This window comes from Drosophila mojavensis, unplaced genomic scaffold (assembly GCF_018153725.1).
Source record: "Drosophila mojavensis isolate 15081-1352.22 unplaced genomic scaffold, ASM1815372v1 contig_16, whole genome shotgun sequence".
In the NCBI taxonomy this organism is placed as follows: Eukaryota; Metazoa; Arthropoda; class Insecta; order Diptera; family Drosophilidae; genus Drosophila; species Drosophila mojavensis.
The window spans coordinates 1,314,810-1,458,988 of NW_025318693.1; the positions used below are offsets into that span (position 1 = coordinate 1,314,810).

The 144,179-nt window shown below is 43.8% G+C and overlaps 5 protein-coding genes across 11 annotated transcripts in view; 3 read left to right on the plus strand and 2 right to left on the minus strand.

The window, feature by feature from the left end:
* Positions 1 to 11,120: 11,120 nt before the first annotated feature.
* On the plus strand, positions 11,121 to 13,856 carry LOC6573764 (translation initiation factor IF-2, mitochondrial). 2 transcript variants are annotated; one of them, XM_001999787.4, is made up of 5 exons: positions 11,121 to 11,370; positions 11,592 to 11,724; positions 11,787 to 12,355; positions 12,419 to 12,838; positions 12,904 to 13,856. In XM_001999787.4, the coding sequence occupies exons 1-5, from the start codon at positions 11,266 to 11,268 to the stop codon at positions 13,735 to 13,737; spliced, it is 2,061 nt and encodes a 686-aa protein (XP_001999823.2). In that variant the 5' UTR covers positions 11,121 to 11,265; the 3' UTR covers positions 13,738 to 13,856. The 2 variants fall into 2 exon arrangements, with proteins under 2 accessions (XP_001999823.2, XP_043863339.1); XM_044007404.1 differs by having other exon boundaries at positions 11,611 to 11,724.
* A 2,163-nt stretch (positions 13,857 to 16,019) lies between these two features.
* LOC6573763 (papilin) lies at positions 16,020 to 37,486 on the plus strand. Of its 6 annotated transcripts, XM_001999786.4 has the most exons (18): positions 16,020 to 16,374; positions 26,106 to 26,166; positions 26,229 to 26,407; positions 26,475 to 27,503; positions 27,563 to 27,866; positions 27,922 to 31,768; positions 31,829 to 32,008; positions 32,276 to 32,446; positions 32,538 to 33,556; positions 33,615 to 33,798; positions 33,862 to 34,059; positions 34,138 to 34,308; positions 34,575 to 35,149; positions 35,213 to 35,363; positions 35,918 to 36,361; positions 36,471 to 36,629; positions 36,695 to 36,811; positions 36,875 to 37,486. In XM_001999786.4, exons 1-18 carry the CDS (start codon positions 16,352 to 16,354, stop codon positions 37,036 to 37,038), a joined length of 8,976 nt encoding a protein of 2,991 aa, XP_001999822.1. In that variant the 5' UTR covers positions 16,020 to 16,351; the 3' UTR covers positions 37,039 to 37,486. The 6 variants fall into 6 exon arrangements, with proteins under 6 accessions (XP_001999822.1, XP_015022598.1, XP_015022600.1 ...); XM_015167112.3 differs by lacking the exon at positions 35,918 to 36,361; XM_015167114.3 differs by lacking the exon at positions 32,276 to 32,446.
* Positions 37,487 to 37,650: 164 nt separating this feature from the next.
* LOC6573762 lies at positions 37,651 to 38,653 on the plus strand. Its single transcript, XM_001999785.4, has 3 exons — positions 37,651 to 37,851; positions 37,909 to 38,136; positions 38,199 to 38,653. Exons 1-3 carry the CDS (start codon positions 37,780 to 37,782, stop codon positions 38,529 to 38,531), a joined length of 633 nt encoding a protein of 210 aa, XP_001999821.1. The 5' UTR covers positions 37,651 to 37,779; the 3' UTR covers positions 38,532 to 38,653.
* On the minus strand, positions 38,582 to 72,662 carry LOC6573761 (dynein axonemal heavy chain 10). Its single transcript, XM_032733045.2, has 48 exons — positions 71,639 to 72,662; positions 70,921 to 70,970; positions 70,065 to 70,188; positions 69,726 to 69,832; positions 68,744 to 68,967; positions 67,776 to 67,900; positions 67,088 to 67,716; positions 66,834 to 67,024; positions 66,178 to 66,772; positions 65,805 to 66,111; positions 65,370 to 65,744; positions 64,099 to 64,981; positions 63,867 to 64,028; positions 63,616 to 63,807; positions 63,237 to 63,528; positions 62,988 to 63,146; positions 61,593 to 61,745; positions 60,936 to 61,154; positions 60,743 to 60,877; positions 58,963 to 59,384; positions 58,605 to 58,800; positions 57,260 to 57,493; positions 56,776 to 56,881; positions 56,165 to 56,285; positions 55,119 to 55,863; positions 54,535 to 55,062; positions 53,742 to 53,900; positions 52,973 to 53,083; positions 51,513 to 52,346; positions 51,368 to 51,460; positions 51,145 to 51,305; positions 50,763 to 51,087; positions 49,278 to 49,466; positions 48,570 to 49,223; positions 48,369 to 48,511; positions 47,946 to 48,310; positions 45,582 to 47,887; positions 44,889 to 44,960; positions 43,774 to 44,242; positions 43,574 to 43,716; positions 42,917 to 43,247; positions 42,708 to 42,839; positions 40,640 to 40,851; positions 40,082 to 40,222; positions 39,864 to 39,968; positions 39,693 to 39,794; positions 39,374 to 39,520; positions 38,582 to 38,876 (listed from the first exon to the last, which is right to left on the minus strand). Exons 1-48 carry the CDS (start codon positions 72,150 to 72,152, stop codon positions 38,727 to 38,729), a joined length of 15,132 nt encoding a protein of 5,043 aa, XP_032588936.1. The 5' UTR covers positions 72,153 to 72,662; the 3' UTR covers positions 38,582 to 38,726.
* A 15,456-nt stretch (positions 72,663 to 88,118) lies between these two features.
* The window catches only part of LOC6573760, a 63,838-nt gene continuing 7,777 nt past the window's right edge, over positions 88,119 to 144,179 (minus strand). Inside the window, exons 2-7 of the mRNA XM_001999783.4 lie at positions 121,733 to 121,778; positions 100,665 to 100,807; positions 99,345 to 99,436; positions 98,927 to 99,037; positions 89,270 to 89,539; positions 88,119 to 89,205 (exon numbers count right to left, since the gene is read on the minus strand). Coding sequence (XP_001999819.2) covers positions 88,828 to 89,205; positions 89,270 to 89,539; positions 98,927 to 99,037; positions 99,345 to 99,436; positions 100,665 to 100,794 — 981 coding nt within the window. The 5' untranslated portion in view covers positions 100,795 to 100,807; positions 121,733 to 121,778 and the 3' untranslated portion in view covers positions 88,119 to 88,827. The remainder of the gene's footprint in view (positions 89,206 to 89,269; positions 89,540 to 98,926; positions 99,038 to 99,344; positions 99,437 to 100,664; positions 100,808 to 121,732; positions 121,779 to 144,179) is intronic.

The following is a 144,179-nucleotide window of genomic DNA, read 5'->3' on the forward strand; positions in this document are numbered from 1 at the left end:
ACATAGTCATTTCTGGTAATTGTGACAGTTATTGCCGGTGTGTGTCTGTGATTTGTGCAGCTGATGCTGTTCCTCCGTCGTGGCCCGCTCGCGCCTTTGGCTATTTGCTGCTGCACTTGGCTCAGACTCCTTGGCCGCTTGACATCTTTGGCCTGCCTCAAATTGTGTTAGGGTTAGGCCTGCATTTCAGCTGCCGGCGCTTTAAGCTGACTCGGCTTTGGCTGCCGCTGCCGCTGGTGCTTCTGGTGTTGGTCCTGATGCTGGTCACGCTTATTATGCCCGCGGGCTGCGCTCTTTTGCCGGCGCTTCTCGCTGTTTGTCCAAATGCTTGACTGCTGGAACGTCTCGTCGCTCGCCGGTATCCTTCCTTCTGGCTGCTAAACAGCAGCACAATATCCGTCGTACGCTGTGCAAACAGAGCCGTGCCATGCCATGCCAAGCTGAGCTGAGCAGGAGCTGCCTCCTGTCACCGTTGCCTGCCATCTTTGTGCTGATGATGTTTGCTTAGCTGTCTTTGCATCTTTTTGCAGGACGCAGTCAGCTCTAAACGGAAATGATGGCGGCTGCATAGCGGCGGCCGCTGCAGAAAGCTGTGTTTGCCCGCACCTCTGCCGCGCCCCTCCAGACAATGCAGGACAATGAAATGAATTTTTAAGAATGCCCTGCCCTACATGCCTCGGCTGAGGCAACGGCAAAGGCAACGGCAACTGCAGCAGCAACTGCAACGGCTGCAGATACAGCAGCAGCAGCAGCAGCAGCAGCAAAGGCAGCCACTTCAAAGTCATTCGCCAGGCAGCATCATCTTGAGGCCGCCGCCGAATAGCAGCATTTGCTGTGATATGAAGTTTTCCACTCAGTTTTCCGGCGGCCAAAGTGCTGCAGTGAGACAGAAACAGTCAGAGAGACAAAGAGAGAGAGAGACCCAAAGAGAAAGAGAGATGCGAATGTGGATTGTCGCAGACTGCGTTTTTGTTTGCAGAAGCATGCAGGTGCACTTGCCTCGTTGCCGCGTTGCATCAATTTGCATTCGCCAATGTGTGTGCATGTGTAAGTGTGTGTGTGTACTTACATCGTGTAACCGTTAATGTGTCTGTGTGTGTGTGTGTGTGCTGGCAGTTGCTGTTACTGCTATTTACCAAGCGTTTCGTGTGTGCATGTCAAATTCAAGCGTTTGCATATTTTGAAAGATTGTCAGGCACAATTAACCAACATCAGCACCAGCAGCAGCAGCAGCAGCAGCAAAAGCAGCAGCACTGCCAACAGAAAAAAAAAATGTAATTTGCTGTAATAATGGATCGCCAGTTAGGGACATGAGCCGGGGTGTAAATGGGGGCGAACAGCTTAAGAATATGGGGCATATACGCAAGGAATGTAAATTTTATGAAATTTGTGCTGCGATAAAAGAGTTGTACTTCTATCGTATGCAATTTACACTGTACTACTTGCTTACACTGTACATACACAGCAAATCGAATCACAAATATTCTTGAATGCTGTTTGCTTTCAGATTAATTAATTTGTTGAACACTTTAACAGCTTGTGTGCTATCCACACTGAGTTTAATTTAAAGTCAATATGAACTTGCCTAAAAACTGTCAATAATTAAAAGTTTAAATATTGGTATATTATTAAAAAATTTGTTAGTTGCTAATGTTTAGGATTTTATTCATATGTATGATGACAAAATTCAGTAAAAATGTAAAATAAATAATGAATTTGTATTTCCTCTCTTACATTAAATTTCGACTCATATCTCAAGCGAGTGGATTAAAAAGTAGCTCAATAAATAGCTCCAGCTACAGTCTACCTCAATTAAAAGTTACAAATAATTTACACAGTTTACATATGCACGATACTCATTGACTAACATTAATCTAGAGATAAGGTTGGCTGCTCTCACGGATAGATGCCAGTGAGATGTATGCAGAGTCGTTATCAGTTAATTACTTATCTCGACTATCTCTGGCGATAATTGAGTTTACCTTTTCAGTGTGACTCATGCAGCTGGTGGCATTGACTAATTTGCAGCGACATAATCTCCACTCGGTGCCAAATTAAAACGAGGCCAAAGAACCTGCTCACCGAGCTGACTGACTGATAATTGAGTTTCATTTGGCAAATGATGCAATTGAATGCATGATTTTATTATTTTTCCCTTTTTTGCTCGCGACACTTGCACGCTAATTAATCCTTACGCCGTCGAAAACAAACATCAGCGCAAACAAGCGAGTGAGCGAGATGGAGATGACAAGGGAGACGGATGGGGAGCGAAAGGGAAAGCAAGAGCCACAGAGAAGCATTGGGATTGGCTGCAGAGTCAAGTGTGCACAAATATTGCATAAGAAACAAAAAGAATACTTGACTATGAAATACCCTGAGTAAATCAGCTAAGCTGAAAATAAACGCAGGCATAAGTATGGAATGTAAATAAAATATAGAATAATAAATATTAAATGACTTTTCTATTTATTACTATTTTACTTTAAATAATTCTTTATATTTACATTTTTCATTAACTTTTTGGCTATATTTAAGATTCGATTCAGAGATTGAAGCAGATGCTCCAGATAATGTAGCATTGCACTATGCATTTCGCAGTGCATTACGGAGTCATTGATTATTTGGTTTAGTGCATATAAAAGGCTGACGACTCGATGATTCGCATGTCTGCCACGGACGGACCTGACTACAGCCTCAACCTTTGGCTGTGCTCCTGCTGCTGGGAGGGCGCTCAGCGAGCGACTTGCTGTGTACATATTTGTGCAGTTATGTTCACATTTGTACTGATCATAATGTACACTCGCACACACACACACATACGCCCTCACACTATGTGAATGTAGTCGTATGTACTCGCATGTATGTATATAGATTTCAGTCAAACACTCGAGCAAGCACAGACAAATTCTATTTGCAAACATTTCACTTGATTTGCAAGCGAGTAGCAGAGGCTGCACAGTCAGCCCACTGAGAGTCGTATCCTGGCACAGTGCGGACTGTATGTGTATGCTCTCTCTCTCTCTCTCTCTCTTTCTCTCTCTCGCTCTCCCTCTGTTTGTATATTTTGTCTGCGTATGTGTGTGTGTGTGTGCATGTTTCATCCAACGGTTTTTTTAACATTGGCACAGCCAGCTGCGGCGTTGACATTCGTGTAGGAGACGACGACGCGACTGCTGTATTGGGTGTCAAGGACGAGGCAGGAGCCGGAGCCAAAAGCGGCAGCCATGATGAGTACGATGAGCGCCAAAGTTGCACTCGACAAATCGAAATTGTGTGCTCTGGAAAAATATTGGCACAAGAAATCATTCCTTCCTGTTGTTGGTGTTGGTGTTGGTGCTGGTGTCGTGCCTGTCTCTAACCCCATCACCCTCTCATCCATGTCTTGCTGCTGCTGCTGCTGTTGTTGTTGGCATCGTTGTCGGCACTTTGCTGTTGACATGATTGGGCGGGCTTTCATTTGCCAACTAGTCGCAAAATGTTTTAATATTTTCAAGTTGCATTTAATCCCCGGCCGAGCGCTCAGCCACGTGAATCGTGTAAACAGAGGCACGCGCTAGACGTTTTATGCCCCGTCTGCAGCTGATTATCCTGCGACCGTGTCGGTGTCCTTCAGCTCCTGGGCAGCCGCATATCTCCAGCTGGCTCCAGTGCTAGCTACAATTGTTAATCCAAAACCTAATGCGAAATTAAAAATTTCGCTGTGCTAAAACAACAATGAACCAGACACGCGCACGCTCCAAGTCTGGCGGGGATTGCCGCAGGAGTGGGTGGCTGAACAGGGCTGGTGCTGGAATTGGAATTGCGTGGGTCGGGGCTCGGGGGTCGTGGGTCGTGGATCGGGCAGACATGGCTGGCTGGCCTTCATTGGGAATGTCTTTTGTGCTGTTTGCTCGCTTATTTGTTTGTATGTTTGGACTTTCTCCTGTTTCGTTTGCGTTCGCAAATATTCCTGGCAACTGGAGCATCGACTTGGAGCTGGTACTTTGGCAGGAGTTGTTTACTGTTTTCCAGTTTCTGCTGCTGTGGTTGTTGCTGTTGCTGTTGCTGTTCAGCAATTTTTGCACAATTTACAGCGACTGAGGTCGAAACCTACTGTTGTTGCTGTTTGGGGCGTGTCTGGTTAGTGGAATCGAACAAATATGTTTACATTTAGCACATGTGCAATTATTTGATTAAAACTGTTAAAAGCACACAAAATCAGGCAAAAGTTTACCAACACCCTGCCAGCTAGTCAGCAAGCAAAACGAGAGTGAGAGACGGTGAGAAAGAGAGAGAGAGAGAGAGAGGGAGCGTGAGACCCTAGACGGAGATACCCAGACGCGCAACTGGAGCAGCTATCGAGCTCCTCGTCGCTGCTTGTGATGTAAACTGGGCGTGCAAACAGAGTGAGACACAAGCGACCCAGCAGAGCCGAGAGCCCAGAGCCCAGAGCCGACTGGGGCGATGCTTGGATCTGCTCGGCAGCTAACCTAATGCGAAATGAAAACAAATTAAAATCAAACTTTCGAATTACTTCGAGTCTCGCATTTCAATGTAAATTCGAGCGACAACAAAGGGGCAGCCAGCCAACAGCCAAAGAGGCATCCACAACAGGCGAGAGAGTTTGCTCCCAAGTGCTGTTGACGAAGCTGCTGTTGGCCAGCATAGGAGCTGCATAAATTACGGCATTGGCGTTGGCTTTGGCATGTGGCCACACTCAAATAATCCATAATAGAAAACAATTTCAAGATTAATTAACTGATGTATGCCCAACTTGCACCTTTCGAAATTCACTTCAATTTCCACTTTCTGTATATCATCAAAAGAATTATTTATATTTTCCTTCATATCCTTGTACAATTCCCAAAAATGTGTAATATATATGCATATATTTAAATAAATAATTTAAATAAAATATAGTCCGAGATGAAATCTCGACTGCGTAATATAAGGTGAATGAGATAAGATATCGAAAAAAAAGATAGGCTCAGATTGCCCATCATATAAATGTTAAAATATTTAATACTTTTTATGATGGATTCTTAGATATCCATATCCATATCCATAATTTTTATTATTAATTATTTTATTTATTTATTTGTAAAGCTAAAAATAATTCAGTTCCGTATTTCTGCCTTGAGTGCTGTATTTAAAAGCGAGCAAAAAATCTGCTATTAGCAATATAATGTGAATGGGATAAAATGTCGAAATTTATACTGTGTGTCGTATAAATATTTGCATGTGGAATGCTTTACACTACGAATGTTGAGAGATTTACCCATGGATGGGCATTGCGCTGCACATGCTATATGTTCTATTATCTACACACATTGAATTGTTTTATTAATATTAAACTATAATCCATGGAACGAATTTGGAATACAGTAGAAGATGCACAGCTTTGTTTAATATTATTATTACGTACAGAAGGAAACTGCTGATTGGGTAAGACCTTTGCGATAATTAGCACATCTTTCATTCCCATATCTAAGTATTATTATTAAATATAAAAGTAAAAATGAGAATGTATGTAGATTCTTTTAAATATCAAATGTTGAATTATTTATATAAGTAGTGACTTTTCACGTTAGTTTTTATTTAAAATTTATTCAAATGAGTTTTTTTTTTTTTTTTTTTTTTTTTTTTTAAACACAAACTTGAAAAATTTGTGTCCACGAACTGCATGTTTAATATATTCTTAAACTTTAATTTTTTTCCAGAAATGAGAATGCTTTACCTTGTAATGCAAAAAATCGTTGCTCTTACTACATTGAAAAATGTTAATGTCAAATCTAAGTAGGAACTCAAAGATTTTTATTTTATTGAGATTATATAGAACTCAGAGATTTTTATTTTATTGAGATTATATAGAATTGCACTATAAACTACCAGAATATATTACTTGTAGCAACTCGATTTTATATTTTGTAATCATTTTTTATGGAACATATTTCTATGAGAGGTTTGGTTTTTTAATGATACGAAACGTTGAATGTTTTATCGCTTGAAAATTTCATTCATTATGCTCGCCCATTCAAACCATTGCCAAAGTGCTGTTCAAGGAGTCTCTGCTTGATTAAGTGCTGCTGTTGTTGTTGGTTGTTGTTACAGTTGTTGTTGGTTGTTGTTGCCTTCTATGTCGGCATTGAGTTCAATGTTTATTAACCGCCCTCCTTAGTGCAACTCAAGTCGCGCACTTTGACATTTTCATGTCGCAAAGCAATTTGTTGTAGTGGCTGCTGTTATTGTTGTTGTTGCTCTTGTTGGGGGTTTTGTTGTAGTTGTTGCTATTGTTAGTGTTATTGTTATTTTTATGGTTGTTGCCCGCTTCGTGAACCACACGCGTCACCTCAATGAGCGCAAAGTGGCATGGCCAGAGAGCCAAGAGCCGAGAGCTGAGAGCCGAGAGCGAAGCAGCACCCCTGCCTCAGCCCCTGGCACTGGCACTGGCCGCCCCCTTCCGCCCACTGTTTAATTTTCGCATTTTCCGTTGCGCGTTTTCATCTTTGATTGACATACAAACAATTTAGCTGAATGGCACTTGAGGCAGCCAGAACCGCAACAATGAAATCACCCCCTGACCGCAGTAATATTTTTATTTTTTTGATATTTTGTATTTATGGCAGCCTCAGCCTCAACTGAAGACTCGGACGCGGACTGATGTAGTGCCCACTAGAGATGTGGGACTGCTGCTGGTGACAACTGCAAAAACTGTTTGCCCAAGTGCTAAATGGAAACTTCCTGCAGCAAATTAACGGCCAGCGCCTGGGAGATGGGGGAAGATGAAGTCCGACCACCAGCGTTGATTTTTTCCTTCTTTTTTTGTTTTTTTGCATCTCGCGAACGCTGCATCTCCGAATCAATCAACTCAAGTGTCAGTGGTGCTGTGTTTGGATATAGATGTGGTGGACGTGCCTCTATGTGTGTGTGTGTGGTCCACTATCAAAGAGCGGGACCGCCGCCCAAATGCATTTGTTGTAAGTGGCTGGGTCTATGCAGAGACCGCCGCCGCCGTCGTCGTCGTCGCCGTCGCCGTCCTCGACTCTCCGCGTACACAGGTGAAATTTACCACTTCGATGGCTAAAAACAACATTTGAATGCGACATTCGAAGACGGCCAACGGATGTTTACGTGTGTGTGTGTGTGTGTGTAAACAGCAAAACGAGGGATCGGCTCGGACTGCGTCCAAGCGAACCAGTCGGATCGGCATGAATCGAATGGGCCAGTGATTTACCTTTACCTGCCGATGCTGATCGATGAATCGGCAACGTCATATCGCATATGAATATGTATAATGTCTGTCTATGGGCCAAGTTCGGTCGGTGCCTTTGGCCTTAGACTTGCCGCTCTGTCAATATTTTGCTTATGTTCGAGGCCCGGCCGAAACGATGACTCCCATTACCTGTGCAATGCCAAAAAATAAACCTTTATTGCGGCCCTTGGGCGCTGTGGTAGGTGCGCTCAAGTGCCAAGTCTGGGAGACAATTTTCCCCTCAAGTGCCCGCCGGACAGCAGCTTTGAAGTGCAGCGACATTCAAAACTTTCCGCCTCGAGTGCTCGAGTGCGGGTACTCGTGCACACAGGTGACGGGGTCAGCATTGAGGTCGTAATTTAGCTGCCAATTAACTGTAAATGTTTTCCAATTAGAAAGTGCTACATACATTACTTGACTGCTCGTTCGATACTTCATTTCCCACTCTAACCAAACTTTTTGCCTTCGCTGTGCCTCAAAGACGTAATGAGGGAAACTCCCAAGTCCCCTCATGAAAGACGGAATACCCTTGAGTTAAAAATAGAGAGCATACTTGCCACTGATAACTTCAGACTCCAGTTGTTCCTTCGACACTCACAGATCAATAGTCCAATTAACTTTCTGGATTCTGAATGACGGAAGTTTATTGCATTCCCGTTATGTTTACCTGTATTTTCATTATGGTTGTATACAAATAAAATAAAGTATATGAAAAGAGCATGTAATATCAATTTCTATTTGGATTGGAAGTGCTCTCCTTTGACTGCACATGTCAGTTGAATAATTCAAAAGGAGAAAAAGCCTTTTGAATGTGAAAAAATAAATCGAAATATGCAGTGAATGAAATATGTTGAATATTAAATTTGGCCAGGACTCCAATTTAATATCAATGTGCCATGTCAGCAGCAAAAGTCATGAGCGTATTGCTAATCGCAAATCGCATGCTTGGCCAGAGAAATAACCAGGTAGATAAATTGGCCAAATTGATTACGTAGCCATCTCACCTGATTAGCACCTTGCGAATGGGCTCCACATTTCAAGTTTGACTGCAGATGTTCAAAAATTAGCAAAGCAGCCAACTGAGAAAGTGCCAGAGTTTTCAGCACTGTGTGTGTGTGTGCGTGTGTGTGTGTGTGTGTGTACGCATTTGCATTTGTATCAGATTATGAGCCACAAACATTTTCGGCCATGTTTGTTTACTTAGCTCCGCCTCGTCGGCTACACAATGTGCGTTCGTCTATCTCTCTGCGAGCGTGTGTGTGTGTGTAGCTGTCTGCCTGTGTATGTGTGTCTGTATGCCTCTGCTTCTGCCTGTGGCTGTGGCTGTGTGCGAGAGCGTGAGCGAGCGTCTGTGTTGTCTGTGCCCGCATCTATCTCTGTTTAAGTGTGCGCGCCGTATGTATGGGTGCGTGTGTGTGTGTGTGTGTGTGCCTACCTACATAAGTGTGTATCTCAGGCGCATCAAAAGTCGCTCTTGCGCATGTCTTTTGCGCTGGCTGTTCGAGCAGTTTGCATGCGTCTCCAGCAAGCGCGTCTGCTAACTTGTCGAGCGGCCCTCGCTAACGCCATTTTAACAGACGCTCATTGAACGAAAATCAATTTGTTGCAGCTAACCAAATGCCAAACGCTTCAATAATAAATACTAAGTATTTAAATAAAATATATGTCAATAGATAGAAAGAAACGAATTTTTGAATTCATGAAGAGGTCTAAGATATGGATAGATATTTAAATAATTAAGTCAAGCTCTTATAGAGAACAATATGAGCGTAAAATGAATTTTAAGTATTCTATAAGAGCTCTAAGATAAAAGATATTTCACAATCAATGGATATTAAAAAAAAGTTAAACTGAACGATAAAATATATTACATATTATATTATTAGGGTATATTAAAAGGTATGTTAATTTACTGTGCAGGGAATATCATATTAGCATATATGGCAAATTTCTGTTTACTTGGCAGATATAAAAAATTTGCAAATTATAAAGTTACACTCTGAACCGATCGGCATGAAATTTCCTGGCTAATTTTAAGTAAATATATTATTTTATTAGTTTTATACATACATATAGATACATATATGTTATAATAATATATGAGACTTCGTTAAACTTAACAATATATTTAGTTACAATAAAAAAGCTATGTATATGCATATATAGTTAAGTAAGGCGCGACTATAGTCTGGTAATTTGATTGTGCCTCTCAATCGACTAACTTAAAGCAAACCAGCTGCAACTTTAAGCAAAGAAAGGCCCCCATCTCTTTGGCTCTGGCTCGGGCTCTGGCTCTGTCTCTTGTCAAGGGAAAGGGTGGGGATGGCGGCGGGTTGGGAGTGCCTGCACCAGGATCCTAATTACATTTTACTAGATAAATTGTAAACTTTTTCTGTGCGCGTTGCTGCCGTTGCAGCAGCAGCAACAGCAGCAGCTTCTTCCAACTGTTATATTTTGTTTGAGTTCCCTGCGCTGGCGTCGCCGTCGCCGTCTCTGTCGCTGCTGGCGTCGCTTTCGTCTTCTGACGCTGCTGAGCAAACAAACGCACAGCCGAGCAGATGGGCAGGGGAGTGGCTCATCCTGCCAGAGCACCCTGTATGGCCTGTATACCCTGTCAAGCCGAACGTGCTGCGTTTGTAAGCATATTTCCGGCAACGGATGTCTGCAGCAACAGCAGGAATCGTGGCAGTGGCAGCAGAGGCAGCAGAGGCGGCAACTGTTGGCTCCGGCCAAACGAGCTGCAGTCAAACCTGGCCCTGGTCCTGCGTCTGCTCCTGGCCCGGATCGTCCTCAGCCAGATACGAGCAGAAAGTCAGTCAGTGCCGGTTACACATTTTCAAAAGTGCTTGGCTCTGGCTACATCCACATCCACATCCACGTCCACATTCACAGCTGCAGCTCACTACCATTAGTCGGCCCTCAAGTGAGGGGAAGGCATTGGCAGGACGGGATTGGGGCTCCTGCGCCTGGTCGGCAACTCTGTTGCAATTCAAGTTGGCATGCGTGCGCTAGTATGTGTGTATATGTGTGTGTGAGTGTGAGTGTGTGTAGTTTTGCGCAAATATTTGCATCTGGAATATTTGCGCGCTCCATCATAATTCAAACACAGATGCGCTGTTTGTAGAAGAGCAATCATTTTGACATGCAACTCGCTTCAAAACCGAATTAAGTGGCATTCAGTGTCAGCCAGCAGGACTCGCAGCTCGACCAAGTGCCGCAGTGCCCCGAGTCTAAGCGAAACCCAGTCGCACGGCCTCAATTGCCGCTGATTGACGCGCACGCAGTTGCCAAAAGGTGGCAATTAAAAAAATTAACAAAATGAAAGTGTATGGAAAGGCTATACCATGATATTTTATACATGCTTCAAAAATGTTGTCTTAGCATGATTGAAGCCATAATTTTATCAAGCTTATAAATATCCAAAGATTGTTTTTTTTTTTTTTTATATATAAATAAAAATTGTCATAATTATGAGATGAATTTTGTATAAGACTAGTACATTTGGGCGCTTCACCAGTCGGTTTGAATCTTGGCTAAGAAGCCTTAAGCTTGCGATGTAAACCAAAGAACAACACCAAGTTTATTGGTTAGTGAACTGACTACAAATTCCCCGAGTTGTGGTCTCAGCTATAAATCATAATCGTTTAGGGTAGGTGCCCCGGCTAAGGTTATAGCACTCGCTTATGACGATAACATATCGAAGACCGTAATGAGAAAATTAGTTTACTTTCTTTAATTAGCTATATTGAAATTAATTATTTTCAAAATCAGTATAGGCATTATACAAATTTAAGGATATTATTTTATATTCGACTAATTAAAACATTATGCCGCTGACCAGCTCAGCTGATAAAAATAGCCAGGGCTAAAAGTGGTAAAAGTTGGCTTTTGGATTTAATGTTTACGGTCACACTGATAGAGAGCATCTGCTTTGGAAATACAGTGCCTTTAATTACACAATAACTATAATATTTTAAAAGAAACCAATGAGTATAAGATATAAAGTGCAAGTATAAGTCAATAAATATCGTAAAATGTTTAGAGCTAGCTGTATTTTTCGAATGGGCAGCACGCTACGGCAGCGTCAACTTCATACCGGCGTTACACGACTCAAGCGCCGCAAGACAGCTGAGGAGAAGGTAGGACAGTTATGGTGAATGAAAGGTGACGCAGAGAGCAATGAGCATAACACGTCATGACGTCACAAGTTGTCAAAGAAGACAGTAATGCTCAGTGAGAAAACATATTTCTGACCTCAAGTTTTCCGTAAAGCTGATGCTACTGCCAGCGTCATCTTTTCATGTTATATGCTCGCCATGCTTGAAACTCTCTGATGAGAACATGCTGACTAATTTTGTAGAAATCCCCTCGAATTATAGAGTACTCCCCCAAGAAGTTGCAGTCGGCCAATGCAGCAGCCGCACACGGCGCCACCGACATTTGGCGCTACATGAGCGTAGCAGAGCTGGCAAAGAAACTGGAACGGCCTTTGGGTAAGTCGGAATTCGATGAAAATCTAATCTAATAGTTCTAATAAGATTGCATCTAAATGCAGACGATGTGCAGGAGGCAATGTTATATGTGCCTGGCGCGGACAACATCGAGGCAAACGCCAAGCTGGAGGATCTGAAGATTATTCAGAATATCGCAAAGAAGCTGGGCGCCAAAACACGTGTTGTAGCCGCGCCAGAAGCAGACACTGAAGACGAGCACAAGGATCGGGATGTTTTCCCCCGACCACCAGCTCCGCCAGAGCTGCTAAAGCATCGCCCACCAGTGGTCACGGTGATGGGTCATGTGGATCATGGCAAAACGACGCTTTTGGACTCGCTGCGTGGTGCAGATGTCGCTGCTGGCGAGGCTGGTGGCATTACACAGCATATTGGCGCCTTCACTGTGACGTTGGAGAACGGCGAAAAGGTCACGTTCCTGGATACCCCTGGACACGCGGCATTCAGTGCTATGCGAGCTCGTGGCGCCGTAGCCACTGACATAATTGTGCTCGTGGTGGCCGCCGAGGATGGCGTGATGGCGCAAACACGAGAGGTCATTCAACTGGCCAAAGAGGCCCAGGTGCCCATCATCGTGGCGCTGAACAAGATTGACAAGCCCGAGGCGAATATTGTAGGCTTTCCGAATGATCTAAAGTGAATACGAATATATCACATGATTCACTTTATGTTTCAGGAGAAGAGCAAAACTGAACTGGCCCAAATGGGCTTGGCGCTGGAAGAGCACGGAGGAGATGTTCAGGTTATACCCATATCGGCACTCAAGGGCACCAACTTGGAACTTCTGGCGGAAGCAGTTAGCACGCAGGCTACGCTAATGGGCCTCAAGGCAGATCCCACGGGTCTTGTCGAGGGCATTGTAGTCGAGTCCAAAACTGATCCACGCCGTGGCAAGCTATCCACGGCCATTGTCACGCGCGGCACATTGCGCAAGGGATCAGTGCTGCTGAGCGGGCTAGCGCATGCCAAAGTACGCGGCCTCTTCGATCACAATGGTGCGCCGCTAACAGAGGCCGCGCCCGGCACGCCTGTGGAAATACTGGGCTGGCGCGAGTTGCCGCTGGCTGGTGACCTGATACTCGAGGTGGAAACGGAGGTGAGTTATACTCATTTGATACAAAAACCGATGATCCCTTGTTCATTGTCAACTCAATTCTACAGAAAAAAGCGCATGCGGTTCTTAAATATCGGGAGCACCAGGCGCAACTGGCCAAAGTGGAATCAAGCAGCGATGAAATTCGTAAAAAGGAAGAAGAGCATCAAGCGAAGTATCGTGCCGAACGTGAGGCTCGCCGCCTGGCCGGTCGCTTTAGGATGCGAGGGGGCCAACGGGTGAAGCAGATTGATAAAAACGACGGCATTCCACGCGTGAGCGTCATTGTCAAGGGCGATGTGCATGGATCTGTGGAAGCCATATTGGATGTGCTAGATACCTACAACAGCAACGATCGCTGTCGCCTCGACATCGTGCATTACGGCGTGGGCAATGTGACCGAAGGGGACCTTGAGCTGGCCAAAGCCTTTAATGCCATAATTTATGCCTTTTCCGTGGAAACACCGCAGACCAAGGAGGCCAAAGATGTGAAGATCAAGAGCTACAATGTCATATATCGTCTGATTGATGATCTCAAGGAGCAGCTGAGCAGTCAACTGCCACCTGTGGAGGCGGAGGAGCAGCTCGGCGAGGCCAATGTGCTGCAGAACTTTTTCATCAATGAGGGACGCAAAGAGGTTCCAGTGGCTGGTTGTCGCTGCACCAAGGGCGTTCTTAAGAAGGCACAAAGGTTTCGCTTGCTACGAGACGGCGAGGTTATTTACGATGGGGCTTTGGAGTCGATGCGCCACTTGAAAAACGAGGTGGATTCCATTAAAAAGGACGTCGAGTGTGGCTTGCGCTTCAAGGATGCCAAGGTACTGCCCCAGCCGGGGGACGTCATACAATGCTACACCACGCATATGGAGGCGCAGAAAACGGATTGGGATCCTGGCTTTTAGTTAATTGCTGTTGAATAACTAATTTACATTGTTGCCGCTGCTTTTGTTATCGCCATTTCATGCATATTATATCTATAGTTTTGTATTATATATTGTGTATATAAAACAAATCCACTATACGACTTCCTGTTGATCTTACTGCTGCTCGGGCGCTGCCACAGCCACCCTTCACCCACATGCCGTGCGCTTAGGATAACGCCGCTGCCGCAGCGGAACTGCCGCCGATAAGCGTCTGACAGCGGCAACTGTGACGACGATGACGACGACGACGACGGCGACAGCGACTGGCGCTGCGACAGAAGCTACTGCAGCTGCGTGCGCCCCTGGCTGTCCATGTGCACGCCATGACGGATGCTGTCTAAATGGGTCAAAGCAATGCTAATTGGAGTTAACCCACACCAAGGCAGAATGAAACAGCATAGAAACCGCCTCAGACCTCAGCGTATTCTCCTCATTCTGCTCTGATAAACGATTTCCGTTGGGGGTGGCCAATTAGCGCTTAGCTCCACATTTATTTATGAATGAGCTCTTTTTATTTAAACCACATCGCATTTTAAATATTATACACATGCTTAATTTTATTTAATCGCGCCTCAATTCTTCCCTTGAAACTCGCGGAATGCTTTTTATTTTTGCGCTGCGACAAAGCTACTTATTAGCTAATGGAAAGAAACTTTCCCTCAGTGGCAAGCTGATAAAAAGGGAATATCTTTAGGCACTGCACTGTGTGCCGGGAATACACAGAAAACGAAATCCCCAACTCCGATATATATATTTACAAGAAATCTAGGCCGTAGCATATATGCAATAATCCACTAGAATATGCAAATTCCTCATTTTATTATCACTTCAATAATTACCTATGTATAGTTTTTGAATATCTTTCATTGTCATTGAAGTTGGTTATATATGATAAGGGGAAAGTCCTTCAAATTGGATATGCTCCGTTTGAATGAACTTACATTGCCAATAATAGAACATTAATTTAAACTTAAAATATGTGAATTTTTAAAATTCATTATTAATTATAAATTCAACTCCATGAAATTATATTTCATAGTTAATTCGACTATTTAGTCAGTGTGCAGCAAAAGTTTTCAAGCCGCAGCTGAAAATCGACCTACGATAAGCGAATCGTAGCATACGGCTCCAAAATAAAACGCCGGAAACCGGGACTTGGATTAAGCTATTTTTGGTGACTGAGATTGTATACGGAAGTCGCCAAAGAGTGGAATGCGGAAATAATCAGCAGACAAAACGACCAAAATTGTTCCAGAATGAATAATTTATGAATGAGCTTGTGCAATTAAAACAGCCTAGTAATAGATCCACTATGGACACTCGATATGTCGATGCAATGTCGTTGATGAATACGCTGAATGAATTTGTCAGACTGCAACGATCGCCCAGCAGATCATTTACCCTCCAAATCTATATATATATTGTCTGAATAGTTAAAAAAATAATGGAAGAGGTCAAATCAGAGCGTAAACATGCACATGTGTTTTAGCTGCAATTAACACGAAATTACTACTGTATATTGTATGTAGTGTGTATATATATGTATTATGACAAGGATCGGCACCCTGCAAAGGACCCTCGCTGCCTAAAGGCCGACGACATGTGTTCGTCAGGCACGCTCATTAGGGGCGTCAAATGATCTTGGCTCTTGACTCCGACATCAATTTCAATTTCAACATGTGAGACAATAACGAAGCAGTAAATCACGGCTTTGTTGGCTACATACAACATTAATACACATACACACGCATACACACACACACGCATCCACACGTGCAACGCATGAAGATCAAAGTTGCAAAGTTGTTAAGAGAAAGAGAGAACCAGTTGGAAATGGAGAGCGAACGGCCTCTCCGACTGCGGACTAAAAAGTGAGCCCAGTCGCTTGTGGGGGCTGTGAGCAGCCGGTTCAAAAGCAAAAGGATCACACGCAATACAGCTGCATCAATCGAACGCTCAATAGCTTGCAAGCATCATTACAAAGAGTATATATAGTTTGTATGTTTAAAAAAAAAGCAAAACAATAAGAAACGCTGCTCAGTAACTAACCTAAGAAGCCCTTTATCCAGTTTCGGGCTGATTAGAAAGAACACCAAAAGCAACGGAAGCACAAACCCGCTGATCGTGGCGCTATCGCTATAGTTGCTTGGACGCCGACGTCCACAACGACGCTGACGCTGACGCAGACACAGACGCAGACGCAGACGTCGACAGCGCAGACGACGCCTTGTGGTGGTGCTTGTGGTGCTGCAACAGAATTAGAGCGATCTCGTCTCGTTCAGTTTGTGGCGTACGCTCTAGCCCTGCGGGTGTGCTGGTGATCGTGATCGTGTTGGAAGGACGTGCTGGCAAGGACGACGGCGCCTGTTTGAAAGCATCGCACGATTCCTTTTGGCAATGCGCAAGCGCAAAGTGCAAACAAATGTTCGAGTGACAAGTGTGCAACAGAAATAAATATACAAATTAAAACTCAAGTGATAAACATTTCAAGTGCTTGGCCAACGAAAGCAAACTTCTAAATATCTGTGCAAGCAATACATGAGGAGCAGCGCCAAACGCTGTCGATTACTATATAGATAGCACCAGCGGCGAAATGGATTTATCGAGGCGGTTGCGGTAAGCATCTGACAAATATGTATCTCATAGATACAATTGCCAGCCGCAGCATCGGCAGCAGCGGCAACAGCGGCAGCAGCAGCGGCAGCAGTTGGATTGTGTTTGGCACGAAATTGATTCCTTTTGTGCTCGCCCACAAATTACAGTGTCAATGCGAATTTTAATTTCATTTGAACTACATGTGCAAACACTTGACTTGGCTCCTGACTGGCTGCCAGGCATCCTGCCTGACTGGCTGCCACTGATTGTCCTGCACATGTGTGCGTTCAGTCTGTATCTGTGTGTGCATATGTGTGTGTGTGTGTGCGGGGGCGAGCGTTTGTCCTGGGAACGTGCTTCCTGTGCAACAGGCGTTGCGTTATTGACAGTACGCGACTGCCATTATCCTGGCCAACATTTTGTTTGCATGCCAAATTACATTGCCCGTTTAATTGAAGTTTGTTAATGAAAATTGCAACATTTTGCCAGCAATTTGAAAAGCATCCTTGGCCCCGTTCGTTGTCACACCGAGCTCTGCGTAATTAGTGTTTCACTATTATCTTAATAGCTGCTCTCAAATGAGTAAATATTCCGCTTAAGAGCGGGATTCAATCTGCCATTTGACAAATTATTTGCGTGAATTTCTTTAATGCTTTTTTCGCGGAAAACTGCCATCCAAATATTTATGTAGAAATGGAAATGAGAAATGTAGAAATAGAGCAGATCGTACTATGAGAAATCATGCAATGCAAAGGATTTTAGTATGCAGAGAAAATAGTACAAATTCTGTATGGAATGATCAAAGTTCTTCTGCTATCGATATTTCCGGTTAAGGTAGATTTCTGAAAAGCTTTTTTGGCCCACATGCTTTGTCCATTACCCGTTTGGTTTTTACCTTTGGATTTGTTAGTTTTTCAAATTTGTGTGCGAACACAGAAATCAAATCAAAATTTCATATGGAAATGTAAATATTTATGTGTGTGCCGCCTAGTGTGTGTAGGTGAAGTGCGTGCGCTTTGAAGTGCTCCCAAGAACAGCCTCGCCAAAGAAACAAAAAATTGAGATGAAGAAGAAGAAGAAGAAGAAGTTCGAATTGAAGTGAAACAGGCAACCAGAAATCATGTGCAAAGTCAGTTCAAAGTTGACTGCGACTCCGATGCTGCTGCTGCTGTTGCTGCTGCTGCTGCTGCCACTGATGGATCTTGATGGAGCTGAAGCAGTTGCTCTCACGCACACGACGCTGGACATCTATCTGTTGCGTGTGATCTGCAGCACTGTCTGCGTTTTATTTTTGGCTAAAGTCATAAAGTTGCCGACGTGGTGGCCAGCAGACATAAATGCCGAGAACTTGTTCCCCCATGCCAGACTCTAGCGCGACGTCGCCTCTGGCCAGCTGGTAGTTAGCGCATCCATTCGTCAAGTATTTTAAAGTTTTTCGCGAAAATCACTGGGCTTGCCACTTGAAAAAAAAAAAGGAAAACGTTGCACGTTGTCAACGGCGATGCCGCTTTTTTGTTGTTGTTGTTGCTGTTTTTTTTTTGTTCTCTCTCAATTCAATTTTGGTTTTTGTGGCTCTTTTGTTTTTTTTTTGGCCCGCTTTGTTCCGCGAAATTGCGTCAGAATGTGGCCAACACATGACCTCTTTAGCGTCGACTTTGGCGGATGCGATAACGACACGTGTTCATCTATAGATTGAATCAAACTCTGCAGGAGCTGTCATAAACAATATTCTTTGAATAATTGAATTCATATTTACTTGGCGAAATTTTATAAAAGAACTATCAGCTCGCTTCAATACAATGCAAAATGAAGGCAAAGTCATATGCATAATCAGATTTATTCAATACATTGTCAAGTGCTAGAAAGTTGTCTGTTTATTTTCCATAAATATGTGGTAAACAATTCACATGTTGATAATAAATTCATTTTCCATTGGATAATATTTGATTCATTCAGATTTCTTACTCAAGTATTTTAGCATTTCTCGCCTTGAATGATTGGGGCGTAAGGCATTCGGTTATTCAGCTGGCCTATGCGTATGACTTGCGACCAACATCAAGCTGGGTCGGGTCAATAGACACTCTGTAGTTTAATGGCACAGCCTAAACACTTTAAGAGTCTCGTCTATGTGTGGGGCTATTAACTGGTCATATAAGTAACTCAGTTTCATTACACAAAGCGAAATTTTGTGACTCGTGACGTCTTTGAACTTGACTTAGTTGTTATTAATGTTGTTTAGTGTTGGAAAACGACAAGCGGTAAAAGAAAGACTGTTATAAAGGTGTGTACTGCAATCATCGTACGCATTGCAATTAACTGAAATGTAGATCTACTGAGTGAATATAGCCAAAAATAAATTCATGCCGATTATGTAAATATATTCATTCGTCCAGCTACATACGTGTTCCTGGCTGCTGCTGGCATTGTTTGTTATGCTTTAACTACATTTTTTCCATCGAAACTCATTAAATTTCCAGCAGAAAGCAGCAACAGCAACAACAACAACAACTTGGCCAAATTGTTTATTAAGTGTTTGTGTGCTTTTAACTAAGTATAAACAATAAATTCCAGAAATGGATGCTTTGAAAATGAAAATGATACGCGCACACACGTTTCACTCTATCGAAGATTTCGAGCAGAATCATGCTCATAATATGGACACCGTAGCACGAGGCAAATAAACATATTTCGATTGCATAATTGAATCTTAGTTACTATTAATAAATTGTTTAAGCAAATGCCCGATGGGGGGCACCCTCCCCCCCCTGACTAGGCGGCTGGTGTGAAAAATACGCCGGAAATTCAATGTGCCTGAAATTCGATGTTGCGCATGCAGTTTTGTGGAAAATGAAATGAAATTAACGAGAATATCGAATGATGCGGCAAATGAGCAACAAATTAAACACAAGTCGTTCGCAGGCTTAAACAAACGACCCGTCTTGTTGCAACTGCGGTCCTTCTCTATGGCTCAATTGCAGTCCAAGTTCAGGGCGGCCATGTTGCACGCTGCATTTGCAACATGTGTGCCTTGGGTCCCCACCGACTGCAGACTGCCCCCCAGTGGCAGTTAATGATCATGAGCTGGCGCAGATCTTCAGATCTGCAGATCTTGTTCCCATGACTTTATGCATTATGCTTAATTAACAAAGGCTGCCGACGTCGCGACGTGGCGACGTTGGGCTTAATTATTCCATAGGCTAGCGTTAAATCAAATGCCAGCTACCAGTCCGAAATATGTTAATTTTTAGCCCAAAAGCCACACAGGCACACATATACCGACATATATGGCTGTGTATGGTTATGTATGTACATACATAATTAAATCGATCGCCTCGGCTACGGGCCGAGTATTTTCATGGGGTCGACGCACGCTGCAACGCGGAAGATAAAAAGGATGCCCCAAAACAAGACACACAAAATATGCCGTCGCAAAATTGCAGAGGCCGCAACAAGCCGCAAAAGTCAAAAACAAAAAACACAACTTCGCATGAGGCAAAAGCAAAAAATATCCAAAATTTCTGCATGCGAACCGGGTGACAGTGGGCATTAGCAGGCAGCATGGAGGCCTCAATGGGATGCGTCACATGCAGCGGCAGTAGGCAGTAAATGTGCCTAAAAAGCGCCGCTGCCGGCAGAGACAGTCGCAGCAGCAGCAGCAGCAACAGCACCAACAGCAACAAGTGAGGCAGAGCGCAGACAGAGCAAAAAGCCATAAAAATATTTTGACTGCCGGCTAAAGACGCGAGCTGTTTACTTGTTGTTGTTTCAGTTCTTGTTGCTGTGGGTTGTTGCAGACGTGATTCAAATTCCGATGACAGCAAAGGAACAGAATAAACCCAAAGTGGAAACAGCATAGCTACATTGAGAGCAGAGCACAGGATCAGTTTTCCTGATTGACTTCTGTCATTGCAGCTTGTTGCATCATTTAGCATTCACATAATGCAAAGTACACCTTGCACACGTAGCAATGCTAGCAAAGCATCCATCAGTTAATAAGAAATCTCATGAAATATTGCTCTTCAGTGCTGAGCATAACAATTCCCGTTTATAATTGCGTAATAAATCAATGTCGCTGCTCTACATTTTGGCTGTCAGAGAGTTAGCTTGATTGAGATGTAGCTTGATTGTTTGCTGTGCGTCACGAAAGTCGAAGAATGGAAACTTAATTTACAATAGATATCTCAGATATCTAAAGAAGTAGTCGTACTTGGATGAATAAAAATAACAAGAATCCTCAAAATTCTTCTGAATGTAATTGTTACAAAATAATTTTGATTATGCTCGTAGTCTATTTAACACTTTTCCCACTCTGTAGATTGTTCATATATTTATCATAGCTATTCAAGGATTTTCAATTCATAAATATATTTGAGTTTTTATTCCCATTTATCTATCATTGTTGATTTATTACTGATTGGCATTGGAGAATCGGCTTGAAAATATATTCTCTTAATATATTGAAAGAATTTCAAAATAAACACTATTTTCAAGCATATACCAACCAAATAATATACTTTGGTATTCGCATATATACATAGGTATTCTTAGAAAAATGTTGCGAAATAAATTATCAATGTTATCTTTATTATTAATGTTTATTGTCTGATTTAATAGCACCATAGTGTTTATAGATATTTACGTAACTGCTCATTTGGTTACGTAAATATCTATAAACACTATGCAGGTAATTATGTGCTGAGGTATGCTCGTATTTCTCGCATCCTGGAGAATCTATTTTGAGAAATTGCCAGCTAGCAAGCTGTTTATATTAAGATTTCATAAATCGGCCCAGTTCGACGCATCGGATGGATGGGTACAAAGTACGAAACTTTGAAAGCAAAGAGTTTATGATTTTGCGCTTTGTTTTCGCAATGCTATTAGCAATGAGTACTTTGAGTAGTACTCGGACTTGTCTACGTACAACTTCGGGGCACTCGAGGCAGCGTGTTGCAATCTCGTCCCAAATGAGTTGGGCAAATAGAAAATTGCGAATGTTTACGCGTGGTGGAGGGGCATTTCGTATTATGATGCCTCTAATTAGCTGCCTGGCATCTTTGTTGTTGTTGTTGTTGGTGTTGTTGTTGTTGCTTATTGTTGTTGCAGCGCCTCGCATATTGCACTTCAAGTGGCCGATGCAACATTTGCCATACAAATTTGTTTACAAGTGTTTGTTGCTATTGGCCAGCCAAACATTTCGCTCGCCTGCCGCCGTCAACCAGTGAAATTTATGGGTCAGTAAATTGTCGCTGTTTGCGCTAAAGTGAAATGCAGCAAATGTTGTCCTCACTCTCTCTCTCAGTCTCTCTCCCTCTCTCTCTCTCTCTTGTTCTCTCTTTTGCTTTATTTGTCCCTGTCTAACTGAGCTTCAATGCGAATTCAGTTTGCTCATTTACTTTGCTCGTTTGCTCAAACGCGTGACAAATATTTCATTAGGCATTTATGCAAACTTTGTTGCTGCTGCTGCTGCTGCCGCTGCTGATACTGATGTTGCTGCTGAAGTGCCTTTTAGCTTCAAAGAGCTGCAACTTTGTTGGTGCACACATACACACACACACACCCAAAGCTCAACTGTTGCATTACCCTGCCCGCTAGGTGCCTCACTTGGTAAACAATTGCAACGCAGTGCGTGTGTGCGTTTTAATGTTTATTATTTTCACTACTCAATTGAGCTTTATTAATTTTGAAATTGATAATTGCATGCCCAAGCGTTGCAGGGCTCTTTGGCTAAAAGCAGGAGCCCTAGCCCTAGCCCAAGCCGAGCCGAGCCGGACCGAGCTGAGCTGAGCTGAGCTGTCAAAGTCGTGTGTGCAGTGCTTTATGCAAATGCAATTAAAATTTCAACAATGCAAACATTTACTTCCGTTGCCACAAATGTCGACGCGTTGCGCCAGCATCTTCGTGGAGTCATCCCCGCAGCCATCAGCTGCAGCACGTGCAGCCACAGCGCTCACCTGGTGGGGCATATGCAACATTTACCTGGCCGCCGCTCAGCCACAATTTGGCGTTTTGCATTAGCCAGTGTTTGTCTTGCGATAATTGTATGACTATGTAATTGTATTTGCACACCCCCTACACTGTGGGCGTGACATTTGAAATGGCAATGCTCGTGTATCCTTTCAACTAATGAGGCCAAGCCTGCGAGGCTGCACTTAATTGCCGGCTGTTGAGACAAGGCCAAACAAACCACACGCTCCCACACGCAGCCTCACAAGAGTTGGCAAAATGTTTACTTCATGGAATTAGTGCTGGATTAGGAGCGGTGGTGCTTGCTTATATTATGATAACCTTGGATGGTCGGGGAATCGTGTGGGCATTTAGTCTCTGGATACATTGTGTTTTATTCAGATGTTTACCTATATTTGATTGAGCGTACGCAATGCTATGCTAAATGTTTTCTATATCCAATGATTGGCATCATTTTGACTCCGAGTTCAGCGTTAACTTGTTTTTATCTGCGTTTCAATTTACAGCAATCAAATCAGTTACAATTCCATCAAGGCACATATAAAAACAAAAACAAACGGAATAAAAAAATGCCAACATTTTTTACAATCAGCATTTAAAACGTGGGGCAGCTAAAGTCAAATGATTGCAGCTGGTTTGAGGGGGAGACCCGGGGCAGACGCATTCCATCTTCATCAAAGGCCCGGAGGCTTCTGTGGCATCTGCATAGTACGCACAAATGTTGCATGCTACACTCTTTCATTTACATTCCTTCAGTACATTCTTGGACTTTTAAATAGAACGCACTGCTGCCCCAGCTGCTCCAACTGCCTCAGCTGCCCCAGCTGCTGCTGCAAGTGCCGCAAGTGCCGCAAGTGCCGCAAGTGCCCGACCCAACTACCAGTCGCTGTGGGTTAATCAAGTGGCATGGGAAACTGCGCAAAGACTCTTACTCCGTCCGCCTGCCTAAGTGGGGGCGTTTGCCTGCCACGGCCCCATCGATGAGTCATGTTAGCATAAACAAATCAAACGCTGCTTTCAGTCTTCAGGTGTGGCTGCTGCTGCTGCTTTCAATTTATTTTCGTGTGCTGCTGACGCTTTGTTTAGATTAGTTCCGACTTGCCACATATTTTAGCTAGTCTCTGGCCGTTGTTTAGCATCGAATTAAAGTATTGTACAATTTGTTTGCGTTCTTGAGTTTAGCGGCTAAGTGCACGCACTTGTACACTAAGTGCTGCTGTTAATGTTGTTGCGGCTAATAAGCAGCGCCGTTATTTATGACGGCCATTGCAACATTTTGGGCTGCAAATGCACTTGTTGCTTGCCACAGATTTCCCAATAGAAACAAAAACACACATGTTGGATTGGATGAGAACTGAATGGGAACAAACATTGCCAGCTAAGGGGTGTGAAACAAATAATCAACTCAATTTTCTTCGACATATTATTTTAACACCACAGCTTGAGGAAGGATGTTTGTTTTATTTAGAAACAAGGAAAAAATTAAAATAAATTCAACAAAAATGTAGCACTAATGGAGTTTTAGCTAGTTTCCAGTATTATAAATAGTTGAGTGGGGATTATGTTTGTTTGCTATCAAATATTATAATGGCTCTTGAATTTATTTCTGTTAAGCAATTAGTTCCGGTACAAGAGAGAAAACACTTTATATATATTAAAAGCTAGCAGGCAATCGACCATTTCTTGTAAGTACTTGGTAATAACTACTTCTACTTGTCTTACAGCCACCTATTGTGTTCCATTGTTGTTTAGTGATTTCTCTGCTCTGAGCAGCAAACAATACAGTCCATTGTTTGATTGTTTAAGTGGAATCCTTTCATTTTAGCTTAAACTGGGACTGTAAATTAGCCCAGCCCACAATGTGGAAAGCTTTGGCAGAACGCTGCCTTGATCTTGGCCATTAGCAGGCATTGAGCCATTAGAGACTAACAGCCACAGTCCAATTGGGGTCAGAGCGAAGCCAGTACAATTCATAGCAAATGTATATATATATATATACATTTACCTGGACATGGGTCCGATGTTATCTTGTTGTGCTGCAGAGCTTCCGTGGGATTTTTGGCATTTCCTCTTTGTGTTTGACATTTCTGTGGGGGCGGTGTGCGTTTGAATGCCAGTGGTTTCATTTGATGTGTACGAGCGATGCCTGGACATGGACATATGTATCTCACGATTGTGGCAGCTGTTTATGTTTCTGTCACGTGGTAGCCACCATATGTGGCAGCCAGGAATGTGATAAAGCATACGTCGCATGTCTATATGTATGCACGATATACAAAGTTGTTCTTGGTAACAATTTAGTTATATTTTACGTGTGGAAATTTGTGCGCCATCAGCAAGCAGCTACGCATAAAAATGGAATCAGAGACTGGCCATGACTTTTGCGGTGTCAGCAGATTGCGCTGAACTATCCAATTAATAGCGCGTCGCTGTTCTAGCCGGGTCCGAGTTTGTCACAGTGTGCTGGTAGTGTCTTCTGTTTGTATGACGCAATAGATTTGGAGGCGTCTAAGCGACGCCGCCTTCAGGCCAGAGTCAGCCTGGCTCAATGGACTGTGAAATGTGTGCCGTGGCGTTGCCGTTGCCGTTGTCGTTGTCGTTGTCGTTGTCGTAGTCATAGTCGATGTCATTGTCGGTGCTCTGCCAAAGCAATAGGTGTCCTGGCATTGGTTTCAAAAGGGAAATGCGCTCAAATTGCATTAAAATACCAACACAGAGGCATTAAAATTATGGCCACACACTTGGCGGGCAACACTGCTACCAAGTCCTGGCCCTGTCATAAGCAGCACGCCTGCTGTGCCCCACGGTCGTACTCCCAGTCGCAGTCGCAATCGCAGTCGCAGCTGCCGTTGCAATCGCAGCCAGTCGGAGGCGTCCAAGTGTAACAAAACGCAGGCTTCTTGCACGCAGCGTCAAAAATTAAATTGGCAAGCCACCAACAACGAGCGGGGCCTGGGGCCACTAAGCCCCGTTGCCTGCAACATTGAACGCTTTTGACATATTCACGCAAGTTGTCCTCGTTCCCCGTCCCCGTCCCCGTCGTTGTGCTCGTCCTTGCTCTCGGCCTCGGTCCTGCTCCTTCGACTGCGAATGTTAGTACGACTGAGGCTGCTGCTGCGGCTGCGGCTGCGGCGTCGCCTTGTCTGTGGCATAATCATATATTCTCTGCTGGCGGGTACTTATTATTTGCTTGTTCTTTTCTTTTTGGCAAATCGGCAGGAAGCGCTGCTAAATTATGTCTTGTTTATGTGGCATTGCATATTTATGGCCAGCGTTTCGGCGCACTATAAAAAAATTGTTACCAAAAGAATGATATTGCAAAATTTGACTTGACCAAGTTCGACTAAGTCGCCCACTCCACCACAGATGCCCCACCACCAGCATAGCTGTACAATGCAAAAACAAGTTCAATGTTTGTTTGCTCTGCCCAGTGGACAAAAACAAGTTCGTGTTGTTGTTGTTGTTTCTGCTCGTCTGAAGCCCTAGAAAAGTTTATTTGTACACCTTTGCTGGACGTGGCGTGCCTTCTTTTCTTTTTTTTTTTTTTTTTTTGAGAAAGTCTTTGACAAGTAACTGACTCCCGTCTGCCTTTACTCTTTCTCACGCACGCTCTCTTTTTCGCATTTCCCCTCCCTTTTACGTCTCTCACATCCGCCTTTGTAACCAAGCAAAGTCGTCAAATATTTGCAACAAGTCAACAGGTGACGACGTGTTCCATGGCTTTCATTCATGTTTGTGTGCAGACAACATTTTAATTAAATTGTTTTGATTTCCGTCTCTGCTTACAGAATAACTGCCTTGATAGCATTCATATTAATAATATGTGTACCAGACTCACAGAGTAGATTCGTAAGTATAACCACTTCACGTTATTGCCAATCCACCCATTGAACCGCTGTCTTCCTGCTTAGCCTGGACTACGCGCAAAAAGACAATATGGCGCCAATCTTTATTTACCCGCTAGCTACGTGATCCCGGGCGGAGAGGGCGACGATCCTAGCGAGTGGACTGACTGGAGCTCACCCTCGGAGTGCTCGCGCACCTGTGGAGGCGGTGTTTCCTATCAGACGCGTGAATGTCGCCGTAGAGAGTGAGCTGACTTTATAAGAAATCCTGAATCTTATGCTGACCATTAATTCTACTCAAATTTTACTCAGTGCGAATGGCGACGATATGTGCAGCGGCGGCAGTCGCCGTTACTATTCATGCAACACGCAGGACTGCCCTGAGGAGGAGCCAGATTTCAGAGCTATGCAGTGCTCGCGCTTCGATTACACCAAATTCGATGGCGTGCTCTACACTTGGGTGCCGTACACCAATGCGGCGAATCCATGTGAGCTGAACTGCATGCCGAAGGGTGAGCGCTTCTACTACCGCCAGAAAGAGATGGTGGTGGATGGTACACGGTGCAATGATAAGGATCTGGACGTCTGCGTCAATGGCCAGTGCCTGCCCGTTGGCTGCGACATGATGCTGGGCAGTGATGCCAAGGAGGACAAGTGCCGCAAGTGCGGCGGCGATGGCAGCACTTGCAAAACAATTAAGAACATCTATGCATCCAGTGATCTGTCTGCTGGCTACAACGATTTGCTGCTTGTGCCCCAGGGCGCAACCAATATTCGCATTCAGGAGACAGCGCCCTCGAATAACTATCTTGCCTGTCGCAACCAGTCTGGACACTATTACCTAAATGGTAACTGGCGTATTGATTTTCCTCGTCCCATGTTTTATGCGGGCGCCTGGTGGAACTATGAGCGCAAGCCATTGGGATTTGCGGCACCCGATCAACTGACATGCAGCGGTCCCATAACCGAAAGCATCTACATCATAATGTTGGTGCAGGATAAGAATGTGAGCGTGGAGTACGAGTACAGTATACCCGAGTCCTTGAGCCATAGCCAGCCAGATGCACATACATGGACGCATCGTGAATTTGGCCCCTGCAGTGCATCGTGCGGAGGCGGAACGCAGTCTCGTCAAGTTACTTGCAATAATCGTATTAACCTACAAGAAGTCGATGAGGCCTTATGCGAGGCTCATACCAAGCCGGCTGAAACTCAGGCCTGTGGTACAGAGCCATGCGCACCACATTGGGTTGAAGGCGTATGGGGTAAGTGCTCCAAGGGCTGCGGATCCGATGGTTTCCAAAATCGCACGGTAACTTGCGAGCGCATTTCGTCTGACGGGTAAGTTGTATATAAAGCTCGAAAAAAGCAGAAAATTTTAATGATATCAATTTTCATAGTGTTCATACTGCGGAAGATGATGCAGTTTGCCTTAAGGAAGTTGGAAATAAGCCAGCAACAGCTCAGGAGTGCAATCGAGATGTCAAGAACTGTCCGAAATATCACCTCGGTCCCTGGAAACCGTGCGACAAGCTTTGCGGCGAGGGCAAACAAACTCGTAAAGTCACCTGCTTCATTGAGGAAAATGGTCACAAGCGCGTTCTGCCTGAGGAAGACTGCGTGGAGGACAAGCCTGAAGTGGAAAGGGCCTGTCTATTGGCACCATGTGAGGGTGTAGACTGGATTATATCCCAGTGGAGTGGTGTAAGTAAAATGAATTTAAATTTAAGCTAAGAGGGTAATACGATTTTTCTTTCAGTGTGATGCCTGCGGACAGACTACAGAAACTCGTACTGCCGTATGCGGCTCAAAGGATGGTAAGGTGTACCCAGACAAGTTTTGTGGAGACAAGGCCCCTGAACTGACCAGATCGTGCACTTCGTCAAAGTGTGAATCCCAATGGTTTTCATCAGAGTGGAGCAAGTGCTCAGCGGCATGTGGAAAGGGCGCTCAATCGCGTATTGTCCTATGTGGAATTTTTGATGGCAAACAGATAAAAACCACAGATGACTCCAAGTGTGATGCGGCAACAAAACCAAAGACTGATCAAGAGTGTGAAGGTGAAGAAAAAGAATGCCCTGGTCAATGGTTTACTGGACCTTTTGGTCAATGCAGCAAGCCTTGCGGTGGAGGAGAGCGTGTTCGTGAGGTTTTGTGTTTGTCCAATGGCACCAAGTCCCTCAACTGCGATGAGTCGAAGGTTGAATCAATTTCTGAAAAGTGTAATACTCAGCCCTGCACCAAGGATCAAGTCCTGCCTCTTACGAGCACTGATAAGCCGATCGAGGATGATGAAGAAGAATGCGAAGATGATGATGAGTTTGTTTTGGTTGACTCAGACGTAACTGATGTCACTGATGATGACTCAGAAGCAATGTCAACAACCGACGATTTGATGTTGAGCGATAGTCCTTACACAACTTCAGAAGACGCCTCGGCCTCTACCGACAGCACTGTCGAAGGATCTGGCTCAGATAGCACTTCTGATAGTGGATTTGAGGGCAGTGGAAGTGAATCCACAAGTGAAGTATCTACTTCATCTGACGAATCTTCCACTGGAGCAACTGATTGGTCTACTGAATCTAGTGGCTCGTCTGCCATCAGTGAATCGACGTCAGAAGCCTCATCATCATCGGTGTCTGGAGTTACCTCAGATTCCTCCACAAGTGAAGCTTCAAGTGGTTCAACCGATGTTTCAGGTTCAACGGAAGAGTCAAGCTTAGGCACTACGGACGCAAGTTCGAGCGATGCATCGAGCTCAACAGAAGTTTCAGGCTCGACAGAAATCTCAAGCGCGACGGAAGTCTCTGGTACAACAGATATCTCAAGTTCAACAGATGCTTCCAGCTCAACAGACGTCTCAGGCTCGACGGAAGTCTCAAGCTCAACAGACGCCTCAGGCTCAACAGATATCTCTAGCTCGACTGAGGCCTCAAGTTCGACAGACGCCTCGGGCTCGACGGATGCGTCAAGCTCTACGGATGCCTCAAGCTCCACTGACATTTCAAGTGCAACAGATTCTTCAGGTTCTACTGATGGTTCTTCCAGTGGATTTACAGACTTGCCTCTCGAAGCTTCATCTTCGGGAAGCTCTGAATCTAGTAGCTCAACAGAGGGTGTTTCGTCTACATCAGAATCAAGCAGCGATGCAACTAAAGATACAACAGAAGTATCCTCTTCTACTGATACTTCGTCGTCGACAGAGTCATCTGTATCTACGGATACGACTGTCTCGTCATCAACGGAATCTACATCAGAGCTTTCGACGGAATCAACCGAGTCGACTAGTTCGCCAGGCTCAACTGAAAGTACAACAGAGGGCAGCTCATCAGCATCTGCTGATTCATCCTCTTCTGGTATCACTGAATCCACCAGTTCAGGATCAACGGATAGCACCAAGCAAGATTCTACAGATGAATCTACAACAAATGCAAGTAGCAGTTCTGCAGATGGTTCAACGGATAGTACTACAGAGGGTGTCAGTACTGGTTCGACTGATGGCTTGACAGAGACTTCAACAGATGGTTCAACTGATAATTTAAGTAGTGGCTCTACTGATGGCTCATCTGGAGGCTCGACAGATGGCTCGACGGATGTTACGACCGATAGCTCTACAGACAGCTCATCTAATGGCTCCACTGACACAACTAACGCTTCCGAGTCTACTGAATCACAGAGCACTGGCGTCACAGAAAGTACTTCAGAGGGCTCTAGCTCTGGATCCACTATTGAAGGTAGCTCTAGTTCCACTGACAGCTCAAGCTCTACCGATAGTTCAGCTTCCACGGACATTTCTGGCTCCACTGATAGCTCAACAATTGGCTCTACAGAATCTTCCGCTACTACCGACAGCTCTACCGATGTTTCTTCCACTGATATAAGTTCTTCCGAGTCTTCTGACTCAACAGCGACAACGGAGAGTGGAGCTACTACCGAAAGTGGAGGCACTACCGAAAGTGGAGGCACTACAGATACTACATCTGAGAGCTCTACTGATTCTACTGGCTCTACCGACTCAACGGGTAGTTCACTATCTACAGAAACAAGCTCTACCAGCGATATTTGGAGCACATCTGACTCCGATGATGAAACGAGTACACCTCACACCTGGGAGACAACTCTTACGCCAAAGAAAGACAAGTTACGGAAATGTAAGTCGAAGAAGAAGAGTTGTGCTAAGACTGAATTCGGTTGTTGTCCTGATGGCAAGTCGACAGCTAAAGGACCATTTGATGAGGGTTGTCCCATTGCGAAAACATGTGCTGACACAGAGTTTGGCTGCTGTTCAGATGGAGTCTCTCCAGCTAAGGGCAAAAGAAATAAGGGCTGTCCGAAATCAAATTGCGCCGAGACACTCTTCGGTTGCTGCCCAGATAAATATACAGCTGCAGAGGGTGAAGATAATGAGGGATGCCCTGAGCCAACAACTTTGCCGCCAACAACCACTGAAGAATCGACTATTTCGATATCGACAGACGTTGAGGGCTCTGGTGATTCTAACTCGTCCACGGAGTCAGACACCGCGGTTACCTCTTGCTCCTTTACTGAATTCTACTGCTGTCCCGATGGCAAGACTCCTGCTAAGGGCGAGAACTTTGCTGGCTGCCCACAGCTTGGTGGCGCTCCGGGCTGTGAACAATCTGAACACGGTTGTTGCCCTGATCGGCGTACTGCCGCTGCCGGCCCTGATGGCCAAGGCTGCGCTGCGTGCACTAGCGAACCATTCGGCTGCTGTCCAGACAATGAGACTCCTGCTCACGGCCCACAGGGAGAAGGCTGCTGCCTTAATACAGAGTTTGGCTGCTGCCCCGACAACATTCGTCCTGCATACGGGCCCAACTTTGAGGGCTGCGAGTGTGCGTCCTCTCCATACGGCTGTTGTGCAGATCAGAAGACTTCCGCACGTGGACCACAACAGGAGGGCTGTCCATGTGAGACTACTCCATATGGTTGCTGTCCGGACAAAATCACCGCTGCCAGAGGACCCAAATTTGAAGGCTGTCCATGCGAATCAATGCAGTTTGGTTGCTGTCCCGACGGTCTTTCCTTTGCCAAGGGACCGCATAACCAGGGATGCCACTGCGCCCAGACAGAATTCAAATGCTGTGAGGATGGTAAGACACCAGCTAAAGGACCAAACTTTGAAGGCTGCACCTGTGTGGAGACCGAGTACGGCTGTTGTCCAGATGGCGTTACAAAGGCTCAGGATGACAAGTTTGGCGGTTGCGAAAATGTTCAAGAGCCACCGCAGAAGGCTTGTGGCTTACCTAAGGAACAGGGTACTTGCGGCAATTTCAGCGTCAAGTATTACTTTGATACTTCTTATGGCGGCTGTGCTCGATTCTGGTACGGCGGCTGTGAGGGCAATGGCAATCGCTTTGAGACCGAGGCCGATTGTAAGGATACGTGCCAGGAATACACCGGACAGCATGTTTGCCTGTTGCCAAAGAGTTCCGGTCCTTGCCAGGGCTACTCTAAGAAATGGTACTTCGATACAGACCGCAATCGTTGCGAGGAGTTCCAATACGGCGGATGCTATGGCACTAACAATCGCTTCGACAGTCTAGAACAGTGTCAGTCCACTTGTGCCATAAGTGAGACCCTGCGTAAGTATATTAATAGACTATTTAAGATTAAATTCTAGTTGAGTTTGTATTCTATCATAGCCGCCTGTGAGCAACCTGTGGAAAGTGGACCCTGTGCCGGCAACTATGAGCGTTGGTACTACGATAACCAGACCGACGTGTGTCGTCCGTTCACCTATGGTGGTTGCAAGGGCAACAAAAACAACTATCCTACTGAACACGCTTGCATCTACAGTTGTCGACAGCCCGGAGTTCTGAAAGGTTTGAGAATTAATGTATTTATGTACCCTTGGCTCGGGGAAGATCTGTGTAATGTCAATGTTTGCCTTAGTTTAGCTTTAAGCATGACTTTATTTTATTATTTTTGTTTTTATATTTTATTTTATCCTGGTTAACGGTATGATTTTTTTATTTTTTATTATTTACTATCCTTTGCTTGGTGTTTGGTAATGCATGAATGCCTGTTGCTTGCTATCTTATCCTGATCCCCTGCACGCTCTGTTGTTCCGCATCCTTACACAAACATAGAGCAATGCTCCTTGCCTAAGCAAACCGGTGATTGCAGCGAGAAACATGCCAGATGGCAGTTCTCAGAAACAGAAAAACGTTGCGTGCCCTTCTACTACTCGGGCTGTGGCGGAAATAAAAACAATTTCCCCACACTGGAATCATGCGAGGATCATTGTCCTCGACAAGTTGGTAAGCTTTCGATGTTGTTGCAATGGCTTTTGATGTGCGAAAAGCTGTGCCCCCAAGCACAAATACTGTTAACACTGTCTTATTATCTTAGCCAAGGATATTTGCGATATTCCCGCTGAGGTTGGCGAGTGCGCCAACTACGTATTCGCATGGTACTACGATACCAAGGATGCCGCTTGCCGTCAGTTCTACTATGGCGGTTGCGGTGGCAATGAGAATCGTTTCACCAGCGAAGAGGCGTGCATGGCTCGATGCGAAAAGAAACCAGAGCCACCAACACCTCCTCCACCACAGAGTGCCGTACATGTCTGTGATCAGCCGGAGGAGCGTGGTGACTGTGACAATTACTCACTCAAGTGGAGCTTTGACAGATCTAGTGGTGCTTGTCGTCAATTCTACTATGGTGGTTGCGGAGGCAATGGTAATCGCTTTGAGACCGAATCCGACTGCTTGCAGCGTTGCGGTAGACAACCAGAGCCTGAGCGACAGCCTCAGCCTGAGCCACAACCCCAGCAACCCCAACCATCTGGCAGCCTTTGCGAGCAGCCAGCGTCTGTGGGCGACTGCGCGGAATATGTGCTGAAGTGGAGCTATAATTCGACTCTAGGTAGCTGCCAGCAATTCTACTATGGCGGCTGTGGAGGCAATGAAAATCGCTTTGAGACCGAAGAGGATTGCTCCGCACGTTGCATTGCAGGCATTGATGAAGAACCGCGTCCTGGATCCGAAACGGACAAGTGCTTCAGGGGGCCAGAACCAGGAAACTGTTATGAGAATATAACGCGCTGGTATTACAATAGCCAGGAGGGACTCTGCGATGAGTTCGTTTACAGCGGATGTGGTGGCAACGACAATAACTTCGACACCGAGGAGGACTGCCAGAATGATTGCCATCCAGCACAGGAGACCTGCTCCCTTCCCCCAGTAGCAGGACGCTGCAATGACAACTCAAATCGCTGGTACTTCGATGGACGCACAGGCGCATGCCATCAGTTCGTGTTTACGGGCTGCCGCGGCAATCGGAACAACTTTGTGACTGAGCAATCTTGCTTAGAATACTGCCGTCGTGATCAGCCACATCCAGAGCCGGAACCAGAGCCCCCAGCACCAGTAAGCGTAGTAATGATCTCAATTGTCCCTTTAGATTCTTAAAATGTTGCTGCTTTAGTCCTATTCAGTGTGCACACAGCCAGCTGAGGCCGGAGAGTGCGACAACCATACCACCGCCTGGTTCTATGACAATGAGAAGATGCTCTGCACCGCCTTCATCTATAGCGGCTGTGGTGGTAATGGTAATCGCTTTGAGACCCGTGACCAGTGCGAGCGCCAATGCGGCGAGTTCAAGGGTGTCGGTAAGTCAATTAATTCATTTCGAAAGGTGTTCATAAGCTAGATTTATTAACGTGCTGTGTCAGATGTTTGCAATGAACCGGTGACGACGGGACCCTGCACACAGTGGCAGACCCGCTACTACTACAATCGCGATAGTCAAAGCTGCCAGCCCTTCACCTACGGTGGCTGCGATGGCACGGGCAATCGATTCAACGATCTCTATGAGTGTGAGTCGGTTTGCCTCGGTGGCCGCGAGCCGTTGCCTTCGGGTGCGGCTAAAGGTAACAAGAAATGAAGCTCAGAATGAAGGGCTTTTGTTAAATTTGATTTTGTTTTTGATTTTGTCTGGACGTAAGTAGATATCTGCCGACTTCCGGTGATCCCCGGAGTGTGTAACGGCCCCTCGGTGCAGGAGCGTCGTTGGTACTACGATGATGAGCGTGGCACTTGCATATCCTTTATTTACTCTGGTTGCTCTGGCAACCAGAACAACTTCCGTTCCTTTGAAGCATGCACAAATCAATGCGGAAGTAAGCTTGCTCCACAAATCACACTTTATACCAACTGCACTCGAGCACTCTGCACTCAATTTATTACCCACCCCACACACAATTTTGCACTCTGCTTCACCTTCAAATTTGGGAATGCTTATTTAGTTAAGCGTAGAAGTAGTTTTTCCCAAGTAGAATATTTATTGAGTAGTGCACTTTCACTAGATATAAGATTGCACGAATATTTTGTAGATTAGCTGGGTAGTCTCTGTATCGAACAAATCTGAGTTTCCTATTTTTCACAGAGCCCATCGACAACGAGATCGTCAACGAAATCTCACCCAGCCGTTGCGAAACGTATGATAATGAATGCCGTGATCTGCGCTGCCCGTACGGCGTGCGTCGCGTGCCAGCTGAATCGCAGCCAGAGTGTGAACAGTGCATCTGCCTGAACCCTTGCGAGGGCTATCCGTGCCCTGACGGTCAACAGTGTGCCATCGATGTATCCAATTCGGGAGGTCGCGACAATCAGTTCGTGCCTGTCTGCCGTGATATCATCAAGCCAGGCCTCTGCCCACAGCTGACGGCCAATGCCAGCGAATGCGCTCGTGAATGCTATACCGATGCCGATTGTCGTGGCGACAACAAATGCTGCAGCGACGGCTGTGGCCATCTGTGCGTTGCTCCGGCGCGTCCCACCCGTCGCCCCAGCACTCCTCCCCCCGTTGTTATCTACCCAGGCGAAGTGAAAGCCACACTGGAGTCCAAGGCGCCACAGGACGTGGATGTGCACACATCAGTGGGTGGTATTGCAGTACTCCGTTGCTTCGCAACTGGCAATCCGGCACCGAATATTACGTGGTCATTAAAGAATGTTGTTGTAAGTACTCCGGAAGCCCACATACTCCGAACCAATATCATTCGTATACCTCATTCTTTTTAGATTGACACAAACCAAGGCCGTTATGTGCTGACTTCAAACGGTGATCTAACCATTGTCCAGGTGCGACAAACCGATGACGGCACCTACGTCTGCGTGGCCAGCAATGGCCTGGGCGAGCCAGTGCGTCGCGAGGTCGCACTACAAGTGACGGGTACGTGAAAATCTTTCAATATACATTTATTTCAATGCCTTTGCAAATTCGATTATGCATGAAAATGCTTTATTTTAAAGTAGACAAATCTAGAACATTTATTCCGGAAAAGAAGTAATAAGAATCGAAATAGATGTAGTTAGAGACCAGCCTTATCTTCGTTACGAATATTGGATAATCCTTTTGCGGATCCATTTTCTATTATATTATGATATAATATGAACGTGGTACATATTTTCTTTTAGAGGTTTTAGCAAAGGTAGATCTAACGATAGTACGCTGCAGATTGAAATTAAGTTTGGAAATTAGATTTTCAATTGAAATTTAATTGAATTCGGCGAAAGTTATTCAAATTAAACTATATTTTGTAATTATATTTTACTACACAAGAAACTTGCAATTGGTTTTGAATTCTTCGGTTTTTCGAAGATTTGATAAGGATTTTGTCTATTTTATGTTTTATTCGGTTTTGGCTTTATAACTAACTTCTCTTAATGCATGTTGCGTGCCTTTAACCATTTGCATGGCTTTTGATTTTGTGTTGGTGTTGGTAGAGGCTAGAGATGTACCGGCCTATATCTTGGGTGTCAAGAACGTCACCCAAATTGTGCAATTGAATCAACCTGCTTTGGTTCGTTGCCCGGCTGGTGGTTATCCTGCACCGCATGTCAGCTGGTGGCGAAACAATCAACACTTTGGCATGGGTCCCGAAACAAGTCGCGCCGTAATGAACCGCGACTACTCGCTTTACTTCCGATCGGTACAGCTGTCCGATCTGGGCCTGTACACATGCGATGCGTACAACACCGGACGCCCTGTCTCGCTGCACGTAACGCTGAAGGCTATTGGTCCAGCTATTGCTCAAAGCGCTGGCGATGATAAATACTTGCAGTATATCATAAACCCACCAAAGGCACCGGTCACTCAAAGGCCCACCTATCCCTACAGACCTTCGCGTCCGGTCTATGTGCCACCCCCTGTAGTGCATGATCCCAGAAGTAAGTACAAGTTGCATGATACTTTAACATTTGTGGTTTGTGTTGCGTATTTCTACAATATTTGCATAGAGTTGAGGCTAATCTAAGATCTATTTCATTATTGGTGCAGTCGATGCCCGTGCTGTTATTGGCTTGAATCCGCAAAACAAATACACGCCCGGCTCCACAATTGCGATGGACTGCGCCGTGCAGGGTAATCCGGCCCCGAACGTGACCTGGACTAAGGATAACACGCCCTTGTACAACAACGACCGTGTTCAAATAACTGGTAAGACAACCATGGGCCTCTAGCCTTACAATATTGCCATTAATCGTAATTCTGTCGTCTTCCAGCCAATCCGCATCGTTTGGTCGTCAGCGATGTTACAACCGAGGATAGTGGCATCTATGGCTGCACAGCGCGAAATGCCTACAGCTACAGCACCAGCCAGGAGACAGTCACAATCGAGTGTAAGTACTCAAAGAATATGTGAGGTGAAAGAGCAACTAAGATTTGTTTTTTGGATTTTGCAGCTGTCGTTCCACTGTCGCCCGAGTGCATTGACAATCCCTACTTTGCCAACTGCAAGCTGATTATACAGGGCCATTACTGCGTGAACAAGTACTATGCGCAGTTCTGCTGCAGATCCTGCACATTGGCTGGCCAAATCTCGCAGCCTCATCCCAATGCGCTTTAATTCCATACAAAAAAACTTACCAAACTTTCGAGCCTAACATTTTTGTTGGACCTTTGCAATGAATTGAGTTTAAACCAGAAAATATTCAGAGAATGAGCAACGTCACAAACCATAGATAGACCAAAAATACCGCCAACTGCATAGCCCACAGATCAAATATATAACGAATGTTTTTCTAAGTAAAACAATATGCATAAATAGCCGATAAACGATAATTTCTTCCAGCACAAAAGAAAATAGTATTAGTACTTTATATTTTTTGTTCCTATTTATTCTTGATTTAAATTCAATCCATAGAAGAAAGTGGCTAAAACTTATTTTCATTTGATATCTATTACTTAGTGTTTTTTTCTACGATATTTGTGCAACGAGTAAAGCAATTTAAGCCTAAAAATATTTGTAAATAAATTAAAATTATATAATAAAGAGTGCATATGTATAAATAATACATACTTTAATTGTTTTTGGTTTAATTTCAACTTTCTATCGCCTCAAATATATGTGAACAGAATTATTTGAATGCCCACACAGTCTGGCAACGCCGTGCACTAAGGGGTTATTGATTTTCCACAGACGGTTGTGCTGCAGCTGTTTGTTGGATTCTGCGCTGTACTTTGGGGTGGATTGAAGTTGGGAGTAGTACACAAAGAGATAATATAATTTGTTTGTCTCTGTCATCGCGCTTAAGCTCGAATATCAAAATTTTAGGGACAGCTAAAATAAAGTTCAAATTATAGAACTATGGAGGACAGTGGCATAGACAGTGAGGACAGACAATCGAATATATATGAGGATGGTGCGGCAGGCTTGCTGGTAAGTGCTGAAGCAGCTCGACAAGAAAACAAAAGCTCATGGCTAAGCCCAATACAGAAAACGGCTAGTGGAGCGCCCAAACATATGTCGGATCTGGAGTTTGAGGTGGCCTTTAGGGGTGCCAGCAAGGTGTATGCGCCCACGACCATTGAAATCGATGACGACAGGGCTGCGCGGGGGACGGAGCGCAGCGAACCGCCAAACACCTGCCGCATACTGCAACGAAAACTGGAACTGAAGGTCGAGCGTGCCAGGCGCAATTATACGCAATACCAAGAGGAGCAGGTGGGTGCACTTAGCAAATGAAAAGTGTGCTGGAGCTAATGCCGAGATCCGGTCCATTTTAGGCGACCAAAACACAGACGGCCACCCTCATACCCATTAATCGGTTGCCCATACCGGGTGAGGTGGAGCAGAAGCCACTGGTCGATTATAAGTCTGAGAGCAGTGATGAGGCGGAGGAGATATCCTTTTTTCCCGCACAGCTGAAGCGTGCCAAACGACGCCAGCAGAATCACGAGCTAACCGATACTTTTAGCATACAAGAGATGACGATTGAGTCTGATCTGGATTCTGACGACAGCGGCGGCACTCAGAATCTGGAACTACTATTGCCCTCCATGAAATCAACTATTTTGGATAAGTTTAAGAGTTGCTTCGGATGCTGGCGGCGAAGGTAATGCCAGGAGTCGCAGCTCAGCAGAAGGAAGTCCAGGCACAAAGCACGCTATTGAAAGGCACTAGAAATTCATTTATAGTCACAATATTCATAACGTACAATACATAAACGATTGCCAATTCAGTCTTGCAAATATCCATTTATTTGCGATATCGTTTGGCAAAACGATCAAGAATATCGCTTCCATGTTCCGTTTCTAAGTATCCGTATTCAGAGTTAGACACACGCCCTGCAGTATCCAATGGCTCAGATCTTCGGAAGTGGCCAAATTCGCTTCGAATACCAGGCCGACGCCCATGGCGTTTCGTCGCAGCGATGTGGTGTACACCGGCGCCAGGAAGGTGTTCTGTAGAAGCCAAAATAATGTTATTGTAGAGTGTGAATTGGTATTGGAATATTTATATCAAGTATACTATAAAGAGTACTAATTGTGTAGAATGACCAAATTGAATATAGTATTGGCATTTCATATGACATTTCATCATTGCTGATTTAAACAAAAAGTAGAAATTCTCGACAAAGCGTTCCCCTGCACACTAAAGCCCCATTGGTATTCGCTATTCATACTAGCTCCAACCAATTGCTTAGCTGCCCCATTGTTTCTGCGAGAAGTTAAAACACCCAGAATTTAAAATCGGAAACAATTAGCACAACAGCTGCCCCATTAGCTGCGGAAATGGGGAAGTTGTAGGTAATTTAGTGCACAGCATTTAAACAAATATCAACGGGAGTGGGCATTATAGCCACCCCCAGCAATGTGCTCCATCCAGCGTATATGTAGATACAAGAGGACATTAGTACTTGTCTCTTGCAGACGGTGTTGGACCCGGCATAAATACAAACCTGTAGCTTGAGTCGGTGCGCTTCAATGGGCACCACGGCCAGAATGGCCAGCTCCTCGACCAGAACTTTGGGATGCGAACGCTTCAGCTGGCCCGCCTGCGTGTCAAAGCGAGCTCCCTCTATGTACAGACCGTGTATATAGCAGCCCTGCAAAAAGTTCAACGATTAAAATGCAAACAGAATTCTTAATTACAAAATTAGTGCCAAGCGAGGGGGCGGTGGGGTGGTGTGGAGGTAGGTGGTGGGCGGTGGGCGATATTTCCGGCAGTAGTCACATGGGGGTCATAGTTATGCATTTAGCGCCAGGCAGTCTACTCACCGTCGCTGGACGCTCTTCGACGTCATCGGGCTCCGAGTATGTGGTCACATAGGTAAATAGCGTGGAGCGATCCAGGGGCCAGTTGTTTCTGCGGCAGGCAATCTGCAGAGGAGGGGGGAGAGACAGCACCACGTTAGGAAAACTCACATTATGGAGAAGCTCATTTCTCACCTGAACGAGGGCCGTGAGATAGCTCTGTGGTATATGCAGTCCAGACAGCCACATGACCAGCGGCTCGCCTGAAATCGACCAATACTTGTACTGTACGGCACGTTTCTGAAATACCAGGTGAAAGCGAATCGCTGATTAGTGGGCGGTGGACGGCTGACTGATTTTTTCGCCGAGCTGATTAATGAGCTGCGACGACTGTGGGAGAGACTGCGACTCACCTTCAAATGTTCCAGCCAGCTGGCCAACTGCTTGCATGTGGCCGGCGCCAGTTTGCTCCATGCGGCTGGCAGGAGGCCATTGAATAACGAGTTGGCAATGTTGTCCAGGATATTGTCCATGCCGATTTCGCCGGCGATGGCCTGCGGAGGGCATGCAATTAAATTAAAAGGCACAATGACAGCACATATGCAGGCATCTGCTATAGTAGAGGGAGCGGAGAGGTAACTGCATTTGTGTGGGCGCGGCGACATCTACATCAAGACAAAGGCAAAGACAGCGCCAGCGCCAGTGCCAGTGCCAGCCTGAGCACCAGCACCAGCGGCAGAGTTCATTTGCATTTGTAAATTTATTTTGGCAACAAAATGCTGCAGTCCAGCAAGGGATCGCACTCGCATTCGCATTTGCTTATGGGTTGAACGTGGGCGACCACGAGCATTGGTCGACAGCCAAGTTGGCAATTGTATAAACAAAATGCAAAACAAAGCTGAAGGATTTATGTGGGCTTCCTATTGACAGGCAGAGCAGAGCAGAGCAGAGCAAAGCAAACTCAAAGTTACCTTCCGCAGCAGCTCCAGCGTCTTCTTGATGCGCACCACCAGAATATTAAACCGATCCAGCTCCTGCAGCAGCACCACACCGGTGGGTGACAGACTCATTTGGATTTGCTTTCGTATGCGCCACGTCTCGAAGGCAGGCGGAAGCTTCTTCAGTATGCCGGCAGCCACAAAGTCGATGAAGTCGTCTCGGCTGATGCCACCGGTGCCCTCACCTGAATGGGAAAATTGAAAAAATAAATTAGGCATGACAATGGCAGAGAAAATCGCCAATGTTATCTCTGTAGCAGTCAGTGGTTAGTGGTTATTGACACTATTTTCTTCTCTCTTTTTTTTTTTAAAACTCTTTACTTTAACATTGAAAATTGAACTAATTTCGTTTTTTATTGCCTTTGCTGTTGTTGGAATGCAGCCATTGCACATGGCATTTATTGTGTTGTGAATTTCCTTTTCTTTCGTAATTGTCAATTAGCAAATACTGCAGCTCATGAATATGCAAATTGTGGGCAGGTTTCCGAGTTTACCCTATCAGAGTGTGGTCCATTAGTTGGAAAGAAAGATTGGACAGCTGACTATGAGAAAACGTATTCCCAATAACATTCTTTGATATTCTTAACAGTTTAACATATGACTGACTGTAGCTAAGTAGCTCATAGTAAGCTATTTATTATAATTTCCCAATTCAACTTAAGGAACAGTTAATAGCAATGCAATTAACAGTAGCCGGATTTGCAATACTCTCTCATAAACAGACAAACTTAATGAGGGATTATTTTTCACCCAGGCAGACTTACTATCTTTATGACAGGTCTTCAAAAATCTACCCTCATTATGAAGAGATGAGCTCTACTCTTTTATCGTTCAGATCATTATTTGATTAAATACTTTACAGGTGTACAGGGAATACTTTACCGGATTTCTCTTTGTTTGGTGTGGACCTGGTAGCTATGCTTGCGCAAAGGTGTGACAAAAAGTAAAACGGCAAATTTGTTTAAATTATATTATATGTATATACATATATATGTACGTACACAATCATGGACAATGTACAAGGATACTGCGTGGCTCGCATGTGTGTGCGTGTGTGTGTGTGCATATATGTATTACTGCATTGAGTGCGCGCGCGGAAAGTGGAAAAGTGCTCTCTGATGGCGGTTTTAACACGCTTAAGCTCGCAACGCAAAATTATCGACTTTCGGGTGACGTTTTCAAAAATGGTTGTTACTGCATATGCGGATGCGAATGCGAATGTGAAGGTGGTGGCGGCGGAATCGGATCAGGGCGACTGTGGTGAGGCTTATGCTGAATCGCAGAGTTTTTTTTGCGGCGATTTGCGGCGTGCGGGCGACTATAGATGTGTGAACGTAGGTGTGTTTGTTGCAGTGTGCGAGAGTGTGGATGCGAATATGCTTCTATTTTAATTTTTAATGTATGCCCTGTTATTGTTCGCAGCCTATAATGGCGCATGCAATAAAGTTAATTGCAAAACCGCAACTAATTAATTAAATTAAATTAAAAATGTAACATGCCAAAAATGCAACAGCAATGAAAATCAACAAGATAAAATGTAATAAACGGCTGACAATTGGCACACGCTGCATGTAAATTAAACCATTTACTCGTAAATGGCTTCCGCTTTTTAACCGAACTGTCAAACACTTTATCGGATATATGTAGATTCGCGGGGATACGTACACCGTGCACCGGTAAATCGAAAAACGAAATCGAAACTTCCAAACTAAAATAATCGAAATTCCTATTAAACTAGGATTTTAAATAGAACGCATCTTTTATAAAGCTTTTTGAATATGATTTAGGGAGTGAAATTTGTATAATTTACCATTAAAAGAAAAATAAAATATTTAAAATAATTAATGAGCATTATAAGTAAATTTAAAAATATTCGAAGAGATATATGTAGTTAAAGTTTTTTTAAAGTGAAAAAAAAAAAAAAAAAAATTAAATTAGGCCTATCAAAGAAGTTAGGAAATAATATACTAGAATTTCTACTGTACTTCCATATCAATGTACCCAGCATTATATAGTATAGGCCCATTGGCCAGTCACTCACCAGTTTGCGGCTGCAACTCAATCAGGCTGTTCCAAATGTTGCGCGCGGCCATTGTGTAATAACCGATTTCCGCGTTTGGATGCAAACCAAATACATCCGGCTTATTGACCAGCGGCAGTTTGTCAATGTGGGCTGTGTGATCAATGAATTACGTATTTAAATGGGGGCTGTCGCATCACGTGACCCACTAACAGACGGCGGCAACTCACCAATGAAGTCCTCTTTGAGCACGGTCTCCTCGTCGGGCAGGCAGTAGTCAACGTTCTCGTCCTCGTAGAAGTGGAACGATTGGAATACATCGAACAGAAAGTCACCCATATATTCATTCATGTAGCAGTTGGTAATGCGTCTATCGAAGTCATCAATGACGCGGCCCCCGTACATGACCTCGCCGATTAGATACTTGAGACTATTCCACGGCATCTTCTCCTCGGAGCAGCGGGTCAAATAGTTACGCAGGATCTCCGTGCACACTTCGAAGTCTGTGTCGTTGAAATCATACGCTATGTTCCAGCCAAGCTTATCGTATTTGCGACGTTCCTAGCGCATGGAGAATGGGAAAAGGGAATGGGAAATGGGAATGTGAATGTGAAGTGTGTTGAACAGATTAATTGAGAACACAGTAACTGCTATCAACGCTATCAATATCAGTTTGTTGTGCAAAAAGCACAATGGCTGCTCCATCAATTGGGCAGCTTGGGCGCAGTTGTGTCGAGAATGCTTTTAACAAGCAGATAGAAATGAACAAATTAATAAATAACGAAGTGCAGGCTACAGCAGTCGACGCAGCTGCGCCAGCTCTTCCGATGCAGCTACATTCACAAAAAATTGGCTTTTTCTGTGTCTTGAAAGCACTGAAAACTCACTTGCACAACGCCATGGAAGAAGGCCAGAACATAGATTAATGGACGATAAGCACGATGGGAGCACGCCTCTAGACGATCCTGTCGCACTTTAAAGAATGTCGAGCGGAGATTTAGCTTCAAGCCGTTAGGCGGTTCAGTAACCACTAAAAATTTGTTGATGAAATTATATATTCGCTTTGTTAATCACAATGGAGGCTTACCCTTTAGACTTTTTTGCAATATGCCAATTGGGAATGTCGGAGTGGGATCTGTGGTAATCCAGAGCCTGAAGTCCGGATGCGGAGTCTCCACCTTGTCCAGGAACTTCTCCAATTCGCGCACAAACTTGACCAGCAAGTGACCATTCTGGAGCATCAGCCATTGACCCTGTCTGAGCGCCGCATCCAGCAGGCTCATTGCAGCCTTCTCCTGTCCCTGGCCAAGTGAAATGTGACAGAAGTTGCCCATGCCGCCAAGAACGATGTCAGCCAGCTTAATCAGATCGTTGGTTGGATCTGAGCCGGCGCTGAGTACAAAGCAAACTGGAATCGAGCACGTCGTTTGCTCATAGATGGCGGAGAAGCTCACAACCGGCGGCATAATATAGAATTCGTCCATGGTCTCTACAATGTACTGATTTATGGAACGGAAAATTCGATCCACGCGGAAGCAGCGCAAAAACAGCAATTTCTGTGGGTAGACCATAAGAAATGCATCGATATTAGACAAGGCGACATTCAAATAGCACAATATCAACAGCGCTGACTGACAGCGCTCATCTATAGAGTTGGTCCTTGCCAGCGCTTATTTTGTTGCTGGTGTTGTTGCCATCGTCCTTGTGGTTTCTGGCTCGACTCGAGTGCAAATTGGGCTCGCCGCTGGATTCAAGTACAACTGCCGGCGTAAATTGCCGCTCATCTAATGGCTTGGAAAATTGATAAAATATGGTAATGCACACACCCGTACACACACACAAACCCGTACACACGCACACTATGCTAGATACAGCTATGCTGGCTGACAAAAACAGGCTGCTAATAACTTGAGCAGAAAATGTGCGCCAAAGTTGCAGGACGTAGCAAAAGTCGAGTAAAACTGAACGCCCAGACTTTCTCTCTCTCTCTCTCTTCTCTCTGTGTGTGTGTGTGTGCGTGGGCGAATGTGTGTGCGGCTTGTACATAATAATCCACTAGAAACGAGCATAAAGTACAAAATCCAATAACGCTCGATGGCAACGGCAGCTCCTGGCAAGGACCTACTCGGACTACGACCGAGCGCCAGCCACTTGAAGCTGAAAGCATGCAAAGCGAGAGCACAGAGCAGCAGTGGCACTTGCCTGGAATGCATTGCATTTGATGTTGTAACCGCCAGGGCATGCCACCTCCTCGGGGTTCTCCAAGTCGTACCACTGCACCACCATGGACCATGGGCATTTGCCGATAAGTGCAAACAGAATGAGCATCGCCAACGGAAGCCAGTCAATGCCGCATGCCAGTCAGGAACAGTTTTAGCGAGCATCCAAAGTCCAAAATTGTCGTCGTCGTTGTTGTTGTTGTCCATTTTCAGAGCAAAGTCCCAGAAGCAGCAGTTAATAAGGGTATATTGAATTTGATGTTGACATTCAGAGTGGTGCAGCCACACATAAAAAATAAATAAATAATGTAATAACAAGAAAAATTTTAAGTCATGAATAATGCGGTTCAACCTAGTTAACTGCAAACACATGTTCCATAAATTTATGCAACTATGTTGAATAAGCTATAATAAGGGTGACCATTCTATAGACATACTCTATAAAGAAAAACTGCCTTCTAATTATACCTATTAGCTTATTTGAACTTATTTGTCGTATGCTACTTTTTGGATATCTTTCGTGGGATAGTAAAAAGCTCTGGACATATGGCTAAGACTTTTTCAACAATATATTCGAGTTACTTAAATATCTAATAAATTCATATATCATAAATTAAGTTCAAGCTATGTAGCTGAAATATTTTGGTATCGATAGGTTAAGAGCTAAAAGACTTACCTGCTTCCATTCTTCCAAATTCATACTGAAATGGTCGGGTAAAGTGGAAAACATTTCTGGAAAATCGGAGGCCAATTTAAGGACATCCTCCCAGCTTTTTTCGGGCAGCCACTTGGCAGGATTGTTACGTTCACTTTTTGTCAAAGCGATGCTGCCCTTGATGAAGAAATCAATTTCCTGCTGTGACAGGACTCCGTCTCGCTGCGCCAGTTTAGTGGCGATCTGGAATGAGAAGAGCAGCTTGTGCCGCTCAAAGATGCCCGTGCATCCATAGCAATAGACATTCTCGGTCAGGGTCTTAATGATATTGTTAAGGCGCTTCGCCAGCACCGTGTCTGGCACGGCCTTGCGCAGGGAGTAGACGAACACGTCCAGATATGCAGCCAGCGCATACTGATACATGCTGTTCACTGTGGCCATGTCCGCCAGAGCGAAGAAGAGTACCGCCCCGCGCTTGGCGGCGGCCCGATAGCCATTGCGCAGGATTTCAATATCCACAGCAGTGTCATTGGCTAACTTCAGCTGCTCCATGACAAGGCCGGCCTTCGATTTGGTATTTTCCAAGGTCTCCACCAGCTCTACGTTGTCCAACATGTTGCCCGTCGATGTGGCCAACTCGCGCAACAGCGAATCTTCGAGTTGCTGGAGGAGCTGTTTATTTTCGCTGGTCTGTGCAATCAGATCTGATCGCTGCTGCTCCAGATCAGGGCGCTCGGTGCCAACCACAACGCTCAGTAGCTGATCTTCCAAGCCAGTTTGCGTGACCGTGTAGTTGATGACTAAGGCCTTGGCGTACACAGCGGGATCGAATTTGGGATTAGAGAACTTTGTAGTCAAGTAGAGTCGGAATCTGTGATCCCAGTCAACCTCCTTATCGCCCAACATTGTGAACTTGCGTCCTCCCTGCACCCGAACGTTCTTCTGCAGAACGTCATCAATGACGGGATCAATGTAGTCATCCACATCCTCGAATAAGACAGGGATGCCATACATTATAGCCATTTCCAGCTGCTTTAGGAAATCGAAATCGCTAAATGACAGTATCTTGAGATTATTACGCGCCTCCTTCTTCCGTATCCATTGAAGCGCCTGCAGCTGAGGATCTATACAGAGTGGGAAACGCGACGCGCGCATGGTGAGTATGCCGTTCTGAATGGACAGCTCATCTGGCGGCAGACCCTCGTTAGACCACTGAGCGATTTCCACATCGGTCGTGAGGTAGCCATCAATTTTCAGGGGAAGCTTTACTGGTATGCCCAATGCAACTATATCCTCAAGCCAGTCGCTAAACACCATGTTCTTGCGGAACTCCCAGGTGAATGCGCCCGTGTAAGCCAAAAACGATGCACTGATGAGGCAAGCGCCAACACTGTCGATCAGCTGTTGGCCCAGGCTGGCCATTTCGGCGCTCCAGCGTATTAACTCCGAGGAAAGGCCGCTGATCAGTTTGTCTGACGCGAGCAGACGACGCTCGGCCTGCTGCATCATTTCAGTCAAGGCGCGCATTTGCCTCATGGAGGTGGCGTAGTTCTGATTCAGCTCATCCAATTTCTCTTCTAGCTTTTGAATTTCCGCATTCAAGTGATTCAGCAGTTTTACTTGCACTTCTTGCTCCTCAACCAAGAATTCAAGGCGCTCCTTCTTTGGCTTAACCTCTTTGTAGACGTCAAAGAAGCCGAGCACAGCTTTCACGAACTTCAACAATCCGGCACCGGCTATGGAAATCTTGCCCATATCGTCTAAGTTCTGAGTTTTCATGTGGGCGCGACAGGAGGTGATTTGCTTTTGGGTCAGCGCCTCGCAGTCCATTTCCATCAAACTTTTGAGGAAGTTCACATCACTCATCATGCCCTTAGCGCTCTTCCAGCTGATCTCCTTGATGCCCTTCAATATGGCCACGCACTCGCACACAACTTGCACGGCTGGCGGAGGCGTCGCAAAGGATCGAATCTCAGTGATCTGAGATTTTTCGAGTTCAGAAAGGGCCCGACGAGCTTCCTCCACTGCTGGCATTGCCTCAGCCAAGATCAGCTCAGCTTCGTCTTTCTCGACGGCAATCACCTTCCCCTTACTTTCCACCTCAACCGACTTCTCAGATGCCTCGGCTTTCTTGGTGTTTGCTTTCTGCGTGGAGGACTCAATGGTCACCAGCATGGCCTCGCATTCCTCTGCCGCAACGGCAACGTTTTTCTTTTGCTCTGTCACTATAATACGCAGCTCATCGATTTGCACGGAAGCCTCTTCGATTTTCTTGATACCTTCCCCGAGGCGCTCGCGCTGCTGCATGATGTGCTTATGTTTCTCCTCTGAAAAAGTATTATGAAATTTCATGTAATGTGTATATTAAGTACATCGCAATCTCACCGAGTAGTCCAAGATAAGTGTTGATGTAGTCCAAGTAGTGTTTGGGTGTCACAAAATTGCAGCGCCTCAGCTTCGTTAAGTAGTCCTTGGAATAGTCTTGAATGGACATGTGCACATGTACAACGTGCTCAACGATCGCTTCTCGATGCAGTACCGGAATCAGGGCGTGCTCGGTGAGGAAGAGCTTAGCAACCGCATATAGCGCCTGCTTGGGCCAGGGAAATACCCAATCAATATAAGTACTGCCAATGAGACCTGGGAAGCTGCGGCAACGATTACGCAGGGCATCACCAGCTGGCGACATGCAAAGCACCACATGCAGGTTCTCGGCACAGCAGCGCAGAAAGTAGGCCCAAACTGAATCCCTGTGAGGCATATGTGACTTGTAGGTGAAGTATAGGGAAACAGTTTGAATTGGCTTACTTGGATGCAGAAAGGCCTTCCTCTTCGGCAAACTTGCGGACTTGATTCACGATGCCATCCTTATCCTCATCTGCAAAGAGGGCCGGCACTTGGCCCACTGTTAGAATGTTGTTGATCAGCTCCAAGAATCCCTCTTCCGCTATCTGTTAAAGAAAAGATTGCTTCAATCTTGGCATCATTGCAAGCTGTTGTCATGCAAACCTGAGCGGCCGTAAAGAGGAACACAACTTTCTTTCGCTTAACTCCAGCTATGTTGTACAATACTTTGAGGTCCTCGCGGAATGACGTTTCGTTGTAGCCACGGGATATTGTGATTTCGAATACCTCACACTCGGCCGCAAAGGAGGCAAGGCGAGTGACACACTTCTTACCACAGCCGCCGACTCCGATGAGCAGAACGTGGCCTCGATTCATGCGCAGGGTGCGATGCACTCTCGTTAAATGCTCCAAGCAATCTTCGAATAAGACCAGCGTCATTTTCTGCTTACGCTCGCAGTACTCTTGCAGGATTTCGGTAAATAAGCTGAAGACGGCTTTGTAATCAATGAGATCCTCATAGTTGCGCGGCTCGGATTCGTTGGTGAAGTTGCGGAAATCGCCGAAGACCAGCGGGTCGCGGAGCACATAATCCTTGAGCGATAGAACTGCGTCGGGACCTTCATCGCCTTCGTCCTCTTCTTCTCCTTCCTCTTCGCCGCCCGCTGCTGCGGCAGGAGTCTCGGCTTCGTATAGCAATCGTGCCTGTGCTTCTGCAGCGGCGGCCTCCACATCTATAAAGCCATGCAATTCCTCGAACTCGGGCGGGAAACGTTCCTCCACCTCGATGGCCAGATTGCGACGCACATTAGTTATATCCTGCGAGTCGAAATTGCAGAGAGTGAACCTTCACATTACGGGTATTATATTTACCGTTTGCGAAATGAGTCGATCGCATATGATTCTGGTGAACTCATTGCGCCAGACTCGCAGCAGCTCTCGCAGATCCTTATAGTAGTCGGGCTGAATTAGAAGCATGCCCGCAAAGATGCGCGACAGATCCTTCAGATTGAATATGTAATGGAACTTTGAGGGCGTCGGCGGCAGATCCACGATAACCATCTAAAGAGGCGAGTCATAACAGCAGTAATTAGAGTAAGAAGTTGCAAGTGGCAAAGGCCAAGAGCTCTGCCGCCGCCATGCTGCGAAGCACTACACAAATCAATTTTATCTTGACTGCTGGCAATATGCATTCGAGTACTGAGCATCCTCTGCGATAGCTGAGAGGGCGGCGGGGAGAGCTGGACGACTTGCGTTCACTTGAATTTACAGCCATTATCAAGTTGCAGCCGCCACCAGCTCTCTATAGCCTGGACAATTCTATTCAAATAATTCATTTTATTCCATTTCGTGGAACATTAATATCTTTTGGGCTGGCGCGTCGAGTGTGTAAAGAAGACGTACGAACTAGACAGGCCAGTAGGTACTACAACTACTGCTTTGAACTGAAACGGCAGGTGTGAGTAAATCATCTATATATATAGGTATATATATATTTTTGGGCAGCAAGTGTTGGAGCTGGCGCTGCCTCTGCGCATGCTGCTTGTGGCAATTGTGGCGACAAATGCATTTTTATCTGCACGCAATGAAATGCGATAATATTTTAGTGTCAACAATTGTTAAAAGCCCCATAAACTAATGCTCCAGCCCCTTTGGCAGGGGGAGGGTGAGGGCGAGGTAGATGGAAAAAGAGCCATCTACAGTTCAATACTTGAACATAATCAAATTTTGCTCCAGCCAAGATGTGCTGCCGAAGATAGGCGAGGCAGCCAGAGCAACCTAGACACAGTCAACTAGGCAGCCGTCGAGGCGGGTGACCATTGTGTGGAAGGCCAAACAGCAAATGGCTATGGCAACAGCCACAACCACAGTCAGAGCAAGAGCAAGAGTCAGAGCCAGAGCCAGAGTCAGAGCCAGAGCCAGCTTTAGCTGTAACTGGTGCTCTGGCAGCATCGAGCTGTACTCGAGGAACCAATGGAGCAGCTATGGAGGGCAGCGCTCGTCGTGGAGCATTACAGACCATTGAATAATTTCCATTGTATGGTGGCGAGGCAGCAAAGCAGATTATGAAAAATTGCCGTTATTTGCATATGTAAATCGAATTTCATAAAATTTGTGAGAGATTTTAAAGCGCTCTTCAGAATGCGATAGCTTTTTGCACCCTTCACGGGGGCTCTTACAGAATTTCTGCGCAAATAAAGTTGTGATATTTAAACGATTCTTAACAGTTTCTTTGCATACGATGGAAGTAAATCATTATGCAATATATTGGAGAATTTCTTGGCAAGCTAAGATTCTTTACTTAATTTCCTACTCATCAAGTAAAGTGAATAACTGTGAATATCTTCGAATACTTACCTTGAATAACTTGAGCGTCATAATAACAAGGATGTCGGCAACCATAAAGAAGCGCTTATGAAATTTGGTAAAGGTCATATGGCCTTTAAATATAGACGAATAGATTTGTATGAGCGACTCATCGTTAGGGAACAGGATGTTGTATGTGGAGAACATGCTAATGAAGCGCGGATCCACCTCGTTGCGGCCACCGCCAGCGGTGCCCATGGCAGCATAGAATGTCATATCCTTGAACTTCTTCCAGTTGAGGTCCTTGTCCCGATCGTACATGCCGCCTCTCTCGAAGAACAGCTTCAGCAGCGCAATCGGCTGCTGGGTGCCGTAGCTGTGGAAGAAGCAGTGTGATTTTTCATTCATGAGCCAAGTATCTCTGTGCACTTACTCATCCACCTGCGGCATGTTCATGTCATCAATAAAGCAGGCAATTTTCTTGCCCATCGGTGGGCCATACGTGTCCTTGGTTCGTTTCTCGACAGCTGCCTCCAGCGTACGCTGCACGTCCAGAGACGACGTTCTCGATGAGAAATTGATATTGAGTATGACCTGAAAGAAGGGCGCAGGTTTACGGAAAGACAGTATTTGATAACTTTTCGTATTTGAATTACATTGACAGAGGGATTCAGATTGCGCAAGTATTGCATGATGGTAGCCGTCTTCGATGTGCCTGCCTCGCCCACCAACAGGACGGGTCGTTTGATCTGCAAAGCCAATCGAGATTAGGTTTATCCACAGATCTAGTTTTCAACTTACATCGCTCATGAGGGACAGCAGCCGGTCAGTGCGAGTGTTGTCGACAGTTGGTACTAGAATTTCACTGAACTTGACGGATGGGTCATGCACGTAGGGCTTAACAACCCACTCCCATGCTATCCAGCAGTTCTCCTTCTGATCCCAGAAGTAGTCGTAGAGAGTGGGCTTCGTCTGTGGCAATTGCCCGCCACCGGCCGGCGAGGCTGGTGAGTCTTCCACAAGTGGAAAGCCGGCAATGCGCTTCATAAACTCATCAAATATGAGCTGATGCTTTTCCAGCAGACAGGCGCCCAGAGATCCGTAGACAGCCTGCACGAAGCAGCACTCCAAGGTATCCGTGTTGTAGACCTTGAGCACAGGCTCATCCGAGTTCTTATTCTCCGGCGGTCCGTATACCGGCAGCATGGCATCATATAAATTGCAAAACTGTGTAACCATATTGAGGTCGGTTTGCATAATGACCAGCTTGAGCGGATTGCCCTGGGTGGTTCCGTCCAAACCTTCTAATATGAACGCAATGGCATTCACAATTATCTTTTCGAAGAAATCGTTCAGCAGTTCCCGTTGCGGCTCCGGACGGGTCAACACCCAACGCTGCCAGAATGGACTGTAGCGCAGATTTTTGGGATCCACGTATACCATGCCAGCCCGGGACACGGTGGCTGGGGAAGCATAAAACAAATTACCCACTTCAAAGAGCAGCGCGCAATAGTTCTCCAGGCGTATACGTTCGCCATTCGCTAATGTCAACAGCTTGTTATCATCCATAACAGAGTTCATGTTCTCAATCCAAAGTGCATCCACGTCACCGTCAAAGCAAGCATACCGGCGCTCCTGTTAGTATTGGACGGTATTGGATTGCATTAGTCAGAGTGTGTTATTCAATGCCAGCGGTTACTGACTGGCGCCGGCAAAACCTGTGTCTCTCGGCCCCAACAGCGGCGCCACAGCAAGAGCTACGAGCGAAAGATTACCTCCTGAAAGCCAGAAGGCTGAGTAACCGAATGGATTGTCAGGCGACATACATAGTTTGTTTAGCCATTCCCGCTAGGCACTGGCTCGGCCGCAGGCTGGCTGGTTGTGCAATGGGATTTATTAGCGAATGGCGCGATTTTCGTATGAATGATGCACATTGGCTGCCACATCACACATCACGTCCCATCCGCACACACATTCGCAACCAAGGTCTGGAAGCGTCGCGTCTGTTACATACTGGCGATTGACACCGAGTGCTCTCGGCTCTTACTAGAATGTGTGTGTTCTATAGGTGCGTGTGCGTGTGTGTGTGTAGGGATTAGCTGCTGTTCCACTTCAATTCGAATGGAATTACTACGACAGCGAAGGCGCTGTACGAGAGGCAGGGAAACAGATAGCCGAGCTCTCGAAAGCTAGATGGCAGCCAGGCGTCAGCACCCTCATTCAAAATTATTGGAGATATATAAGCTGTTTACTTTACTTACCTCGCGCTCTATTGGCTTATTCATTTCGCGGAATATATTTGAAAATAATCCATCAATCCAATCTCGTGTTTCCATATCCAAATAACCATATAATTCAATTACAGAGCAAGCCTAAAAAGAAATGATAAAGTTTTTAATAATATATTATTATTTATTTATATTTAATTTTATTTGTAAGCCCTATTCCTATAAAATTACACATGTACATAATCTGTTTTTCCTCAGTAGTCGGTCCTCTGCCATTTTAAGTCTTATTACGTTTAGGGAAATTTCTGTCTGTCCTCAACTAAAACTACTTATTGCCATACGTTTCTATTGAAATACGACAATTTTCCAAATGCGTTCATATTACCTTTCTTAAAAGCAAATTGTGAATAACAAAGAGAACTGTAATATCAAAGAGAAACGAAATCACCTGGACGTCCCGCTGCTAAACGGGGAGGACCAAAATGGAAGAGCTTCATGCAGCACAAAGTCAAATACGAACGAATTAAAATCATTCCAAAGAACACTGAATGCCCTAAGTATTTTCTATTTTCACTAACAGACACTTTTTAGCTAACAATTATTTTTAAAAGAAATACCTCATATATGACTTTTCGATTTTAATTGTATAATATATAGATAGAGATAAATGTATAGGAATACTTTGATATTGAAGGTATATGATGTAAGCTATTTCTTTTCGGCATCATGCAGAGTATATGAAAAGTGCGCAACTTGAAGTGTTGTGTGTGAGTGGGGGACATTAAAATGGCAGACCACTTACCTTAGGGTTAAGCACAAGGCACTTGGTGGGAAGGCCCATGTGGCACTGCGCTTTGACCAGAGCATTTATGACGACAGTTTTGCCGCCACCTGTTGGGCCCACAAGCATGGTCGAGTGGCGGGTCATCATGGTTTCGTACATTTGCACCACTTTGTCTTCCTGTCGTTGGCCGGGTGCGAGTGCGAATGCGAGTGCGAGTTTGAGGGCAAAAGGCAAAGGTGAAGGCGTTCGGTGCCGTTCCATTGTTGGCGTTGTTGGGATTTGGTTGTCATAAATGATGTCGCCAGCGGGCGGTAAAAGAGAAGGTCGTCATGACATCAGTTGGCCAGCAGTTGACATTGTGTGTGACATTTGTGCAACGTTTTGTTTGATGAAAATGGCAAAAATGGCCAGGTGGAGTCGAGAGTAGAGAAAATTGTATTAGGGAAAATTGTCAGCAGAAAGCAGATAGATAGATGGGAAATAGCAAAGAGGACAAAAGTTAAAATTAGATGTAGGCAACTGCATGGGGGCACGGGCAAGTTGTGTCCAATCCCGTCCAGCAAAATGCTTTGTAACATTTCCGCTATTTGCGATTATGCGAGGGAGGGCAATTTACAAAGTGTCAAAGTGTCAACGGTAACAACAGGACTGCAGCAGGACAACTTCAGCAACTAGTTCTATTGCTGTTGCTGTTGCTGTTGCTGTTGCTGTTACTATTGCCATCAGCCCTGGCCGGTTGCTTTTTGCTTGTCAGCTTGTCATGACTTGGCAAAAGCTGCACACGCACAGGGCCAGTGTCAAAGGGGCTCACCTGATCGGGCAACAGTATGTAGCCATCGTTGACAAGGACGGTTCGAGTGGCAGCATTGAAGTCTGGGTAGCCAATTCGTGGACAATCGATACCAGGAAACAGATCCTTGATAAGACCCAAAAAGAGAGGTACATCTTCGAATATGAATTTTGGAAAGTTCATGTCCCGCAGCACACGCATCAGCACCACAGCCTCGGGCAGATCCTCCGACTGACGCTTCATGACACCAGCCATACGCAGCACTGAGTTCAGAGAGCGCAAGCCCCAATCGTAATGGCACTGCTTGGAGAGCTGCTCCTGCGCCAGGGAATACAGCACCGTCATCTTTTTGGCCAGCACCTTGGCCGTGAGGAAGCCATCGGAGAATAGCGAAATCAGGCAGATGAGCTCCAAGTCAGGCTTAATGCAGGTCACTGGGCGGAACAAAGCTTTCACCGACTCCGGCAATTCGGTGCGGCCCGCATAGCCCGGATTCATGGTTACGAATACGCCACACTTGGGATCCAAACTTATTTCAACGCCTTCAAACTGCGGGGATTCAAATTATAAAGCTTTCTCAGGTCTTCAGTATTCATTGTACGCACCACAAAGCGCTTGAGCCTCCGTATCAATCCGTTGCGTATCGTCTGCAGCTGCGTGGAGATTACACTGAGCACCGAGATGTCGATGCGATTGAACTCATCGAAGCAGCCCCAGGCACCGCATTGCACTAGACCAGACAGAATAGTACCGACAGCCCGGAAGTCCATTCCCTCGCCACAATTGGTGACCACACAGAGCAGTCCCATGGCCTTGGCCAGATCCTTGACGGTCTCCGTTTTGCCTGTGCCAGCCGGACCGGCTGGTGCCCCACCGAGGTTCATTAGCAGTGCCTGGGTAATGGTTAGGTAGATGCGATCCGTCAGCGGCGTGATCACCAGACGGCCATTGAGACCCATGTACTCATAGCCGAAATCGAAGCTGCCCGAGCACTGCAGCACCAGCAGGTTGTCGTAGAATTTGACCCAGTAGAAGCGGAGCTGACTCTCCCAGCTGAACTCGCTGGCATCCAGCACATTGTCGCGCACAAAGTTATCGATAATATCCCGAGCGTGCACATCAATCGTGCATATCGCCTTGAACTTTAATCGATCGTTGCGCGACAGATTGGAGCGCACTTTCAGAACGAGCTCCTCAATTTGATAGTTACTCTTCATGAGGAAGTCCTTCATGGCGCGCATGTTGCCGTGATTTTGGGCCTGATCGAACGCCTCCTCCACCTCTGCCGTCCACCAGACTTGGCTGGCAGCCAAGCCCACCATGCCCTGGTAGTTCATTAACCAGTCCGGCCTGTGGAAATCGAAAGTGCCAAATGACTGTCAATTTAATGCAATTGGCCATAAATATGCCGAGACATGCTTCCCGGCCCCAGCTCATACAAAATAATATAATAAATCGCACCAAATGACAAAATTATACAGCCGCAGGCTTACTGTCTCAATGGAAATCGCTGGCCATAAAAGCCGCCCGAAATAAGCGGGAGTTCAAGTTGGGTGCGGAATTCGGTATCAGCCGGACGACGGGCCACGGCCATCATAACATGCATATAAACATTCCGTATACATATATATATTTAATGTTGTTCACTTACCTTGAAATAATCAGATCGGTGCCGTAGTCGTAGACGCACGTCTTAGTTACATATCGATTCGAGAGCCGCATCTCATCCAGCACATCGTTCATCCAATGCTCCACGCGACCCTGGGCCCGGGCTGTAAAACAAAAACAATAACAGCAAATGGCATAACCACATAAATAAACCCCAGTCGCCAATATCAATAAGTGTATACAAAAACAATAAAAATCAAAGTACCCAAATTACAAAAACAACAACAATAACAACAACAACAACAACAACAACAGCAGCAGCAACAGCAATCGAATGCGCAATCATCTCCAGCAGGGGATAACGGCAACGCCGACTGGCTTCAAATTAATTAAAAGAAATTGGCCAGCGTTCCAGCCAGCCATCCAGCCAGCCAGTCAGCCAGCCGAAGAGCAGAGCCATAAAAAAGTTCAATTTTAAAATTGGCAATCAGTGCGTAGGGACTCTCGCTCCCTCTCTCTCTGTCTCTCTCACTCTCTCTCTGTCTCTCTCTCCCTCTCTCTCTGTCTCTCTCTCTCTCTATCTCTGCCTGCCTGCCGCTTGCCTGGAGATCTAAAGAGCTGGTGCGGAAGTGATGGGGAGTCGGGCGTACTTACGGAAATTTCGAAACTCCAGGACCTCACCCTCGCTGGATATCATGGCGGTAACAATTGTATGAGCGCCCTCCTTGACCAGGCGCAGCGACTTGATATTGTCGTACATCTGCGGAAGCGGAATGAAAATTGTGAAATCAATGCGCAGGAATACATTTTTATTTATAAGCCAAATAAATTCATAAAAATTTACCACGGCTCTGGCCTGTGGGCAGGGAGGGAGCAGTGCATGTGCTGCACAAATGGCGTAATTTCCGCCTTGGACATTGGCCAGAACGCATAAACAGTGACATTAACTTTTATGGCAAGATTCTCTTACACTCAGGCACACACACACACACTCACACATACACAGTCAGTCACTATAAAAATAATGTGGCTGGCAGTTTAGCAAATCTGTTGTTGTCAGACTCATCTCCACCCAACTGCCCACATATACACACCCACACACCCACACATTCACACATGGCCTGGAACTTCGACCCACCTTAATGATGTGGTTCTGCACTGCAGATGGCTCGCTGCTGCCCAAAATCGAGAGTAGCTCATCGGTGGATATGAAATAGAAACGCGGGAAAATGCGACGCTTCGAGTCCAAATATTCGTTTAACGACTTCTGACAATTTTCCAAGCCAATTCCTAGACCTTGTATATCCACTAAACGTCCGGGCACTGCACAAAATGGCACCACTAACGGATTTTTGGCACAATCGACCATGATCTGCAGTGGAAGAGGAAGCAGCAGTTAGAGCAGTAAATTATTGTGAAAAGCAATGAGGACATCAGCAACAATAACACCAAAAACAACAACAATCAACCTTATCAAGCACAATACGAAAACAAAATATAATAATAATAGCTTCACAAACACACTTGCTCGAATACCCTTGAATAATATTTTAAATCTCAAATTAATAATAACAGTTAATGAATCTTCTTCATAAATCTTCTGCTGAAGGAGAGTTATTAGGATCCTAAGATGAATATAAGAATATGTAATATATGTATATAATATGGGTATGGTATTAATTTCTGTTTACTTCATATTTAACACACTATTAAACTATATTTTATTTTATAAACAACCCATTTCAAGATTAACTATAAATTTAAAGACAAACGAAGAAACATGATTTCACTAGAAATGTCAACAGCATGAAAATCTTAAAGAGCACATTCGCTATGGAAGGGTATCACGGTAATACGAATGTCGAAAGCAAATCAAAATAATAAATCATTTCATAAATGGCATCAAATATGTCGGCAAATGTTGCAAATGAAACGTAAAGCAAACGAAGCAAGTGGCGGCAAGGTTAAGTGAAGTTAAGCGTCTAACACACAAACACAAGCACAAATCACACGCCCACATAGAGAGAACAATGTGTAGATGTGTGTGTGTGTGTCGCATATGAAGGTGAAAGCCTTTGGCTTTGGCAAACACTGTGCCGTCTAACGGTGCGTTTGTGTGATGTATGGTTGTAGGATGTTGGAAATGTAAGTATGTAGCGTGTATGCGTGTGTGTGTGTGTGTGTGTGTGTGTGTGTGTGTGTGTGTGTGTGTGTGCATGTGTATTTGTAGCAGTAGTCGTATGGCAACACAATTACGAATACGCAAAGTGGTCGTTTGCATGCGTATTATGTTTACCGTTAAGTAAGGCGTCGCCATATTGTCGGCGCACATTAAATCAACTCAAATAAATTGAGTAGATATTTTGGCCATGGCAGTGGCTGTAGCAGTGGCTGTGGCAGTGGCAGTGGCAGTGGCTGTGGCTGTGGCACCCGGGCAAACAACCAGGATAAACAAATACATACCAAATTCAGCAAATACTTACCCTGCGATACGACTTGTCAATCTCGTCGAATTTGCGCGCCTCCTCCGGCAGCTGTGTGCGTATGTCGCCGCCAATAAAAATGCCCTCCAAGTACAGCCACTTTCGCTGTACGATCAGCCACTCCTCGATGATTTCGGAGACATGCGCGAGGGCCCGCTCCCAGCGGTTGACAGTTTCCAGAAATGGGCCAATGAATCTGCAGACGAACAGCAAATATAATAAACATATATCAATCTAGCAGATGCCCTCATATCTAAATGTAATCTAAATGAATACAAGGCTTAGGGCAAATAAGTGTTTGGCTTGAGGATGAATTATTTATGAGAGAGTAGAGGGTCATCTCATATCGGAAACTTACTGACTGGCGCCCATTGACTGCAAGTTCATGGCATTGTCCTCAAGGACTTGCATTATCTCGTCCACCGGTCCCAAGATCCAGCCGCGGTCTTCGGTGCCCTTGAAGTGTTTGTTGACCTTGAACGACATCGAGCCCCAGGTCTCTTCCACGGCGCGTACGCCCCGCTCGATTTGCAGTTCCTTCACAGCATTGGTAAGGATCTGCTCGGCGATATCCTGATACTTGTGCAACTGCATGCCGAACATATTGTCCAGTGTGAAGCGGTTGGGCGACATATCGAAAAACTGGCCCGTCTTCTCCATCAGCTGGTGCCAATGGCGTTCGCGCAGCGCCTCATGTTTGAGGCTGACCATCAGCGGAACTGTGGCCTTGAACTGCTTCATGTGCAGCTCCAGTTGCTGGCCAGTGGGCAGCATACGCACCTACAGGGCGAGCGAGGACGGTTGTATGTATGTGTGTGTGTGTGTGTGTGTGTGTGTGTAGACGATAAACGGTTAGTTAGCTACGTCAAATCAGTTGAAACAATAGTGCGGTGGCCGGCTGCTGTCAGCTGCGGTTACAGCCGAATTGAATTATGACACAAGCGCTGCGCCTGTGGCTTCGGTGGCTCGGTGGCTCGGTTGGGTTTTGGTCAGTGGCAGCGGGCTTGTTAAGTTTGCCAAAATGCGCAGTCTGTTTACATTTGCACTCTGCACACGCTGCTCTCGTCTCTCTATGAATGTTTGCACATGCACATGCAATGCATGGCTTGAGCGAAACAGTGCGGGCATAAATTAAAATCCAGCCCAGCGACACAGCGGGGAGTGGAAGATTGTCAACAAGTCGAGTGGGACGAGCAGTAGCAATAGTAGCAGCAGCAGAGAGTACGTCGACTGCAGTCGATATCGGACGACACCCGTTGGCATTTTAATTATTTTCAATATTGAACAAATTGATTTGCATTTTGGGACACTGATTATGCCATGGCTGCCGACAACGACATGTGGCTGCGAGGCCCGTCGAAAATTATGCATTATAAAAACTGCATTAAAATGAGTGCATGCCAACTGATTATATTCAAATTTGTGTTCGCCGCGCTATTTATATTAATGATAAACTAATGAAATAGTTTGCATGCTAATCTATGCATGTAATCACTATTTAGAGATACGAATGCCGTTCCACAAACTCAGCCCGGCCCACTCACAGCCTCACCCTCACCCTCACAGCCTCACCCTCTGCTGGCCCAGTTGCAGCCACTTTTCAACAACAACTCGGTTCATTTGAATGAACAAAACTTTTTGGCGCGACAAACTTTTGGCCTGGACGGAGTGAAATTCCTCAGAAACTTGTTAGTGAAGTAAATAAATCAATTTGTCATAATCAGTTTAGGTGCGAAATTTCAACGCTGCTAGGCCAAATTTCACTTTACTTGTTTGTTGTAAAGGAAAAGTCAAGAATTGCATGGAGTTCGACCATTAGACATGCTTTATAAAGTTCACTGGCTCTCAGCTGCTCAAGATCTATACGAAACTCATAAACTACCAACTGCTAACAACTGGCCGTGATGCGAGTATTATATTTCCCTTTGAGTTCTGGGCAGACAATGGAAGGTAAAAGGTACACCCGTCGAGCTGCCATGCAGAAGCAGGGTATCAAAGTAAACTGAACGCTTAGCTCAAAAGCATTTGCTTGTTATTGTTTTAACGCCTCTGCAATTTTATGAAAAACTCCAGCACTGCCGAAAACTTTACCAATTAGTCCAAGTTTTTATTCGAAACGCCACGGGGCCGTGACTTACCGCCTTGGGCATTTTACGGAATTCCTTCAGATAGCTTTCGACGCCCTCGGTAAGAAAATTTGGATCCAAATCGACCCACAGAGTCTTGCCCCAGATTTCGCGAGCGTTCTTTTGGGCCCTGTACAGCTTGAAGATCTACAAAACTGGAGGTGTTAAAGTCCATTTTGGGATACTGTTAAATGAATGTCCTTACTATTTGCAGTCCCTCGAATTCGGTTTGCACACGTGAGAATTCGTGATAGTCCACCATGGGCATGTCGAACAGACGCTCCGCGTTGGCCAGCTCTTGGCGCCGTAACTCTCGTTCATTTAATTTCTGGCTGTATGGATCCATCAGACGCACGCCGCGCTCCAGCTCTGGGCCGCAGGAGCCGGGACCATTCTCATCCCAGTCCTTGATAAATTCCTCCAGCTGTTGCAATGGAAAGGAAAGGAAAGAAAGGAAAACGCAATATTAGTCCAGGACACTTGTCGAATAGCAGCATTTGATTGTTGCGCTTTGTGCAGGAGTCCCACTGGCATACGCCTCGATTCTTTGCTCACGCCTTAATTCAAATAATAAACACTTCAAGTTAATTCATTTTACGCTGACGGCACCGTTGCCACTAACAATTGACAATAATGGTTGGGGGGGGCGGAAAAATCCAATTAAAATGCCATCGAAAGGAAATAATAATAGAGGGAAACAAAACGGAATTGCAGAAAACGCAAAATTGCGGAAATGCAGGGAAGCCAGCAAAGCAAAGCGCAGCCACCCACACCACGCCCCCCACCACCCCCACCATACACACACTTTTCACTGGCTCTCATTCGTCAAGGAGTGGTGCCTGGCATTGACTTGACAACTTACATCGTCCCAGAAAATTTCGATTTCTCCGGTAGTCATCTCTGCGAATTTCTGTTTAATTGGTTGCAGCTTCTCCGAGCGATACAATGCCGATAGAAATAGACGCTTCCAGCGCTTCTCCAGATGATGGGCCATCAGCATGTCTTCGTACGAGAACTGCGAAGAGCAGAAGAACAAAATTCGTTAAAAAAAATAAAAATAAATAAATAAACAATACAAAGCCCCGCCCACAGTCGAATTAGGCGGCGGCCTTCAATTATTGCTGAGTGCAAATAATAATCATGAATAGTGCCGAATTTCACTAACGAGCAGCCAAGTGTCGTTTCCGCAACCGCAACTGCAACACGCAGAAAGCTCTGAATAAAAGAGTGGTCAGTTAGCCTGAGTAGTTGACGTGAGCATACCCTGTAACCAAGAACTTTTATAATAATCGCCTGCCAAATATTATTGGAATTCCTTTCTAAATATACTTGGATATTCTCCTACTTGAGCTGAACCAACTACCTGTTACATGTAACTCTACAGACCTAGTAACTCCTTTTATGTGATTACGAGGTATTGAAAAAATGCAAAGCTTTCAGTGCCGCCGCCGCAATTGGTCGTCATTGCATAAATTTTCATATGGCCTTTGCAGTATTTGCAGTGTTGTGTTGTATCTGTGTGGGTGTGTGTGTGTGTGTGAATGTACATTTGTTCATTCATTCATTAATTTATATAAAATGCAAGTTAATTCCGTCGTTGTCTGAGCCAGAGAGCTAAGCGCCGTTGCCGCAACGAATTGCAATCAATAAATGAACGAATCCGAAAATGGTGGACATACAGAGTGCCACAAGCGAAAAATGCAGAACGGACGGAAATGACTGGGCCAGCAAAATACCGTTAGCAGCTAACTGCTGCCACCCGCTGTCTGTGTCTAGTTCCAATGTCGAGTTTATGTAACCGTTATGTGTGTAACTGTGTGTCTGTATTTGTGTGTGTGTGTGAGAGTCTGCACCATGCCAGCATGCGGAAAGCCATTTTCAAATCATGCTCCACTCTCTGGCCACGAAATATGCATATGTAAACAGTGTGTAGCTGCTGCTGCCGGCCACAAAGGCCGGATTCTAAAAGGATTCCCAAAACAGCTCATTTGAATACACAAATATGTGCCTCGAACAACTTACTCGGCATTAGCGAATTCCGCTAAGCCAGTTGCCAATGCTGTTCAAATAGAGTCTATAGGACCTAACGATATCATTCTATTACGCATCGATACAGATTTTGAAAGTTCAGTAACATTAATGTAATGAAAGGTATAGAACTTGGGGAAAGAAGAATATGTCTCAGTCAGAAATATACTTCTTGGGAAATATTATTTACAATCTTTGTTTAATGTGCGGCTCGAACGTGAAGGCTTACCGTTATTTGGTGCTCACTTAGCACTGTGAAGGTCTCCTGCATCTCATGTATTTTCTGTTCGTTTGTCAACGTTGTCGACTGTACGGTGGCGATGGTTTGCATGACCAGCTTAAAGTCCTCCAGCTCGCGTGTGGTCTTGTTAAGATTCAGACTCAGCAACTATAAGAGATTGGAGAAACAGAAACAGTAACAGAAACATATTGAGCTGGCTGTGGGACTGATGCCATGTGCTGGTATTTGACTGCTCACTTTGATTTCGTTTCGCATGGTCCGCATATTGTCGATGACATGCTGCAACAACTCCTCGCCCAATATGGTGCACCATTGCTTGGCATGTTGCTTGATGCTTTCCAGCAATGGACTCAAATTTATGCGCACACATCTGACGTCATGGTACTTGCGCATTTGATCCAAGGTTTCCACAATGCTCGAGTAAAATGTAAATTTCTCATCGATTTCGACAAGTGTCACCTGGCGCTCCACAAACTTTTGGCATATAACGTCCTTCTCAAAGGCCCACAGATTGAAGTACTTGCGAAATCTGATATAATCAAATGAAATCATAGGCATATATAATCATGGACATACTTTGTAGAATTCTTTTGACCTAAAATCAATTTATACTCACTGAGACACAAAGCTCTTGGCTTCATTCACAATTTTTGCGGCAAGCTCGTGTATATTTATAATGAGATTCACCACATCCTTGATGCCCATTACGTCCTCGAAGAACGTATAGTTATATTTCCACTGGGTGCCAGCATCCAACAGCGGACAGTTGATACAAGTGCCGGACATCCAGCGTGTGAATATTTTAATGCTGTGGATTGGCCGCGGCTAGCAAATAGTCTATATTGAATCATGGAATCAAGGACTTACCGCGTCAGATAGTCCTTGGCTGCTGTTATGATGATGTTCTGCAGCTCATTGGCGGACGGCGCCAAAACGATCTCGGACATAAGCAGTACGGCATCCACCTCAAACATGGGCTCATTCGAAAGCAGTCGATTAATATAACATTTTAGGTTCTCAAAGGTCATGCTGAGAAATACATTTTTATATATTTATATATACCCATATTTAGATATAGCTATTTACGATTTTAGCTTACTCAACAATGCACTTGTAAGTCTCCTCCTCCCAAAACTCGTAGTAATTGCGCATTTTTTCCGACCGGCCGGTGAATGTGCCCAGGACTAAGCTCTCCAGTTTGATTAGCACTGGTCCCAGGGAATCGTACAGCTTTTTCATTTGCGCCGCCTTCTGATTGCGCGACGACTCCAAGAGCTCAAAATAGCCCTGGCAGTCGTACACTCCCTTTCCACAAGCCCGTTCTTCAATAATCTTCTGCGCATCCAGGTCATCATCGGCTTGCAGCATTATAACTGTTTCCCCTGTCATGGACTTGAAGGTGCGTGCCATTGTGCTCTTTGCGGGTGCTACAATACTATGTGACACACTGGCGATCGACTCATTCATTCGAGCCCATTCTTCGTCTAGGTTAAAGAGATTAAATCTTTTGATTTGATCGATACGATTGCGCAGGTCCCGTCGAATGAAATTGATTTGCGACACTATCGAGGTCAGCTTGCGCAGCTGTGAGTTGATCTGATCGCAGAATTTGGCAATATTGAACGATATCCAGGTGAAGCGCCCCACGCCCATTTGTATGAACAGCTCCGTGTCGTAGATGTGCTCTCGCAAGAATACCACCTCAGACATTGACAAGTTGCTAATGATTGCATTGTACCGATTGATGACCTCAGACAGCTTCTCGTAGTCCTTGAAGAGAATGTCCTTCCTCATGATCGCCGTACGCAATACGGCAGGCAGCGTAAAGCCCAGCTGTTCAAAAAGCTGTCCTTCGAACATTGTGTCGAACACCTCACGATTTAAGTTCACCACAAACTGCGTATCGTACTCGATTAGCACCTTTTCGCCAACCAGCTCCCGCCAGATGGGCAACATGCGTTGCGATTCCGCATGGATGAGTACTGGAATAAAAGAAAACTTATTTACAAGCTTCATTCAAAATATTGTCTCCTCAAAATGTTGTTGAAATATATTGGCAATATTTAAATATAAGAAATTTAATATTTTATGATTGATATTTTCTTATAATTAGATCTTTGCCTGGACTCAACGAGCCGTGAAACTGAAAGACTTCTGCTCTAAACTATATTATAGTGACGAATGTTAGAAATGTATCTATCATATTGTCTATCATATCACACCAAAATTCATTTATGATGTATTGAAAACGATTCATGAGAAAAAGGTCCAAATAAACTTCTTAATGTTAAATTCTATGCACATAAACTGAGCTAACAATAACCAAAAGGAATATTGTATAAACAGGTTGATTATTGATGAAATACTTACAATCACATGTCTGCATGCACTCCCGATCACGAGCTGTGATATCTTTTGGCTTTCGCTCCTTCATGGCAGCTAAAAAAGCATTCGCCTTGCCCAGCTGCAAATTCGCATGCCGCGTCTTGCCCACCATCCACATGATCATCGCTGTGAGTACCGTGAACCGATTAATTTTACACATGACACCTATATGAGCGGCGTCCACAGCGGCCTGCTCGTCATCGTCGTCTTCCTCAAAGAAGCTCATGGATTGTTCTCCATCATCAGAGCTGACATCCATGAGACTCAGACTACCACCATATTGGGAGGAGTGCATTTGTAGTACAGAATTCACGCGGCTCTTGGCTCTCAATGTTTGGGACGCTTCCGATATATAGTTGACTACAGAAAGAGATAATTTCCTGAGTTGAATACTCAATGGCCAATGTAATGTCTACTTACGAGTATCGTTAACGCATATTTGAATACTCAGTATATTGGAGCGGTTGGTGTGATTGATCATAAAAGTGGAGTTCTGCATGTACTTCTCAAAAAGCACCTTTTCGAACTGGAACATAGTCGTCATCAGTTCAAAGTATTGCTTGAATGCGCTGCGCTTTAGGAAACTATTCTGCATTGCCGGATCGTCCTCTACGGTTTTGAATGCCAGGACCGAGTTCTTTAGCCTTCTGCCCAACAAACGCGCCCAACAGATGGCGCTAATTTTAGCAGGCTGTAATTTTGGCATTGGGGGAGTTTTCTTATGTTTCTGTAAAAAGAATGGGACAATTCAGAATCAAGAATACACATTAACTGAGCAACAGAGAGAACGTACCATGAACACGGTTTCTACGTTATTAATCTCGCTCACGAAAAATCGCAGTAGATTCTCATGTTTCGTGGAGACGAACTCCTGCAGAACCTGGCGCGTGTCAATGGTGTTTGCATTGACTAGCAGCTTGATACCTTTCTGGGCTGACAGTAAGGAATTAATGCTCTGATCGATAACTGCTTTGGCATCTATTTCGAGACTCTCAAGCCGTTTATTGAACTGCTCCAGCGAGTACTCCCAGTTCTCCCAATTGCTGGGAAGAAACATATCATAATCGACGCTCCGAATCAGATCATCCAGCAAGCGATAGATTTTCCGCATGAGATTGTCCACAATTGCGGGATCGGTGATCAGTGCCTTCAGGTTCCGTCCAAACAAGTTCTCATACTGTATGAACACCCGCCCCACATATGCAATGTCCATGGCCACTTGGTATATGTGATTGACCTCATTGAAGAGTGCTACGCGATCGAATTCCCAACGGGAGCCGGCCCCAGATTCCTCAATGTGCTGCCGGCTCACATTGTAGGCCTGTTTCCAGCAGCGCAGAAGGTTTGCGCAGTTGTTCGCTGTCTCATATGTAAAAGATGCCGAATAGCTGAATATTTATGAATCGGTTGGAGTAACCTTTTTATCTTTCTTTATCATTATGTACTCACCGAAATATATTGTCAAAATTAATAATTTTCTTCACCTTCTGCACGAACACATTCGATATTTCACAGAGTAGCACTTGCATTTCGGGATCGCGGCAGTAGTAGCTGGACATAGTCCAGATGTGGCGTAAGCCGACCATAACATTTGGAATCTGCATTATGGCCATTTTCATGCTGTCATAGTTTTGTATTTTCTAAAGAGACAAAATCAGTTTGTGGCTATATATAGCGTATATAGAACACGATTTACATCATACCTCCAGGTAGTCCGTCACTGTGCCCAGATAGTCCGAGTTCTCCTTAGCTAATTTGAATCGCTCCTCTGTTTTGGCTAGTACCTTATTCCACTCGACGAGCACTTTAGATCCGTCGCTGGCAAGGCGATTAAGTACGGCCATCACAAATTCAGTTTTCAATTGCTCCAGTGTGCCATAGAGGTCGATCTCCATCTTATGCCAGTAGCGGTACTCTGCCATGGGGGTGAACTCGTCCAGCTTGGCATCCTTCAGGGCCTTCATTGTTTTATTCAGATACTTCATCCAACCGTCGACGACATCCTCGAGCTGACCTTGCGTATAGGTTGGAATCAAGTCCAATTTCTTAGGGTCCACAGGCACACGTATGAGCGCTTCTTCGAACTCAGTTTCCTCCTGGCCGGGCAGCACATAGGACGATGGCAAATTGAAGGCCCATACAATGTGATTGATCGTCCACACGATTTCGCTGTCGAACTCATCGATCTCCTTCAGCAGCCGACGCAGTATGGGATTAATGCGCGGAGGTGTCGCCTCTTCAGCCATGCGCTCTGCCACCACTTTGGCCTTGGTCTCATTCAAGAGCTTCTCCCAGCGCTCAGCAATGGTCAGTTTTTCTGGTTTCTGTTCCACTGTGGATTGACGTCAATAGATTTTCGATTGCTATCGAAATTTCGGGCAATCGACTTACCCTCCTCCTCAGACGATGATGGTATTTCCATGGGTGCACTTTGCACTTCATCTTCGTCGTCTCCGCCTGCAGCCAACTTGGCCTGCGCCGCCTTCTTGGCTGCTGCTTCCAGTGCCTTTTGTTTTCTATCATATACGAGAAAAATAAATAAATAAATAAATGAATAAATGAACATAATTAAAGGCGCTTAACATGTAAAATTAACACAATGCGTAATGAAAAGCCGCTGATAAGCGAAATGAGCAGCAAATACCAACAAAGCACAACAAAGAGGGCAAAGCGGACGGAAAAGGAATCCTCTCCGATTGCGCTGGCTGCCAAGCGACCAAAGAATTTTTAATGAACGAGTGCATGCCTAAAAAGGACGAACTGAGCTGCTTTCACTGGTCAAGTGGCAGTTTGAGCTGGGGCCACAGCAAGAGCAATGAAAACCCAATTCGCGGGTGAGTGAGGCTCCCGCCAGGATGTGCCATAAATGTTGACTTCCCTACCGATGGCGAGGGGGACAGAGACAACAGAAGCGACAACACCAACAACACAAACAACAACAACAACAACTACAGTGTCTACGCTGAAGCTGGCGCCGTTGATGGTAGCATGAAATCCGATTAAAAATAAAAATTCTTATCGGATGCGCTGTAATTTATGTGCGAAAAGGGTTATGCACGATTCACAAAATAAAAAAAAAAAAGAAAAGAAAAGAAACTGTAGCCACATCGATGGTAAACAGTGATAAATGCAAAACAAAGGGCAAACAAAATGTGCACGAGAAGAAGAGTATGAGTGAAAAACCAGAAAAACAAAAAGCCAGTTGGAGAAAGCACTTCAGTCAGCACAAAACCAATAAAGCGCGGGCGGTACGCCCTCCTATTACCCCTACTCCAATGCAGGGAAAAAAAAGCTTAAAAAAAAAACATAAAAAAATCCCTGGCAAAGCGAACGCGTTGCCTTTGTTAAAAGTTAAATACTTTTGTTGTTTAAGCGCTTTCAAACGAAATTCCGATGGTTTGGAAAGCTCCAATAGACCCGGCCCCGATTCCTTGGCCTCACTGGAAACATTCTCGCCAGCATCGCCAGCGCCACCAGCTCCGCCCGCGCCGCCACCCTCCCTCTGGGCTTCATTACCCTCCTTTTGCTGGGTATCCGCGGTGTCCGGTTCACGAAATTGAAATCGAAAGGCGCTATTGTAAACCTGCAATGGAATGAAAATAAAATCAAAATAAAAATGCAAAATTTCATATGTTGTTCTAATAGGCAGAGTCTGCAATGTGCAGGCAATCTAATTGATTTGCCGCGTTGATTTGGCAAAACCAATTTTCACAATTTTCGACAAATTCCCAATTTATTTTCATGCAAAAGGCAAATATTATGGCAGTTGGGGCCCGTTTGGCCTCTCACCGACCGCAAAATTTGCAAGCTGCCAAGTCTTAGGGGTGGCGAGGTGAAGTACAGGGGGTTTGAGCTTGCCAGCCATCCAGCCTAATGGAAACCACAGCACATTTTGAGGCTATGATGAAGCAATTTGTGCCGGAGCTGCCCGCTTAAGGCATTGTGGCGTGAGCGGGCTCACGCCATATCCTCATAGCCCCCCACCACCCAAAGCCAACCGCCTGTTGTGCACCGAAGCGCAAAAATCTTTCGCCACAGCGTCCATTTTGATAGATGACTGCCTTGTTTTAGGAATTAATTACAATTCGTCACATTTTGTTTTGCGGTTAAGCTTGGACGGATAAACGAAGATGGACGGGCGAAGTAAGGACAAAGGGCATCGAGTGGAACTCACATCGGAAACAATGGCAACTGCTTCGAGGCTATTGATTGATTGAACAACGCTTTATGGGGTGTGAAATGAGCGAAAGGGCGCAAATTTGAGTGATTTTGGTTTGCGGATTGCGTTGCGGCATTAAGTGGCGCATTCTGATGACCGGCTTACTAGTTAAGGGGGCTTACCATCTTTAATTCGTGTCGCAGCGCGTCGATGAGGTTGCCTCGAATGGAGCCCAATAGAAACAATAATGGCATTTCGGCAAAGCACTGCGATATCTCTTTGAACCAGGCTGCAGGAATAAATAAAATTAATGAACAGATGAAAGGTTGGTTGAATGCGTTTCGGCATCATAATTATGATGATAGTAAAATAAACTATGGGAATTCATTTTATTTCGGGTCAATATATGTGAAGCTGGTAGCGCTATTTTAAATAACTATTATCTATATATTAAATGTAATGAGGTATTTTAGACATATTAATATCTACATATATGGAGCTTAGATTTAAGATTTACTTACGAATTTCTCTTGCATTTTTTCGCATTATATATACATATCGGATTTTAGGATCAAAGTTGTGCGATTCCATCTCGCCAAAGTGACAATGAAGAATTGGTGTTTTAATATAGGCAGGAACAATTTTCTGTTAATGAAAGTAAAATAATGCTACGTTAAAATTGACAATTCATTTTGTAATTGCTAATAGGGTATATTTTAAAGACATAAAATCATGCTCATCATTCTACTATGCTTGAAAAACAAACAACATACGCATATAAAAACAACAGCCTATATACACGAATTTAATAATCATTTCCACTACGATGTAGTGTAATTATGGTAAATGGTTTTAATTTGCTGAATACAATTCATTACTATATACATTACAATAATTTTGTTTTTTTTTTTAATTTGATTAGACATCAGTTTTGGTAAACAAAAATGATTTCATCAATCATAATGAAAATTAGAAGCTTGTATTGCGTATGATACTAGGACTAAAAGATACATTTTCAATTTCAACTTTTATGACTTATGAGATGGCTATGTGCATTAGGAGTCATAATAAGGGACGGACAGGTAATCAGACGGACAGGAGGACCGGCGGACATGTCTATGTGGACGTCAGAGAGTATCTATCTGCCACTCTTTTATTTTTGTTTCTTAAATACTTTTTCGAAAATCCATATATACCAATAGTGCCCCATATTCAGCACAGGAAAATAAAAATTAAGTTGAACTTCATTTAACAATAAAAATCAAATACAACATAATATAAATAATGTCATATGTGGCTTTTAATATGCTTATGTATGCTTGTTTGTCGACCAATTATTATAATTAATTAGTTTTTCTTTTGGATGTGGGTACCCACCTTAACCTCAATGTAGACCGGCACGTAGCTTTTCTTTTTGGTTTTGCGACCTATTGTAATGGGAGGATTAGATTAGGTGCATTGGCATGGTGAATGGGCGTGGCAAGTGAATTGACTGGCAGGGCGGTTAAGTGCATGTGACTGTGAGCGTGTGACTGACGTGCTGTGCGATGCGAAGATGCGTCGCTGGGCTATTTGCATTGCCATTGTTCCGGAAGTTTTTGGTCCTATTTAAATGCAATGAGTGGAACGAAACTTTGGTCTTATCTTTGTGCCGGGCAAGGCAAATCAAATGAGCTGCATTCGCGAACGACGAAAATGGTGGGCATGGCGCGAATTCAAATTAAAAGTTGCAAAAGAAATGAATATTAGGCGGACGAGCCGAAATGAGGCTCCTAAATATTTATGATGTGCTGTGGGCAGCGCGAATCAAAGGGAGTAGAAAGATTCCGGTTTGATATTAAGTTGGACGGGTATTAAATTTATGCATTGCATTCGAGTGCTCAAGGGAAAAGGTGCCGAGAAAAGTTTCCAAATTAAAAATGGCGCAACGAACGAAGACAGAATTGAATAGGGATGCGATATATATATTTACCGTTATCCATATCAGAGCTGACTGCATGAATGGGGCGAGAGCAGACAAAAATGTTAGCGTGTCGCTTTGATTTAGCTTGTGTAGAAGCGGAACAGAGTCCATTGGGGACATGTGATTACTTACGCTTGGAGCGAGCTGAGCTTTTGTTGCTGCTGACAAGTGTGGCATCCTCCTCGCCCTCGACCTCACCCTCAGCCTCCGTCTCTAGATCAGTGCCTTCGGCTGGCTCGGCTTCCACCTGCTCTGCCACCTGCTCGGGCTCCTGTCCGCCCTTTTTGCGCCCCTTGCCCTTCTTCTTCTTCTCCTTGATCGGTATCGAGGGCCGTGGCAGCTCCTCCAGCACTGTGATCTCCTCCTCCACGAGCCTGTCGTAGAACGTCCGCCACACGTACATGATGACGCGATCCAGATGTGCCTGCCGCTCATAGCGCTTGTTCAGAAAGTCATCCACAGCGCTCTTATTGTTGGCAATCAGAGTGTTAACGTAAACTGGCTGGAACACGCCCAGCTGGTTGGCAATGATGGTCTTTAGCCAAACGACCCGAGGATCCTCATTGATGATGCGGCCGTCATCGCTGCTTTCATTGTCCTGCTGCGCTGCATTGATGGACCTCAGCGATCCCGCTATATAAGACATTGATGATGGCGGCGCACCCAAGGCCGCCCCTCGCCAGAGAGCACCCTCCGGTTGACTTGGTTAACTCTGGCTACTTCAACGCACGTGTGTGTGTGGTGGCGTGTGCATGTGCGTGTGTTTATTTGCTTGCTGGCTCCTGCAGAGGTTTGCACATCAAACGCTGAAACGTTGCCGCGTGTGCTTCAGTTCTTCCTGCTGCTGCTGTTGCTGCTGCTGCTGCTGCTGCCGGCACCTGCCGCACTTCTCGTGTGGTTGTTGTTTTTTCAATCAATTTCAATTTCAGTTACCGTTGCGCAGTTCGTTTTCGCGCTTGTTTGTTGTCTGCGGTGCGATGCGATGCGGTGCGGTGCCCTGTTGACTCGCCTCGTGTGCGCCAGGAGTCGGCAAATCCTTTTGTGTAACTTGGGACAACGTCTGTGGCCGCGGTCGTTGCCAAATGCTGCAAGCCAAATACAAACGCTTTGAGATGTTGAACGCCTCGCTCAATTTGTAGCACAGTTCTGTGAAAAATATTTCATTTTCATAATATACATATGTATATAGACGACGCTACCTTGATCTTCTGTTTAGAGTTCCCAACTGAAGTTCGACTTATCCATTGATGTTGCTGTTGCTGGGGTTGTTGCTGTTATTGTTATTATTATTGACGTTGCCGTTGACGTTGACGTTGACGTTGACGTTGTGGCCGATGCTGAGGTTGTTGCTGTTATTGTTGTTAATATTGCTGCGTTGCCTTGGCTGGCTGTTGCCTTTGTTGACGTTAGCTAAGCAACCAGGTCTTCATATGATTTTTGCCATCGCTTTGCCCTTTTACCACCTGTCAGCTGCACTCGCAACATGCAACATTGCTGGGCCAAAAGTGTTTACCTCCCCAGGGCGTGCGCGTTGCGTAAACAAAACACGCAGCGCTCACTTAATGGCCATGCACATTAGCAACGTGCCAGGGACGTTGCCAGGCAAGCACCTTCTGCTGCAACTGCTGCTCGCCCACTTGCGTCCAGGTCAAGTGATTCCATCAGGCTGGATGGTCGCCATTGGCTTAATAACAATTTAAGTGAAATATAGAAATATAAATATTTACAAAGCAATCGCTGAGGGCGCGCGCCCGCTGCACTTCGGCATTAGAAACTTCTAAGCAACAGCCTTATGAAGCTTATTGTTGAGTATATTTCGAGTATTGCCATTGCACCACAGCCCCCATCCATCCGGTGGCGATGCCCTCGTGCTCCTTAGCAGCTGCCGCTCAAACCAATTGAAGACGCCGCGTCAGCTGCTTTGATTGAGATGGCAATGCTCGGGGTGATGGCAGCGCGGTCTGTTTGCATTCAATCAAAGTTAACTGCCTTTGCTTAGATACGCCACAGAAAATGAAATATATGTGTATACATATATATAAATCTGTCTGTATGTATATGTATATTTTATGCACTTCATATAGTACTTGTTGGCGAACGCTTGGGTAAACTAATTTAGTTGTTGCAATTTTAAATAGCAATCGATTTGCTCGTTTCAGCTCAGCTTGTGACGAGGGCCGAGTCGGGCATGGTGAAATCCACAGAATTAGATGCGTTGCTTAGCTCTCAATAATCCACAGTCAGTTGTTTGCTGTTGACACTGGCTCAAGGCATCCATCCTTGCCGGCAGCCGCCACGACAGCTGAGTTCAATACTAATTGAAATAAATGAAGGTTTTGTCATCGGTGCAGGCAGACAGGAAATCAGGTTGGTATCTATGGCTATGGCTGGATGTCGGCTGAAGTGCCGCAGGCTCTGGTGGCATCATTAAAATGCATGGATCAAACTGTGCGTATACTTAATATAGATTGTTTGGCAACGCCGGGCTGTCTACCCATACAGCGCATTGTGGCTGTAATTTTTATCTGTCATGATTTTATTTGTATTTATTATTGCGTTGCTTGCCTTTGCGCCAAAAGGTACGTTTTATTTACAGGTGAAATGCTGTACGCAACACGCGAAATGAGAATTTATTGACTTGTGTTTGAGTCTCTCCCTCAGTCTGTGTGTATATATGTGAGTAGGTATGTTTGCGTACTGCTATCTCCGTTTGCGTCCTCTATTTGCGAGACATAAGTTGGATAAACAGTCACACCACATAGCTTTGAGACAACTTGAAGGATGCTCGCGCCTTGTTTGCATATACGCTTAATAACTCTGGAGCAATGCCAAGCGTTATATCAACACACATACACATGAGCACACACACACATGCGCACACATACATAATTAGCCGCAGGCATTAAGTATGCACATGCGTGTCAATGTGCTTAATTGCAAGTGCCAGGAGCTCGAAAATGTCCTGTGACCCAGGTGTGATATTGACGTAGTGAAAACATATCATATTTACTTGAAGTACCGTTCATTTAATTGGAATCACTTTCAACTATCTGAATGTAATCATGTTCCAGTTTCAGTCTCGTCCCAAGGCGAATTCTAATTTACATTACTTCTTGGAATGAATATGCAAATGTGATGGGTGTTATTAATACACAAGCTTGACTTAATGCACATATATATATATATGCTATGATTGGCCTGCGGAACAAAAGTACAAATACTTGAATGTAGTCATCAATATCGTTCAATATGCTGATGCTTATTTAGGGAGTTAAACCCTCTAGGCTTAATTTAGTTCCAGTACGAGGCAGGATATTTTATCAAGAGTGTTTCATTAGGATATATTATAAATGAAAAATAAATTAAATTATTGATTTTTTTACCCAAAGGCCCCAATTGTCCATACCTAATTCTTAAGTTCGTTTTAGTTATACCCTGCCGGCCGTCGATCTCAGAAAATATAAGACTTTTTGAATTGCAATTGTAATTTTAATGTAAGCATTCCTCTAAGTATATCCTCTAAGTATATATTTCCCCTAGGAATCTCCTCTATGTATTTGCCAAACTATTACCTCTAAGTATGTAGTTTACGTGAGTCTCGCAGTATTTAATGCTGAACTATCATCCACGTCACATCACTTCACTTTACTACACTGCACTGACTGAAGAAATTCTGCAGCTGCTGCTCTTTATATAGGGCGACTTTTACTCAGAGCCTAAAGTGTGCTCAAATATTGAGCCCGGCACCAGTTAGGGATCGTCACAATCGACCTTTTACTGACCACTCAGAAGACTCTCTGCTGCGTTCATTAGCTTCGTAGGTGTCGTTGTAGCCGAGCGTCAAGGGACCGATGGAAACACCGAGAACAGCCAAGGGACCAATGGGAACACTCTCTGCTGATTTATGCATTCTACCTTTGTTTTACTTAAACATAAATACGAAATGAATACTGCTGCATACATATTGACATATTAATTGATCTTCTGTAGCTCTTCTTCGTGCCTTGTTTTTATTAGGCTTATTTTATGCTTGTGTGTGGGACTCACGCCCCGAATAGCTAAGAGCTTTCTGGCTCAATGTCACATTTGAGCTGTTAAAGCTGTTTCACTGCTGGACTGTGATCAGTTTGTTAATGAGAAGGTTACACTTGAAAATCGTTCATTAGGGCTGCTTTTTGGTCGCATATGGAGCTGGTCAAGCTGTTTATCGGGCGGGACAGAGAGTTGCAGGCAAGAACTGTAGTTTCCATTTCCGCTTCCGCAGTGCAGCAACTTTCGGACTGATGCAGCTTCGAATGGTAGGCTGTGTGGGTGCCTTGATATGGTCTGTAATATGTTGGCAGCACTGTAAAATATTCTGTTGCTGCATATTTGCCGGTGGGACTTCAATAAATCCTTCTGATGCGACTCTCGCTGCCCTTGAATCCGGGCGAAAGCCCAAATAAGCAAACAAATGTGTTCATTATTGTGCTCAGGACTTCCGATTCTGTCTGTCTGCAGTCAGTGATTCACGTTTGTCCATGGAAAAATATTGCATACTCGGAGGCAATGCCTGCAATGCCAAAATGCAACTGGGTAGACATTCAAACCGCAGTCAGCTCAGTGCAACTCACATGACACACAACACTAGCTTCATCCCGCACCCTACTACGCAAATGCCTCCGGAAACTGCCAGAGATTGTGCATTTTGCGGTTATCTAATGAGCCCACGCTTCGGAGAAGACCAGCCAGCCAATCGAAATTCAATCCAAAGCAGAAATTGATCCCAAGTCAAAATTGCTGAATGGGAATGGGAAACCATTCAGAGCTGTCAAACGTTTGGATCAAACCAATTGATCAATGCCGAGTTTAAATTTGAATTGAAGCAATGAAACGCCTAACTAACTCATATTTATTGAGATATATATATATATACATTTTTTTCTTTCTTTTTTTTCATTATTTATATATCTGTTTTATTATATTAATATTATATTTAACCCCTACTTAGTAAAACTGCTTAAAATATTTTGCAAAAATTGAAATAAATTAAAACATTATGAATTATTCAAGAAACATTAAATTATAGAGAGGGGATAACATTAACATACGCTCTGCTTTCTGAATAACTTTTCAATTTATTAAATAACTTTTTTCAGAAGCATTTTCTTTATGCAAACATCTAGACGAAATTAAAGCATCCAGATATGTCTGTAATATTTGAAAAACTTGTGCTTAAATTTATTTTTTTTTTTTATACCCTGAACCGATTTTTTATGGGAAATCAGGGTATAAGCGCTGTCGCTGCTTACTGCGCAGTTAACAGAGCGCGTGCTTATACTTGCCTCTGGATGCATGTGTATGTATGTATTTATGTGTGCCTAAAATAAGTGCAAAATGATTACAATATCAGCTTGGAGGGTTTAGGGTATCTCCTAGTCGAGCAGTCTCGACTAGAGACTTCTTACTTGTTTTTTTTTTTTTTTTTTTTTGTACATTTTGGGGAAGGTATCTGGCATCAGAAGTCTATTACACAAATTTTCAGAAAAGAGTGATACCTCTTATTCCCATTTTCAATGGCTTCCATGGGTGTAAAGAGCTTATTTACAGCGTGTCCAAATTGAAAAGCGATCGAAGCCCACATTGTGTTGCCCAGCGCTAGTTATTGGCCATGTGCATTGGTTGTAACTTGTTTTGCTTTTGCATTAGCTATGCTGTTTAGCGCTCGGGCTAATTAACGACACAGTAATTGCTCGGGTGGGTATTTCCATTCGCTTAACGAGTACAAACACAAGCACCAGCACGCACACACACAAAAACAGTCACTCACACATACACACAAAGAGACTGACTCATGCCATGGAAACACAAAGTCGTCTACTTACTTAAAAGCAAAGTTGCCTGCAACAATATTATGCAAAAAAGTTTTTTTTTTTTTGGAAAGTCAAAAACTTTCCGACCGTCTTAAGTTTTATCATATTTTTGCGCCAGCGAATCTCAAGCAAAGATTCACAGTCGCTCAGATTCTGTTCAATTTGCATACGCACTCTGAGCTTTATTTTTATTTACCTGATTCAGCGTTGATTTATGATTTTATCTTAGTGCAAAATCTCGGTAGGAAAAAACGCGCAGAAAACCAAAAATTGAAATGCAAACGTGGCCATTGAACCCTCCCCCCAGCATGGCTGGACCAGCACTTACTCCTGTTGCTTCTGCTCCATCGTTTGCTCCTGATGCTGGCTGCCCATGCTCCTGCTCGGGCTCATGCTTGGGCTCCTGCTGCTTGTGTATGCGACCCAGTTGGTCATAATTCAAAGCTGGAGCTTTGTTGCTTACCAATTGCTGGCATCGCGTCACGTGTTTTCATTTGGCTTTTTCGCTATCATGGCAAGTGCCCGCCGCGCAAAAGAAGTTGTCACGTGGACGTCATAGAAACTAGCTGGCATTATCATTGGCTCATGAATAGCTATTGAAGCTGATGAGAATCCATAACATTGATACAGATTCCGTATTATTTAAAGATGCGCTTTAAGCAGGCCAGCGCTCTTTGCAGTAAATGCAATTGCTTACGGCATATCGAGTACGAGTTTATTACTCCATGGAGAATACTGTTTGTCTCTTCGCTTTAATTAATATAGCTTGTGGTCTTTCAGTTAATTAATATAGTGGGAGTCATAAAGCGACAGCAATTCACCTTTAGATATATAGTATACATATCTGCCTAGTGAAAAATGATTATTAAAGAGGCATTCAGAATAATTTTCAGATGAGTTCTAGTCTTTTGTCAAGGTTAAGGAATACATATTCATATTAAATATTAGTTCAAGTGTTTTATATATACATCGATCATAGTTTGCCTACAATTTCTACTTATGAACTTTTCATGCAGCCTCTGCTGCAATGCATATTTGGATTTTTTAACAAACTCTAAGCTGACTATTGCTAGCACCAATCGATATTGCTATTGCAAGAGATGAGTAGCAACTGTGCAATAGTTTCTATTGGATCAAACTGGAAAGCATTTATGGAAAATTATGTCTACTGAGCAGAAATAATTCCACTGAAAATCTTCCACTGCTTAGCGATTGAATACCCAGCCTCCTGCCCATACTATATATTCAGCTGGCTTTTCGGAGTTATTAATTTGGCTTTCAGTATAGACACATATGTATATTTATGATTAACATATTCAATTAATCAACACTGGCATAATTATTCTTTAATATAGGTCACAATCACAATGGCTGCGCACGTTATTAAGCGAGCGAGTTTGTCTTCTCTGTTAAATAAAAAATGAATAACATTTTCTTAATTAAATATGCCTTTGATGTTTGTTTGGTGCGCTTTTTGTTTGTTTTTTGTTTTTGTGACAACCAGACTGTCAGGATGTGGTGTCAACGGAACGTCGACTCGAGATCAACAAATATTGGCCACAGTCCTCGCTTCCCATTCACCAGGGGCATGTCCAGGCCGATGGCAGCCAGGCAGCCAGTCAGCCAGGCAGCCGGGCAGCCGTCATGTGGTAGTTTCATTAAAATATGCAAGCAATTTTGCGGTAGAAAAACACTCGAAATTATACACAAGCCACGCACTGACGTACAGTCGCACATTCGCTGCAGCCCACGCATGAAGCTCATGCGAATTTTTCATAATTGCATCGTTTGGTAGAGTGAAATATTTTGCAATATTTAACAGGCGATGGCCGCGCTGGCAGGGGGCAGAGTCGGCGGCCAGTTGCTGCATCTGTCAGGCCGGTCAGGTTCGAGGAATAAACAGACAAGGACAAGCACCACGTAGACAACGAGCACATGGAAAGCGCATTTATTTGTCACTTATCACACGGCCAGCGGCTGGCTCCTGCCAGCCCGATAGGTACTATATAATTTCCATATTCATGCACACACGACGCAACACTGGCCTGGAAGCCATTGAAGAAATTTACTTGATTGTCTGCGACATGCGTACATCCACAGACACACACACACACCAACACACACACACATATGCCCACAGAGGCACACAGAAACCTGAGCAAATATGGATATATGGGAGTGAAGCTGCGGTTTTCGCCAGGGCAACGGCAGAAAGTTTTAATAATTACCTGCATGCGGTGGTTGTCGGTTTTCTGAAGCGTATGAGTAATGTACGCAAGACACTTGTGTCCAACAATGTTTTCATTTAATTTCATGTTTTCATTTTCAAGCAATTAACGCACAAAGCTTTCTCCACGGCCTATCTCTATCTCTTTCGCACTTGCTCGCGCTCCTCAAAGTGGCCAAGATGAGTGAAATGGTCGTCACCTGCTGTTAAAGACGCAATGCAAACAATTTAAGCTCAAATGCAATTTGTTAAATGCCAGCTATTTGGAAGAGCGACGGGGCATTTGGTTTTTCTTGTTCTCTAATAAATGAAGTGAAAATGTTTTTGGCAAACAAATTTTATGAGGCGTGCTATGCCAAAATTATGATAAAAGAATGACGTCTATGCATGTGTGAGTGTGTGGCCCGGGTAGTGTACTGCGTGTGTGCTGGTGTGAGAGCAAAGCAAATATGCGCAATTTCGTGTTTTGGCTGCTGAATAAAATGAAGCAGCGAACCAAAAATGGCTCGAACTCAAATGTAAAATGTTTGTTTGCGGCTGGCAACGCGAGGGAGAGCAGGGGTGCGGGATGGAGTCGGGAAGAGCCACCCCTTCGGGCGGGTTAGCTTTCGTGCAAACATCAATCACATTGCCAGAAGACCCGCGGCATGGGCTCAGGGCCTAGGGCCTAGGGCCTATGGTCCGGGACCGGGACCGGGGTTCAGGGCGTAGCAAGTCAGTTTATACAGAAAGCATAGCAACAATTCTGAAATTGAAAAGATGCGCACTGAGCATAGGCATGTGCCAATATATGTGAGTGTGCGTATCTATGTGTGTGTGTGTGTGTGTGTTTGCACAATCATAACTGCAGCACAGTGGAAAAATAAATATGGCGCCAAGTCGCGATTACACACACACACACACTCACACTGACACATCACACACCACGCTAATTTCCGTCACGTTAGGCACACAAAGGAGCGGCAGGGCACGTGAGGCGCAGTCAAAAAACCGAATGTCTGTGTGCGTGTATGCGAAGCAGAAAAGTTGCAGCATTCCACAATGTAAGGAAACAGCGGAGCACCAATTGGCAGTGAGGCGTAAAAGGCAGCAGGAATTGTAGCAACAGCAACAGCAACAGCAACAACAACTACCAATAGAATCGAATACTCTTCAAATTATGTTGCATGTCTCGTGGAATTTTCACGAATTTTCTTTGCTTTGGAAAATAATTTCGTTTACAGCGTATGTGTCCCAGAAAATATAAAATATATGACAGCTTATTCTTCTTCTTCTCATAAAGGGATTTTTTTTGTCAAAGTTCTCGAATTTTATTTATAACAGTTATTTTATATTATTAAACACATATTGAGTTAAGAAGTCCATATTGGAAAAGTTTAAATATTGCTCTCTTTGTTGTAGTGATATTTTAGTTGGATTAAAGTTTCATATTTGATAGGAAGTTGATGTTGAAAGGTTTTTTCATAATGTTAATAATTCATTATTCTGAATGAACTGATCTAGCTCAAGTATTTCTTTTTACTTTTTATTTTATTTTATTTAATTTTTTTTTCTGACGTCTACATATTCCTACAGATTCCATAAAAAAAAAAAAAAAAAAAAAATTGTAAGCCAGAATCATAAGCAAATAAAAATGGTTTCTCGCTGGTGAATATTTCGTATTTAAAAAAAAAGCATGAATTGCTTCTTTAACGCAGAGACATTCCTCTAGTAGTGCTAAATTTTTTATTGTTGAATAGTTTATAGCAATGCGTATTTTGTTTCTCTTTCATAAATAAACTAAAACAAATTTTTAGAAAGCGAGTACCAAAGTTTTTGGTGCTATTCAATAGAAAACAGAAGCTATTGCTTGCTAACGCATAAAGCCAAACCACACAAACTAAAACAATTTTCAGTCTACTGAAATTTCAGATATTTGCTTAGGAATCAATCAAATGTAAAGGCAAAAGCACTAGAATTATTTATTTATTTCTTGTTTGTATTTCGAGAATAGACCAAAACATATGCCAATAAGCAAGTTGAATATTAGCAGAAATGGCAAATTGAAAATTGAGATGGGATAGATATTGATAATAGATAAGCATTAATTTAGTTTAATAGAGTTACGCTAGTGGCTAGTGGCAATTAGCCGTTGCCTTTGATGGCCTAAAAGCGTATTGAATCAAGTTGAATTTTAATGGCAGCAACTAAGCCGCAGGCAAATGAAGTTAAGCGACCTCACAAACAGAATTCAACTCTAATTTCCCAGAAGCCATCGCTCGAAGTTTCCGCAGAGCTGTGGGAAGCATGTAAAACAATAAAAGCGTGGCACATTTGCTTCGATGGGGGCAAGGCGAGATGGGGGAACGGAGGCGGTCGGCGCTTGTTGAGGCGCATGAAAGGCGTTGTGGCTCGGTTCCAGTGACTTCTAGCCGCGATTTTCAACTTAATTAATTAAAAGCAAATTAAAAGTTTTAATCTTTGCGCGGCAAATTGTTGCTACAAAAGGATTTTCAGCTGGCCCAATCACCAGCCGCTTGGCTCCTGCCCAGTGGGCGGGGCCGAAAAACTGTCTACAACAGTCTATGGGGTAAATATGAAGAAGGCTCAGCTGATGAACAAAAACAATCAACTGCGGTGAAACATTGAAAACAGTCGTTGCCGTTGTTATTGTTGTTGATATTGTTGCTGTTAATGCTGCTGGCAGTCTCCGATGTGAAAATATACTTGCCGATGCGCCCAGGCTCAGGCTCCGGCTCAGGCACCAGACCCAACAGAAGCTACTGAAGCAACAGCAATTTGTTGAGCTGTGAAAGGGTTGTGCACGTTGAGCTGTTTAGTTTCATAAGTCAGTGTAAGTAGATTTTGTCTTAATTCAATGCAAAATTAACAAATTTTCAAAACCCAAACAGCGGCTGAGAAAACACGAAAAGTCAATTTATTAAAATGACTTTCATTGTGTTGCCAGCAACTTTACCTGCAGAGCAGACAACTACAGCCGGCAGTTAGCGGCAGCTGAGTGCCTAGTGGAGCAATCTGATTATGAAGTCAGAGCAAGCTAGGGTGCGTACACATTTTCCTTAGCCAAAAACTTTAAAGTGACTTACGCCCTCAGCAGCGTTTGTGCTTTATGAACCTTTAACGAAGCCATAAGCTGACATAGTTCTAGTGTGATTGTAATAAACCGTTCATCGCAGCTTGCACGAATTTATTGGGTTTGAAAGTCGCGATAGATGAATGTGTGTGTGTGTGTATAGAAATAAAGTATGGAGCGATCCATGACAGCAAATCGAAGGCTAACCAATTTCACGTAACTGCAACATGAGAGCTGCTCCATCCTCGCCGTCCCTTGCTATTGCTCGCACAGCAGCAGCAGCAGCAGCAGCAGCAGCAGCGCTTGCTGAATTTATGAGTCGCTGTCATCGCTGTCGCTGCGGGCTGCATTCATCACGTGGCCATCAGTGGCATGTCCAAGGCGTCGGTTGGCTGTCATAAAAGATGCTCATCAACAGCTTTGACACAACTTGTCAGATAATGGGGTAGTAAAACGCTTACGGCCTGCAGTTGAAAGCTGAAAGCTGAAAGCAGAAAGCTGAGCTGAGGCCGGCCGGAACGAAGGCTGGGCCGAGTTCATTGCAACGAGGAATTTGGTATGGTTTCGTTTACTAATTACGCTCGGCTTGCATTCCGCAGGCCAGCGAGCTGCTAAATTTATAGGCTGTCTTGGCTGTTGTGGGCGTGGCCAGCATCTTGTTTTGCATTTACAAATTGAAAATATGTTGGCCAAAAGCCCGACTGCCGCCTGCCAAGTTACGTCTATGACAATGGCGCCGCATTTAGTTGCAACATTTTATTGGTGACTTTTTGGCAGAGTTTGCCATTCACTGCTACTGTTGCTGTTGTTGTTGTTGTTGTTGTTGTTGCTGCTGCTGCTGCTGCTGCTGCTGGCGCTGTTGTGGATGCTGTCACTGGCTGCTGTACTCGTAAATGTCAGGCCAGGCATTTGCATTTCAATTTCCATTACAATATACAATTCGTAGCACCAACATTGCGATAGACGCCCACCTAAAATGCCACTCCCCATCTCCGCTGCTGTTTGGCCGCGATTAGCGCGCTATAAATCTACAAATTTCGCTGCATTTTAACAATGTTTTTAGGTTCGCTCTGCCAGCCAATTTTGTCCGTTACTCCGACTGTTGTTGCTGCCAGTGTTGTTAAACGCATGCAGCGACCATAAACCAAATCATTCAACGCAGCCACGCCCCATTGAGAGCCGTAAAACAAATATCAACGTTCCCAGCGCCGATCAAAATGCTCCTAAATATGCAGCGCATTTTGCCAAAGTTCGCATAGCCCCGCACGCATTTGCATTATTTGCTGCCCGATACGCATTTAATTATTAGTCCAGCTCTCGGATTTGTACTGATGCCAACGTATAGCCCCTCTGTGTATGCCACCCACCCACCGTAATCAATAATAACAAAATTCAACGAAAATGTAGAGGAAGATGGAAGGGCTTACTGTTGCAGATCGAATTTATCCTTTAAATCAATTTCTGTCTCTATTCTACATCACTAAGAGATAGAAATGGAATACTTACTTTTTACATAGATTATATTATCAGACCCATATAAATATATTTAATGAATGCATCCATCAGTCATTTCACCTTTTTTTTTTTTTTTTACAAAGTTGAGCTTTTAAAATGTGTCTCTATGTTTTAATTTAAATGCTTACAAATATTTCTCTTTTACTGTACTTTATGCTGTTAGGTTCTTTAGAAAGTTTGGCCAGGAAACTTTTAAAACATCTCAATAAAAATATAAGTTTTCATTTAAGCTGCTTCAAAGCTTTTTAATTATCTTCTGAGTGTTGCTCATGCTCTTTCAGGCCGTGAGAAAATCATATAGGTTTTTTGAAATATTTACTCACTGAAAGTGGACTCACATATTATGGCTGTATAAAGTAGACGTAGCTGTTGTTATAAACAATATATATTCTCCTGTATATACAGCAACTATAAAAACTAGAGACTTTGAATTTTACTAACTTATCTATGTATAGTTCTTAGTAGTGCTTTATCTTTACTCTGTTTTTGAAATATTGCTTTTGCTTACAAAATAGAAAAACGTATAATGAATCATTGTCTTAATATTTGTAGCTGCTTATGAGTGTATATGTACATCTTATGGTGTCAATAAAAGAATTATTTGCTTTATTTAGAGCATATTCAGTCGGGCACTCATACTAATTGTAAACGTCCGCTAATATTTGTATACGAAAAAGAAAAATAAATATAGTTAGTTGAGCCGAATTAAAAAAATAATAAATTAATTGATTAATAAACTCATTAATTAGTAAAGTAATAAATAAATGCCTATAATTAGATATCCCCTCCAGCTAATTACAAAGTATAATATAATTTATATTAAAAATGTATTTTAGTTATGTATTCAATGCACTGGGATGAATGACAAAAAAAAAAAAAAAAAAAAAACAATTATAAATTATTTTTTATTTCTTATCACATTAATTACATATGTACATGTATATGCTTTTATGATACACACACTTGAAATATATGCATTTCTGATATTAAAAGTGTAATGAAACAGCAAACAGAAACAGAAAGCAATTCAACATAATTCCATATCTGATAGAAAGCACTTGAGTTGCTGAAACAATATTCTGCTGTGTGTCCTTAAAGCCCTCTTTAAAAGTCGTATTGCGTATGTGAATAGCTGCGGCGTGGTTGCCAGGAGCGACCCTTGATTCAAATTTTCGCTGTGTCAGAAAAGTTTTTACAGAATTCACAGCGTGTCGTTTAGAGCTTAAGTTTGGGAGGCATTCTTGTGGCACTCGTTCTTTAATCCCTTTGTATAGCTCCAGCAGGCGCCAACATTTTGCTTTTTCATTTTCTGTTACGCATACACCAAGTATGTGTATGTGCGTATGTGTGTGTGTATCGATAGCGCAGCTATATATATGCGTACAAGATGAACTTTAAGCAGCACGATGAGAATGACTGCACAATTATGGGGAAGCTGGGAGTGAGAAATGGGAAATGGGAAATAGGTGGCGGGTAATGGGTAAAGTGGCTGAGTCTTAGCTGCAACCAATGGATCGTAAATATTATGGGCAGGTAAGCGATAGGGGCCCGGCTGTTTTTGTTTGCTGTTGGTGCAGCTGCCTTGTCTATAGCACATGCGCGTGCACGCTTGGGTTGCACTTTGTGTTGCCGTTGCGTCTGCTGAATGTGGCACAGCAGCAGCTAATTAAGACAAACTAACCCTAACGTGTGCGTGTGGTCTGGCCTGGCCTGGCCCGGCCTGGTCTGGTCTGGTCTGGCTTGGGCGGGGCTTTGGGACCCTTGCCAGTGTCCTTGGTCGCTGCGGGTGGCTGTGCTGCTCAAGGACGACAGAGAGCCCTACTACGGTGCTGCGCGAGTGTTTTGATATACGGCTTCGCTACAATCACAATGTGTTTACAAGGAGCAGAACAGAAAGCGCCGCATGTGAGCCCCGTGAGCCAAGTGCACTTAATTTGTTTGCTTAATTTACAAAACATGCTGGATGTCGTAGCAGTGCCCCACAACGCAGCCATGCCGGCATGTGTAAGGCCTGGCAACGGCGTGGGCTGATTTGTGCAGAGGCTATCCTGTGCCTGCCTGTTTGCCAAGCACTCGCCACTTGCCTTGCGAAGACGCCCTGCACATACTTAAAGGCAAGTGTTGGCTACGACAACACGGCCATCTCCACCTATCAGCTACACGGCCGTGTAGGTGCGCCCGTACTGTGTGTGTGAGTGTGTTTGCAGATGGGTCGTAGCCCAAATTATGCAATGAGATACATAAATGGTACTAATGCCCAGCACTGAGCCTGTGGCATAATTGCCCCGGCACTTAAAGCACAGCAGGAATTAATTGAGTGGATTCTAACGGCTTGTAGTTATTTACAACACAATGAAGTACTAACTGTGCTGCACTTGTATAGGATTGTTTCAAATTGATCCTTTTGTTGAGAGTAATATTAAATGAGTTCATATGTTGCTTACCTGACTAACTATAAAATAATATATTATTATTACAATTACCCATATTAAGAACTCCTATATGTTGCATTATTCTTGAAGAAGTTTCTCAATCTTCTCCTGAAAATTCTCTATATTCATTTTTATTAAAAAATTTACAAACAAAAAGTAATTTCAATGAAAGTCGTTTAAATAATTTTGGTTTTAGTTCTTTATTTCATCATATAATTTTGACATTATCATTAATAATTTTGAGCTAAGTTCTTTACGCTTTGGCGTTTTTGTTTTTGTCTTCTATGGCGTGCTTTGATTTTGCTTCAAATTTGTTTTATTATTTTTTTTTTTTCTTTTATCCTTACCACTCACAAATTTTATTATAGTTATGCAGTTTATTTTAATATATCCTTTTGTTTTGACATTGTTCTTTACTTATTCCGTTAAATTTTATCTTTTAATATTTATGTTTTTTTTTTTTTTTGGTTTTTGTTTTAGTTTTCCTGTAATTTAGTTTGATTTTACATTTAATTATTTTTATTTATTTTCAACATTTTTGTTTGACATTTGATTCTGCTGTTGAAGCACACACAGATGTGATTCGCTTGATTTGATTTAATTTAAATATTCTGCTTAGCCTAGACGAGGCTTATGCATGGTAGAGCTCGAAGCTACTTAGAAAAGTAGTTGCTGAACTTTAAGGAATATCCATGTAATGCATAAACTCTGTTTTTTTTGCTTTGTTCTTTGTATAGCTAGAATCTTACGAGGATTCGGCAATGCGCATAAGCCCCTGTAGTTTATCCTAGTAATAGATGTCGCTCTGTTTTAAATATTACTCTCATCTGGCTTAAATTTGATTTTTTTTTTTCATTTGTATTTTTTCATTATTCGACTAACACTTAACGTACGGTTTCTTTTTAAGTTGTACAATTATTCTAAACATGGTTCATATAAATATATTTAAGTGTAGCGTAAAATAGAGTTCATCTTTCGCAGCTAACAAGAATGCTTCACAACAAACACGAAAACGGCAAACGAATCGAAATACTCAACTCAAAAATTGGTAAATGAAAAAGCCCGCAAATTAACCGCAACGCGAAAATTCAATTAAAATAGCTTTACTTACATCGACATTACGCATCGGGAATTTCATATAACTATTGTTTTATTATTATTATGTTATAATTAGACTCCCATTCGGACATTAATTAATGTTTGTTTATTTTAGTGTTTTATTTAACGTACCATCCAATCTCGCATGTATCTATGTATGTATTGTTGTTGCATCTCGTTCATCGCGTTTATGTTTTTTACTTTCGCATTGTTTTGTTTGTTTTTAATTTTTACAAATTATATTTACATAGCTTACGTATCTAGGCTGCGGTTGTTGGAGGGTAGGGTGTACTTAATGTTAAATTATTTTCGACTTATGTTATTAATTGTTTTTATGTTTTGTTTTTTCCTCACTATTTTATTTTTTTTTCATCGTTACTTTTAACTTGTAAATTATTTTGCAAATGCGTGTTGCTTTTTTTTCAAATTCATGGATTTGTTTATTTAGTTTATTGATTTTTATTATATTTATATTTGTATTCTCTCGTTCTCTATCGCTGGCAACACGGCACGCCCACAGCAGGCCGTTCGCCCTGTATGCCTTAAGTATATTTATATTCTTTTTTTTTTTTCTCTTGTGTTTTAGTAATTATTTAAACAATTCATAGCAGTTCGGTGATTTGCTGTGTGTGTAATTAACCGCGGGCATTTTGTAATCTCTTGTTTTCAGCTCAGATTTGATTCATTTTCAATAGTTACTTTAAGGTGAGTGGGCCTGAATCGGAATCATAATCATAATAATTCTGCTGCAACAGCGCGAAATACGTTCATTTTAAACGCATGGCCATGGCTTTATTTTGTAAACTAACAACAACAACAACTGAAATTAAAAGGGTTACCCACAAGGACATGCAGCGCCGCGTTCACAACGGGAGTTCGTTAACGTTTTCAAAAAACATTTCCTTTCTATTTTTATTTTATTTTTATTTTTTGTTTGTTTTTCTTTTTTGTTTATATTTTTTTTTTTTTTTTTTTTTTTTTTTTATAATTTTGTTGCATTTGTTATTTTTTAATTACACTTCACGGGCTGCCCACTCAAAGCCTGTGCCTGTTGTTGCTTCTTCTGCTGGTATTATTGTGTCTGTTCGACCATTTGCTTATGTGGCATGTCCATTGTGCTCCGGTCACAGCTGAGCCGCCAGTAGGGTTGCCACGGCCAGAGTCAACACGCCGATGGCACTGCAGCTGCATTGTGCAGCGCCAGTGAGTGCCGAATTGTCCGGATCGCCATTGACGTAGCGCTTGGAGCCCTCGAGGCCCAGCAAATTAGGTGAAATGGTTGTGGGTGGCGCCATGCTGAGCCCGATGCGTTGCTGGACATTCTTGTGGAAGACATGCAGAATGGAGACCTCGCAGAGCAGCAGTATGCTGGTCTGGTACTTGGGCATCGCCTGGAAAAAGCCCTGCAGCACCTGGCTATGTGGATAGATCTCTAGCGAGGAGTACGTGGTCGAGCCTTCGAATGCGTCCTGCGTAATGCGCTGCAGCGGCGTTTTGTATACCTGCGGCACGGCATTAACTGATAATCACCTGGCGGCCAAATGTGCATATGTGATTGCTACCCACCTTGCGTCCGTTGATATACCACGTGATGTTCGCCGGCGGATAGGAGGGCCCCACCGTGCACACGGCCTTGAAGTTGTCGTTGACGCCAATCACCTTCTTGTCCACCTGCATGGCCGGATCGTCTTTGGGCAGCTCAATCACCTGCATGTGCGCTGAACGAATGTCCGTGTGAAAGAGCGGCGCATCCTCCGACACCTCGCACTGATAGGTGCCAGTGAGATCCCGTGTGACCCCCTTCAGGGTGACCGACGTTGCATCCGAGTTGGTTAGCTGCAACGAGAGCGAATTCGCATTTTATTTACAAATTCAATTTCCACCCTTGAATAACGCTTTCATTTCTTGATTCAATTGGATTAAAATGCAAAATTGCGTTCAAGAGACCGTAATTGAGGACGTCATGTGGCCTGGCCATTTTGTTTATTATACCCTTTGCCAGCATGGCCTACTGCACTTAATCAGCAACCGATGCCAGAAGAATTCAGAGCTTAAATTGAAGACTCGCATTGTTTCGCCTGTATCAATGCTTAGAATACATAATCTACATGATTTCTGTTTTAAGTCTCAATACGGTTCGATTAACATGAATTCGCAACAGAATTTGTGGGATTTCCGGATGAACATTTATATTAAAATAAAAAAAAAATTATTTTTCATACGTGTTGCGACTTAAATCAATTAAATTTCTTGTATGCTGATTGACTGCATTCAATGACAGAGGCAAAAGCTCAAAAACTACAGAAGCATTAATTTTCTTGCTCCATTTCTTCGTGTTGCTTATAGAGAGGGAGAGAAGGTGGGAGAGAGTGTGCAATCTTCGTTAGATTTCTGCAAATTGTGAATTTGTACTGATAATTGGCAGCAACCGCTGGGCCACTTGGCTCAATTCGAGCACAGTATGCTGTTCAAAATCCACTTTAAACACACAACACAAGCAACAGCAGCAACAGCAGCAAAAGCATCAGCAGTAGCAGCAGCAGCCACGATTACCATGTGTGTTGTTCACTGTGTTGCAGATTTGAGGAGCCTGCATTTAAGTGCAGGAAAGCCTTTCACGTTTTGCATATGCCGCCCAATGCTGCAGATGTTTTTTGTTCATTTTCATCTACACTAATCCTCTGTGTAGCCGGCGCGGCCTGCCCGGCCCTGCTATTGGCACTTTTAGTTACCAGCCTGGGAGCCTGAGTCAGCTCACCATTGTTGTTGCTGTTGCCCCACGCGCCCCAAACAGCTTTTTACGATTGTTTCAACACTTTAGCGCATTGCTCTCCTAGTTTTTTATGCAGTTGCCGTTGCTTTCGCTCTATGGTCATGTGCTGTTATCCCTTTTCATTGTCTTGCTTATACCCTAAAGCAATTGGAAATGCTAAACAAGGTATAATGGCTATAAGCCAATGTGTGTCAGAAGCAGAAACAGCACACGATGATCATCTTAATATATATAAATGTTAAACATGAATGTTTTTGTCGATGCATTTATATTTTCGTATATTCTGATTATAGGATCATTAAAATACAATATATATATATATTTTTAATTTTTCAAGCATTTTCGATTCGATCATTCTTGATCATTTATGAAGAGAGGGAATAATATACGTGCTAGAATAAATTTCAGAATAGAGTTTAGCTCATCGCAGACAGAGCTTGAGCGCCCCGGGCTATCTCCCAGTCAGGCAAACCCATCGATACCACCGCTGCAACCATTACCATGGAGCCAAGAGCTCAGCTGGTTAGTCGCTCGCGGCTTCTATTCGCCAAATTGGGATTGGCTCATGGCTGCTGGCTCTCGTTGCTCAGCGCTTGGCGCTCGGCTCTTGGCACTGGGCACTCTGGACTGGATAATGGGTGCTGGGTGCAGAGTGCTGGGTGTGTGGCTGCTGAGCTCTGCCTTGTGGTCTGTGGCTTTAGTGGCTTTTCGATTTGTCGACGTTGATCTCGTTACGCAATCGTAAAATGAAAACAAATGTGAAACGTATTGATAAGGTTTCTATATGTTGCTGCTCCTCTGTGGTGCTTTTCACATGTGTGCATGTGCATGTACGAGTGTATGTGCATGTGCATGCGCTGGCTTACTCGCTACTATGTGTGAGCTATGAATAAATGTGCGATATGCCACAGAATGTAGCTTAGTAATGGCCGCATTTGGCATCCGGGCAGACGAGTTATGAGTGCAACAATTTAGTTCGCCTGCACAGTTGGATGGCTGCAGTCGAAGTTGGCGCGGGTCACGAGTGCCTGTTGCACAGCTGGATGGCTAGTGATTACAGTGTTCAACGTGGACAGGATTAGCCGCTTTGAATAATTATACATTATTCATGGCGTTATCTGTTGGCATGGCGTAAAGCATAAATAACATCAAACATTATATAGCTCGATGGCAAATGTTTTCCTTTCATTTCGGCTTGCTCTATGAGCATTGCGAAATGTTTGTAGTTTATCCCGTCGTATATAAGTTTCAATTTGCCGCATTTACGACTGCTTAACTTTTTCAAAGCATTTAATGATGTTAATTATGTTATCAAATACACATATATAAATATTTGCATACAAATATACACACATACATATGCATATGCATATGTATATATGTATTCGTGTGCATGAACAGCATAAATATTTAAATATTGTCTTTCTCTCAACTTTTTATTTATTTAACTATTTGTCGTTGACGTCATCCTCGTTGTTGTCCTCAGCGGTTGCCTGGAATGATGGCTGCCTCGCGTTGTTATCATATTTATTTAATTGCATGCGACTTTGTTTCTGCTGTTGTTGTTGTTGTTGTTGTGCTTCATGGCGGGCGGAAACGGAAGTGGCAGTGCCAGGAAGCGCGCCAACAAACACAAATGTCTGCTATTTTGAAGAATTATATACCCAGAGAGGTGGAGAGGGTGAGTGCGTGGGAGAGAGACAGGCATACATTCACATTTTAGTTACTCATATGAAAATGTTGCGGCACTTTTTGCTGCTCTGCCTGCCTGGCCGTAGGCTAGCAAATTAAATCGCAACTTAGCTCGACTCGACTCGACTTTACTCGACGACTCAACTCAACTCAACTCAAGTTGCTTTTGTCGCATTGAAAAAGTTTTGTCGTTGCGTTCTTTTCCTGTTTTTTTTTTGTTTTTTTCTTTTTTTTTTTTATTTATTTTTTATTTGTTGGCTTTTAATTTCTATTTATATTTTTTATTGCCTTAGTTGCCGCAGCTGCAACTCTGTTGCATAAAAAATTATGCTACTAAAGCACAATTTTACATGACAGGCGCACACTCATGTGTGTCTGTGTGTGCGGCATGAGTGTGGTATGTGTGTGTGTGCAAGCGAGTGTGAGAGTAAAGTATTGTTTCAATAATTCTGGCTTTATGAAATAATAACTTTACTGCAAAACCGCTTCGCCGGCTGAGCAGCCAACGTCGAGTTGTAAGAATACAATGCATTGCAATGCCCCCATTGCCAGGTCCTCCCGGCCATCTAGCCCACGGCTTCTGTGTGCGTGTCTGTGTGTATGCGTGTGTGTGTGTGAGTGTGTGAGTGTGAGTGTGAGTGTGTGTGTGCACTTTTGCAGCTGCAGCCGCGCTTCTCATTGCTTTTGTTGGCCCCTCGCTGAGTTTCCGCTGTTTGTTGTGCAGCAATTTTAATTTTTGCCAACTCTGTCGCATGCACAACACACACACGCACTCACACACACACGCACATATACACACACAATCATATGCATACATAGACATTTTGTGTGTGTGGCTCAGCTGCAGCCTCGTTTGCATGCAACACTTTATGAATTATTGCTGTATCAACTCAAGTCGCGGTAGTCAGCCAGCCACACACTCTGCGCGCACACACAGACACACACACGTACACACACTTCCTCACAGTGGCACACACATGGGCACGTATTATGTCATTCCGAATTTCCGTTGCCTCCAGCTCTGTTGGAACTAACGGCGCTAGCGTTGGCGGCTCGCTCCCGCTTCCATTCCCGCTTCCTCTCAACCTTCTCCAGAGCCACCTCATTTCCCCCACTCCCATCCCCGCCACGCGCCGTTCGTGCTCACAGTTGCCCGTTGGCATTTCAGAAGTTCGACTGCCTAACACTGAACACTGAACACTGAGCGCTGAGCGCAGTACGCAGTGCGCCAGGCAAAAACCGACCACAAATTTAGTGAATGAGATGTTTCCGGTGCGGTTGTTCTTCTTCTATTTGTTGCGGCTGTTGTTGCTGTTGTTGTTGCTGCTGTTGTTGTTGTTGTCGCTGCTGTAAACAATTTTTGGTGTTTGGAAAATGCATTGCTTTTTATTGTGCTCATTGTCGAGGACATGTGGATGCCGTGCCAGAGAATTGCGGGGATCTGGGATATGGACAACATCTCATGGACAGACCAAGCCGTCAGCTAGTTGCCAGCATACAACTATATACTCATACATACATACATTTTGTATATAGCCACGTGCTGGGCTTGTCTTGAGCTCGCTTTGCATTTCGCAATTCCCATTTTTATTTATTATGTTCATTTGTGGCCATTTGTCAAACGTTTTGGCCAAGGCCAGCAACTGCAACAAATTTATCTGCAGCATAAAGTATGTGGCATGCAACCGGCATTCCTTGTGCTAAGTCGCCAGCTGCACTACAAACATCCTAATCAAAGGCCAGCCAAATCATAAGATATTATAGTTATTAGATATCAAAGAGTTGCCAAAATAAATTATTTGCTTACAGAGATGCCAATGAGAAATTTACTTGCTCTAACGACAACCGAATGATATGAATTATGCTCAAATTTGAATGGAATTTGCCAGTCGATTGGGTCAGTAATGAAAATTGATATGCAAACAAAATATAAACAAAACCAAATCGAAATGCTCTTATGGCTTTAACTAAATTATGCAATTACTCTTTTTATGTATGGACTGTCTAATTGTCCGGCAGAGCTTAGTAATTATTTTTAATAAAGCACTTGACTCGTTGTTTGGATGTGGAACACATATAAGTCATACATTTAATTGCTTTGCACATAGCCAAGGCGGGTTATTCGTTATGACTGAATGCATATCAATTATTCAGCCTTCACCTAATGTTTGGCTGCTCATATTTTGCAAATGCACTTTGATAATTATAGATAACTATTGCAAATGTCCCTTAACAAAACTATTTCGCACGTGAACGACTTGCAATTAATTTGCAATTCTGAAGCTGCTTTGTCGAGCATGATGAAAAATCATAATTAGAAGCATATATCACACCCCATGCAGTGCTCAATTAAACTTTCGCAACTTAGAAGGCCAACAACAGCGAGCATTGACTCGCCCACTCGGCGTGCATCTAATTAACAACAGCCAGAGAGAGAGTGAGAGAGAGAGAGAGAGAGAGAGAGAGAGAGAGAGAAGTGGAGAGGGAGAGCGGAGAGCAGCAGACACTGAGATGTGGCTGCCTGAGCCCCTGAAGCAAGTCAAATGGCTCCTGCGGCAGCAGGAGGTCTGCTCTGGGCGCTGCCAGGCGCAAAGTTTTTGGCCACTTCTGTTGCCGTCTGAGTCTTCTGGTTCTTGCAAGCGGCAAACGCCAACTGGAGAGTGCATTAATTTTAAGGGCACATTGCTGTGCATAAATGTGCGGCGGAGGCGTGTCGGGTTATTAACAATGTTAAAAGCAAACGCCAGCAATAACAACAATGACCGGCCGAGCCGAGAGCGAGAGAGAGATAGAGAGAGGACACTCCGCGGTGTGTGACCGCCGCTGCCATTACCGCAAACTTAATGCGGAATAATTCCTTCCGTGTTGACAGTGAGCAAAAAGTTTGCAGGGCGCACAATTTTGGGCAGACCGACAAGGCAGACAAGGCCGAGTGCGAAGACCAGGCTCAAACCCCAGCACAGGCCCGGCCATTCAGCGGCGTGGCTTGGATTTTTTTATTGCTGCAGACAATGAATAAGCCGCAAAAGTTTTGAGCACTTGGCATATCCTATTCCTGTTGCCAGCACCCCTTCGCCGCCTCCTTCGGCGCAATCGCCAGCTCGGCTCAGCTGGAGGCCATGGTAATTGTGGCTTTTAATTGAAGATTGCCAGCGCGCCTGACGCTGCTTCTAAATTAAAAATTTAATTACATTTAACATGATGATTATTATGCCCCTTTTTGTACAGTCGCAGAGCTGTTAACATCGTTGTTGTTGTTGTTGTTGTTGATTTTATCGCGACTGACATGTGACGTGTGCCCTTTGCCGTGTGCCGTGTGCTGCTGCAAGGTGCATTTCTATGTTGAATGACTTTTGAAGTCTCGTGACGCCTCGTGGAGGGTGAATCCGCGGTGCGCCTTACAGTTAACCCCGTGCCCTGTTCCTGATCTGCATACATTTACATTCCAATAACGCTCAAGTGGGCGACAGGAGTGCACTTGGTCGGTCGGTCGGACTGTCTGTCTGTCTGTCTGTCTGTCGGTCGGTCGGTCGGTCGGTCGGTCGGTCGGTCGGTGGGTTGGTTGGCCGGCTAGCCATGTGGCATCCATACCCATGCGCAGACCCACAAGTGCATGGCATGTCAGGCGCAGCTGCAATTGCAGTAGCTGAAGCAGCTGCAATTGAAGTGCTGTCCCGAGTGCGGCCGAGAGTCTGAGTGCACGCCCATCTTTTTATATGAATCGCCCACCAAAACACACACCCACACACACACACACGCACACAGATATATCGCACACTCACTAATATTTATGCATGTGCATAATCATAATAGGCGCGGGCTGAACTTTTCTCATTAGGCGTGTTTAGCTGCTTGAAATGATTTAGGAAAGTAAAACAAGTCAAGTTATAATGTTTTAATCTCAATTACGGTACTTGCCATCATTTCGCCTGCAGCTCTCTACACTCTCTATCTCGACTTGACTCAGTCAAACGGCATTCGTAACCCCGCTCAGCAAGTGTGTGTGTGAGTGTGTGTGTTTGTGTGTGTGTGTCTGTGGGTCTGGTGTTTGCCTTGGCATAACTTAAAAATTCCATTTCAATTTGCATTTGTGGCTCTAGATGGCCTTTGAATTCTGCCTTCGTTAGCAGCAGCAGCAGCAGCAGCAGCAGCCGCCTCCGCCGCAGCAGCAGCTATCAATGTAAATTAGAAAACGTGGCGCTTCATTTCGATTCGTTGCCTTGGGATGTGGAACATTTTCTTTTCTCTGTTTTGTATTTGTTTTATTTTTTCCTTTTTCTCTCATTCCCACTCACTCTCAAACGCTGCCTTTCAACATGACCAACATCTGTTGGAGCAGAGCTGCGAATAGCCTTCAAACTTAATTGCAAAGCGGGCTTGCTTGCTAAATCAGTTGCATTAACCGATGGACTCTCACTCGCTCTCACTCTCCTGCTGTCTCTCTCTCCCGCTCTCTCTCTCTGCGGCTGTGTGCTTTTTCACCTTTTGCGGTTCATAACTCACTGCACTCAAGTAGTTTGCTTGTTTCAACACACAGAAAGAGAGGATGTGAGCGAGGGAGAGGCAAATTTGCATGAATAAAATTTAGTTTTGTACTTAATGCCACTTGTACTGTGCGCACCCTGAGTAGGCGCATAATTTGCGAATTGATTCCAATGCCAATGCAGGAGTGCTTTTGAATAGTTTCCAATCCAGTGCCCAAATAAGCCATGCCATAAAAAGTATTGAGCAAAATAATTAACATGCCAAGCCCTCCCAACACAGCTATAGACAATCGTAATCGAAATATTTAATTAGTGCGAAAATGCTTTTGAATGCCAATTAGTGGCAAATTAACGTTTCAACAGACTTCTCTCGCATTCATTGAGCTTTTCCTTTCTCTCTCTCTATCTCTCTCTCTCTCTCCTCTCCTTTTATTTTTTACGTCTCTCCACATTGCCTCTTTTTGTCCACCCGGCTACCACATAGAGAGTGCAAATTAAAGACACAATCAGGATAAATTAATCAAGTCCGATTGCTACTACCGCTGATTGATGTGGCCTGCCTCCTCCTCCCCCTTTTCGGGGCCCAAACCCGAACAGAAAGCTATACACATACATATATAATGCGGGCAAATGGCAGTCAGAGATAGAATATGACGCTCAGAACCCAAATGCAAATTATATTTATTAGCGCACAGTTCGCTTTGTTTCGCTGTACAATATGGAAGCCAAAGCAAACCAAACAGCTCTCAATCGATCGCCCTTCTCGCGCGGCCATTATTTATTATTATTTAAGTTTGGGCACTTGCGAATTTGAAAAATGTTTCATGGTGTGCTGGTAAATGAGTTTGGAAATTTTATATGCGGGCGGATGAGTTTTCAATTTATATTTCGTGTATAAAAGAATTGCAAAAAAAGCAGAAAAAAACGAAAAATTTATTTATTGTTCATGGCGAATTCAATTTGGTTTATTTATGATTATATGACAAGCGATTTGTTTCCCAAGCAAGTGCAACATGGCGTAGGGTGCTCTGAGCTATATATATAGTCTTGCAAATCACTCTACATTTTACAAGTCTAACTAAGCGCGTAATCGTAGAGGTGGAATTAAACGGGTCGAGCTAAGTCAAGCATTTCTCTTTTAATTTAGCTTCCGTCCTGTGCAGCTTGAACGGAACAATCGTGTTCTTTAGAAAATATATATATATTAAATTTTATTTTATTTAATTTTTTTTTTTTTTTTTTTTTTTTTTGGTTTGAGCAGCATTTTAAATGCTGTCCGAAAAATTTTTGTCGCTTTGCACTCGAGCAGGAATTTATTGCGTACTTTGCGGCTGTTGTTTTTATTAATGAGCGCAGCACAAAGCGAATGCCGACAAGGATGCAGGCTCTTGGCCTGCTGACATGATCGACGATGGGTTACCCTACCCTTTACTATTATTATTATCAATTAGCAATTATTAACACTAATTTTTCATTAATAAATTTACACAATTTTAAGTGATATCATGTATTTAGTTTTCAAATGCTGTAAGGCACTAATATACCTTTGGTGGGTATATTGTACGGGGTATAAATACAAACATGAATGCGAAACTGTATTCAGCGAGAGGTGGCGCTGCTTTAGTTGTTTCTATTCGCACCATAAACTATTTTGCACATTGCGCAATATTTCAGTTAGTTGTATTCGCACTTTTCAAATTGTGGACGACACATACACACACATACACACACACACACATCCTCATACATTCTGGAATACACAAACTGAAGCGCGACACAGCAAAATAAATTTTAAATAAAAACCGTGCATAACTGCCAGTTAGCATGGTCAAGAGAAAGAGAGAGAGAGTTAGCGAGTGAGATAGTTTCAGATAGAGAGGGAGAGAGAGAGGGAGAGAGAAGGAGAGAGAGAGAGGCAAGGTACACAATAAAAAAGAGACAGAGTGGCGCAGATTTAGAAGCTGCTGGCTGCCTGGCTGCTGTTATTGGTATTGTTGTTGCCGCTGGCTGCATTTGGCGCCCAGTCGCCATTGTCCGCATTTAAATAAATATTTACACAATATTTGAATGTTTTCGCATTTCCATTTGTTAAAATGAAAGCTTTGCTAGAGCGAACGCGACACATGCGCAGTTCCTAGAGCTCGGCACTTTTTCTGATTTGTTCGCTTAATTGACGATATTTCAATGAGGAGAATAGGATCAAAATGCTAATAAATATTATAGCGATTGCCATAGAGCGGACAGATTCGTGATCGTGTGCTGTATTTCACTTACGTCAACATTAATGCCAGCAACGGGAAAGACAAATGTGGGCGTGGCCTCGCGGGGCACGTAGCGATAGAACTCCTCCTGGCCGAAGTACCAGCGCACGGAGTAGAGCGCCGCCTGAAAGAAAGAAAGAGCGTTAATGAAAACTGTGATAGCAGGAGCAAGAGCAGGAGCTAACAGATGAAGAACAATATGTCCTCGACAAGGACAACGAGCATAGGAATGTGAACGAAAACGAGCACTACGACTGTGAAGACAAAGTGCTAATAATTATAATAATTAAGCAAGCAATTGCCGTCAACAATGCTGTCTCCGTTCTCCTTTCCATTCCGTTCCGTTCCGTCCCCTTCTCGTTTTCATGCAAGTTCCTCTGCCCATTGTCATTGCAGGTGTCAATCCCACTCCCCGTAGGAATCTCACTTACCTTTTCCAAATCGTATTGGCAGGACAATGTTGCAGCGTTGCCCATGATGACGGCTTCCGGCACAAATATCTTCAGATCCTTCAGTCCGTGTACTATGCAAGTGAGTGAAGAAAGAGAAAGCGATATGAAAGAAACGTTCAGTGGGGCGTTGTAATCAGCTTATAAGGCATTCTTGCTCTCATTGCGATACACTTAAGTGTTCAAGTGCAACGCACTGAGATGGAGCATACGTCCACTGTAGTCCATTGGACTACGGCTCGTGCATGGGGTCCATGGCCTATGCCTTAAATTCGATTACGTCACGGCGTAAAAACTTAATTACGTGCTTTCAAGGATCGGATGTGTGTGCTGCTGGAATTGTGGGTGTCTGCAGAAGGATCCGTTTACAGGTTAATTTATGACAATGTATGTAGAGCCGATGTTCGGCTTGAATTTAATGTGATTTATTTTCTTTTCATTCCCATTCCCATTCCCATTCCCATTCACATTTACTTTTGCGTTTTGCTTTAATTGGAAAATGTGGCGCAGGCTCTGTTAAATCATTAACAGCGCACACACACATACTCACGTGGCGTATGAGTAATGTAACCTAATATAGTAAACGGCTCGGCATTAATATGCTTTTCACAAAGCCAACCAGAGGGAAACCAAATGAAAATATTGCAAAAATAATAAATAAATATTCTTGAATTTCGAATACGAATCTGTGACTTAATTGGCAAGCAGTGAAACGCATGAAATCTTAATTTCAATTTAATGAACCCTTCAATGCCATGAAGTGTCTTACATAAATAATGTTTATTGAAACACGAATCTGTCCTCAAGTACTTATAAATCAATGATGATATTAATGAGCGTCTAACTGTGACAGCGTCTGACTAATTGAAAGTTATATAACTCTTGAAGTGTAGCTAAACCCATCTTATCACATATAGAGCTGGCCAATTGTGGTCGGTTGAGCTATGAAAACTTTAATTGAACCATATTCATCACATGGGCTGAAGAAGTGCAAGAATTTTACGTAATATTTAATAAACTGACTGCATACAGTAGAGTGTGAGTGTGTGCGAGTGTGAGTGTGTGTGTGTGTGTGTGGGTTGACTGCAATGCATAATATCAACAGTCATTCGTTAAATTGAATAATCAATTTTAACCACATTTGTGCACGCAGTTGGCATAATAAATATTTAATGGAAAGCGTAAACATGCACCGTGGAGGGACGGAGAGCGGGGCAGACCAATGCATATATACAAATTGAGCTTAACCCGTTTACGCTTATATAACATATAAGCCGCACTTACTGATGTAATCATACTTACCGTTCAGCAATAAATCGGAGATTATAATGCAGCTCAGAGCCAGCATATTGAAAATGGCATGCAAAGCGGGCCAGCCCTGCCTCGGTCTGAGCATTCTAGAACTTCCTCCCACTGCGACGTGTCTGTGCATTTTTCGAGCTGAGCTGCAACGAGTCGGAAAGCGTAAAGAGAGAGAGCTTGTATGAGTGAGTAAAAGTTGCAAGTTGGATGGATGTAATCATATTTGAATTGATGCCCCCATGCTTATTGATAACTGGCCACGTTGCTTGCCAAAGTTGCAGCGGCGTATAAATTGTAGCTGCCTCTGCTGCCACTGCTGCCTCTGCTGCCACTGCTGCCACTGCTGCCTCTGCTGCAGCAGTCCCGTCGCGTAACGCCCACCCTTTGTCAGTTTGACAACTTTGTAAGGAATTTAAATGACACGCGTGCACAAGTTTCAGCAGTGCCGACGTGCTTAAAACTTAAATGCTGGGAAACACAAAAAACAAACAGCAAACGAAAAGCCTTTGCAACCCAAACTCACGTTGGCGCTGGCATTGCCCATACGCAGCGTGCTGCAGTTGCAGCTCGATATACTATGTGATTGACGAGGAGCAGCAAACGGTCTCTGACATTTGAAATAGATTGAAAGTGAGTGAGTGTGCTGTGTGCCGTTGCTTGCTTCTCCCCCTCTGGGTGAGTATGCGATTGGCAGCCGAATAGACAGACTGATGGACAGGCAGACATATGCTCAGAAAGCTGACCACAGCATTGAAAACAATTGTCAGCTCCTGCTGGCTGCAGTTGGAACTTTGCTGATGACTTCGTATCGTTGTTGTTGTTGTCGTTGTTGCTGTTGTTGTTGCTGGCTTTGTAGCTCTTGTTGCTGGTGTCTTCTTGTATCAATTAGACCGCAATCGCAACAAAGAGAACAACATGAATTCGAGCAACTTTGTTTTGCTGTCGTGGCCACAAAAACAATAGCTAATGGTCGAAACTTACCAAATGTAGCAAATCGCCAAGGAACAAAAATTGATAATAACATTAGGGCATTAACTCAGGGCGAGCTAAGTACTTAAGCACGGCTCTAGGGCTCTCAATAATTTAGTTCTGTGGCAATTCTACTAAGCAACACATAAATATAAAGCTCTCTCACCAGCTTAGAAACCATTTCAAAAATGAAAAAGAAAGACACACACACAAAATACACACCAATACACGTATACACAGAGAGTTTTGCGTAAATTGTCATTAGACTGGAATCGGATCGAGTAGTTCGCCGACTAACACTACAATCACTTTGTGCTTTTAAGCGAAAGACTTCAAGTTATTGTCCCTTCGCCGCAAATATACAAAAACCAAATACAACAATGATGCCTTTTACCCAGCTGGCTGAGCTGTGAGCTCATAGCAAAACCCCTCGAGTTGCCGAGAAACCTTTCAGACATTTTCGGTTTCAAGCATATCGTTTTGCAAATTGTCCAGCAGATTGGGATGCGTGTCCTTCGATTTGTTTGCAGGCGTGCTCGTCTGCTTGCCAGTTCTCATGTGAGCATTTAAATTAAATTTAAATATTATTGTTGGCAAGTCGATTAAGTCCGGGTCATCATTTCAACTGTAATGTCTTTGTTTTACGGCCGTGAGTCCCTGGCACGCCGCTCTGCCTCCCTAGGGCTCTGCCAGTCGCTCTTCGTTTTTGATGGAACACTACAGATGCAAATTCCTTGTGGTTGCCATGACCGTGACCTCATCCCACTCAGCTAACGTTGTGTATGGAAGCTTGATTGTTATTGTTGGCCGATTCTGCTGTTGCTGCTGCTGTTGCTGTTGCTGCTGCTGTTGCTGTTGCCGTTGCTGCTGCTGCTATTGTTATTGCGCATGCCATGGGAAATTGCCAAAATTTTCATTACGCATAAATTTTATAACAACAAATTCTCAATTATTTCATTATGATTTTAATTAAAATTTTCGATCGCAATCATAAACTTCACCATTGCAGTGTGTGATGACCAGCTGAGTAAAGCGCCCTCGAGCCCTCTATGTAAGCTATAACTCTGCGAACCATTTAGTGGGCGTGCTCACTCTGGGCCAAGGAATTTGCTCATATCGTTTCAAATTAATTGAAAATATTTGTTTTACATATTTCTAAAATTGTAAGTCTATATAAACTCGTTACCACTAATGGAAAGTTATTTCCGAAATGTATTTAAGCGGGGCTTATTGATTCAATGTTAAATATTATGTAAGCTCACAACTCTGGAATATGGAATATAAAATTCTCAGTGACTAAACTTTACGAGGGACTTCAAGAACAATGTATGTAGGCGACTAGCCCATCGAGTGGAGTCAAATACCAATTTAATTGATGTAATATTGTGTCTCTGCTTTTCTTATATGCTCAAGAATTTATTATCCTTTTTCTTGATTTTTATGGACACGGGACATAAAAAAACGTTTCAACACTTAATAGTCCAATAAATCTTGATTTTATTCTATTTAAATATCATTTGCTCCACTCACGCTCGGTAAGCCGAAACGAATTCTAATGGCAAAATGCTGGAGATATAATTAAAAAGTTACAGCTAAGCCCAATAAAAGCTATGTGTGTGTGGGTGCGTGTCTGTGAGAGCTTAACTTTTTTTTAAACTGTAATAAAACAGTTGATTATGGCATCATTAACGCAAGTCTAAGCACGCCGGCGATATACCCGGAAAAATAATCAAATTAATTTTTTATGTATAAAGTTTGCATTTTACCAATAAGCGCGAACTCATCATAAACGCTGAGCCTTGGAAGCTGCGTGAGGCTTAACGCTAGAGAGGACGATGCTAGGGGGCGTTGCCTACTTTCGGATATTCAAATTCGAAATTCAATTGAAAGTCAAATCAGAACAAAACAAACGAAATCCCGTGATTGACAGCATTTCAGCCGATAATGAGCACTTTGCAACAAGGTCAATTGGATAGACAGAGGGGGCTGGAGTGGGCGCCGGAGATAAGTGAGATGAGCATGAGATGAAACAGGATGTGTCAGCACTGCCAGCAGCCCGGGTATATATGATATGGTGTCTGTACATTTACTACGTGGACAGCTGCAAAGTCACTTGATGAAATTATTTTCTTTTGTGGCATAGAATGACAAAGGTGCAGATACGGAGCGAGCAGGAGCTACATAAACGGGCAGAGAGGAGGAGAGAAACAGAGAGAGGGAGAGAGACGCAGAGAGAACGAGTGTCAATTCACAGTTGGCTCTTGCGGAGTAAAGTGTACACTGACCGGTGTCCATGACGGAAGGCATGACGTGCAACAATGCTGACCCAGCAGAGATGCTGCAGCACTGGCGGGAGTTGCTCTCCGTTGCGATTGAGAAGACTATTGATTCAGTTCCAGTTTATTTAATGCCAATCTGTGCCATTTGAGCCTGCCACGTAGCCAATTTGCAGATAGGTATCGCCGATATCAACAGAAATTGGCTAGCTTAGCCGCTTCAGGTGAACTTTAATAACGGCAACTTGATCCGCTGGCTCAGAGTGCCACTTAAAGTGTTCAAGCAGGCGTGCCACGGATGCCTCTGGCGGCAGAGTGGCAGAGTGGCAGAGTGGCAGGAGGGCCATCATTCACTTACATGTATTCATTCATTTGTTAATCGCCAGCTGTCGGATGAGCGCACACATCTCCACGAAAACAATCATCGCAAGTCAAGAGAAATCGTTGCCATCATATTGAGATACATACATACTTATATATATATATATATACATATACATATATAGAAAACAAATACTTATATAAAGCGCTAAATACGCATTTGATTGATGCGACACTTGCTCAAGGGCCTCTCATTAGGTTTATTGCCCAGTGTCTGCCGCATACACGATATCGCCAGCGATTCGTGTTGCAGCTCCAAGGACTAGAACTTTGAAGCCGGGCCTCTAATCAATCAATCAGTGTTTATGCTCTGCCTCAGCACAATGGCTGCGCAAAGAATGGGAAAAGGCGAATGAAGACGACGCATAATGAACAAAGCGAAAAGGGAAACTTGGCGAAACAATTGCTGCGGCTGCTGCGTCGTTTGACGAATGTCCCCAGGCAAATTCCAAATTCCAATCCAAATACGGAATACTATAATCGGTTCCATGCCGCTGGTTAGCCAAGCATCAGAAGTGCTCCAAGAACAAAGGCAACCAGCAGCAGACACCGAAAATTCTTCGTCTATGTTTGCTTTGTGCGGCGTTGGCGTTTTTACAACTTCCGTTTCTGGGCCAGAGAGTTCATCACAGGTTCCAGGCGAGGCAAAGGCACGATGCCTGATTGCCAATGAAGGATTAATGCGCCGGCTGCTCCGGTTGCTGTTGCTGTTGCTGTAGCTGGTGCTGGTGCTGCTGATTCAGGGCGCTTTGATTGCAGCAGCGTGACGCTGCAGGCGACATTCACCGGGGCCCTGCGGAAGCATTGTGTAATGATACAAAGGATTGCAAATTGCCAAGGCACTTCCTGGTAGGACATTGATTTCGGTTCCTTCACTCCTTTCTTTTAGTTCTCTGTGTGTCAGTGTTGAGTGCAGGTCATAACTTGACTTGGCCAGCGAGCATAACCACAATCGGATCTCAAATTGTGGCCTTACTTATGCATGACAGACTCAATAAGCTATTCGCTATTCACAATGTGCTGGATCCCTGCCCACTCACCTCTTCCACTTGTTCAATATTTAATCAAGTGCTAAACGCGGTTTGCCATTTGCACTTGCCACCCACGCTTGTGCAGTCAAGTTATTGCCCAGAGTGCATGGGCTCAAGGCGGACGGAAGTGGTCAAAATTTGGTTAGCCTTAATGATTATCCGCTGCTGCTGAGATCTGAGAGCTCAACATTGCATTCAATATGTAAATTGAATTTACTCCCATTTTCTAACTGCTATATAAGCTATATAGTTGATATTTATATTTATTCCTTTTAGAACAGAATACTTTTCAAGCCTAGAGTTACACTTAGAAAAACTTAAAAATATATTGATAAAAGCTAAAAATACATATATTTTAGGGGCAAAGTCGATTGAGTTCTTTACGATTCGATTCGATTTCGATTACGCAGTTATAAGTTCTCAAATTTATGAGTTCTTGACAAACTAGGAGTAATACAATATTTATCTATTTCCCTATAACAAACAGATTAGCCGTTCAACTACAAAGACAGCGAATGCTCCTTAAAATTTTTGTCAGCAGTGCAGCAAAAGTGCATTATGGTAAATGATTGAGATAGTTAATGCAATGAATCGTGAAGCACAGACGGTTGTATACTCAAGTAGATAAAGAAAAATGCTGCTCATTGTATTGCAAAGTTTGCCGCAAAGTTATTATAACAGAAGAAGGGCACTGAAAAAAAAGGGGCTCAAATGAGTTGACATTTTGAAAGCCAAAAAGTTTGCAAAACCCACGCAGAGATACGAACTGGAGAGAATGGGAGAGCAAAAGATAGAGGCAACAGAAGAGGGGGCCGGGAATGGGACGTAAGCCATTTGAAGTTTGTATTAGTTAGTGGCTGGCAATGCCAAAGTCCAACGTCCAATGTCCGCCATCGCCCGTCCTCCGCCTCCCGCTGGCCGTCCGCTGTCTGCACGGCTTGAGGCTTGGCTGAGGCAAACACGGAAAATGCATTTGCAACTCGAACTGTGAACCTCGAAACCGATAAATCACACAGTGAAAAACGGGCATTAGTACGTTTTGAACAAAAGAAACTTAAAGGATTCAAGCTAACCGCCCGTCCGTCTGTGCGTCCCTCAGTCCGTCCATCGCGACGACTGCCGGACCAAAAGCCAATGACGAAGCCCAGACGACGCCGGGGAACTGTTTGCATTTGGCGCTGTCCACTGCTATTTATGAAAATAGTTTTTGGGGCTACTTGCTACCCCACCCTGCCGCCAGCCATCGCTCCCCTGCTGTCTGTGTGCTTGTGTGCGCTTGTGTGTTTTGTGAAAGTTTTCTAACCACTGAAAAGTTGTGCAAATTGTGGCTGAACAATGGACGGCGGTGTTGTGATTTCTCGGCTCTAATTTCAATGATTTAAGCTGGGTTGCCGGCGTGTGCCACAGCAAGCTAATCAGGGCCGTTTCTCAAAATATCTGAAATTTGAATCTAGAGCAAAGCGAGCGAGCACTGCGACTCCTGCAAGCATTGGCCATTGCACAATTACCGTTACGCTCTGTGCAGAGTCTCTTTCGGTTTTCACGTCAAATGCAGCTTAACTCGAACGAACGTTTAAGGATCTTGGAATTTTTTTTTTAGCTGGCTGTCTACGTTGCTTTGTAGCCTCGCGGATATTAATATGTGGCTTTATATTTTCACAGACAGCCAAGAAGCGGCAAAGCATTTTTGCCAAACAAATAAGTTGCCGGTTTTTTTTTTTTTTTCTTTTTTTGTTGCTGCGAATAATTGTTTATTTCGCCCGCAGGTCCGAAACTTTGTGCGTGTGTCGTGACTGGCTCAATTTAGTTTAACTTAAATAATTAATTATTTGCCGTTGCCTGAGTTATGAAATGCGCAATTAGGCGTATTTAATATTTAATTAAGGGCTTACAGCAATCCAGCAACACAGCTTCCTGCGAGGGGCAACAGCAAAATAAAACGCGTGCCCTGGCGAGCACGCAAACACACCAGAGGATATGCTGCTGGGCTGAGTGGGTGCCTCGATGCCAGGCGACTGGATTAAGTGGCAGCTTAAGCAAAAAACGAAACAAATTCTGAGAGTCGAGCGGGCCCAGCTCGCCAGGGAATAAGTGACTGAAATATGGCTGGACACTCGGCGTGCAACGGTGCGTATACTTGCTTCGCACAGATACGCACGCCATGTGAAGAAACGTGGACTAGCGTGGGTGCGCAGCAGCAGATTGATAAAGGCCAACTAGATGAGTAGTGCAGGAATTAAAAGATGTAGCCAATGATTGATAAGCAGTTGTGGGCTGTCCCGAATGAATGATGAGGTGCACATTACAGATGATGCGGGGAAAAGGCAATTAGGGATTATTACAAATATTATTAGGGATTTCTCTTCATCTCAGTAAATTTAAATATATTTATTTGCTAAGTTTATGTTGCAAGCAGACTCTTGTAATAAACCAAATCGTAAAATATTTAGATGAGTAAATGGAAATCTTACGACCCAGTTGAGTAGCTCGTGTCATTTCTTCCAAAGGATCAATTTGTAGCTGCTATACAATATGCTCTTTTTGAAAGTGTGGCAATACACTTACAGCTATTTAACATGCCACAGATCCCATGTGGATAGAGAGACAACAGCAGACATTGCCAAAAAGAAAAAAAGAAAAAAGATACTGATAATTTGCTGCTGGCTTAACAGGCCAATGTTTCCCCGCCCAAGATACACTTGAACGATTTTTATTTTACACTCATTAAAAGATAAACGAGACAAGCTAATGACATTTTGGCTTAATAGTAAGAGCCGAGGAGCCGGAGCAGTGCCTAGAATAGGCAAGTGATGAAATGCGATGGCGGCAATGAACTGAAAAGAAAATGGCGACGCGTCGCCAAGACAAACCATAAAATGAAAGGAGCCACAGCAGCAGAGAGAGAGAGAGAGAGAGAGAGAGGGAGAACAGTCGAAAAGAAAGAAAAACGTGAATGGCAGGAGGCAGACAAGCGTTGGGCGTGGCCAAATATATGAGCCTGGCCTAGAAAAGGGCACAGCAGATAAGAGTCGTTTATGATGCCAACGTGCCATGCGACGCTTTCGAAGCCATCGTATATTCTTAGCACACGCTCACACACGCTCACACACACACACACACATAGGCATGTGTGTTGCGTGGGTATTTCAGCATGCCGCAAGACAAATGCAAATCCCTGGGTAATTAGGAGTTGTGTTCATGTCGTCGTGGTAATAGTTTTATGTTGCCACATTGTTGGCGACACGATGCGTGGCAACAGCCACAACGAAAACAAAGGCGACGCCAACAATAACAACAATGTTGACTGAGATTGAAGCGTGCCCTTGCCATTTTGGGGTTAATGTTTGTCTTTGCTGTCGCTGGCGAGACATGCAGAGCTTCTGAATAGTTAGCAGCAACTGCAGCCTGGCAGCTGCTAGACGGCACCCCCCCTCGACAGCTAATTCGCTAATTCAAAATCTCAGTTCTTTTGCAATTCTCCATCTCCACTGCTGTGAGGAGTGGCTCTCATCAACTGGCTGCATTTAATTTAATTTGTCGACGATATTCGCGCTAATTAGCGCGTTTCTTAATTTCATTTACTCTAATTTATCGCTGAGCTAACAAATACATGTGGGAAATGGGAGTTTTCCTTTTTTTTCTTCTTTTTATGAGCTGCGATGATTGGGTTGAGCTCTTGGCTTTACTTTGTCGACTTAAATTGAAGTTATGTTTGTGCATTTGGCATATTTATTAAAGCGAAACTTCTGCGGCGGCGGCTACATGACCAAGGCAACAAGGATACATTTTAACAAGGATAAAATTATACATATTTATTTTATTACGAATTTATGATTTTGTTTTTCTGCCGCTGTTTGTGCTCGGGCATAATAGAAAACGGAAGCGGAAGCGTGAAATGAGCTTTTTGCATAAACAGCATGGCACACACCCACACGCACACACACACATGCTCGTCGCCCTTGCAGGTGGCAGCTCCTCTGCTGCGCTGTGGCTGTAGCTATGGCATTTTATGACACGAAACTCATAACTTTTAGGCGCTGCTTATTTTGCTCATAGTTTGCCACATAAATTCACTGACAAGTCGCTGGCATCGTTGCCGTCATTGCAATTCTTCTTCTTAGCCTCGCTCTGCTGTTGTTGCTCGTGTTGTTGCTGCGGTTGTTCCAAGCGGTGCAGTAAATAAAGTGCACCAGCCTCACAGGCGCAGCATCAACCACAAGATAAAGTGCCATTTGAAACTTCTGGCTGCCATTTTCTCATCTCTGTATTTTCGTGTGTTTTTATTTTATTATTATTATTATTATTATTTTTTGGTTTACTTGTTGTTTTTCCAGCTTGGGCCATGCACATTTTTAAAGGCAGCTTTCGCCGAAAATCTCTTCATTCTGTGCCTGTGGGCGGAGACATTGAGACCCAAATGACTTGAGCCTCATTAATGGCCCGAAATGCAACCACGCTCAGCTTCTGCCCAAGCTTTCTTATTGGAAAAAGTTTGCAATGCGCTGCGCTAATTGTTGTTGTTGTTATTGTTGCTGACTCATTTGGCATATCAGGTGATTAAAATTGTCGAGGCGGCGGCGGCGACGGCGGCAGCTCTTAACTTGGCTTAATGTTAACGCTTTTTATGCGCCGTCTTTGTTATAATTTATAGCAAGAAATAATGCGCCATTAAAACTTTGCAAGCCAATGGCAAGCGGAAAGCGGATAGCGAAAAGCGAAAGATGCCCGACTCGGCTGCTCCTCCTCCAAGTGGCATCCGGGCGAAGCTGGGAGCAGTCGCAGCTGCCTCAACTCAACTTTGCATGCACGTGTTGAAAATGCCAGCGATACAAATCTAAGTCAAACTTGCGGCGTGGGCCGCTGGCAGCGGGCGAGAGTGGGCCGGATGGTATAGGCAGGTCGGGGCGGCTTGTGGCATGTAGGGCAGCTCAAAATGAAATCAACGCTGGCAGATAAAAATCGTTTGCGTTGCAAGCTCGTTAATACATTTTTGATGAGACACAACAAGTGGCAAACACTTGGCCAGGCCAGCGGGCAGGGCACTGGGGCAGGGCAAGTTATGAGCAAACTTCTGACTCACACACGCGCACACGCGCACACCCACACACACACACACTGACACAGTTATGGTCGCTTGTGCTGTGTGGCGTTGCTTTTGAAATGCCGTTGCTTTTGCTGTTGCCGTTGCCGTTGCCTACATAAATCAAAGCAGCAAACTAAAAGGCAGCCACAGGCAGCCACGGCCAGTCAGTCCAGCAGCAGCCAAGCTGACAGGCAACAGCAACGGCAACGGCAGTGGCAGCGGCTGCGGCAGGTGCAGGCTGTATAAGGCAGCAGCAACTACAGTTAAATATGTTGTAACAAATAAAGTACAGCAGTTGGCCAAAAGGGATCGGCTTAGTAGTGTAGGGGCGGGGGTGGGGGCGGTGCTACAGTCCACTGCTGCTACTCGTCAGCTCATTCATATTTATGGCATTTTTGCATTCAGCCGACATCATTTCGTAATGTAATGTGAAGACCAGTTACAGAGTGCTATGCCCTCCAGCTTTAGCGCAATTCTCTACCCCATTCCAGCAACCCACCGCCTCCCGCCCCCCCTTTTCTGCTTTTTTGGCCAGTAGACTAACTGAAATCAAGGCAATTGGCATGTTGCTCATACGCAGCGTTCGCCCAAGGGCAGGCGGCTTGGGGCTGCTGGCTGGGAGGGGGGCCGGGGCGCTCTGGGCTTTGGGTTGGCTCGCTTTATGTTTTGGTCATTTATGAAGCTCATAAATTTCACAAAAATTTCTTCGTTGCCTTCTTTGGCGAAAATTACTCGCAAAAAAGGAATTGTCTAATAAACTTTGCAATAAATTCAAGCATAAATTTTTGTACACAGCGTCGCAGTCGAACTTCATGCGCCAAAACTATGCCAACAAAAGCCATTAATTCCAGTCAGCAGAAATGAAGTAAAGTGTCAGTTCGTAAACTGAGTAGACTGAGGGTGGGGGGGAGCGGTACGCAGCAGTGGGCAGGCAGCGGAAATTAAATGCTGCTAGCAGTGGCCGCCGATAATTCTGCTCCTGCCGCTGCTGTTGTTGCCATTGTTGTTGGTTTTGCTTGCCAGCCCCAATGGCGGACTCATAATTAGATGATTTAAAGTTATCGTGAAAGTTGCGATGCTTGCACCTGGCAGGTGGGCCGGCAGCCTTTCGCTCCGCGCTGGCTGCTCGCTTTGCCAAATGTCTTTCGGAGCTTAATTGCAAAGTTTTGTGCTGAATGTGGCCAAATTGATTTTGTTGAACTTTGGTGCATAAATTATGCGATTTTTAAACAGCCATGGCTTAGCGGTCGAGGCACTCGCTGGATATAACGTGCGCAGCATTCGTTAACCGAAAGCTTTAACAGCATGCGTACGCTTAAACGTACGTACGTACATACATATATAGAACTAATTTTAAATTAATGAAATTCACTTTACAGCGCCGAAGCTTTGCCGCGAGCTCAAAGTGACTGAGAGCGTGAAGAGGGCAGGACCAAGCAGGACTGGGCAGGATAATGAGCACACACGAGGCTGATGATCCCTTTCCCGCTGTCTGCCTGCCTCTATATATATATATAGGTAAATATATGTATATGTATATATGTTTCGTGTGTGTGTTGGTCTATGTTTGCCTGTATGCAGAATGGATTAAAAAACTTTTGATTAACCTTATCAAAAGCAAAAGCAATGTAAACATCGCACAGACCCAGCAATCAGGACGGCGTCGACAAGGATGCGTGCTGCAAGCAGCAAAAAGTCTCATGCAAGTTGTTAAAAGAAAATAAGTAACTTTTTGACAGGCTGCCGCTGCCGCTGCCGCTGCCGCTGCCGCCGCCACTACTCCTCCTGCTCCTCCTGCTGCTGCTGCTGCTGCTGTTGCTCAGCACAAAACTCACACGAGCTAAACTGGCAGCCTAAATGTTTGCTTTTTGTTGTTGTTGCTATTATTGTTGATTTTGTTGTTGCCGCTCTTCTTCTTCTCCTTCTTCGACTTCTCCTTGCGCTTTTCACAAAGCAAAGCAAAGCATAGCAAAAAGTTTGTATTTTGAACAGGGCAACTCACTTAGCCTTTAGCAGGGCGCCCGAATGGCAAATAAATTAAAATAAATACAAGAGGCCAGCACAATAAGTCGTTTCAGATCTGATGAAGTACAAAGTATTCATAGATGATAAATTGTTTCGAAAGATTTCAAAGTTTGCTATACTTTCAGATGCTGCCTGAATCGAAATACTTTGCTCACAATTTGATAAGACTCTGGTGTTCTTCTTAAAGTCTGTAAAATAATATCATTACTTTCTTCATTTAATTTCCATACATAAATTCAATTTTTCACCCTCGCTTATTATTAAATAATTCCCTTCATTAATTTTTTACGAGCTGCCTAAACCTTATATGAGGCTTTATCATTTTCGTATTCAAATATACCCACATTGACAGCTTTATTTCGTTCTACCCTAGAATCCGAAAATGTGCAAATCTAAAAACAGTCTGACTCGGCAGCTTCAATCGAAGATGTTGACATGCTCAAAATACTATCCTTTACTTTTGCCGTATGCCATCATTTGAATATAAAACTTTGTAAACTAACCATCAAACCATCTTGGTCTAAGCAAATTTTAACTTGATATTTACAAAAATTCATTTTTTTTTTTTCAACTTAAAATAATTAAAATAAATAAAAGTGGAAATGGTAATTTATAAATGGTAGTATACAAATATAAAAACTACCTTTTCAATTAGAGTATTAAATTAAAAAATAAATAAATAAATAAATAAATAAATAAAATAAAAATAAATAAAATAAAATAAATGTAAAATAATTAAAAAATAAAAAATTCAGCGAATGTTGCAGATATGCAATAAGGCCATATAAGGCCATATAAAGGGTTAAATTATAATTTATATATACATTTTAGTTTCTTGGTACTGTGCGAGATATATAATATTATTATTTTTTTAGAGTATGCAACCCAAGTGACATGATGTTAAACTACTCTCTCTTCCTCACACCCATTTAAAGGGTATCTGCCAGTAAGGTTTAGGGTATACGTAACGGAACATATACTTGAATTTATCAAATTTGAGCCCTGTTTCACTTTCAAGTGCAGTAAAGCCACAATTTGGCAGCCACACACACACAAACACACACACACAAAACCACCCACACACTCAGTTACATGCGGATGGCGCTCAAGTGTCGCACCTTTTACGCATTTACGATTTTTAATAGGATTTGTGGAAACGAAAATAAAAGGCAGCGCCGCTGCGTCACGTTTGCACAGTTAAATGTGCTTATCGCTGGGGCGTCGCACTTCAATCAGTCAACTCGAAGGGTCGGGAGCGTGGCCAAAGGAGCAACCATTCTGTTCCCTGTTTGCTTTTACAGAATTAACATGTCACATTTGACGTGTGCGACCCCTTCCAACTGCTTCTCTCCACTTCTCTCTCTCCATCTCACTCTATCTTTTGCTCTGGTGAACTGTCTTCCGCTCGCTGTTGTGTGGCATTTTTCCTTGATTGCCAAATGAGCATTACTTGATTACCCGCAATTGCTTTTGTTGTAGGTATTTTGTGGTACATGCAACGCGCACATACGCTAACTTTTACACAGAGAGCGCCTAATTGCCGCATATGCGACATAAAAACCCTGATTTTTAACTTGGCGCTGGCTGCGTTGCTCTCAACATACTTGACATTACAGCGACTGTGGCTGCGGCTACGACTGCGACTGCGACTGCGACTGTGACTGCGACTGTGACTGCGACTGTGACTACGATTACGACTACGGAAATTTTAGGTCAAAATGCTCAGAGAAGAAAAAAACAAAAAAATATAGAAGCTACATACATAATACTTTAAAAATGCTGTGTGCGCTCGTATGTGTGTGCGTGTGTGTGTGTGTGTGTGTGTGTGCGTGAACACACTTGTACATAAATGCTGCAACAGCTAGCAGTAGTTTTGTGCTGCATTTAATTACATTCGCCAAGTGGGCGGGACGCGAGGGACTCGAGCAGGGAGGATGGGACATACGAAAAATATGGCGCTCGGCCTCGGCAGCCGCCAGTTGCATGTTGCTTTGTGCCAGCTAAAAACTCAAGCGCAACGCATTTCATTAACACAGCGCAACTTCAGCAAAACAATCGCAAGACAAATACACTCACACACTCATACACACACACTCTCTCTCTCTCTCTCTCGCACACACATGCTGTGTATAGCTGCAGAGAAATTCTTTTTTGCCTTTCTCTGCTTGTCGCCAAACATTTAGCGATTCAGGCAACAGCCAGGCATCTGGGCAAGCACTTCACCCGTAAGCCAAATGTTGCCGGGCACACATACATACATATATAGGAAGCTATACACATGCACATACATATGCATATATATACAGAAAATAGTCACACACACACAGACACACATTGCTGACGACCTCAATTTGCAGCCCATAAACATTTGTGCGCAGAGCAGAAAAAATGTGAAAAGACCCCAAAAATCGGTTTATATTGTGGAACGCATTGACCGATTTTCATTTTTCACATATATAAATATTAAGCAAATTTGTTCAATTAAAATATGCAAATATAAACGAAAGCGGTTGAGCTCAACAATAACTAAAACGGAGTCCAGACAATAATTGAATGTTTGGGCACGATTGAAATAGCTGTTAATTGGAACATCAAATTGTATTGCTTTTTAATTTTTGATAACAGTTACAACCTTGAGGTTATTTTGATAGTCTTTAAGTGAGCGTTTAGAAAAGTTTATTTAAGATATAAATATGTTTATTGGTCTAATATTGAATGAGAATATTTAGATCTAGAGTTTTATCTCTAATTGTATATATGAATATTTTAAATAAATATTTTTATTACAAGAGTGATGGATATAGGGGTGGGAGTTTAATTACAACAAAACTCGAAATTATATAAAATACATACAAGTCTATATTAAGGTTTGGAGACTGTAGCTCTAAAGGTGTAGTAGATATAATTAAATACCTAGTTTTGGATAAGGTTTTTAATCGATAATAAAATATCGGGAGTAGTTTTGGGAGAACAACTCGATAAACGCGTGATATACACGGACCCAGGGGAAAAGTCAAGCCTCTAGCTCTTTTATTTTCTGAGGTCGACGCATTCATACGGACGGACGGACGGACAGACAGACGGACAGGGCTAAATCGACTCAGCTCATCGCCGTGATCAAGAATATATATACTTTTAACAAAAGCATTATACCCTGATTTCCCATTGAAAATGGGTTCAGGATATAAGTAGAAAATGCTTGAAACATAAGATTGTCAGCCTTTCCGAAATAGCAATATAATTTTTGTATGTTAACAACAGGATGCAGGATATATCAATATAAGCCATATTCAGCTATGCAATTAAAAGTAAATTCCCACTAAATGGAGCTCCTATTGAGTAATTCTCGGTTCTATGCATATTGCAGCGTCTAGTTTGAGCTGAATTTTTGCATTCAATGTAATTTCCACAGCTAGAGCTTAAAAAGCGCACCTCGTTTATTTATGACTTTTGAAATGCATGGCACTTAGTAGCATAGGGAATTTAGATTTCCAATTCAGTGAATATTTTAATAAATATTTAGTATTTCCAACTTGCATACTAAAAACGTTATTCATATGCTTTTTAGTGAGAAGACTTGTTTTGGGAGCAGGCAGCAAGTGAGGCAGCTGTAATGACGTCGTCAGGAGTGCCAACATTATTGCCGTTGTCCGAACAAGTGGAAGGGCTTCGGTCAGACTGTGATGGAGCATGTATACAAGCGAACAACAACATACATAAATATGCAGACAAATGAGCACATATTTATATATTTATAGAGATACTACTACCACTTGCTGTTACATGTGCTATCTTCGACACACGCAGACAGAAAGCGGCAGCAGGCGAGTCGATACGCCGTCTTAATTGCTTACAAGCTGTGTTTGTTGTTGTCAACGGACATGTTTATCGTTTAAAGTGGAAAGCCTGACCACGACTGACCCAGCCACTGGCGGAATCGAGCAGCCGACAGACCAACCGACAGACAATGGACTGACATCGTTTTTTGGCCCCGCTCTGTCGGCATTGATTCTCTGCTCTCTCTCTCTCTCTCTCATTTCCTAAAGAGAATACACACGCCCATTTTATGACATTTTTAATTACTTACTTTTGCTTCAAACTGTGTGTGTGTGTGTGTGCGTGTGTGGAACGTAGGCGAATAAACGAATGCTGTCACAAGTTCTCTAAGTATTAGTGTGTTTGTGTGTGAGTGTGGGTGTGTGGGTGTGTGTGTTTGAGTGTGAGGGAGGCACACTCCATAGATTTATAGAAACAGTTTTATCCATGTTGGGTACATACACTTGCAAAAATATGGCTTCGTTTATAGGCAAATAAAATAATGAAAATTGCGATACGAGAATGGTCCCGGCAGCAACAACAGACGCAGCAACGGAATCATCACCAAGAGTCCTTTGTTTGTCTTTTATTAGGATAGTAAAAGACTTTATTGTTGCTGTGCCTGCTGCTGTGCTGCTCGTGGCTGAAAATGTTGTCCAGCCCGTCTGGCCCGTCCGGCCTGTACAGTTCAGTCCAGTCCAGTCCAGTCGGCTGGCCCGTCAGACAGGCAGCCACTTGACCAGGCCCAGCACAATGACGAGAATGACTATGGCGTTGCTGTAGTTCTTGTTGCCTTTGTTGCTGTTGCTGCTGTTGTTTCTGTTGTTGCTGTTGTTGCTGTTGTTGCTCTTGTTGTTTCTCTGACCTTTTGTCCATCGGCCTGGCCGCTGGGCCACTGGGGCGGTGCCCTGGCAAATTTTTATATAGTTTACCATATTGCTTTGCCATTGTTGTTGCTCTCGTTTCTGCTGCCTTTCGCTGCTGCCTTTTGCTGCAAATACGACCTGCTGAGGGAATGAGGGCAAAAGGCAAACTCTAAGCATAGCATAATTTGGCAGGCAACCGCAGCCGGGCTGAGCGGCTTTGACGACAGGACAAACAAGTGCTACCAGCTATGTAACTCAATTCTGTAGCTCTCTATTGGCCAGGCGGATGTCGAAATTGACATATGCAATTCAGGGCTCGGTCGCATTTTGATTGTCTTCATTTAGTTAAGTTTTATGCTGATTTACTTAGGCCGCACACAGAATGACACAGACATTTACGACATTTTAACGCTTGAGTGATAAAATCTGAACGCGTGATATATAAACCCTTAGTCAGGCAATAAACCCGGCTCACAATGGACCACAAAATAGCCAAAACTCTTTGTGGAAATTCATTGAATTTTGGTTTGTCAAGCCACCCATCCATCCATCCAACCATCCATCCACATATCTTTGATGATTGCGCTATTCAATTTACAATTTTCGATGGCCATTGAATCGCATCATAGCGGCTCAAATTTTGGGGTGATTGAAATTAGTTTCAAATGCCGTTTTTTACTAGGCAAGCACTGCTGAGGCTGCCAGCATGACGTTGACGTCAGAAGCAAAGGGTTTCTCAGATTGTCTTTTGCGCCACGTTAGCCAGGCAGCCAGGCAGCCAGGCAGCCAGGCAGCCAGGCAGCCATTCAGCCAGCTGCCGCTTGTCTAATGAATATTTAAAATCCTGCACGGCCCACAGCGCACACAAAAATACACACACACACACCCACATACGTACACACACACATGCACAGAGAAAGAACTCACTCATGCTGGTTGCTTTGGCAGCGCATAATATAAAATTTACAAGTATATTGAATGTAAAATTTATTTAAATAACCCGAAATCGCTGGTGCTTAAATAAATCCAGTTTAAATGCGGATTTTATTCTAGGTGAGCGCAGCGTCTATTCAATATTTCTACAATATCTGAATCAAATTCACTTGAAAGCCATTTCTGTTTGCTGAGAAGAGATGGTGCGGAATATGAAATATAATATTTAAGCATATGAAGATTGACCGCAGCCTTGCTTTAAAGTAATTAAATACTTTTGATTCTACGCGCACCTCACATTGTTGTCTTCGATAAGCGAGCTGGGCGGATCAGGGCCGGCAATCCCGTTGCCAGCACTGATGCCCTCATCAGCCCAGCCAGCCCCAGCCCGGGCAGCCCATCAAAGCTCGCATCAACAATGTAACAAAGTTTCCAGCACAAGCGACGCCAAGCGCAGCCCGCGTCGACCGCAGCGGGTTTCAGCGTTGAAATAGCAGAAATTTTGATTTTACGACCTTGTTGCCGTCATTAACGTTATTTTATGATTACGCTGATACGACCCGAAAATATTGTGGCTCGGCTTCCCTTAGCCCGCAGACTTGCACTGACTTAGTATAGACCGCCAAGGCCTCCATCCAGCACAGTCGAGTTATGATTCTCGGAAGTATAAGTAAAAAACCAATAAATGTTAATGAAAATACAAGAGACAAAGTTTAGTTTCTGCCCATCCCCCGCTCCTGCTGTTGATCCGAGTATGTGTGAGCCTACGTCTGCCGCAGACGCCATGTAGGAGTTCCTGTTTCCTCTTCCTGTGCGATTATGTGATTGTGTGCATGGCATCGAACATAAGCTGATAATATTATTGCGCTATTAATGGGCTCAGGTTTTTATGGGACTTTTAATCGCTTTTGCTACAGTTTCCAAAGTTGCAACTATAACTTGACGCACACAATGGAATCGAAAAGAATGTTGCGTGTGAATATCCTCAATTCTCATTCGGGTTTCCCTTTCTATTCCTTAACAATTTCTTTCAATCTCTCTCTCTCTCTCTCTCTCTCTCTGTTTCTCCTTTCTGCTTTTCTTTTGTGTGGTAAACAGTCAATGCAACATTTAGTTGCGGCCAAAGGCAAAAACTAATTGCAAAGCCAAACGCACTGCCAACAATTGTGGCTGCGGCAAGGTGTGTGCCGCAAGCGGAAAAGCAATTTAGCAAATTCTTTGTCGTTTGGCAAATAGAAAAGCTAACAGCGAGTGGTTGGTTGGTTGCTTCGCCCACCTCAACTCCTTTGGCTGTCTGCTGCAAAATCAATTTTAATGACACGATGGAAAAAAGCAAGGCGCTAAATATATACATACATATATATATATCGCTATGTATGTACTTATAATATATACGTACATGGGAAATCTCTTGAATGGGAAGGAGCTGAAGCGAAGGCGACAAACTTCAGTGGCATGCCGATAAAATGGGTCCCCAACCTCTCTCCCAGAGCAATGCAATTGCAGAGCGGGGCAGGTATTGCCGCTGTTGTGGTTTCGACTGCTAACAACACGGCAAAACTCTAAGATATTCAGGAATTTATTCGGCTGATCAAATTTCGAATACCCTTATTTGCATATACATATTCAGATTGAAATATATATTTAAGATAAGATTCAATATTTAAAATGAATGCATACGCTTTGCTATTCCAGTTTACTCAGCGAGTGGAGCGTTTCTTTGGGGCTGTCCTGTAAATTGTGCTCTGGAATGCCTTTTGCAGTGCAGCACAGTCAATAGAAAGAGTATTGTGCGCCCCTTCGTTTGTGCAGCATCGCACAAAAGGTGTAATGAAGGAGCAGACAGAAAAAGGTATTCCTTTGTCGTTTTTGCTCAGAAGCCAGTGTTGGCTTGTCGCAATTAACGTTCGCGGAAATTCCTGACAGTCAAGCAGGCTACAGCCAGCAGCCAGAAGCCAACAGCAATGGCAACGGCAACGGCAACGACAGAAGGCGGTGGGCAGCGAGCCAAGCAACGCGGTGGTGCGTAAATGGCACGGAAGTCGTTGGGCCCACGTGGCGCATACGTGCTTTAAACAAGCGAGAGACTTTAGTGAACAAAGTGACCTTCTCTGTGGGAGTGTGTCAACTACTTGTGCTGCATGTAGCGTGTTGCATGTTGCATGTTGCAGGTTGCATGTGGCATATACTTGGCAAAGTGCACTTGGTTTCGTGTCGTCCCCTGACTGCATTTAGCAGCATTTTACTCCGATTTTCGTTGTTTTTTTTTTTTTTCTTTTTGTTTGTTTGTTTACTGTGACAATTGGCGGCCTACTTGTCGTTGGCATGCCATATGCCAGCCATACACAAAACAATTGCTGCCATTACAGTTTGTAATTTGGTAATCAGCCATACGAATCTGCATAATAGCAATTGGAGCAGCAGCAGCAGCAGCGGCAGCCAACAACAGTAGCAGCAGCAGAAGCAGAAGCAGCAAAAGTGCCGTCTAGGTAAACCAGGCAAGAAAAGTTGCCAACTTTTAATTGAAGTGAAAACGACGATAACGACAGCATTGTTGGCATTGCTCTAGCTAGCTTTGTTGCCAGCCCAAGGGGCTCGGCATGAGGACTCCACATGGGAGGGGCCTTAACACACACTTACACATTCACACACACACACATACACACATGAGAGTGGTATTGGTAGAAGCAGAAGCACACATGTCGTCATGGTGTGCGCCATTGCAAAAACAGTTGCGGAATTGCTTTTTAAGCCCACAGCGCGTAGCATAAAAAGCAGCAGACCCGTACTCTAGGGTCTCTGGGATTGAGTTGGATTGCTCTGTGCGGGCACTGGGACTGAGTTGAGGGCTAAGCCCTTAAAACGCAAAACTTTTGAGCTGCTTAAAGTTAGGGCCTGTGCGTATTTGCTACTGTGGTGTGCTGGCCCAAGCACACACACACACGCACACACACATGCACACGCATACAAGCATGCATCAGGCATACATGCATCATTTAGATCGTATTGGCCAATGTGCACTGCTTTGCCTGTCCATGGGGCGTTCCCAACCTGTTGCCAGGCGAAGGCAACGAGGGAGACGAGGGCAACGCAGGCATCCTCTGGGCCTGCTATCAGAAGTGCGCTGCGATAGCGCAACAAACGTGTCGGCACATGACCTTGGCGTGAGTGAGCGTGGCCAGCCAGCCAGGCAGACCCGGTTGCTAATGCTGGTGGAGCAGGAGCAGATTCATAGGGGATGTGGATGTGGATGTGGGCGGTGGGGCATTGTTTGCATTGCAGCACGCAAATGTGTCGCCTGCCCCAGCTGTGGCCGTGGCACGCGCCGGCGTGCGATATGCGAGACATTGCCTTGAAGAACCTGCCTTAGCGCCAGACGGCTTGCCCGCCAGCCTGCCTGGCTTTGATTTATTGATTTTGGCCTTGGTGGCACAGCATACAAAATGAGACAATATTTGCCCGTCCCCGTTCGGGCCACATATGGCCGCCATTAGCCCAGGCGGAGCAGCTCCAGCACGATATCCAGTGTCAACTGCTGTTTAATAAGCCACCGCACCTAAAATATGCCAGAAAAATGGAAAGTGGAATGCAGCTGCTGGCCACGTCTTGGCCATGTTCTCTCTTCACTCCTCTGCCCGGAGCGAATGGCGCTAGTTCAATTAAATCAGAGCCGGAGCATATTTCTTACCCGTTAGACAGTTCCGGCGCCAGACGCCGGCTGCTGGCGGCAAAGTCTGTAAGTAAAGATGGTAAGACAAATTAAATTGACTTTAAAGCGCAACTGAACTCAAAAAGAGAAATAAAATGCTTGACTTTGCCGGAGAAAGAAAAAAACTAAATATATATGTATTGCACATAGCAAGAATGCGTTTGAATTGATGCTACGAAGACAAGTAAAAATAAATTGCAGTCTTGCTTTGCTCAACTTTCTGATATGCTTACAATTAGATATCCTCACTTTTCCTAATTAAGTTTCAATGATAAGTAAATATTTGAACTTCAGTCTACGTTGGGTTTTATTTATTTTCTGTTAAGGGACTGTCAGATCTACTGGGAAACAGTTCTGAAAATTGGTTCGAGATAAGCTTTACATACACAATTCTTAAACTTTTCGATAACTGATCTTATTTTCTCATATTCTTTTTTTTTTTTTTTTTTCAAAGTAACCGCTCTTATGTTGTATATCTATATACAATCCAAAACTCTCCTCTCTATTCATTTATCTGCCATATCTGTACTCTTTTCTGTTACGTATTCTCTATAGTTCATATTGTTATGTTTCTACTTTAAGCAGTTGCTTTAATTCTTCTATAAAATAAAATCAAAGTATATAATATATTTCAGAACTATTTCAGAATATACATGAGCTCAACTGTCTGTTGAGTGCGATTGTGATAGAGCATTAGTGTGCACAAATATGCCCAATTTGGGCCATATCATGATTACAGAGCATAAGAAGCCACCAAAGTGAGAAATGAAGCTGCAAAAGGGAATAGAACCAGAGCGACAAAGAGGCGGAAAAAACTGAGTGTACACATAAAAGAAATGAAATCCATGTGGGGGCGGAGGCAGGAACAGGAATCGGCAGAGATGGCAGCATCAAGCAGCAGTCTTTGGCAAAGAGAGCTGAGCCTGGCCGGGCCATGCCAGGCGAAAGATAAGTAAAAGACCAAAATTAAATTGGACATTTATCAAGAGATTTTTATTGATGCCCCAAGTGGCGGCCAGAGTAAACACAGACGCCAACACAAACACACACGACGGGGCGCCGCAGACGACTGGAGACAAAGTCAAGTGGCAGGGACGACAAATGCGGCCAATTATCGTTTTGAGTGTAAAGTTTTATTGGCAAGCGGAGAGTTGATTTTATTTAAATGTTGCCACTGACGATGGCAGCAACAAATTGCTGTAAGACACGAAAGCATAAATTAGAGGCACGCCCCCAGGCCGACCCTCCTTTACGCCAGAGGTTGGCCAGCTAATTGCGACCATTAGCGAAGCGAGGCAACAGCAACAACAACAACAACAATAACAGCACAGCGAAAACAATTATAGCGCATTTAATCACCTGCTGAAATTGTAATTGTGTTGCATACTTTTTGGCTGGCACTGTACGCACGTACACACACACACACAACTAATTACACGGTCAGCATAACAACAACAGGCCCATAAAACAAAACCCCTCAACTCGTCGAGTGCAGAAATTCAGATGAAACATGAATTGTTGGCAACGCGATTTTGAATTTATTGCCTGAAATTAACTTTCGCAAAATAATTCACATAACTTGGGGCGTGCCGAAGGGCAAGCCAAAGTGGCTTAGTAAAATAATTTATGGTTCGGCAAAATGCCCAATTGCCGCTACATAGCCCCCAGCCAACCTTTTTTCTCCCTCTCCCTCTCTCTCTCACTCTCACTCTTTCTCTCTCTGTCTCTCTCTGTCTCCTTTCGCTCTGTTTATTCTCCTTCTATCTATCTGCCTGGCAGCTTGTAAGTCTGTCCAAGCGCAGTCAAGTGCAAAAAACAAAGCAAATTAATTGCAAGTCAAAGCGAACCTTTGACTCCATGAACACAACGCACCTTTACACACATAATCAGACATACACACGGACACACACACACACGCACGTACACGCACAATCGCACTGACAAGTGCTGTAGCAATGCCTTTATCAATATATCCTTTTAAACCCGAACTAAACTCTAATCAAATGGGACAGCAGCTGCTTTTTCCAGGCAGCATTCGAGACGGCTGCTCAGTGATGCGTGGCTAATATGCTTTTGGCCATAGACACGCCCCTTTGACCGGATAAATGCGTGTCTGGCAGGACGCTCAGCGCTGCTCTACGCTTATGGCCCGTTGCCCTGCCAAAAAGCAAGCCACTGAACCATTGGACGGCCGCATCAACAGCTGCCAAACGCGCCCCACGCAAATTTATACTATCGAGCACAATTTTCACGCGTTTTTGTCAACAAATTTCACATTCCATTAACCTGGCGCAACTTGTGCCAGCGAGCGATAGAGCATCATTCTGCGGCATTAATTGACGATATCAATTCGATTCTAGCTAAAGAGAAATCATTCATAACTTATAAGTGCTTCGATGTCGAGCTCATCTTTATAGGTTTCTATTATTGTAAGCTTCTCATTTCATCTTTTATCTATGTATGGCACGTTTGACAGCTGGGCGTTTGTTTTTCCGTGAAGGTTGCCAAGCGGCGCAAATGACAAAAATCGTAAGCACAAAGTGAAAAGGGTGTACATCAGAATGCCGAAAATTAGATACCCTGCCTGTATGGCATTCGTAGATAGATAGTGTATTAAATATAGGCTTAAAAATTACCAGTATATGAATAAAACTGTGTTGTATAAAAAAGGTGTTCAAGATAAATACTTTGTTTATCGATTGCTCTTATCATCTATAAATCATCTAGTACAGTTTCTATATGAACATGTTCAACTTTGTTAAGTATTCGCTGGCAATAAAAAGTTGCCAAGCTGTCGGAAAGAGCATTTGCTGTAAAATGACTTTGGGATGATCAACAGAAGCCGCCAAAGCACGGGCAACCGGAATTGCGGGAGACCCATTTGGGAAATTGACAGAGGGCACAGGTGACAAAGATAGCGGAGACAGGCTATGAGGCGACTTAAAGTTGCCCACTGATGGCTGCTGCAGCAACTGCCGCCACTTGAGGTGACAGTGCAACATGTGTGAGGGTGCGGATGCCTTTCGGATGCCACAGACAATTTCAGTAAAAGCTTTGCTCCGCGGACAGTGGCGGGAGCTGGCTGGCTGAGGCGCCAACATAATGAAACGTGGACACTTCCCCAGATGCGTTGCTTTGAAAGTGCTATCGCTGCAGCGGCACGGCTGCAGCTAAGTATCATAACTCAAGTCAGTGCCTGGCGACTGTCCCTGTCACTCAAGGAGTGTGAAAAAGCAGCCAAGATGCTCAAGAGTCATCCTGAGGCGTTGCTGCTGGCATTATGCAAGTGTCTCAAAGCAGCAGCAGCAGCAGCAGCAGCAGCTGTTGCAGCAGTAGTAGCAGCAGCAGCAGCTGTATCCGCCTTTGCATGCACTTAACATGTTGTACCACAAAATCGTCAGCCATATGCGGCGCATATTAATTTGATGGCACTCATATTTATGCCAAAGCAAAGCGTTTTCATTCTTTATGCTGTGTTGCCTGCCACTGCCACGGTTGTTGCGACATTTTTTGACAAGTTGCACTCAGAGTCAGCGTCAGCGTCAGCATCACCGTCAGTGTCGCAGTCGAGTCGTTGTTGCATTTGCAATGCGAATAGGAGTCAGAGCAGCTGTTGCAGCTGCTTTGCATACGGTCGGACAAGTGGGTAGCTGAAGCAAAAAGCTACCAAGCCATGCCAGCCGAACGGAGAGGAGATGGCATGCAGAGAAGACACAACACGAATGGGATGGAGGGGCAACTGCAACTTATACTGCGGCCATCCTCGGTGAATTTTCTACTATTTTTGCTTTACTTGTTTTTCAGTTCTGTTCTTTTTTTTTTTTTTTTTTTTTTTGCCATGGCGCATTCCACTTTAATTATTTCAGCAATGCTGCCGAAGCCGCTGGTAACGACATCAAATTTACATACGCAATTTCATTGTTGCCGCAGGATCTGGCCATTGTCGTGCTGCTGGTTGTCCGCCTCAGTCGCCTCAGTCGCCTCGGTCGCCTCCGTTGCCTCCGCTGTCGCAGCTTGTTGCAGCGAGCTTCGCCTGTCCCTTACCACATAACGCATTTTATATTCAAATTTTTTCACTGTTGTCTGGCAGTCATTGCAAATTCTGCCAGCAGTTTGGCTTCTTTTTGTTTTCTGCACTTGACTTTTGCTCGCGGCCTCCTGTTGTATAACGTCAGCTCCACCGACTCCCTGCCCCCTCCACAGCTCAGCCGGCTGCTTATGTACTCATAATAATCAGTTGCAGTTGCCGCCCCCGCTTAAATTTAGTGTCAATTTTACTGGCACTTACACACACACACACACACACACACAAACACACACACACGACTGTTCGTCCCACTATAATATGTTTCTGTATGACAAAGGGCATATACGAGATCTGTGCAAATTCATGGAGCAGCGAGTCCAACAGCAAGCAGCTTCAGATTCCATTTACATATATTATATAAATATATGTCTGCTGCTGACTAACATGGCAGCAGTCTGCAGATACTCCTAAGGTCTGAGTGCAGCTGAAGGGCCAAGCTAACAATGCACTTGGAGTAGTGTCTATTCTTTTCTCATACAAACGTCGGTTTGTTTATTTGAATTTCAGAATTGAAACTATTCTTCTTAATAGTCTCTCGAGATAGTAACGGAGATTAATCGCATATCGCATATGTACTAAACGACTTTTATAGAAATATTCCCACTAGTTGATTAGAGAAGTCGATAATCTTGAGACGCAGGGACTTAATAAACAATCAAGTTCTAGCATCTCTTAAGAAACACTTTCGCATAGCACAAGAATTTTACATAAGTTGCCACCTCCGGCTTTCGAATGCCCTTCTTGGCAAATTGTTTACGGAGTCAGAGTGCAGTTAGTGCTGGGGAGGTGTCCAACTGTCAACGAGCAGCTTTCAAGTCTCTTGATCGCAGGTGCTGTACTCATGTTAAATGTAGCGCGATAATGAGACGAGAAATTTGCATTTCGTTTGGAGTGGCAAATGCAATAAACTCCAAAATAAAAGCAAATAAAAAGTAATCAGAATTTCAGATTTGGCCATAAAGAAAAATAAACACACGGGCTAACAGAGCCAAAAGGAATTAAAAAGTATACTAAATAATTCATTTTTGAATTAAAATATAAATCACTTTCACACCATTTTGTCGGTCTCCGTCGACATGGTCCTCTCGGCGCGCCCCTTGTTACGCTCTCGTCGTCCTTTTTTTCCAGGACACTTGTTTATTTTATTACTTTTCAGCGCCGCGCAATGAAAATGAGCGAAAAGAGAAAGTGCGGCAAGAGGGAGTGGGCGAGCGTAAGAAGGCAAGAGAATCAGGCAACGCGAAATCTTTTTAATATAAAACTGAATTACTTTCAGCAGCGATTTCCGAGAACGGCCCGAGAGTCCCGCACATTAAAATTGACGAACTGTAAAAGAGCTGGCACGCCCACATTTCTATTTGAGGGGCTCCCAATGGGCCAGTGGCAGCGTCAACAGTCAGTGAGCCATATTTGCCACAGCAGGTCGCCTTGGGTTATTAGGGTAGCTTATTAACGTGGCCGAGAGCACCAGTCCATGATATAGCCAGGGCATCATTATCGAGTGCTCTGCAGCGCCGCCCACCGCCTGGCAAAAGCAATTTGAGCGCCCTGTGTTCTTTTTTAATAGGACTGCGTTTTGGGGAATTACCTGAGCTTAAAGCAGAGTCTAGACAGAGAGAGAGAGAGAGAGAGAGAGAGAGAGAGAGAGGATGCATGAGGTACTCTTAAGCGACCACAGGAAGCGGAAGAGGCAGCGGAAATGAAAACGGCAGCGGACACTTTTAATTTCTCAAAATGGCAACTTGCTGACATCCGCCTGGCGCATTCGATTCATTGATTTAATGCAGAGTAACGCAGTGAATACGGGCCACAGGCGAGAAATAAGGACTCAGCCACAGTTGCGCCTCCTTCCGTGGCAGGATGGCAGGATGGTCGGTAAACGGGATGCTGAAAAGTGGCTACTTTTCTTTCATTACCCATCTTGGCAGCCGGAGAATTATTGAGACTTGTTGCAAAAGTTCATATCGTGCGAAATAATTCAGAAAATGCCACACAGACTGCTGGCATGCCCACAGCCAAAGGTGGCCAACTGGCTGCTGGCTTTCAACCTGGTTACCGAGCTACCTGGCTACCTGGCTCTACCTGAATGGTATGGCTGGCACGGCTTGCACGGCTGGCACGGCTGGCGTGTGTTTGGAGTGCAGCGACTGCCAGCACCACGGCTTGTCATTTGTGTTTGTGAAATATGCGTTCAATTTTTTACGCTGCATTTTTCGCTTATCTGCCAACTGGCAACTGGCAGCAACTGCATCCCCAAACGGTGCCGGCAGCGAGGGGAGTGGGCGAGGCAACAGACAGCTGTGTAGAAAATGCTCATATCACGTATACGCAATGTTGTGGCTTGTTGGTTTTCTTTGGGGAGCGTGCTAGCACACTGCAAATTAGCCGCGCAACAGAGACAACTTATAAAGGGGACGGGATGGCTGAGGGCCTCTTATGGTATGTGATAATTTACTCATTTCATGTGCCATTAGCTGTCAAGAGGCGCCGTGCTGCCATTAACGTTTATGTCTGTGTCTCTCTCTCTCTCTCTCTCTCGCTCTTTACATAAACACACAAACACACATCGACATAGATACATCCTCACATGCACACACATGTATATATATATATATATATATTTGTGTAAGTATGTCTATATAAATCTAAATGCGGCTAGGGTCGATGCTGTGGAAAGCTCTCAACTCTCAGCTCCCAGCTCCCGCTTCAAAGTTCTTGTCAGTTCATATTTATGTTTAATATTTTAGTTACTTAGTGCTCGCTCGCTCGCTCACTCGCGCGGCTCATATTTATCATGGCTCACTTTAATGGTGAATCGCCTCTTCAGCTGAATCATTTCGGAGCGGGCTTTCCAGCCTGTGACCCGTTTTGGACATTGCATATCTGCGCTGTATCTCGAAAACTTTATCATGCCACACAGCAACAACGTCAACTCGAACAAGAGAGCTGAACAGAGCGGCTAGAAAAGGAGTGCTGGCAGGACAATAGCTTTAGCACTTGCTGTTGCCGCCTGTCCGTTGTTGCACTTGAGCACTTCCTGTGGCCTCTCCAATCACACACACACGCACACACACAGTCTCACACTTGCATGCACACATACTGACACAGTTGCACAGACAAAGGCAGCTGCGCTTTTGCAGACGTTTTTGGTGGCGCTTCCAGGCAACGCTACGAAGTCACAGTCCCCGGCTGTGACCTAAATTTTTACCAAATTGGATAAATTTTTCGCATTTTCGCTTTGCTATTTTCATTTTGGTTTTTCTCTTTTTTTGCTGTTGTTGCTGTTTTTTTTTTTTTTTTTTTTCACTGCTGCGACGGCGACTCTTCTTGTTATTGTTGCGCAGCTGCTGGTTGTGATTCAGCTCGTTGTTGTTGCAATTTCTCGCCACATTTGATTTATCTTGCCTTATATACAACCCAAACAACATATAAGCACGAGTATAGTACTATATGTACCAAATAGTGCCGTATCAAGTTTTCTCGTCTCGCCTCTATCTCCATCCATTGCTCCTTCTCGCCCATGTGTGTGTGTGAGTATGTGTGAAGTGAGTCACCGCAGTCGTTGGCTCGACTTCAGCGGCCGCGACTGCCTCAGCATTGTGCTTCTGCTTGTTTGCCACTTGTATCTCCAGAATTGAATCTTGCCCAGGCAGCATCCTCGTCAGTCAGTCACCAGCAGCAGCGCCTGCAAAAAAGCCAGCAACAGCAACAGCAGCAGCAACGGCAGCAGCAGCAGCAGCGCTGCTTGGTTTGTCGTCCCGCTGGCCGCAGCGCTTTTTATTTGAGGCTTCAGCTGCCTGTTGTCCTTTTTTCTTTTTTTTTTTTCTGTGAGCTACGTGTTAGGCATGGCAGGAATTGTTAGTCAAGGATTGGATTGTGTGGCCGGGGCTGGTCTGTGTGTCGCCCGAAGCTTTTAATCATGATTTACGAGGCGCTGCGACAGACAGACCAGAGGTAAATATAAATGGAATTTTAAAATGTGATCTGATTTAATTATGCAAGCCTGTCCGAAACGTAGTGTAGGCAGCGTCAAGGCCCTGCTATTCGCCCAGCAGCAGCACATTATTCGCTTTCCTCTGCTTAACGTTGTTGTGCGCCATCTATTTATGTGTCAGCCAAAGCAACAAAATAAACATCAACAACAATAAAAAACTAAGAAGAAACCAAGACAAACCACGCGTCCCAAACAGGAGCTTGGCGCCATGGCTGATAATTTGTTAGTCGGAAGTCAGCAGCAGCTATTGTAGAGTCTGCGGGGCTGAAGGCAGCGTTAGTGGATGCTGCTCATTACGACATCATGCAGAATAAACGCACACAACTGTCAGCTAATTGAATTTGTATTGATTTGCAACATTTGAGCTACATGGCAGAAGAAGAAGAAGAAGCAGAAGAGCTCAATGCACGCTCAAGCTGAATTAATTATCATATTCCATTTGAATTGATTGGCTTAATATGAATACTCTGCAGTTTTCAATGAAGCTTTGTCACTTGACACTTGACAAGCCATTATGTAATCGAGAATACATTATGAAGAAACATAAATATAAAGGACTATTTATTATAATGAAATGTAATTTTATAAACTCAATAGTCAAAACAGAAATTGAATAGTGTTCCAGTACATTAGAGGCTTTGTAATATAAATAGAAATGTTTTTCAGTCAAATTTAGCAACTTCATCTCATTCACTCTAGTTTAAAAAATCTGTAGTCTACTTCTCAGCGCCTGCTATTGTTTTTTTTTGTTTTGTTTTTTTTTATCATTTTTTATTTTTTTTTATTTTTAATTTTTAATATTATTTAAACAGGCTTTTTACTACCTAATTGGCAGCTTAACAAGTTGAACAAGCCTGCTATTGGCAAATTTAATTTTTAATACACAGCAAATCAGTGTATTTAATAACACCGTTTACATTTCACAAAGAAAATCGTTGCTGATTTATAAATAAATTTATTTTAAATTAAAAGTGAATAAGTCAGAAATGTATTTACTTTCTTACTACATTTATTATGACTTATGGTATTATGGCAGCAGCAGAGCTCATATTTCCATTTCTTTCAGTGGCGTATAGAAAGAATGCCCAAGTCTAACAAGCATTTAAATATGCAAATGCATATTTGTTCTCGTATTAGCATTGTTCTTGATGCTGTTTTTTTTTTCCGTGGATATAAACTATAAATTCCTTTACAATTCCATAAAAGTGACTCTTCGTTTTACATAAGCAGGGAAGAAGCTCTTTCCATTGTTGTTCTTGTTGTATTCTTCTTTTTATGCCCGCATGCTTTCTGCATCCTTGCCCTTGTCGCCGGCAACTGGACTCGTTGGCTGCTGGCTCTAGTTTGGTCTAGCCAGCTCCTCTGTCCGACCTACTGCTGCCATAGTTTTGTTCGTTTTTCCTCCTTTTTTTAGTTTCAGCATTCGCTCCGTTGCACTTTGTTATATTGCAACCAATTGGCCGTGGCGTAGGCAGAGAGCGCAAGGAATTTATGCGCCATGTTGTCTATTAGCCATTGGGGTCAATGTTTGTGCAACTGCCACTGCCACAACCACAGCCACATCCACAGCCACTGTCTCGCACGTTTGCATTCGTGAGCTCATGTGGCGATGCTTTGTGGCATCATCGGGACGCCGCTTGAAAAATCAAATTCCACATACGGCACGGCCACATTATGGTGTATGCGTAAGCATGATGCTGATGGGACCCCATTGTGTTGTGTGCTTAACGAAAAACAACCATGCAAATTGCAGAGGAACAATTTCAAATAAGACATATTCAAAAAGAGAGAGAAGAAGAAAAAAAGAGAAGAAAAGGAACGGAAAGAAAAGAGCGCACAAGTTGAAACCCAAATTCCCCAAGCCAAACACCGCACACAAACAAATACAAATATCATGGAATATACGTTGGAGTATCTGTAAGTGTATGTGTATGTCTGTGTGTGTGTGTGTGTGTGTGGTATTTATATACATACACGTACGCACAAATATATACATGTATTTGCAGTACTAACATCAAACGTTTTGCTCTCGATGCTCACAGCTTCTGGATGTCCTATCGCCCTCCACCTCCACAACCTCCCCCACCTCCTGCTCCTGCTGCTGCTCCAACTCTTCGCAGCTCTCCCGTCAACGACGTTGTTTTCTTTGCTGCCGCCATCGTTGACATCCTCATCCTCATGCTCAACCTCATCGGCGGCATCATAGTCATCGTCATCGCCATTGCCATCGCATAGTCAATATGTTTTCATTCAATTTGCAAAGCATTTTCATAAAATTTCCCCCAAAAAAAAAAAAAAAAACAACATTGCGCATATACAAATGTATATATCTGTATGTATATAAATTTATACATATATATCTATGTATCCTTATATTATATTCCTACGCTTGGCTGATATGCAAGAAAGTTTGGCATGCGAGGCACAGCTTCCACATTGGCAATGGGAAATTATGCGAAATGTGCTCGATTTGCGTAAACAAACCGGAAATGATGGTCTTGCCTACTGTCCATTTTCAAAATGAATGCTATAGTGAGTGGAGTGGGGCGGGAGGGGTCTCTGTCCCAGCACCCACCCCCTCCGCCAGTCGCTCCTCTCTCTTTCAGTCTTTTCATGTAACCCCAAATGCTCGACAAAGTATTTATGCATTTATTTATTTGGCAAAAGGATCAGTCGCCTCTCCGCGCTCTGGCTCATTGTGCGCCTATTATGCTAATTGAACAAAAAAAAAAAAAAAAAAACAACAGCGAGTCAACAAAAAAGCACAAAACTCGAGCTGAAGTTTATAGGCGCTGCGCGTGCTCTGAGCCCCAAAGCAGGCCTCAGAACCGTACCTAGGACTCATAAAAATTTCACTCGCAGCGCAACTGAAAAAAAAAAGTATGTAAATGTGCTGCGCACGGGGCGAATGAACAAATATTTTTAATAAAGTTCATGTCCTAAGCTGCTTTACTGACCAAACGCTCTACGCAACATAATTAGAGCATTGGCAACTTGTTCTCGTTGTTGTTGTAGCTGCTGTTGTTTATTCTCGGGCTCTGCCACAAGAGCGGCGGTTATTGCAAATTGAATTAGTAACCGCCGCAAAAAGTCGACAGCTAGCAAAAATCCCTTTTGCCCACTTGCCTTTATGCTACGTGCCAGGCAAATCAAAGGCAGTGCCTGCCTGCCTGCCCCTACCCCCTTCCACGTCTGTCGACCTGGCCGAAACCGCAAATGGAAATGTAAATTTGCCGTTGCCCACGCAACCACAACCCATTGTGAACCAGGCCCAGGCCCACGCCCACTCCAGTCGCGGCCTGAGACCCATTGCTCCTTCAGCCCCAAGCCGCGACCCGTTGCAGCAATTTAATTTCTTAAGCAATTTTCATAATCTGCAGCAAATTGTTTCTGAATGCTGCTAGGCCAGGCCGCGCCCCCGACGCGAGCCGGCGTTGACTGACCCGTTACATTTTATGCAGTTGGCTGTTAGGGCTGGCTGCATTTCAGCCACAAGGCAGCTGCCTGACAGCCGCCGTTTCTCCACTTGCCAGCCGCCCCCCGCCCACCTGCCACGCCACCAGCACGCAGCAAGCACAATTTCGTAATGCACTAGGCAAAGTTTTTGCTGTTTTTTATTAATTTCCAGTCGCTGCCCTTCGACCGTCGACGACCTCATCGCGCCCTTGAGCCAGCTCTCGACTCGCCGCCACTGCCTGCTGCATAATTAAAATTGCAGTAAAATTCTAAGCGCGGCCAACGGCAAGTGTCGTAGCAGCTGCTGTTCCTGCTGCTCCTTCTGCTCCAGCTCCTACTACTTCTGCTTCTTCTTCTTCTTCTTCTGTTCCTTAAGCATCGTTCACACCAACACACAAATAACGGCCAAGATGCTGCCTCTCTAGCATATTGGAATATACCCTATAATTATATGCGAAATCTATTATACAATTTGAATCTAGAACAAGATCTGTGATGCAATGGGCGAGGTTGACTATTATGCTACGCTCCCATTATATTTAATTTATAAAAATACACTTTAATTAACACTAAATATAACTATAAAATTCCATCCGAAATCCGTTGAATATTGAATTATTATTTTCAATTAAAAAACAAATTGGATTAAAAATAAATCAAAGTGGGAATCTATTTAACATTGGATTATTATTTTCTTTTGAATATATTATATAAGAAAAAAAGAAATAATTTAATTATAGATAAAACTATAAAGAGGTATGCTTTTAGTGCTGGTAGATTAATAAATATTTTTTTTAGTTATTTTATTTGATTGAAATTTATTTTAAATTAATATTATAATAAATATTATAATTTAATGTTTGCATCTACCTAAAGTAGTATTCAATAATATTTGCCTAGGGTATCTCAGCAGGCACTTCTCAGCTCTCTATAGAAATTCACTTAAATGGGAACAGATGCAAATGACAATAGTTAAATTGTTGAAGTAGTGTGAACTGTTTTTAAGCCCTCTGGTGCTTGTCGGCCGGGCCAACTGCTTTTTGCCAACTGCAATGGCCTCAGAATCTGCCATTTCGGTCTTGTCAACTATTTGGTGCTGTCGCTTGTGGGCACTTAACAGCTCCCCACAGCACTCCCCTGGCATGGCCCATTGACTGCAGCTAATTGTCGCCCCATGGGCGTTCAAAATGGCAAGGCCAAAATTTGCAAATACACACACACACACACACGCACAAAACCAATTAAGACGCCCGCGGCATGCTGTCGCCCAACCACCCCTCACGGGCTGGGGTTGCCTAACCCCACAGGGCGGCACAGCGAGTCGCGCGTGATAAATCAAATTTGGTTGCCTTAACAATATTTGCACATACGGCGTCCTGCACAACACAAATCAAATCAAATTAAAACATAAAGCGTGCTTGCCTCTACATGCGTATGTGAGTGCGCGTATGTGTGTGTGTGTGCATGTGTGTGAGCATATGTTACAGCGGTGAGCGGTTGAGGCTGAGGGTTTAGGCCGAATTGGATATAGTCGTTTATTATTCCAGGCGCATGCAGCCGCCATGTTGAGTCAGGCGACGCGTTTATGACGCTGACAGAATTATGAGGCCTACATGCGTTGATTTCTGATGCTGCTGATGCTGCTGCTGCCTCCACCGCCGCGTAACCCGCTTTAAATATTTTCACGCAAATAAACTAAACTATAAGCCGATGCGCAGCAAATGCTCGCAAATGGTTTTTGCAGCCAAAAAAAAAAAAAAAAAAAAAAAAAAACGAAGAGAAGCGAAAAATGAAAAAAATCAGAAAATCGCAAAACGTGCTTCACATATTTGCGGAACATGGCTCATCCGCTCAGATTCTTCGCAGCCCCATCATAAATACATCAGTCGGGTGCAGGCCTGCCAGAAGCACTTGAAGGCTGCGTCACCGACGCAGACGCCGCCTGTCGCTGGCAGCGTGTCACGCGACCTGTCAGCAGCCATAATCTGACATTTTTATTAAAATGTTTGCGCAGCGAACATTAACTGTGACAACTTAGAGGCCCGGCCCGGCCCGGCCCAGTCCGACCGGCCCCCGAGGACCAGAGCAATGCACAGCACCAGAAGGACTCGGCCTGCTTCCCGGGACTCGGGAGCTCAGCCCTACAGCCTCTGCCTGAGCCCTGGGACGGGACATCCTGTGCTCCTTTAGCTGCTCACTTGATAGTCATCCTTTTTGTCATTTTCTCAGCTCATCATTGATTGCTCTGCTCCCGAGCGCATCACAAGGAGCTGCGCTGCTGCTAAGCAAGCTAAGTAAGTGCTCCTTTGTGCGCATTTCGCACCTGGTGTCGCTCGGGCTGCCCCAGCTCAGGCTCAGGACATTCGTTTTTGTTTAATTGCACAATGATCTTTTAATGGACTAGAACTAAAATCATGAAAAATGATGAGAATGAAGGGTTTCATTATTAAAGCCCTTATTGGGCAAATTAATGCCAATGGTATAAACACACCGACACCAGCTAACCATAATATATTCAAATAGCTCTACTCGAATTGAAAAAGAAATAACAAAAATGATATTATAGTTTTCAGTTTAGTTCCATTTTACTGAACGGTGTGAGAGAGCATCATTTGGCTATGGCATTCAGCTTAGGCAGCAAAGTTTCGCTTACAAAATCCCTCACACACACACCCCCAGACACCTACACACCTACACCCACACACACACACCGACACATCGTTCGTTTTGCAGCTTACGCACACCCATGTAACGTATTAGGCTCGCCCGATTGATGCATAAATAAAAAATCAAGCGTAATATACAGAATCGGGCAAAGTACATTTTCATGTTGCTGTTAGCAGCGCTTAAAATAAAAGCAAAACAAAATTTAAGTACAGCTGAGCCTATGCCATATCCCAGTAACTAGTGGGGTATATATTTTGGAGAGTGCGCAGGTTAGTTCCCTCAGCAAAAGTAAAACTCTTTACCCTCTTGATAGGCAAATAAAATATTTATATTTGAGTTGGTTTTAAAGCTCACATGGGATGAAATTCGAATTTAGTTTTATTTTTAATTTAGAAAATATTTTATTATATTCGCTGTGTATATTTTGTGGCATTTTAGTTCATTATAATGATAAGCTGTATTAGTTTTTGACAGGAATCGTAATGATGTTTATTCAATTATTCAATTTTTATAACAAAATTTCAACCACAACACTTATATTAAAAAAATTAATTTTCATTATAAGAATTGAAAATAAGAGTTATGATTTTATTTTTATTTTTATCATATAATTATCTGCAATAATTATTTTTATTTTTATCATATAAACTATTTATAATAATTAAATAATAATAATAATAATAAATAATGTTTTTACAAAAGTTTATTCTTTTATTGAATTTGCCATAAAAAAAAAAAAAATTGTGTAGTTTCCTCTCCCTTCTTGGGGCTTTTTTGAGCCTACATTTTTTTTTTTTTTTTTATTCATAGCTCTTATTTGCGGTCCCTGGTTTTTGATGTGTATCTTTAATTCTAGTTTCACTAAATTCTGATTCACAAAAAAAAAAATAAATAAATAAATAAATAACAAGTAAGAAGGCTCCAGTCGAGACTGCTCGACTAGGAGATACCCTGAACCCTCTAAGCTGATACTCTAATCATTCTGGACTTCTTTTATGCACACATACATACACATGCACTTATAAGCACGCGCTAACTGCTAACTGCTCAGTAAGCAGCGACTGCGCTTGGGCTGCGCTGCAGTGTGGGCAATATTATGATAATTTATTTGTTGAATAATTTCTTTTGTAGACATACAATCTTAATGAAACTTTCAGAGCGTAATCATATGGTTAAAATGTGTGTACATTCCAAAGCACAAGTCTGCAGTACTTGAAATGCAAATTGGGAGCGAAGGGGGCGTGGTATCCAAAATCTGTAAATTACAAAATCTTTGTGTCTATTAACTCTATATACAACGCAAATTTGAAGTCTCCAGGTTTAAAAGTGTTCAAACTAGGCTGAAAAAACCAAGTCGATTTTTCGATTATTCTCGATAAAAAAGTTATCGGATGAGTTATCGAAAAAATAAAGCAAACTCGTACTGCCTATGGTATACACGAGTATGCATGCCAAATTTCAGCTCTCTAGCTCTTATATCTTCTGAGATCCTTTTGCTCATACGGACGGACGGACGGAGGGACGGACGGACAGACGGACGGACGGACAGACGGACAGGGCTATATCGACTCAGCTCGTCACGCTGATCAAGAATATATATACTTTGTGGGGTCTGCGATGATTCCTTCTGCCTGTTACATACTTTTCACAAAACCATTATACCCTGATTTCCCATTTTCAATGGGTTCAGGGTATAAAAATTATTTTCATTGACTTGCTTCAAATTCTTTGAATTTATGTTTGAATTGTTAAAGTTTTGAAGAGGAATTTCGCATATATACCAGATGTAGAAGGAGAAGCGCTTGGCAATTCGAGTACCTACTGCACCCGCCAAAAAAACAGAGATTTCTTATGTTTTCTTCATATACTGCAAACTTAGAGATTATCCATTGCAATCGATTAGACTGAAGACATTCAGCACTCAGCCATTGTGAATGTAGATATCGCACACGCACCCTTATGCCTGTATTTTACAATTTTTCAATTTCAGGCAATTTGGAGGTGGGCATATTTTTGTTTACTTTGCTGCCAGCCGATTTTATTCAGTTTTCGTTTTGTTTTTCTCTTTCTGCCAAACTCACACACATACACGCACACCGACACACACACACACACACACACAGGCAGCCAGCTGACGCAGCGCGAATCAATCAAATCAATGTGGAGCTGTTGCCCCTGCCAGGGTTTCGGATTGTATGTTTGGTTTTTTGTTGTGGTAGCGGCGCGGGTATTGCAAGAAATGCCAAACAATAAAAAGCAAATACGGTCGCAGACAAAGATCACACACAACCACCCACACACACACACGCGCACACGCACACATGCACGCACACATAATACAAAGTGGCGTAAACTAACTAAATAACAGTAACAATAACTTAAGTGTGCTTTTTGTATTAGCAAGGGCAGCGCACGCTTGATGGGCCACTGGGCTACTGGCCTAGTGGGCGAGTGGACTGGTGAGCTGAGGGACCATCTCGATATCTAGGTTCAACTCCCGATCCGCCTCGGCACCCAGCCACGGGCGTCTGCTGCAAAGTTTTTATTTATACACACGTTTCGTGTGCTGCAAAAGCAGCAGCAGGAGCGGCAGCAGGAGTAGTGGCAGCAGCAGCAGGAGGAGACGGAGCAGCAGCAGCAGCATGGACTGGGAAAATGGCAATCGCTACGTTTCGTTTCATTCGTTTGTTCGTTCGTTTGTTTGTTTGTTTATTTGTCATTTGCTTTGTTTCGTGTGTTGGCAATCTATGCCATGCTCCTAAATTGACTGGCCAGGCAAGTGGAGCACACACACACACATACCAACACACACTCACTCGCATCTACATTCAGTGGACGAAGGAAAGAATCCCGTACGATTGTTAAAGCTCACGTACCGCACACAGCAGTGAGACCAACGGCCACATGTCGTATACGTAACGTGGCATATCTTTTCGCCAACCATCTACACCGCATCCCCTGACCCCCTGTCCCACCCTCCCGCTCTATCTTTGTGTATTTGCAATCAGCCACAGAGAGCGGCTAGCCGCGCGCCCAAGCGACAAGTGCTCACATTCTCAAACAAACACAGACCCACACATGCACACATGCACACACACACTTTCACACACCCGGACACACACACTCCGAAGTTTCGATACTTTTAATTATTGCGTACATGACCGTAACACTCTCGCCGGACTTTAGAGGTGACAGCAGTCAGGTCCGAGGACCGGACCCGTTTAGTGCACGTATGTATTAATCAGAGACAAAGAGAGAGAGGGAGAGAGAGAGACAGAGAGAGAGCTGTGAAGTTTTTTCATTCCTCTGCCTTGTTCGTTCGCCACATTATTCCCAGCTCAGGTCCTGCTCAGCTTGTGAGGGTTATTGCGTGTGTTTTTGTCTTGGGCTGGACTGCGCTAGTTTTCTGACTTTGTACCTTTGGACAGAAAGTTTGGCTTCATTAAAAATCAGTAGACGTTTCATATTTTCAAGAACGTGACACAACGTGCCCGAAATCTGAAAGCCCTTAGGCTGGCGCGGCTGGGGAGCAATTATGAGACCGCATGCCTGTATTTTTGGCGAGCAAGGCTTGTGGCTAACTTGATTGACGCATAAACAGGCAATTAAATGTAAAAAGCAGTTTCAATTGTTGCAATCACCTGCAGCAAGAGTGCGTTAAATGAATTTCCACGCACGCGTTTCAAATCAAATTTACGAAAATTTAATTTCAGGCTCGCTTTCATGCTCCGGCGAATGTGCGTGCGTGTCCCATGTGATACGCAACAGAAATGCCAACACACACACACACACACACGCACGGTAAGGTCCTGAGCGTGTGTGTGTGTGCGTTGGCGTGTTTGCCCCTGCCTGCGCCTGGCCTGGCGCCCGGTCTCCTCCATCTATGACCAGGCTACGGGCACGTTCCTAGATTTGTTTACTTTGTAGCCAGTGGGGCGCACAAATAAATTTCTATAAATTCTTGCGCGGCATTTCATTTGCCGTACTCGTTGTCCTAAAATGCCAGCAGAGTCAGTCACAGACTATGTTTCGAGTGCACCCTATGAGCCGGGAGAGCGACAGGAGAGGCGGAGCCTCTGGCTTATTTATTTATTCATTCGCTGCGCTCTCTCGCAACTCGTGTGTGTTTGTTTGCAATTTTCTGAGCGAAACGATATGCCAGAGTTAGGTGGCAGACACAAAAGCAACCAGCGGCAGGAGCAGCAGCAGCAGAAGAAGCAGCTGACTTCAAATAGCATCTAGAGACAGCACACACTGTGACCCCGGATTGCAAACCTCATTCCTAAGCATATTTAGAGACATCGCTGCCCATAATGTTGACCCGAATTTTTGGCAAAATGTTTACACATAAATAAAGCAACAAGAGCGCGAGTATTTCAGCATTTCGCACTTTGAATGCCCTGCAAGAGTTTTCCATTAAATATAATATTTAAATAGGAAAATGTGAAATAATCAAAATAAGAATAAAAAAAAAAAAAAATATATTTATTTCTCTACAAAATAAAAGAATGTTATATGTGCTATATATTTTACTTTTATAAATAAAATAGATCGACTTCAATGAAAGAGTATCTCATAGGCATTTTGTGGCAACCACAAATGATGCGCCAAGGGACAACTGCGCAATGTTGGGTCAACAGACGGGTTAAGTCCTTCAATGTATTTTATCTTCGCAGAGCAACACTTGGGCTGGAAATATTGCCAAAGGAAAATAAATAAGATTCGATTTATGTGTGTGTAGTCCCAGAAAGCGTTCCTCCAATGGGCTTCCGTGTTTATTTATAGACGCTCAAATAGTTCGTTTAGCATGCTCTTCGGCAATCTGCAATCGTCATTCGGCATTCGGCATGCGACGTTGGGGACTTTTATCACACAAGTTTTCTGTTTCACTTTCAGGCCGCAAACATTTTTATTTGCGTTGCGGATTTGTGTATTGTGCGCCATGTTTCGCTTCCTGTGGCAGCACATTTTTAATGAATTTACACGACGCGTCGTGGGGATTGAGGGTTGTTCGCTGTCTCCAATTGATACGTATAAATTCGACCTCATTTCATATTCAAAACACATTCGGTAAATATTGATACGAGCGCAAATTGTTTAAAATACGCAATTCCAGCTACAGTTCAAGACAAATTGTTAACTAAAACCGAAAAACGCAAATCATGCGATTTTACAAAGTTTCTCTGCTGCGCAACCCATGCGTCGTATACTTGATTATGAACAATCAGGCGCAGAATTTGCCAATTCTCTGGGCGCCCGGCAAAAACCTAGCTAATTGTATAATTAGGAGTCCCAGCAGCCTGCCCTTTATACCGCAGTCTATCGTAACCCGATCAAGTAAATTAAAATTGATGCTGATGCCAATTTTTTAGTTTCTAACTTTTTTACTTACCCCACCCCCACAAAGAAGCACCACAAAATGATTAATTATGCCTCCAAAGCTGCACGTCAAAGCAGTGAATTTTACTTTTGAGCTACCGGAGGGTATTAGTTCATAGTGGCAAGCCAAAAAAGAGGGATAGCTTAGAGCCGGATATCGTTATGGCCACATAAAATTTGCGGCTTTTTGTTGAAAATCATTGCCCCATTGGCGCTTCATTGTATAAGTGTAAAAGTTTTTCGATTATGCAAAAGTTGATGGCAATGGCATTACTCACACACACACACCCAAACACACACGCACACACAGATACACTGGCATAAATTAACACACACTCGCTAAGCCTTAAGCTAATTTAGCAATTTTCGCTCTGCATGAGAGATAGCAAATGCAGGAAAATTGAGCATTTTAATTGGAAATCTTTGACAGCGCATAGCATTTGGATATTGCATGTACGATTGGCGTGAGTGAGCGACTTGCTGCCAAAGACTGTTATGCGAGTGTGTAAGAAAAAACATTGATTGATTTATCTGTCAGTGGATTGGAAGGCAGTCGAGGGTGCACAATGCTCAAACCTCGCACAGGGGGCCGAAGCAAGAATTGAATGTAAAAATTGCAACTGTTAACTCAACTTGTACCGTTGTTTTTCAGTTCAGTTGAATCGTTGCGTCGTTTCCACATCCCCTTGCCCTGCCCTTCCACGGCTCAGTGTGGAGTTTGCTGTCTATTTTCTGCTTATTTGAGTTGCCCTCATGTCTTTCACTGTCACTTAGTTAGCTTTGTGCCCGGACGCTGGCCAAGCAAAAAATTTATGCAATATTTTTGTTGTCTTTCTCATAGGTCGATCGACCCGGCACATCATATGCCGGGCTGCCCTTGTGTAGGCCCACATGTATGAATGTATGGCAGTGGTCAAAGTTCATTTAAAAATCACATGCCTTGCACACGCAGCGCACGTCCAGGCCCATAAACTTGCCACATTTACATAATATGCTGCCCCATGCCACACAGAACTAGTCAACAACGGAGCAGCAGGCAGCAAAGCAGCCAAACTTGGCACGGAACGTATTTCACCAATAAATTGAGGAAATGCTTTGCTGCAAACTTCACTCCGGTTGCCCCGCCTCATGTGCTGGCTGACATTGCTTAAAGGAATGACTTGATTTTTGATTTCGGAATTCAACCCAAATATCGCTGTGCTCACAAGCTCTGATGACTGTCCCCTTGAAGAGGAATTTAAACTGCTGCTGTTTGTGGCTTGTTTTGTGCACAAGGCTTTATTAATAGCAATCGAGCAATGAATATGTGTGAGTTGAAAATCAAAAACGAACTGCTCAATATCGTTACACAACTGTTAGCCAGCAAACTGAAGCAAAATATGTGGCAAATTCACAAATTACACTATCAAATATTCAATAAACAAACAAGAGGAGAATAATACTATTATTGAGGGGGAAAAAAAACTTTTGCTATTAGAAAATAAAATGAAAATAGAAAATGTAAAGACAAATTTTTCGATAAAAAAATACTAAAAATATATTTCAATCTTAATACCGAATACCAAAAAATAAAATCACCTGATACCTGGAACCCATACCTGGAACTGAACACAATCTTGCAAGGCTCTTAAATGCATTCCCAGTTTAATATTTGTTGTTTTTTTTTTTTTTTCAGAATAAGTTTTTTTTTTTTTTTTTTTTTTTTTTTTGTCAGAAAAACGTTAGTTTCAGGTAAACTTTTGTCACATTCAGATTATTCGGAGGAAAAATCAACAAACAAGTAGTTATTTTATTATTAAAAATAAACAGAAAATGCAAGAAAAATGCATCGGAATTCACATATAAAAAATGCTGCATGTTATTTTTCAATCTTAAATATATATATAGAATACAAAAGAAAAGCCCGTGCCTAGAACTGATTACGATGTTGCAAAACTCTTAAATACTTTGCCAGTTTGCTGCTGCAACTTAATCAACCTGTGCGTCTGCTCGAATAGTTTAATGCCAATTGGAGGCCGTGTGGCAAATGTAAATGTAAATGCTGCAAGTCTTCGATTAATTCATTACGGTTGGGCATCTAGACAAACTGTCAACGTGCGCCAGTTGTCAATGTTGTAGTTAAGGGCTTAGCTGTGGCATTAGACGTCGATTTAGCAATGGGCCGGGACACACACACTTCAAGCGGGAAGTTTTGGTGTGCTAAGAACGCTTAAAAGCGCTTCGGGCCAGGCTTAGGCAAACTTATGAATGCGCGTGATCACAACAGATATAGGCACACACACACACGCACACATACACATACACACACACGCTGACTAACACATTGAAGTGTTGGTGTCAGAGAGCTGATAAAATGTGAAGCGGATTAAGAGGTGCTTTCTGTTCACAGACTGCTACTAACACCCAGTCACATCACCAGCCAACCACCCAACCACCCAAACCCTGACTATGACTATGAGTCAGGGCCTGTCGCCGTCGTACAATCAGTAAATGGCACTTGATTCACGGCGCAAGTGGAATTTTTGATAACTTTAGCCCAAGAAGAGGCAAAGTTGGTCAAAAAGTTGGCTGTCGCTTTAATGCGTATAAATGCTTAGCTAGGCCAGGCTAGGCTAGGCCACGATGGGATAGGCTAGCTGGCTGACAGTGTGTATAAGTAAGTATGATTCGAAGGCAATGACTGTGCCGCTCTCAAAGCCAAGTTAAATCCAGTGCTGACTTGGTCGCTCTGCTTTACGTGCTTTCTTTTCCTTTTCTTTTTCATTTTGTTTGCTTTGTTCGCTTCGTTTCTTTTTTGTTACGCAAAGTTGACAAAGTTTGCAGCTTGAACATTTGCGCCTCAA

Excerpts from the sequence above, each read along its gene's own strand:
- LOC6573764 (XM_001999787.4), top strand. The coding sequence starts at position 11,266 with ATGTTTAGAGCTAGCTGTATTTTTCGAATGGGCAGCACGCTACGGCAG. Across the intron at positions 11,725-11,786 it reads GAAACTGGAACGGCCTTTGG|ACGATGTGCAGGAGGCAATG; the intron begins GTAAGTCGGAAT and ends ATCTAAATGCAG. Across the intron at positions 12,356-12,418 it reads ACAAGCCCGAGGCGAATATT|GAGAAGAGCAAAACTGAACT; the intron begins GTAGGCTTTCCG and ends TTTATGTTTCAG.
- LOC6573763 (XM_001999786.4), top strand. The coding sequence starts at position 16,352 with ATGGATTTATCGAGGCGGTTGCG. Across the intron at positions 36,362-36,470 it reads TGTAGTGCATGATCCCAGAA|TCGATGCCCGTGCTGTTATT; the intron begins GTAAGTACAAGT and ends TTATTGGTGCAG. Across the intron at positions 36,812-36,874 it reads GGAGACAGTCACAATCGAGT|CTGTCGTTCCACTGTCGCCC; the intron begins GTAAGTACTCAA and ends TGGATTTTGCAG.
- LOC6573762 (XM_001999785.4), top strand. The coding sequence starts at position 37,780 with ATGGAGGACAGTGGCATAGACAGTGAGGACAGACAATCGAATATATAT. Across the intron at positions 37,852-37,908 it reads ATGGTGCGGCAGGCTTGCTG|AAAACGGCTAGTGGAGCGCC; the intron begins GTAAGTGCTGAA and ends AGCCCAATACAG. Across the intron at positions 38,137-38,198 it reads CGCAATACCAAGAGGAGCAG|GCGACCAAAACACAGACGGC; the intron begins GTGGGTGCACTT and ends GGTCCATTTTAG.
- LOC6573761 (XM_032733045.2), bottom strand. The coding sequence starts at position 72,152 with ATGTCTTATATAGCGGGATCGCTGAGGTCCATCAATGCAGCGCAGCAG. Across the intron at positions 69,833-70,064 it reads AAAAAATGCAAGAGAAATTC|CCTGGTTCAAAGAGATATCG; the intron begins GTAAGTAAATCT and ends TTATTCCTGCAG. Across the intron at positions 66,112-66,177 it reads ACGTAGAAACCGTGTTCATG|AAACATAAGAAAACTCCCCC; the intron begins GTACGTTCTCTC and ends TTCTTTTTACAG.